This window comes from Macaca nemestrina, chromosome 13 (genome assembly GCF_043159975.1).
Source record: "Macaca nemestrina isolate mMacNem1 chromosome 13, mMacNem.hap1, whole genome shotgun sequence".
Taxonomy (NCBI): domain Eukaryota; kingdom Metazoa; phylum Chordata; class Mammalia; order Primates; family Cercopithecidae; genus Macaca; species Macaca nemestrina.
In genome coordinates, this window is record NC_092137.1 from 117,135,208 (window position 1) to 117,248,895 (window position 113,688).

The 113,688-nt window shown below is 43.6% G+C and overlaps 1 protein-coding gene, 1 long non-coding RNA gene and 1 pseudogene across 2 annotated transcripts; 2 read left to right on the plus strand and 1 right to left on the minus strand.

The window, feature by feature from the left end:
- Positions 1 to 4,909: 4,909 nt before the first annotated feature.
- LOC139357728 (uncharacterized) lies at positions 4,910 to 58,459 on the minus strand. The gene is made up of 4 exons (XR_011611337.1): positions 58,417 to 58,459; positions 56,961 to 57,025; positions 9,528 to 9,620; positions 4,910 to 7,454 (listed from the first exon to the last, which is right to left on the minus strand). It is a non-coding gene; the product is annotated as an uncharacterized lncRNA (long non-coding RNA).
- Positions 46,176 to 46,769, plus strand: LOC105490115 (large ribosomal subunit protein eL29-like). The gene has a single exon (XM_011755440.3). The coding sequence runs from the start codon at positions 46,258 to 46,260 to the stop codon at positions 46,726 to 46,728; it is 471 nt and encodes a 156-aa protein (XP_011753742.2). The 5' UTR covers positions 46,176 to 46,257; the 3' UTR covers positions 46,729 to 46,769.
- A 45,388-nt stretch (positions 58,460 to 103,847) lies between the features above and the next one.
- Positions 103,848 to 107,216, plus strand: LOC105490320 (lysosomal Pro-X carboxypeptidase pseudogene; annotated as a pseudogene).
- The last annotated feature ends 6,472 nt before the right edge of the window (positions 107,217 to 113,688 follow it).

Below are 113,688 nucleotides of genomic sequence, written 5' to 3' on the forward strand. Positions count from 1 at the left end.
CTCTCTGCTTGCACATTACCTCCAAGTAATATCACGAGAGGAAAGGCTGTCAAATCAGTCTTGCAGTTGACAATCACCATGATGAACACAGATCCAAAGATAGGGCCTGAAGCCTGGCCGAGCCTGCGAGGGACTCAGTCATCCTTCCTGGCCATTTTGCTTACCATTTGTTGCTGAGAATGATTGGGTGGAATAATCATTGTGGGACCCATTTGTTGATAAGATCAGTCAGCCTCACCAAAGGTCAAATTTCTATGGAGAATGCAGTTGCAAAATGGAGTTGCTTTGCTTTTTAAACTACAAAATCCACATTGATAATCACATCAATGAAAAGGCAAACATATTTCCTTCTAGATTCTCATCATGGGGCAAGAATATGTTTTCCAGACTGATCCTGTTTGCAGTGAACCCAACTGGGGAAAATACCGAATGTCCATCTGACCTTCAAATCAAGGAAAAACAGCAAAAGGGTAGCTCACTTAGTGTGACTGCATTCCTAGGAGTTTCTCAGAGCTTGGTGAGGTTTCACGTAAAGCGTCAATCCCAGTAGGAAAATAAAAATGCGACGTAATCAGATTGTTGAAGTGTTGTAAGGGGAATGGGTGGGGGAATTTATGCGGTTTTAAAAACAGGAAGTTCTACCCCAGAGTGCATCATTTCTGAAGTGAAGGAAGTTCCGATAGGCTATTAGAAGAGCCTGCACCATAGCAATTCGATGCTGTGTTTTCATCACATTTCTACTTCATGATAGTAAACACATGGCTTTTCACTAAACCCTACAGTTTGGATGTAAAGTCACTAAAATACACTCCAAGGTTGGCTGCTCTAAGATTTTGTTAAGCCAAAGAGACACTCTTTAGTTTTGTGAAAGACAAGATTGGTTGTATATCAGGATTTTTTTCCTTTAGAATGCAGGTTGCCAAATGTTTTAAACTCAGGGGAGGGGAATGGCAACACAGCAACATTGGTTATCAAACAGGAAAGTGGGCGTGGCTAGAATGATGCCAGGAAACAGCTTGTTAGGAAGAGAAACTCTCAAGGTCATAAAAAGCACCGAGGTGCTCTCTGGCTTCGGGTGTCTTCTTGCCCAGGTCATAGTGAAACAGGCTCAAATTAGCCTGAGTCAAGAAGCTCAGCTGATGTGTGGAGAGACGCCCTGCACAAATTGCTGCACTGCAGGCTGGTCACACGGCCGATCTCACCCGGAATGGCTCCGGCGTCCTCAGGCCCTAGGATCCTGCCGGGGAGTGGGAGAAGGCCTGAGTGACCCAGTATCCTTCACGCAGGGCGGATCCTCACCTCAGAAGCCGTAAAGAAGCCTCTCAGAGCTCAGAAACTCCCCTAGACCGTGATACAGCAATTCCTCAGGAAGATAAGGGGTGGGGATGGGGGGGGTCGGGGAAGCAGGGACGAATAAAGATTGCATCGTTATCTCAACGAAATGCTTAAGAAGAAGAGACTGGGTCATACCTGGTGTTTCCATTCAAAGCTAGCGTGCCGATGACTAAGTTTGGCAATTACACGTTGTCTGCTATCACATCAGCGCTATCAAAAGTGGAGCTTGCCAAAGGGTGGGGGGCAGTGATAAAGGCCACGGAGTCTGGAGCGGCACTGCCTGGTTTGAATCCTGATACCTCTCCTCACTGGTTGTTGAGCTGGGCAAGTCATTTCTCCTGTCTGTGCCTTGGTTTCCTCCTCTGAAGACGACGGGGAAGTCATGGAGAGGGTCCTTGTGAGTTATCACTTGTAAAGGCTGTGAAAGAGGCCATTTGGAGAGCCCAACACACATCCATCTGGCACTGGCTGGCAGGGTTGGCAGGACCCTCCCAAGGAGTCCAACTTGGGACCAGGCACGCACACCCACGCCTCTGGACATACTCTTCCATCTTCATTTAAAATTTAAAATGCAGGTTTTCAAACTTACGAACACTCACTTGATATTGACAGGGGAATGACAACATAGCCACACCGGTTATCACAGCACAGGAAAGCAGAAAAGGGTGGAATGATGCCGTCAGTCACTGGAGCCAGCTGTCTCCTGGCTTGCTTTCTCCACCCTGTGATTCTGTTTTGAGCTGCCCACATCCCTCTCCCTGCCCAGCTCTTCTCTTGAAGTGCTCCTCAGGAGCTACTCTGAGGCCCCCTCCTGTCTCTCTTTTCTACTCTCATTAAGCTACTTCATGCAACCCACGGGGCCCATAGTCAGCCACACCTGGGCTCACACATTACACCTGCAGCTCTGACTTTTGCTGAGCTCCAGGCCCCGGTGTCAACCCCACATGGCAAGGGTCCTCTAGGGTGCCTCAGAGGCACTGCAAACCCAGGGAGTGGAAAGCCCAGCTCATGCCTTTTGTACCCACACATGGCCCTCCTCTGAGGCACTCAGGGTCAAGGATCAGCACAACCATCCATGCAGACCTGGTGAGCGCCTACACTATCCTTTCCTTATTCAGTGCCTCCACAAACCCTGTCAGCTCCACCTCCAAAGTACCTTTCAAACAAACCTCTCAGCCAGGCGCCGTGGCTCCCGCCTGTAATTCCAGCACTTTGGGAGGCCAAGGCAGGAGGATCATCTGAGGTCAGAAGTTGGAGACCAGCCTGGCCAACATAGTGAAACCCCATCTCTACTAAAAATTCAAAAATTGGCCCGGCGTGGTGGTGCGTGCAAGTAAGCCCAGCTACTCAGGAGGCTGAGGCAGGATAATTGCTTAAACCTGGAAGGTGGAGGTTGCAGTGAGCCGAGATAGCACCACTGTACTCCAGCCTGGGTGACAGAGCAAGACTCCGTCTAAGAAAAACAAACCAAAAACCCAAATAAATCTCTCAAATATCTGCGTATTGCTCTCACCAGGGTGGCCCAGGCCCATTCTCTGGCTCAGCCATTGTCTCTGACTTTTCTGTCTGTATGTTCAACATAAAATATAGTTGAGGAAAGGGCTAACCAACACACTGATAAATAAGTCAGATCGTTTTAGATAATAAGTACCATGAAGAAAAAAAAACTGGGGTAATCGATTGGAGAGTGACTGAGAGGGCGGCTGGGGAGGGCTCTGTGTGGAGGTCATGCTGAGGATGGTGAGGATGGGGACTCCGGGTCTGCCTCAAATCCACAGGTCCTGAGATGGGAGCACAAGGTTCGGTGGTCGCATAATTACAGGCTGGAGATAACGGGGCGAGTGGTAGGGGAGGTGGAACTCACAAGGGCTGGCTCCTATGTGGTTTTGGAGTCCTTGAGGAGGACTTCAAGTTTTATTCCAAATGCAATGGAAAGCCACTGATGACTTTTTTTTTTTTTTTCGGGGTTGGGGGTATAGAGTTTTGCTCTTATTGCCCAGGCTGGGGTGCAATGGTGAGATCTTGACTCACTGCAACCTCCGCCTCCTGGGTTCAAGTGATTCTCCTGCCTCAGTCTCCCAAGAAGCTGGGATTACAGGCATGCACCACCACGCCTGGCTAATTTTGTATTTTTAGTAGAGATAGGGTTTCTCCATGTTGGTCAGGCTGGTCTCGAACTCCCGATCCCAGGTGTTCCACCGGCCTCAGCCTCCCAAAGTGCTGGGATTACAGGCGTGAGCCACCATGCCCGACCACGCCACCAATGACTTCTAAGCAGATAAGTGATATGGTTTGAGTATGTTTTTTTTTTTTTTTTTTTTTTGAGACGGAGTCTTGCTCTGTCACCCAGGCTGGAGTGCAGTGGCCGGATCTCAGCCCACTGCAAGCTCCTCCTCTTGGGTTCACGCCATTCTCCTGCCTCAGCCTCCCCAGTAGCTGGGACTACAGGCACCCGCCACTTCGCCCGGCTAGTTTTTTGTATTTTTTAGTAGAGACGGGGTTTCACCGTGTTAGCCAGGATGGTCTTGATCTCCTGACCTCATGATCCACCCGTCTCGGCCTCCCAAAGTGCTGGGATTACAGGCTTGAGCCACCGCGCCCGGCGGTTTGAGTATGTTTTTAAAGAAATTCTCTCTTCTGGCCAGGTGCAGTGGCTCACACCTGTGATCCCAACACTTTGTGAGGCCGAGGTGGGTGGATTGCTTGAGCTCAGAAGTTCAAGACCAGCCTGGGCAACCTGGTGAAACCCCGTCTCTACCAAAAATACAAAAAAAAAAAATTAGCCGGGTGTGGTGGTGTGCACCTATAGTCCTAGCTACTCGGGATTACAGTAGGTAGCTAGTCAGACATGAGCAGGGCAGGAGAGGGCTCCCCTGACCCCATCAGGAATGTTAGGCGACCATCAGGTGATGGTGAAGGTTGTGAACTGTCTCTCTAAAGTAATAATTGGTTGTAGCCAGCGCCAGGGAAAGGCAGTCTCCCACTAGATAGGAAACATCTGAAACTGGTGATTAGCTGCTTCCTGATAAGGTCTCAGGAGTTGATCGAGTGGGCTCAAGCATGCACATTAACTGGCATGTGAGTATCTAGGGACATTGGACCTGCATGGGAAGAATGCCTCAAGTGAGCATGTGCGCAACTCCAGTAAACACACTGTGCATGCGGCCCCTCCAAGTGCTGGCAGGCCACTACGCATGCGGACAGCCCACCCCAAAGGAAGAATCAGGGGAGAAGGAACGCAGGCCCCTGGGAGTATGCTAGCATATAAAACCCCAAGTCAAAGGTCAAATAGCACACTTGGTTTCTCAAGTCGCCCGCTTGGCCCTCCTCCAAATTTTACTTCCTTTCATTCCTGCTCGAAAGCTTGTTAATAAACTCTCACTCCTGCTCTGAAACTTGCCTCAGTCTTTCCTTCTGCTTTATGCCTCCTTGGTTGAATTCTTTCTTCGGAGGAGGAAAGAACTGAGGCTGCCACAGACCTGTTTGGACTCACTGCCGGTAACAGGGAGGCTGAGATGGGAGGACCGCTGGAGCCAGAGAAGTTGAGGCTGCAGTGAGCCATGATCGCACCGCTGCACTCCAGCCTGGGTGACAGAGCAAGAGCCTGCCCCCCACCCCCAACAACAAAAACAAACATCTCATCCTTTCTTCATTCAGAATGTGACTATACTGAGAACTCGCAAAGACAGCAGGTGGTGGGTGAATTGCTGGGGACACAAAGCCGAGTCAAACATAGACTAAACCCAGAGGAAGGATGCTTCCACCCCGCATGATTCTGCGTTCAATAGAGTGTTAGGCACAGATAGACACTCGATTAATGTTTGTTCACAAAATAAATGAATGACGACCCCTGAAATCCAGCCTCTATCAATAAGGCTGACCTCAAAGGCCAGCTGGCCAGTGATTGTGACTGTCCAACACAGACCCATAGGCAAGAAACCTAGGGATATCCTGACTTTCCTTTTCCCCAAGCGGCTTGTCACCAAATCCAGTGCACTCTATCACCTAAGCATCTCTCAAAGCTGTTCACCTGGTATTCTTAGGAGGTAACCAGCTGAGCCTCTCCACGCCGTGGCTGAGTGGCCACTATCCGTGACCCTTAAATCCAGGCTCTGTTGGTTTAAAACCTGAAGACCATCTACACCTGCCTATGTCAGGGGCTCAGGTCTGTCTTTCTGGAAGATGTGGTCTGGTGAACACGTCCAGGAGACTTGGACCTATGGCTTGTGGCTTTTCATACACCAGTCAGTTATATCATGTCTCTGGGTTTGCTTGAGCTTATTGGTAAAGCGGGTGTGATGGTAACCGCTGATCTCCTTCATGTTGGGATAAAGTGGGTTGCATCTCTTTGAGGGTCAGGAAACATCACGCACATGGGTAACCGTGAAGGATGATTGTGACTGGGGCTGGGAGTCCAAAAGGAAAAAGGAGCCTCAGTCGCGGTGGTGAAACCCGTGGAGCTGGAGTGATTTTTTTCTGCCTAACTGGAGAGCACTCACCCCTCCCCGTTTCCTGCAGCCCTGTTGGTGTGCCTGGTAAGAGTCTCCCGGCCCCGCGGAGACCCACAGCACAGCTGGAGTTCCAGCAGTGGACTTCAGGCACCGGGACTTCAAAGCTTATTGTGTTGCCTGCCTTTTATTCCCAGAGATACTATCTTTTGCCCTTAAATCCAAACTTGTCATCTCCACTCACAGGAGAGGTTAAGATCTGTCTTGGAGCCACTGACTCTGGGTTCATACAGAAGAGAAGTTCTGGGAAGAAGCATCCTGAAAGCACCCCAAATCCTGAGACCTCAGGCCCCACTTCGTTCACCCAACCAGGTGATTGAGTGTCTGGGCCAGTGAAAACTTGCCAAGATGCAGATCGCGCTAGAGCCTTTCTCTTAGTACCCAGAATCTGATACGTGTAGGGTGAAGCTGCATTCGAAGAAAAGGCCGTCAGCTTGGTGTGTGCAGCCCGTGCTGCCTTCCAGCCTGCCCCTGGCTGGCGTCTGTCCGCTCCAGAGCATGCTGTTCTTCTCCCCACTCACTCCCTGCCCTGCGCTGGCACCCATGCAGTTTTTTCACGTATTTTTCTTTTAGATTTTCAAAGGGCACAAGCTATGCATCTTCTGACCTTCCTCTGAGTCACCACATTCTAGCCCATTTGTGCACTTGAGCTCTCAGCTATGTATTGCATAGCTCTTGTCTGAACCACGGCACGTGGGGGCTGAGAGGGAATACAGCATTTGGTCAGCATCTACTCAGTGTTTTCTAGCACTTTCACCTTCCGTGTCTCCGACCCTCAGGCCCTGATCATAGTCCCCTCAGGCCCTGATCATAGTCCCCTCTTTTTATAGAAGCAAAACTTTACCACAGACAGCCTGGGAGACTTCCCCAGGACAGCCCTGGGCCGAGATGCAAACTCACTTTCTCAGGGAAAAGATAGGCAAGTTATTTTGTTCATGAAGATTTTTAGCTTTTTCTTTTTTTGTTCTTCTGGTAGAGACAAGGTCTCACTATGTTGTCCAGGCTGGTCTCCAACTCCTGGCCTCAAGTGATCCTTCCACCTCAGCCTCCCAAAGTCCTGGGATTATAGGCATGAGCCGAGCCACCACGCCCATCTTCTTGCCCTTATTTAAAACACACAAGCTATTGAGATAAGATGGTTCAGTTAAGTTTTCTTGGCAACATTTTACCTCTCAGCTTCTACTATTTTCTACTTCCCTGGGCATGCCCTATTCCTTGTTCAAGAATTGTTAGGCTATATCCTGCTTCAATAAGTTCCCTTGTTAGCTCTGATCCAGATTCTCTACGGCCAGCTGCTGCAATCTCTAAGATAATGCAAACAATACTTACTTCTGTTCTCAGTTGCTGATCTTTTTTACAAACTTTTTTCATGGAAACAAGAGTCGGTGTTCACAGGCGGGGAGCTGTGGCCTTTCTCGCCCGAGGCTTGCATCTGCCGGCAGAAGGGCAACAGACAATGTGGTGCAGCCAGCGCTGTTCCAAGCAGCTGCGTGAAGCATCCACACACCTTAGGAGCAGTCCTGGGCACCGGCACACTGTGACCCACGTGACACACTCCCACAGCTGGCTCGCTAGCAGCCCCATAGTGGAAGCTACTGAAATGTCCATCAGCTGTAGGATGGATAAATAAATGGTGGTATACTCACATAATGGAATACCAGCCAACAGAGAGAAGGAACAGTCTGTAACTGTAGACAGCAATACGGATGGATGGCACAGACGTAACGTGTGAAAGAAGCCAGACACAAAAGGGAACAGACTGCATGATTCCATCTCCACAAAGTATAAAACGAGGCAAAACTGATCTATGGTGTTAGAGTTAGAATATTGGTTACCTTGGGTGGTCAGCAGTGACTGAAAGGGAGAATGAGGGGGCTTCTAGGGTGCTGGCTGTGTTCTGGTTAAACAGATGTGTTTTGTTTGTGAAAATCCATTGAGCTGGCACCTATGATATATGCATTTTTCTGTATCTCTATTATTATTATTTTGAGACGGAGTCTCGCTCTGTCGCCCAGGCTGGAGTGCAATGGTGCGATCTTGGCTCACTGCAACCTCCACCTCCCAGGTTCAAGCGATTCTCCTACCTCAGCCTCTCGAGTAGCTGGGACTAAAGGCGCATGCCACCAAGCTCAGCTAATTTTTGTATTTTTAGTAGAAATGGGGTTTCACCACGTTGGCCAGGCTGGTCTCGAATGCCTGACCTCAGGCGATCCTCTGGCCTCAGCCTCCCAAAGTGCTGGGATTACAGGCGTGAGCCACTGCGCACCCAGCTATATGTCTATTATTTTCAATGAAAATTAAAAATGAAACAAAACTCATGAAGGCAGCTTTGTCCAGGAGCAGTCTGATGTCCCCAGTTCTTAGTGGTGGCCAACCTGGGACAATTCATAGGCATTTCTTCCAAGGCAAAGGGATCCCTAGGGAAATAACAGGTGGCCATCTATGACTTACTTTATCTTGCATAAAAAAAATCTTTGAAATATTAGACTCAGGAATCACACCTTATCCTGTGAATGTTCTATGACCTTTTTTTTTTTTTTTTTTTTTGAGACAGAGTCTCGCTCTGTCGCCCAGGTTGGAGTGCAGTGGCCGGATCTCAGCTCACCGCAAGCTCCGCCTCCCGGGTTTACGCCATTCTCCTGCCTCAGCCTCCTGAGTAGCTGGGACTACAGGCGCCCGCCACCTCGCCCGGCTAGTTTTTTGTATTTTTTAGTAGAGATGGGGTTTCACTGTGTTAGCCAGGATGGTCTTGATCTCCTGACCTCGTGATCCGCCCGCCTCGGCCTCCCAAAGTGCTGGGATTACAGGCTTGAGCCACCGCGCCCGGCCGACCGTTTTTATTTTAATTGAACTTAACTTAGGAAGGCAAAAGTGCATTTGATCCATGCCTGATTGCTGGCACAAGATCTTGCTTAAGCCCTTGTGACTAGATCTTGAATTACAGAAATACAATTTTCGCTGGAGAAAAAGAGATGGAGATCCTGTAGTACCGTTTCCTTCCAAAATTCATAATAATTCTTGATGAAGCATGTCATTTCTTTTAAAAACAGGAAAGGATCTTTCAGTGTCCTCTAGGAGTAGCTTATTGGCAGCAGCTTTGAGTGAAGAACAAATCAGAAGGGGTCGTTAAAACCCATACACTCTCCTAACACCCACTAACCATCTCATGTCAGGTCTCTGAAATGCAATTTCGTTGCTCTTGGATACTGTTGTAGTACTTTTCAGGTAACTGAATGAAAAATCAAAGCTTCCATTTTGCGGTTTTGAAATATACAGTGTTACTGAAATATAGCTGTAATTTCAAGACCTATAGGATGAGTCATTGCTATGGTTGTTTCCAGCAAGGAATTTGACTTTCACCTTGACTCTCATATTGATGTCATATTTAATTGATACATTCCAAGAATGTGCTTGCAAAATTTTCCCCACCACAACTGCGAGTCACAGCCATCTTCTGCAATTCTTTAAGACATTTTCTTTTTAGAGTCCACCTTCAAAGGCTGCTAGGACACAGCTCACGTTCACAGGAGGCTCTTGCAGGAGCCAAGCTCAGTTTGCCTTTTGTTGCATTCAAGTCTCCAAGCTCGTGATCCTGAGTTACAGCCTGCCTTTAAAGTAAACCATCTCTTTGGTGCTATGTTAACCTCTCAAAATATATTCCTGTCCAAGCCATCACATGCTTACCTTAAAAATCACACGTCCTCGGCCTCTGTCAAGCTCTCCTGTGAATTTCAGGTTGGTGTTTGAGAAGGTGGCTGTTCCGGTGTTCATCATTAACTGTACAGCGGAAGGAAGAAACAAAGACCACAAACTCAGATCGCCACATGCCTCAGTGAAACTTCTGAAGCCATGACCAACCTGGAAATCTGACGATTAGCATCGGGCACAGAGGGGAAGAGAAACAGGAAGCTTGGGGAAAACAAATAACTGGACCAGGTGAGAGGTGGCCCAGCTCTGTTTAATCCTTTGTAAGATACAACACACACATGGGTCCAGAGTCCAGGAGGCCTCCACGTTATCTATTTCTATTTATTTATTTATTTTAAGACAGGGTCTCGCTCTGCCGCTCAGGCTGGGAGTGCAGTGGTATGATCATAGCTCACTGCAGACTTGATCTCCCACCTCGCCCTGACTCAGCCTCCCGGATAGCTGGGGCTACAGGTGTGTGTCACCACATCCAGCTAATTTTAAAATTTTTTATTAGAGACAAGGTCTCACTGTTGTGTGCCCAGGCTGGTCTCTAACCCCTGAGCTCAAGCAATCCTCCCGCCTCAGCCTCCCAAAGTGCTAGGATTACAGGTGTGAGCTACTGCGCCTGGCCTATCGGTCTATTCATTTCAAGATTTACTTTCTCTAAAAAAGAGAAATACAAATTCCTAGGTGTGTGTCTCAGTGCCTGAGCAGGTGCTTTCCCTCATTTTGAGAGGAAACGGCAAGTTGCATCGGTGAAAGATGGGTCTGTCGGCAATGTTGTCCGTGTGGATGCTGGGGATGGTGGAGGCCGGGTCTGACTGACTGTGCATGTGGGGGCCTAGAGCAGGTAGCGCCCATGCCACACCTGGGGGCCTGAGGTCCTTCCAACCTAAGCAATTGGACGGATGGGAGTTGGAAAGGGTTCAGTGAGAGTGCTGACTTTGCTGCTGCTGCTGCTGTTTTTAATGCATGGCTACAGCATTTGCTCCTGACATCTCAAGTTGGGGGATGTGAATCTGGGATTCTCTCCCAGCCACTCTTGGCTCCCCATGGGGAATCCCTTCACATCTCATTAGACCTGCCTGCCGCCATCTGGAGCAAGTCGACCTTGATCCCAGTCGGGCCGGAGGGGGTAGGTGAGCAGAGGGAGGTGCGTGATGCTGCTCTTTGCGAAGAAGCAGGCCTGCCTGTGTCCCAAGAGCAAAGAGGCGAAGAACTGGGACTGAAAGTGCAGCTGGCCTGATTTCAAAGCCCAGCGCTGCTGTTTACTGCATCATTTTGGGCAAGCTACTCAACCTCTCTGCATCCAAGTTTCCTCGCTCATGAAGTGAAGTCGCCAAAACTTATTTCAAGAGTTGCTGTGAGGTTTAAATGGGGGAGAGAGATGCAAACACTTAGCCAGAACCTGGCACGTGGTCAAGCCTCAGGAAATGTTGGCTTAAAAAACTCCTTGAAGCTGCCCAAGGTGCTCCCCTCAGGTTTGCACCTTCTTTACTGCGTCAGTGTTTTCTTTTTCTTTTCTTTCTTTCTTTTGTTTTTTTTTGAGACAGAGTTTCACTCTGTCGCCCAGGCTGGAGTGCAGTGACAAGATCTTGATTCACTGCAACCTCTGCCTCCCAGATTCAAGAGATTCTTCTGCCACAGCCTCACGAGTAGCTGGGATTACAGGCCACCACCTGTTACCCACTACCACGCCTGGCTAACTTTTGTATTTTTATTAGAGATGAGGTCTCGCCATGTTGGCCGGACTGGTCTCGAACTCCTGGCCTCAAGTGATCCCTCCGCCTCAGCCTCCCAAAGTGCTGGGATTACAGGCGTGAGCCACCGCGCCTGGCCTGCTTCAGTGTTTCCCAATCACCAGATGTTGAGGTTGAAATGGGGTCTTGGCATCCATCTAGCCCACAACTCACCTGCTTTTGAATCTCCCTTTTCTGCATTGCTGGTGGGTGGCCGTTCATCCCTGCTAGGACTCAGCTAGGAAAGGGGACCACATCAATTCATGAAGCAACTCGTTTTTGTTGTTCCTGGGTTCTGGAAGCATTTTCCTTCCAGAAAAAAAAAGTGAAATCTGCCTCTCTTACAACTTCTACACATAATTTCGAGTTTCATCCTCTTTCCTTTCCTCTCTCTCTTCCACAAGACAGCCTTTCAAATTTTGGGAACAGCATTTTTCCCTTTGTTATCAAATTGTCACTTAAGCACTTTTTTTTTTTTTTTTTTTTGCCTCAGGTTAACTCTCCTGAAACTTAAGCACTTTTTATGCCAGTCATTGCTGAGCACTTTCTCTAAGCCTGCACCAACCTATAGATTCATGTTTCATGTGTTCACTTTCTTCCTTCCTGGCACCTCTTGGAGGAACCGACCCTCCTTACTCTCAGCGGCTTGGATGGGGCCAACCATCCTCACCCCACTTCCCGGTCCCGGAGGTAGATAGGTGTGTGGCCCAGATCCTCTACCATCCTGGCTGCGTTGATTATTTTAGAAATTGGTAGGTGACCCCGCCGGACCACTCAAGGTTCTCCCATGGAGGTTTGCTGTAATAAGAGACATGATTTTTTCTTTGGGATCAGTATTTCTTTTCTTTTCTTTTTTTTTTTTTTTGAGACGGAGTCTTGTTCAGTCACCCAGGCTGGTATGCAGTGGTGCAATCTTGGCTCACTGCAACCTTCGTGTCCTGGGTTCAATCGATTCTCCTGCCTCAGCCTTCCGAGTAGCTGGGATTACAGGCACGTGCCACCACACCCAGCTAATTTTTGTATTTTTAGTAGAGACGGGGTTTCACCATGTTGGCCAGGCTCTCAAACTCCCGACCTCATGATTCACTCTACTTGGCCTCCCAAAGTGCTGGGATTACAGGCGTGAGCCACCACACCTGGCCTGGGGTCAGTATCTCTATGGAAGACAAAGCTGTGGCCATCTTTACCAACATATCAGGGAAGCAGAGTATTCCGAACTCCGGATCCAACTATACTTGACTGAAACCACCAGGACTTGGACACCCTACTTACAGAGGCCTCTCTACACTCTCCTTTTTCATTGTTTTAAGCTAGTTTGAGTTGGTTTTCTGTCACTTGCAACCGAAGGAATTCTGGTTTATTCAGACTGAAGGTTCCCCCAATAGGACTCAAGGGACTAGATGTGTGTTCCCTCTTCACCCTGGAGTCTCTCTTGTGGATATCCAGTGCTGTGTCATTGTTGGCATAGAGAAGGGCTTTTCATTCTTAGCACCCCTTGAACCGCAGGGACAGGGGAAGAATCTGGATTTTTTTCTTCCTATCTACTTAAGTGGACTATTCTGGGTCAGGATGTATTTCAACCAAATGTGAAATACGAAACACAAGCAACAACCCACAAATTCTGTTTGCTGACCAGACCAGAGTGAGAAAAACGGAAGTGAAGAGACAGAGCTGTCATATGGGCAGAGAGAGACACCCATTAAAAGGTGCAGCAGAAGGCAGGAGTTCAGTCTCCTCTCACTGACTCTGGTCAATAGATTTCCTGCAGAACTGAAACCTGCAAGATTTTCTCAGGGGAGAAACCTGGTTTCCTTTTATATTATAAAAGGAAATTTATTTTAGAAGTGTAGAGTGAAATGTATAGCAAAATTTCTGTAAGAATCTAAGACACGTACACTCACTGTGTTAGTCTGCAAAAGCTGCCATGCAGACTAGGGGTTTAAACAACAGACACAGTCCTGGTAGAGGCTGGAAGTCCAAGATCAATGTGTGAGCAGGGTTGGTTTCTTCCGAGGCTTTTCTCCTTGGCTCGTAGATGGTCCCCTTCTCCTGTCTTCAGCTGGCCTTCCTGTGTGTGTATGTGGCCTAATCTCCTCTTCTTGTAAGGATGTCAGTCATTTTGATAGGGTCCTCTCTAATGGCCTCATTTAACCTTGATTACCTCCTCAAAGAACTACCTCCAATGCAGTCACATCTGAGGTACTGTGGGTTAGAGCTTCAACACACAAATTTTGGAGGGACCCAATTCAGCCCATAAAACTCACCAATAATAAACTTTTGGATGCTCCAGCCAACTATCAATTGTACAATGTTTAGGAAATTTAGAATGCTTGATAGTCTTCATTTCTCTTAGAAATTGGATCAACAGGCTCTTTCTATCAATCTTGGAGAACATCATTGCTTCATCAGAACAGATAAAAACAAAGGCAGGTAATGAACACCATGCCGCAGAAGCAGCCCCAGGCAAGTCGGTTAAGAGAAAGAAGAAAGCCAAATCCCCTAACAGACCGGGCTCACCCTGACGGAGAACTCAGTGGAATCCTAGACCTTGCCCTTTCCCAGACTGATTACCCTGCTCCTTGGGGCGGGGATTGGATAAGGGGCTTAGAGGTTCACCTGGGCCTCTCTTCCCTCATAAACGTTCTTCTCCGGGGAGGCTCAGTGAGTTAAGTTCTAGGCACATTTACATTTGAAAAACACTGGGGTGAAAGAGTGAGGAAAGAAAAGGCACAGATCCTGTCTTTGATCTTTTGAAACAACTTGAAGATTTGGCAAATTGCCCTGATAAAAAATAGATAATTAAATTATATACAACATCAACATACATTGCATAAACACAAGAGGTTATTTTTATTTGAAAAACTGCAATTGGAAATTGGAGTGAAGGACAACTGAAATATTTCAAACCTGCCAAAGGAGGAGCCCATTTAAAGTAATCTATATTGGATCTTTCTTTTTTAAGTCAATCTACTGCCACTATTTTGTTGTGAAAGACATTCGGATTTTCATGTTAAACAACACAGCCCGGAGGAGCAGTAGGAGAAGAAAGAACCAAACTGGGTTGGGGCTAAACTGACTCTTGCCTCATTCAACACCCAGCAGATCTTTGTTCTGTCCTTCCGACACCAGGAGCTCACTTTCCTACCTTGGGAACTTGACATTTGCCGTATCCTGTGCTTGAAACCTTTTTCCCTCGTAATTCCAGTGACTTACTCATTTTTGTCATTCACATCTCAACTCAAATGCCACACATGAGTAAGAGAGGCTTCCCCCATTCCCCATTCCAATCCACTCTGTTTTAGGGATTCTCCACGTGTGGTCCCCAGACCACCAGCAGCAACCTCACCTGGAAACCTGTTAGACATGCAAATTCAGGCCGGGCGCGGTGGCTCAGGCCTGTAATCCCAGCACTTTGGGAGGCCAGGGAGGGTGGATTGCTGGAGACCAGCCTAGGCAACATGGCGAAGAAAAAAATCAGCGCGGCATGGTGGCGCACGCCTGTAGTCCCAGCTACTCGGGAGGCCAAGGCGGGAGGATTGCTTGAGCCCAGGAAGTGGAGGTTGCAGCGAGCCGAGATTGTGCCATTGCACTTCAGCCTGTCTCAAAGAAAAAGAAAAGAAAGAAAGAAAGAAATGCAAATTCCCTGGCCCTACTCCAAACTTACTGGACCAGGAGCCCCGAGGGTGGGGCCCAGCTGATCTCGTGCACGCCCAAGTTTGAGGACCGCCATTTTGTCCCATTCCTTGAAATTTTTTTCTCCATAGCTCCTATCACTCTTAGAAATCATCTGATTTTGCAGGGCGCCATGGCTCACGCCTGCAATCCCAGCACTTTGGGAGGCCGAGGCGGGCGGAACATGAGGTCAGAAGATCGAGACCATCCTGGCTAACATGGTGAAACCCCCTCTCTACTAAAAATACAAAAACTAGCCGGGCGTAGTGGCGGGCGCCTGTAGTCCCAGCTACTCGGGAGGCTGAGGCAGGAGAATGGCGTGAACCCGGGAGGCGGAGCTTGCAGTGAGCCAGGATTGCGCCACCGCACTCCAGCCTGGGCGACAAAGTGAAACTCTGTCTCAAAAAAAAAAAAAAAAAAAAAAAGAAATTATCTGATTTAAAAAAAAAAATTGTCATCCAGGTGCGGTGGCTCATGCCTGTAATCCCAGCGCTTTGGGAGGCTGAGGCGGGTGGATCACCTGAGGTCAGGAGTTCGAAAACAGCCTGGCCAACGTGGTGAAACCCCATCTCTACCAAAAATACAAAAATTAGTTGGGCGTAGTGGCAGGCACCTGTAATCCCAGCTACTTGGGAGGCTGAGGTAGGACAATCGCTTGAACCTGGGAGGTGGAGGTTGTGGTGAGCCGAGATCCTGCCATTGCACTCCAGCCTGGGCAACAAGAGCAAAACTCTGTCTCAAAAAACCCCCAAAACTGTAACATTATATCAGTTGGGCATGGTCGTGGGCACCTATACTCACAGCTACTCAGGAGGCTAAAGCACCAGAATAGCTTGAACGTGATAGGTGGAGGTTGCAGTAAGCCAAGATTGCGCCACTGCATTCCAGCCTGGGTGACAGAGCGAGACTCCATCTCATTTAAAAAAAAAAAAAAATTGTCACATAATTGTACATGTTTACGGGATACAAGTTAATATTTCAGTACCCATACATGTTGTATAATGATCACCTCAGGGTAGTTAGCATATTCATCACTTCATGCATTTTTAATTTCTTTGTCATGAGAATATTCAAAAACTTCTCTTCTAGCTATAGGGTGATATACAATACCTTACAGTTAACCATAGTCACCCTTCCCAGCCTTTGATAACCACTGTTCTATACTCTGCTTCGATGAGATCAACTTTTTTTTTTTTTGTAATTCCACATATGAGTGAGATCTTGTGGTATTTGTCTTTCTGTATCTGGCTTATTTCACTTAACATGGTGTCCTCCAGGGTCAGCCATGTTGTCACAAATGACAGGATTTCATTCTTTTTTTATGACTGAATAGAATTTTGTCGTGCTTATATACCACATTTTCTTTACCATTCATCTATTGATGGACACTTAGGTTAATTCCGTATCTTGGCTATTAAAAATGGTACTGACATAAAGATGGGAGTGCAGATATCTCTTCAACATCCTGATTTCAGTCTTTTTTTTATTATTATTATTTTTGAGATAGAGTCTGGCTCTGTCGCCCAGGCTGGAGTGCAGTGGTATGATTTCAGCTCACTGCAACCTCTGCCACCCGGGTTCAAGCGATTCTCCTGCGTCAGCCTCCAGAGTAGCTGGGATTACAGGCGCCCACCACCACGCCCGGGTAATTTTTTTGCATTTTTAGTAGAGAGGGGGTTTCACCATGTTGGTCAGGCTGGTCTCGAACTCCTGACCTCAAGTGATCCACCCGCTTTGGCTTCCCAAAGTACTGGCATTACAGGCCTGAGTCACCGCCCCCAGCCCTGATTTCACTTCCTCTGGATATATATCCAGCAGTGAGAGTGTTGAATCATATTGTAATTCTATTTTTATTTTGGGGGGACCCCTATACTGATTTCCATAATTGCTCTACTAATTTACATTCTTATCAACAGTATGCAAGTGTCCCTTTTTCTCCACATCCTCACCAACACTTGTTTTCTGATAAGAGCCATTCTAATTGGAATGAGGTGATATCTCATTGTGGTTTTGATTTTCATTTCTCTGACATTTAGTGATATTGAGCGTTTTTTCACGTACCTGTTGTCCATTTGTATGTCTTCTTTTAAGAAATGTCTATTAAGGTTTTTTGCCCATTTTTTAATCTGGTTATTTGTTTTATTGCTGTTAAGTTCCTTACATATTTCTGGATAACCCCTTGTTAGATAGATAGTTTGCAAATATTTTCTTCCAAACCTATGAGTGTAGGCTTTCTCGTCACTTTGTTAATTGTTTCCTTTGTTATGCAAAAGATTTTTAATTTCATGTGGTCCCATTTGTCTGTTTTTGCTTTTGATACCTGTGCCTCTGACTTCTTATTTTTAAAAAACCCTGCCTAGCTTAGTGTTGTGAAGTGTTTCCCTTGTTTTCTTCTAGTAGTTTTATAGTTTCAGGTGTTACTTTTAAGTCTTCTATCCATTTTGAGTTGATTTTCATATACGGTGAGAGATAGGGGTCTAATTTTATTCTTCGCATGTGGATATTCAATTTATTTTATTTTATGTTATTTTTGAGACAGGGTCTCACTCTGTTGCCCAGGCTGCAGTGCAGTGGGCAATCTCAGCTCACTGCAAACTTCTCCTCCTGGGTTCAAGTTATTCTGCCTCAGCCTCCCTAGGATATTCAATTTATTAAAGGGACAATCTTTTCCCCAATGTGTGTTCTTGGTATCTTTGTCAAAAACAGGTGGCTGTAGGTGCCTGAATATATTTCTAGGCTCTCTATTCCATTGTTTTATGTGTCTCTTTTTATGCCAGTACCATGTTGTTCTGGTTACTACAGCTTTATAGTGTATTTTGAAATCAGGTAGTGTGATGCCTCCAACTTTGTTGATTTTGCTCTGAATTGCTTTGGCCTTTTGAGGTCTTTTATGGTTCCATATGAATTTTAGGATTTATTTTTTTCTATTTCTGTGAAGAATGTCTTTAGTATTTTGATAGGGAGTGCGTTAAATCTGTGGATATCTTTGGGTAGTATGGTCATTTTCACAATATTCAGTCTTCTAATCCATGAACATAACATATCTTTTCATTTATTTGTGTCTTTTAAAATTTTTTTCATCAATGCTTTATGGTTTTTATTGCAGAGATATTTCATCTTCTTGGTTAAGTTTATTCCTTGGTATCTCATTTTTTTGTAGCTATTGTAAATGGAATTGTTTTCTTGATTTCTGTTTTAGATAGTTCACTATTAGTATATACAAACACTGCCAATTTTTATATGTTGATTTTGTATTCTTCAGCTTTACTGAATTCATTTATTAGTTCTAAGAGGTTTTTTGTTTTGTTTTGTTTTGTTTGTTCTTTTTGTGGTGACTTCAGAGTTTTCCATATATAAGATTATATCATCTGCAAACAGAGAAATTATCTGACTTATTCGTTCATTCCTTGCCCACCTCTCCTTGCTAGAATTAGTCTCATAATGAGGGAGGAAACCCCTTTTGCCTTGATGCTATAACCCCTGAACACTGCCTGGCATGTAGTGAGGACTTAATAAATACTGGCTGAATAAATGAATGTATGATTCAATGGAAAGGCAAGATGAGGGGAGCCTCTGGGGTTGGACTGTCTGGGTTGAACTCTGACTCTGGCTCTTGCCAACTGGGCGACCAAGTTATCTGAGCTTCTTAAGACTGTTTCTTCCTTTGTAAAATAGAGTAAAGATATGACCTATCTTAAGGTTGCTGGGAGATAAAACGAGGTAATCCACACCAAGTGCTTCAGAGGTGCTTAATAAATGTCTATTATCATTATTAGCTAGTTTCCTCCTTCCTTAAGGTAAACAGAGCAAAGGGGGCTCCCTGAGGGATGAGGGATGAAAAGGAATTTGAATGGGCAGATGAAGCCAATTTTAGTTCATGGGAAGGGATAGTCAGAGGGTGAAACCCTGTTCACAGGAGCTCCAGGACCGATGGGTACAAAGAAGTAGAATATTTGGTAAAGGAAACCCGATGGACTTGGAGAAAGAACCAACTGTCAGAAACCTGGAGCTCTGAGGATCAGAAATGAGATCCTGAGGGTGAGAGGGAGGCCCTGGAGAGTTCCGAAGGGTGCACTACACCAGAACTGTCATCATCTCCCGTGTGCATTTCTCCCCTTCTGAACAGGCACAAGGTTCTGTTGTGTCCTCTTCGGATTATCTGCCATTTACAGCAGCAAAGACAGCGGCCGTCCCTCCGCTCTGAGTGCGCTTTCTCACTTAAAAGGAGAGGTTTCAGCTCAGAGCTGACTTCATTTAAAGATGCCTTTAAAACTGTTATTCTCCATGGCAACCAGAGGAATAGATGAGTGGAGAGCTTTGCCCAAATCCCCAGGTTTCTCCGTATCTTCAAATTTGTCTCAATTACTGAAGAAAAGTGGCATGACACGAACAACTCACTCTTCTTTCTGAATTCCAAGGCCCAATGCAGTACGCTGTAGCAAATACTGTGGTAATGTGTCCTATTCTTTTTTTCCAAGATGGAGTCTCTTTCTGTGGCCCAGGCTGGAGTGCAGTGGTGTGATCTCAGCTCACTGCAACCTCCGCCTCCTGGGTTCAAGTGATTCTCCTACCTCAGCCTCCTAAGTAGCTAGGATTACCAGCACGCACCACCACGCCCAGCTAATTTATGTATTTTTAGTAGAGATGGGGTTTCACCATGTTGGCCAGGCTGGTCTTGAACTCCTGACCTCATGATCCACCTGCCTCAGCCTCCAAAAGTGCTGGGATTACAGGCATGAGCCACTGCGCCCAGACAATGTGTCCTAATTTAATAACATTTTGCAGAACATAAAAACATGGACATCCAAAGAGAGAAGGTAAGCAGTGATAGATTACTAAAGATTTCTTTCTTTCTTTTTATCCAAAAGGATTTGAAGCTGTATGCCTTTAAGTAGTTAGGTTTCCCTGATCTGTGCATTTAAAATGCATTTTATTTTTTATTTTTATTTATTTTTTATTTTTTTGAGATGGAGTTTCACTCTTGTCACCCAGGCTGGAGTGCAGTGGCACAATCTCGGCTCACTGCAAGCTCCGCCTCCCAGGTTCATGCCATTCTCCCGCCTCAACCTCCTGAGTAGCTGGAACTACAGGCACCCACCACCACACTCGGCTAATTTTTTGTATTTTTAGTAGAAACGGGGTTTCACCGTGTTAGCCAGGGTGGTCTCGATTTCCTGACCTCGTGATCTGCCCGCCTGAGTCTCCCAAAGTGCTGGGATTACAGGCGTGAGTCACCACGCCCAGCCTAAAATGCATTTTATTAAAGCTCAACTTAGGCAGAATTACTGGGGAGATGTTGCATGTAGCCAATGTTGCATTTAGTGGGAGGTTCTACAGATACAGCCTTAACCCATTTATGCCAGAGGATGCAAAATTTTTTTGTGGGAAAAGTCAGACCTTGGTGATGACCTCGATCAGTAGGATATAAATAACTTCCACAAGCTTAGTGTTCCAATAATGGAACACTAGGAGTAAATGGGGTTTAAGCGAGGTTTGGTGGGAGGATTCTGAGTGTTCCCACGGCAACAGCAGGAGGGGCTTCCTTCTGCTCCCTGAGTTCCTCTCCAATCCCAGTTTTCTCTAGTGTTGGAGTTTTTGGTGATGAAGTCAGTCAGGATCAGCTTGTCTCTGGGTACAAACCCTAGCATCCCTGAATCCCAAATGCCAGCCTGTGAGGTTGGTATAAGAAAGAGGTTTACTGGGCCGCGTGCAGTGGCTAACGCCTGTCATCCCAGCACTTTGGGAGGCCAAGGTGGGTGCATCACCTGAGGTCAGGAGTTTGAGACCAGCCTGGGCAACATGGTGAAACGCTGTCTCTACTAAAAATACAAAAAATTAGCCAAGTGTGGTGGCACGTGCCTGTAGTCCCAGCTACTTGGGAGGCTGAGGCAGAAGAATTGCTTGAACCTGGGAGATGGAGGTTGCAGTAAGCTGAGATGGTGCCATTGCACCCTAGCCTGTTGACAGAGTGGGACTATATCTCAAAAAAACAAAAAACAGAGGCCGGGTGCGGTAGCTCACGGCTGTAATCCCAGCACTTTGGGAGGCCGAGGCGAGTGGATCACGAGGTCAGGAGATCGAGACCATCCTGGCTAACACGGTGAAACCCCGTCTCCACTAAAAATACAAAAAAAATTAGCCGGGCGTGGTGGCGGGTGCCTGTAGTCCCAGCTACTCAGGAGGCTGAGGCAGGAGAATGGCGTGAACCTGGGAGGCAGAGCTTGCAGTGAGCCGAGATCGCGCCACTGCACTCCAGCCTGGGCAACAGAGTGAGACTCCGTCTCAAAAAAAACAAAAACAAAAAACAGGAAAAAAAAAAAAACTGTATATAGTAAACTCTTCCTCTGGTCATCTGTGACATTTTCCTGGATGCTGGCTTAACAGTGTGGGTAATATCATGGTTTAGCATAAGGACCCACCCTGTTTCAGAATGCAGACAGCAAACTGTTCCAGAGAAGATCCACAAAGGTGAACCTAGCTGTCAGAAGGCCAGAGACTGACAGGATCTTGTTCTTTCTGCTCTGGCCAGTGGGGTCAGTGACAGCCACCTCTACCTGCCTGTTGTAATTCCAGCCTCGAAGCCATTGCTCACATCACAGCCCTGAGCTATGGTGGTGGCCCAGCCAGAGCAGGGCTGTTTCTGCCGCTATGTATTCTTGGCTCGGTACTTAGGGCTTGTGACCTTTCAAGGACCGAAGACAATATTTCGGACCAGGAAAAAATGTACTGGTTCCTAAACATGAAAATAAAACATTAAAATGGAAATAAATATTTAATTAAGTGTCTGTAAAAGGTAATGCGATGTCAATGAGTCAGCTGCCACTCAACTCAAGCCTTATATGGTTACATAAAAATATAATATGGTTTGAATCATGAGAAAAAAATGTATCTTATAACAAAACTCCAAATTGGAATTATAAAAATTATACAGCAAAAATGTATATGTTCTGTGGAATGTAAATATGTTGTAATGTGTTTGCTGTGAAGTGGGTTGGGGTCTGCGGCCTGCAATCGTCTTAAAATAACCAGGATGGAGTTGGGCACAGCAGTCCTAGACTTGGGCTTGACTCCACTACCTTGTAACGTTGCCATCTTAGGCAAATCAATAAAATTCACAGAACGGTGTCTTCTCATTTGCAAAATGAGTTTCAGTGAGGTCAAGGTCAGCAAGGTAATTTGTAGATGGAAGAGTGCCGGTGAGAGGTATTGTCCTTATTTGTGAAGAATCTAAGGCAAATAAGTAGCAGTAAAAAAAAATATTTTAAAAAAAAATTTTCTCATCTTCTGAAAACCATACTCGCTGTATTGCACTCTCTCTTCGTAATGGTTATGAGAGAGCAGAGGTGGGCAAGGGGTCTCTCTTATACACCCTGAGAAGTTATGACACGTCTGGGGGCTTCTGATGAAAAGTCGAGAGTTTTTCTCATTTAGACACCAGTTGAAAATAATATATATATATTTTTACTGGGCACAGTGGCTCACTTCTGTAATCCTAGCACTTTGGGAGGCCAAGGTGGGGGGATCACAAGGTCAGGAGTTTGAGACCAGCCTGGCCAACATAGTGAAACTCCGTCTCCACTAAAAATACGAAAATTAGCTGGGTGTGGTGGCGGGCGCCTATAGTCTCAGCTACTCAGGAGGCTGAGGCAGGAGAATCGCTTGAACCCGGGAGGCGGAGGTTGCAGTGAGCTGAGATCGTGCCACTGCACTCCAGCCTGGGTGACAGAGTGAGACTGTCTCAAAAGAAAAGAAAAGAAAAGAATATCTGTATTTTTATATACATATATTTTATATATATTACATGTATAAAATATACATTAAAAAAATATATATTTTTTTGAGATGAAGTCTTGCTCTCTTGCCCAGACTGGAGTGCAGTGGTGTGATCTCGGCTCACCACAACCTCTGCCTCCCAGGTTCAAGCAATTCTCCTGCCTCAGCCTCCCGAGTAGCTGGGACTACAGGCACGTGCTAATGTAGGTCTGGCTAATTTTTTGTAGTTTTAGTAGAGATGGGGTTTCACCGTGTTGGCCATGATGATCTCTAACTCCTGGCCTCGTGATCCACCCGCATCGGCCTTCCAAAGTGCTGGGATTACAAGCATGAGGCACGGTGCCTGGCCTAAATATGTGTGTGTGTGTGTGTGTGTGTGTGTGTGTGTGTGTGTGTGTGTGTGTGTATACACATATATATATGAAATTTTTTTTTTAGGTGGGGATTCACTCTTTTTTTTTTTTTTGAGACGGAGTCTCGCTCTGTTGCCCAGGCTGGAGTGCAGTGGCCGGATCTCGGCTCACTGCAAGCTCCGCCTCCCGGGTTCACGCCATTCTCCTGCCTCAGCCTCCCGAGTAGCTGGGACTACAGGCGCCCGCCACCTCGCCCGGCTAGTTTTTTGTATTTTTTAGTAGAGATGGTGTTTCACCGTGTTAGCCAGGATGGTCTCGATCTCCTGACCTCATGATCCACCCATCTCGGCCTCCCAAAGTGCTGGGATTACAGGCTTGAGCCACCACGCCCGGCCGGGGGATTCACTCTTGCAGCCCAGGCTGGAGTACAATGGTGCAATCTTGGCTCACTGCAACCTCTGCCTCCTGGGTTCAAGCGATTCTCCTACCTCAGCCTCCCCAGTAGCTGGGATTACAGGTGTGCACCACCATGCCCAGCTAATTTTTGTATTTTTAGTAGAGACAGGGTTTCTCCATGTTGGTCAGGCTGGTCTCGAACTCCTGACCTCAGGTGATCTGCCCCCCCTCGCCCTCCCAAAGTGTTGGGATCACAGGCACAAGCCACCACGACTGGCCGAAAATAATATTTATGTACAGGTTGAGCATCCTTAATCTAAAAATTTGAAATATGAAATGCCCAACTGATGCAGGTGGACCCTCGAGTTGGGGCTCAGGCTGGGAGGGTTCTTGGCTTTGCTGAGGAAAGAATTCAAGCGCAAGTCCGAGCTGACAGTGAAATAAAGCAAGTTTATTGGAGCAACTGTACAGCAAAACGGCTGCTCCATAGATGAGCCGAGCTACCCCACTTGTGGATTGCTGGCAAACTATGTTTATAACTACTCCTAATTATGTGCTAAATAAGGGGTATACTCAAGAACTTTCTGGAAAAGGGGCAGGGAGTGCCCAAAACCATATAGGGTAACTTCCAGGCACTGGCATGGTATTTGCTAACTGTCATGGCACTGGCGAGTGTCTTACAGCATGCAAATGCATTATAACTCCTAGTCCTAGCTGGTTTGGGCTCGTTTCTCTGCTACATCCTGTTTGATCAACACGGTCGTGAAAACAAGTCCTACTGATCTTCTATCTCAAAATGAGCATTTCCTTTGAGCAGCAAAATATTTCCGGTTTTGGAGCCTTTCAGATTTTTCAGATTCGGAATACTCAACTTGTATTCCCTATGTTCCCAAAATTCACCCAGAAAAAAGGTAATAATATAAACAAAGAGTAACCAGGACAAACCTTACAATCCAGATGTTGTAGGCTCAGCTCCCCTAATCCCTAATCCATTCAGTCTGTCTTGCTGAAACACTCCATCAGTAACCCAAAGCCAGTAGTAGATATTTTTCAGACCTCGCTCTCCACCAAAATGGACCGCACAGAAGTCCACCCCATGTTCATCTCAAAAAAATACCCCTTTAGCATGGCCAGTGCCCTCTTTCTTGGCTGGGTCCTGGACTGTTTGTGTCACTACTGAGAGAAGCTCGGGAAGGAGCTTGCTCTTGGCTTGGGTGGGTGTCTCATGGGCACCAGCTGAGATCTCCTGCTGGAATCTTCTGTTGGAACGTGATCTATGGCAATGATTCAGGCGGCCTGGTTGCAAAGAATATGCAGTAAAATCCCCCCACATCGATACTGATTTATTTAAAACAGGACCTGATTCAGGGCAGCTCTAACCTGCAGTTAATTATGTACCATATTATCCAATAAAAATTATTTTAAAAATCTAAATCTGGTTAAATCGGATTTTTTTTCCCCCAGGTTTCTTGTATTTAGCAGTATTCAGGTTTTCTGGATTTACTTAAGGAGCAGAACTTTTTGAGGGTTCTGGGCTGGGTCTGTACTGGGAGTTTGACGTTCTTTCCTCTTTCACATTGTTACTTTCCCTGCAGCTCTGCTTTGATGGGTTTGGTTTAATGACCGATTGCTAGAGATGTTCTGTGCATTGGAGTATCCAGGCCTGTGCACACCCTCTTGGTCATCTTCCGCTATGCACATTTTGCTCATCCCTTAAAGTCTAGCCAGGAGCTACCCCTTCTGGAAGCCTTCCCTGGGATACCTCAGATGATAGGTGCCTCTCTTTCTTCTACCTTTAATGACCCTTCATGTTGACACCACTTATTTTGGGATTTATATTCTTCTTTGGATCTAATTCAACACCGTCTGTGATCTCATATGTGATAGGTTCTGCAAAACATATAGAAAACTAAGTTCAAGTTCCTGCCCTCAAGGACATTCAGGAACATGTTAGAGGAGGCCTATGAAAGAGAGGGCATGGAAGAAGGAGGTACTGACCTCGAGGAGGTAGCACAGAAAGCTGCACAGAGAAGGCCGCACTCTTCAAGCTGGTTGTTGGAGAAGAAGCCTACAAACAGTAAATCCCAAGCCACGGAGAGACGAAAGGGCTTGAACTTGTCAGGGGTTGGAGCACAAATGGCTGTAGCCCAATTGGATAGTTAAGAGAACAGGTACTAGAGACAGACTCCCAGGGTTGCAATCTTGGCCACAGAACTGACAAGCTGTGTAAACTTGAACAAGTTGTTTAGCCTCTCTGGGCCTCAGTCACCTCACCTGGACAGTGGCGGTCGTAATACCAGTTCTGGAGGTGGTTGTAGGAATGAAGAGATATAAAGTGCAGAGAACTATGCCTCCGATATACAGGAGCAGTGAAAACGAAGAGCTCTGGGGAAGAGCAGAGACCCGTGGGGAGATGCCACCAACAAGAGGCCAAATTGGAGTGGAGTTTCTATATTAGGGGAGGAGATGAGTTTGGACTTTATCCCTTGGCTAATGGGAATCTTGAATTATTACTTAAACGTTCATGAAGGTATGTTTTATCGTAGTTAAAACTAAAGAGAAGAACTGTGTTTCATACCTTCTTGTCTTCTCTACTGCACCCGGAACAGTTTCTGATGCTCAAGAAGTGTTTGAATGAATAACTACCAGGCCAGAAGTTTCTTTCTTCTGTATACGTCGTATCAATACATTACATTTTATTCCATTGTTCATTGAAACTTCCCTATGTGTTTTTACTTTTTCCAGACTCTCACATCTATGAACTCACTCATCACCTTCACTGTGATCTTTGGTCTTTCAAGCTATCTTCTAATCACCTAGGGGATTTGACTCTGAGTTTGTGTTTGCCTAAATGTCTGCCTCACAGTCTGCAGTGTCAAATATGTGCTATCTCCAAGCCCAGCCTTTCAGTGAGCTCACAGACCATTCCACTCCTGGGCCACTGCCATAGCCTCCTTCTGTTCTCACACTCTCAAGCCCTTGCCCACTGCAAGGGAATTCATTACATTTCGTTGCCAGGATTTGCTGAAATTTAATACTGTCTACCTTCTACTGGGTGCTCAGTGCTGCCTGTCAATCATTTGTCTTTTAAGCCTTTAAGAAAATGAAATATTACAGACATCTACAAAAACTATATAGAGTTCAATTAACCATCGCAAGGTTAGCCTTCACGTGAACATTTCCTGGGTCAAAAACTAGAATGATATCAACCCCCCTGAAGTCCTTCTCATGCCCCTTCCTCATCACCATTACTTTGTCTTTTCTCTAAAGTAATCACTATCCTGAAGGTTTTCGTAAGAATTTCCTTACCTTTCTTCGTAATTTTGCCACTTAAACACGCACCAGTAAACCCTACAATTTAGTTTTTCCCATTCTCTGAACTTCATATAAATGGAATGAAACAGCACATATTGTGTGTTTATGTTTATCCGGCTTCTTCGACTTAATATTATGTTTGTGAAATTCACCCAGGTTGTTACACAAAGTTGTAGTTCATTTGTTCTCAATGTTGTTTATAAATAGACAAATATATATATATATACACACATGTTTTAAGACAAGGTCCCTCTCTGTTGCCCAGGCTGGAGTACAGTGTGACAATCAGGGCTCACTGCAGCCTTGTCTTTCTGTGGTTCAAGCGATCCTGCTGCTTCAGGACTGGGACTACAGGTGTGCACCACAATGCCCAGCTAATGTCTTTGAATTTTAGTAGAGATGAGGTCTCTCTATGTTGGCAAGGCTGGTCTTGAACTCCTGAGCTTGAGTGATCCTCCCATCTCGGCCTCCCAAAATCTTGGGATTACAGGCATGAGCCACAGTGCCTGGCCAATAGACCACAATTTATTGATTGCTTTTGCAATTGTCAGATACTTAGATTGCCTCCAGTTTGAGGTTACTTTGAATAACGCTGCTCTGGAAATTCCTTTGAATGTCGCCTGGTGCTCACGTGCATGTATTTTTGTGAGGGATTCCAACTAGAAGTAGAATTGCTGGGTCACAGAATATGGGGGAGAGGATCAACTAGTTTTCCAACTTTTATTTTATTTTATTTTATTTTATTTATTCTTTTGAGAGGGAGTCTCGCTCTTGTCACCCAGGCTGGAGTGCAGTGGCGCGATCTCAGCTTACTGCAGCCTCTGCCTCCCGGGTTCAAGTGATTCTCGTGCCTCAGCCTCCTGAGTAGCTGAGATTACAGGCGTGTGCCACCACACTGGGCTAGTTTTTGTATTTTTAGTATAGATGAGGTTTCACCATGTGGACCAAGCTGGTCTCAAACTCCCGACCTCAGGCAATCTGCCCACCTCAGCCTCCCAAAGTGCTATAATTTTATTATTGGAACTTATACTCCTTGCAGTAGTGTGTGAGGGTTCCAGTGCTCTAGTTGTTGGTGGAATGGTATTGCATTGTAGTTTTAAGTTGCATTTCTTTGATTACTAATGAGGTAGAGCCTCATCGCATATGTTTCTGGGCCACAGGCTATCCCCTTTTGTTAAGTGCTTGTCCTTGTCTTTTGAGTTGTCTATCTTTTGTTTTTGAATTTTTAGAAGTTCTTTCCAGCACAAGCCAGTGGTTATATGAGTTGCAAATATCATTGTCCATAACATGCATTGACTTTTCACTGTTTGATAGCATCTTTTGATAAACAGAAGTTCTTAGTCTTCACGCAATCCTGATCGTCAGACTTTTCAGACTTTTCCTTTGGTAAGTGCTTTTCATAACCTGGGGAAAAAGCGTTCTCTTACCCTAGCCTACTACATGAGGTCATAACAATATTTACCTACATTCCTTCTAGAAGCTTTATTATTATTATTACTGAATATTATTTTGTTTATTGTTTGCCTTTCACATTTAAATCCACAATTTATCTGAGTTGTTTTTTTTTTTTTTTTGAGATGGAGTCTTGCTCTATCGCACAGGCTAGAGTGTCGTGGCACAATCCTGGCTCACTGCAACCTCTGCCTCCCAGGTTCAAGCGATTCTTCTGCCTCAGCCTCCCAAGTAGCTGGGATTACAGGCACCTGCCACCACGCCTGGCTGATTTTTGTATTTTAGTAGAGACAGGGTTTCACCGTGTTGGCCAAGCTGGTCTCGATCTCTTGACCTCAAGTGATCCACCCGCCTTGGCCTCCTACAGGGCTGGGATTACAGGCATGAGCCACCACGCCCGGCCTGAGATTAGTTTTTATATGGAATGAGGTAGTGGCCAAGTTTCATTTTTTTCCACATGGGTATTCAATTTTTCCAGCATCATCTGTTTAAAATACTCTGGTTCACTTACGCTCTGCAGAGCCAATTTGTCATGTCCATCCATATATTCACAAGTCTGGTTTTACATTCTCTATTCTGTTCCATTCATCTCAATGCTTATGCTAATGCTACACTGTTTAAATTATTGCACCTTTATAAGGCAATGATTATTTGCATAATTATTTGCATTATATTTGCAAATAACTGGTAAAGCAAGTTTTTCTTACTTGGTTTTCCTCTTCAAAAGTGTCTTGACTCTTTAGTGACCTTTTCACATCCATAGTTAGGCACATCTTGTTTCACTGTACTTTGTTTTACCATGCTTCAAAGATGTTGCATTTTTTTACAAATGGAAGGCGTGTGGCAGCCCTGCATCAAGAAAGTCTGTTGGCTGGCTTTATTTCTCAAACAACATGTGCTCACTTCAGATCTGTGGCACATTTTGGTGATTCTCACCATAGTTTCAACTTTTTCATTATTATTATATCTATCGTGGTGATCTGTGATCATGGATCTTTGATGTTACTTTTGTAATTGGGGATGCCATGAACTGTCCATATAAAACAGCAGACTGACTACTCCCCAGCAAAGCCATTCCCTCATCTGTCTCTCTCTCCTCGGGCCTCCTTATTCCCTGAGAAGCAACAGTATTGACATTAGGCCAGTTAATAACCTTACTGTGGCCTTTAAGTGTTCAAGTGAAAAGAAGAATCGCACATTGCTTACTTTACATCAAAAGCGAGCTATGACGAAGCTTAGTCAGGAAGGTGTGCTGAAAGCTGAGACAGGCTGAAAGCCAGGCCTCTTGCACCAAACGGTCCAACTGTGAATGCAAAGGAAAAGTTCTTAAAGGAAATTAAAAATGCTTCTCCAGTACAGCCTTATTTCTGACATGGAGAAAGTTTTACTGGTCTGGATAGAAGATCAAACCAGCCACAACATTCCCTTAAGCCAAAGCCTGATCCAGAGCAAGGCCCTAACTCTCTTCAAGTCTATGAAGACTGAGAGAGGCGAGGAACCTGCAGAAGGAAAGGTAGAAGCCAACAGAGGTTGGTTCCCGAGGTTTAAGGAGAGAAGCCATCTCCATCACAAGAAACTGCGAGGTGAAGCAACAAGTGCTAAGGAAGAAGCTGCAGCAACTTACCCAGAAGAGCCAGCTAAGATCATTGATGAAGGTGGCCACACTCAACAACAGAGTTTTTTGGTTTTGTTTTGTTTTTTCTTTTTTTTGAGACAGAGTCTTGCTTTGTTGCCGAGGCTGGAGTGCAATGGCATGATTTCAGCTCATTGCAACCTCCATCTCCCAGGTTCAAGTGATTCTCCTGCCTCAGCCTCCCAAGTAGCTGGGATTACAGGTGCCCACCACCACACCTGGCTAATTTTTGTATTTTTAGTAGAGGCGGGGGTTTCACCATGTTGGTCAGGCTGGTCTCAAACTCCTGACCTCAAGTGATCCACCCATCTCAGCCTCCCAAAGTGCTGAGATTACAGGCATGAGCCACCATGCCTGGCCAAAACAAGAGGCTTTTAATGTAGAATGCAACAGCCTTCTATTGGAAGAAGATGCCATCTGGGCCTCTCATAGCTAGTGAGGAGAAGTCAATGCCTGGCTTCAAAGCTTCAAAGGACAGGCTGACTCTCTATCAGGAGCTAGTGCAGCTGGTGACTTTAAGTTGAAGCCAATGCTCATTTACCATTTTGAAAATTCCAGGGCCCTTAAGAATTAAGCTAAATGTACTCTGCCTGTACTCTATAAATGGAACAACAAATCCTGGATGACAGCACATCTGTTTATGGCATAATTTATGAAACATTTTAAGTCTACTCTTTATTCCTGAGACCTACTGCTTAGGAAAAATATTCCTTTCAAAATATTAGTGCAGGCCGGGCACAGTGGCTCACGCCTGTAATCTCAGGACTTTGGGAGGCTGAGGTGAGTGGATTGCCTGAGCTCAGGAGTTCGAGACCAGCCTGGGCAACGTGGTAAGACCCCGTCTCTACTAAAAATACAAAAAATTAGCGGGGTGTGGTGGCTTGCCCCTGTAGTCCCAGCTATTCGAGAGGCTGAGACATGAGAATCACTTGAATCTGCAAGGCAGAGGTTGCAACGAGCCAGGATTGTGCCCCTGCACTCCAGCCTGGGCGACAGAGTGAGACCTTGTCTCAAAAAGAAACAAACAAACCAAAGTATTATTGCTCAGCCTGATGTGGTGGCTCACACCTGGAATCCCAGCACTTTTAGGGGCTAAGGCAGGCAGATTGCTTGAACTCTGTTTAAGATCAGCCTGGGAAACATGGCAAAACCTCATCTCTGCCAAAAAAAAAAAAAAAAATTAACTGAGTGTGGTGGTGCACGCCTGGAGTTTCAGCCACTTGGGAGGCTGAGGTGGGAAGATCCCTTGAGCCCAGGAGGTTGAGGCTGCAGTAAGCCAAGATTGTGCCACTGCACTCCAGCCTGGGAGGCAGAGTGAGATCCTGTCTCCAAAACAAACAAACAGAAAAATTTTTTTAAAAAAACTACTGCTGATTAACAATGTACCTGGTCACCCAAGAGCTCTGATGGAGATGTGCGAAGAGATTAAGGTTGTTTTCACACCTGCTAACACATTTATTTTGTAGCCTATGAATCAAGGAGTAACTTCAACTTTTGGGTTTTCTTATTTAAGAAATACATTTTATAAGGCTATAGCTGCCACAGAGAATGATTCCTCCGATGGATATGGGCAAAGTAAATTCAGAACCTTCTAAAAAGAATTCACTTTCTTGATGCCGTTAAAAACATTCATGATTCATGGCAGGAGGTCAAAATATCAACGTTAACAAGACTTTGGAAGAAGTTGATTCCAACCTTTATGAATGATTTTGAGGAGTTGAAGACGTCAGTGGAGGAAGTCAGTGCAGATGTGATGGAAATAGAAGGAGCACTAGAATTAGAAGTGGAGCCTGAAGATGTGACTGAATTACGGCAATCTCACGAGAAAACTTGAACAGATGAGAAGTTGCGCTTCTTATAGATGAGCAAAGAAAGTGTTTTATTGAGATGGAATCTATTCCTGGTGAAGACACTGTGAATATTGTTGAAATGACAACAAATAATTTAGAGTATTACATAAACTTGATTGACAACGCAGTGTAAAGTTTGAGAGGATTGTCTCCAATTTTGAATGAAGTTCAACTGTGGGTGAAATCATATGCTACACAGAAATTCTTCATGAAAGAAAGAGTCATTGATGGGGCAAATTTCACTGTCTTATTTTTTGAAATTACCAAAGCCATCCCAATTTTTGGCAACCACCACTCTGATCAGTGAGTAGTCATCAACATAGAGGCAGGATGCTCCAACAGCCAACAGATTATAACTCACCAAAGGCACAGATGATCATTAGCATTTCTAAGCAATAAAGTAATTTTTTTTTTTTTGAGACAGATTCTCATTCTGTCCACCAGGCTAGAGTGCAGTGGCACAACCTTGGCTCACTGCAACCTCTGCCACCCGAGTTTAAGTGATTCTCCTGCCTCGGCCTCCTGAGTAGCTGGGATTACAGGCTCTTGCCACTGTGCCTGGCGAATTTTTGTATTTTTAGGAGAGACGAGGTTTCACCATCTTGGCCAGGCTGGTCTTGAACTCCTGACCTCGTGATCCACCTGTCTTGGCCTCCCAAAATTACATGCGTGAGCCACCACTTCCGGCCAATAAAGTATTTTTAATTAGGGTTTATACATTGTTTTTTAAACATAGTACTATTGCACACTTAATACACTACAGTAGAATGTAAACATAAATTTTATATGCACTGGGAAACCAAAAAGTTTGTGTGGCTCGCTTTATTGCCATTGTGGTGGTATGGAATGAAACTCACAATATCTCCAAGGTATGCCTATAAATGTTAAAAATAGGCTGGATGCAGTGGCTCAAGCCTGTAATCCCAGCACTTTGGGAGGCCGAGGCGGGTGGATCATTTGAGGTCAGGAGTTCGAGACCAGCCTGACCAACATGGTAAAACCCCGTCTCTACCAAAAATACAAAAATTAGTTGGACATGGTGGCGTATGCCTGTAGTCCCAGTTGCTTGGGAGACTGAGACAGGAGAATTGTTTGAACCCTGAGGCAGAGGTTGCAGTGAGCTGAGATAGTGCCATAACACTCCAACCGGGGTGACAGAGTGAGATTCCATCTCAAAAAAAAAAAAAAAGTTTGTCATTTTTTTATATAAACAAAAAATACCTGTAGAAATTTTAATTGTAATTGTTTTGCCTCTGGACACCAGTCTGGGAGGAGCATTGGCAACTTGACAATATTGAGTCTGTAATTGCATGAACGTGAATATCATTTCTTAGGACTCTTCAATTTTTCACAGTAATGTATCATGATTTTTCACACCTCTTTTGTTACATTTGCTGCCAAATAATATTTTTGATGTTTCGTAAGTGGTATTTTTTTAAAGTTTCTTTTTCTAACTATTCATGCTTGTATAAAGAAATATGATTGATTTTTGAATGTTATTTGTGTCCAGGAATCTTGCTAATTATATTTATTAATTATAATAATTGAATAAATTGCTTTGGATGTTTTAATGTACACTATCACTATAATCTGTGAATAAAAATTTCCTTTCATCTTTTCCAATCCATATGCATTTTATTAATTTTTCTTCTTGTCTTACTACAATGGGCAGGACTTTCAGTTAAACGTTGAATAGAAGTGGTAATAGTAGGCATTCTAATTTTTTTTTTTTTTCTGAGATGGAGTTTCACTCTTGTTGCCCAGGCTGGAGTGCAATGGCATGATCTTGGCTCACTGCAATCCCCACCTCCTGGATTCAAGTGGTTCTCCTGCCTCAGCCTCCCAGTTAAGTGGGATTACAGGTGCCTGCCACCATGCCTGGCTAATTTTTTGGTATTTTTTTAGTAGAGATGGGGTTTCACCATGTTGGCCAGGCTGGTCTCGGACTCTTGACCTCAGGTGATCCACCTGCCTTGGTCTCCCAAAGAGCTGGGACTACAGGCATGAGCCACAGCACCCAGCCCAACATTCTTGCCTTATTATTGATGTCAAAGGGAACACTTTCAACATTTAACCATTGAGTACAACATTTACTTTTGTAGATTCTTGTGTCAGTCTGGGTCCAATCAGACCCATCAGAAACAACATAGTAATTGAAACAGGAAAAGTTCAGTATAAAAAATTACTGAGCAAAGATAGGATGGTAACTACAAGGACGTAAAGAGAATGTTAAAAGATACCCTAGTACTGTGGAAGAGTACACAAGGAAGTACAAACTTGGAAGAGTGGCTGTCTTCCAAAGGCTGGGGTTCAGCTCTCATGTAGACAATGTGGTTGCAGCACTCTGGTTGGTGGAGAAATTTGCTGGATTGCACAGGCTAGAACTGGGCCATAGTCAATGGGCAAGCAGGAAACCACTCTTTAGGATCCAAAGCTGGTGGGTGAGTGGGTGGGTATATAGAAGATGTTAGGCTGCCACTAAGAATTGCTTGCCTGGAACATTTTAAGGGTCATGAGAAGTTAGTTACTGGGCCTAGGTTAATGCTGAAAGATGCTGTGGACTACATACTCTGGGCACATTGCTGGCGTACAGCATTATCAAATGTCCTAGCACACTTACACCTCTGATCATCTATGCAGCAGGAGGAAGAAAAAGCAAAAACACTTAAACAATAAGAAAGAAATTAAGAAGCAAAGGAAATACAAAACACTCAGAAAGCAATTAACAAAATGACAAGAGTAAGTTCTTATTATCAATAACAACCTTGAACATAAATGAATCAAATTCCCCACTTAAAAGATATATGCTGGCTGAATGGATAAAAATAATACAACCCATCTATATGCTGCTTACAAGAAACTCACTTCTTGTATAAATTCAAGCATAGAATGCAAGTGGAGGGATGGAAAGAGATATTCCACACAAATGGAAACCAAAAGCAAGCAGAAGTAGCTATACATATATCAGATAAAACAGACTTTAAATCACAAATTGTAAATAGAGATGAAGAAGGTTATTACATAATAATGAAGGGATCAATTCAGCAAGAAGATACAACAATTATAAATATATATGTGCCCAACATTGGAGCACCCGGATATATAAAGCAAATATTAGATCTAAAGGGAAAGACAAACTGCATTCCAATAATAGTTGTAAGGTAGGAGGCAAGACTAGACTCTGAAGGCAGGGGTTGGACACTAGACCAAATTGAGGACTTGCTAAAACAGATTGGAGTTGACCAGGTGCAGTGGTTCATGACTGTGATCCTAGCACTTTGGGAGACTGAGGCAGATGGATCACCTGAGGTAAGGAGTTCAAGACCAGCCTGGCCAACATGGTGAAACCCTGTCTCTACTAAAAAGACAAAAATTAGTCGGGTATGGTGGTGGATGCCTGTAATTCCAGTTACTCAGGAGGCTGAGGACAGAGAATCGCTTGAGCCCAGGACGTGGAGGTTGCAGTGAGCTGAGATTGCATCACTGTACTCCAGACTGGGCAACACAGAAAGACTCTATCTCAAAAAAATAAAAATAAAATAAAAAATAAAACAGGTTGGAGGTGGAAGCACCTCCCTGTAAGACACGCCCAATGGCCGGGCACAGTGGCTCACGCCTTTAATCCCAGAACTTTGGGAGGCTGAGGTGGGTGGATCACCTGAGGTCAGGAGTTTGAAACCAGCCTGGCCAACATGGTGAAACTTTGCCTCTACCAAAAATACAAAACTTAGCCAAGCATGGTGGCATGCACCTGTAGTCCAGCTACTCTGGAGGCTGAGGCAAAAGAATCTCTTGAACCCGGGAGGCAGAGGTTGCAGTGAGCTGAGATCATGCCACTGTACTCCAGCCTGGGTGACAGAGTGAGATTCCATCTCAAAAAAAAAGACAAGTCCACCAATGTGCATTGTCAACTTACCATTGCCATGGCAACACCTGGAAGTTACTGCCCCTTTCCATGGCAACAATCTGACAACCCAGAAGTTATCACCCTCATCCTAAAAACTTCTGCATAATCTGTCCCTTAATTTGCATATAATTAAAAGTGGGTATAAATATGAGTGCAGAACTGACTCTGAGCTGCTGCTCTGGGTACACTCCCTACGGGGTACCGCTGCTGCCACTGTACACTGCCACTGTCTAACACCACCAAATGCCCTTGAATTCTTTCATGGGTGAAGCCAAGAACTCTCTGGGACTAAGTCACAGTTTGGGGGCTTGCCTGTCCTGCATCAGTTGGAGACTTCAACACCCCACTCTCAGCATTAAATAGGTTATTTATACAGAAAATCAACAAAGAAACATTGGATTTCAACTGTACTTTCAACAAAATGGACCTAACAGACATTTACAGGACATTTTATCCAACAGCTGCAGGATACATATTCTTCTCATCAGCACATGGAACATTCTTCAGGGCAGACCACATGTTAGGCCACAAAACAAATCTCAACAAATTTAAAAGAATTGAGATCATATTAAATATCTTTTCTGACCACAATGGGAAAAAACTAGAAACCAATAACAAGAGGAACTTTCAAAACTGTACAGATACATGAAAATTAAACATCATGCCCCTGAATAACCAATGAGTCAATGAAGAAATTAAGAAGGAAGTAAAAAATGTCTTGAAACAAATGAAAATAGCAACAAAACATACCAAAACCTACAGGATAGAGCAAAAGCAGCATAAAGAGGGAATTTTATAGCAATAAACATCTACACCACAAAAGTAGGAAGATTTCAAATAAATAACCCAATGATGCATCTCAAGGAACTAGGAAAGAATAAACCACACACAAAATTAGTTGGAGGAAAGAAATGTTTACAAATCAGTGAAGAAATAAACAAATATATACATACATACATACATATATTTTTGAGATGGAGTCTCTCTTTGTCACCCAGTTTTGAGTGCAGTGGTGCGATCTCGGTTTACTGCAACCTCCACCTCCTGGGTTCAAGTGATTCTCATGCCTCAGTCTCCCGAGTAGCGGGGACTACCCCGCCACCATGCCCGGCTAATTTTTGTATTTTTAGTAGAGATGGAGTTTCACCATGTTGGTCAGGCTGGTCTCGAACTACTGACCTCAGGTGATCAGCCTGCCTCAGCCTCCTAAAGTGCTGGGATTACAGGCATGAGCCACCATGCCTGGTCAGAAATAAACAAAATAGAGATAAAAAAATACAAAAGATCAACAAAATGAAAAGTGTTTTTTTTGAAAAGATAAACAAAATAGACAAACTATTAGCTAGACTAAGAGAAAAGATCCGAATGAATAAAATCAGAAACAAAAAAGGAGACATTATAACGGATATCATAGAAATACAAAGGATCATTAGAGACCGTTATGAAGAACTATTCATCCACAGATTGGAAAGTCTAACAGAAATAGATAAGTTTCTGTACACATGCAACCGACCAAGACTGAACCAAGAAAAAACAGAAAACCGTAATAGACTAATTATGAGTAACAAGATCAAATCAGTAAATACAGAGCCTCCCATCAAATAAAAGTCAAGTACCTGATGGCTTCACTGTTGAATTCTACCAAACATTAAAAAACAAACAGCTAATACCAATTCTTCTCAAACTCTTCCAGAAAATTGAAGAGGAGGGAATTCTTCCAAACTCATTCTACAAAGCCAGCATTACCCTGATACCAGAACCAGACAAGGACACCATAGAAAAAGAAAACTACAGGCCAATATCACTGATGAACATAGATCATCAACAAAAAACTAGCAAGCCAAATCCAGTAGTACATTAAAAAGATCATTTACTATGATTAAGTGGGATTTAACTCAGGAATGTAAACATGGTTCAGTATATGCAAATCAATGAATATTTTACATTACATCAATAAAATGAAGGACAAAAACCATATGATCATCTCAAAAAATGCAGAATAAGCATTTGATAAAATCAACATTGCTTCATGATAAAAGTCCTCAACAAACTAGGTATATAAGGAGCTTACTTCAACCTAATAAAGGCCATGTATGACACACAGCTAACTTAATACTGAATGGAGAAAAGCTGAAACTTTCCCTCTAAAAAGTGGAACAATACAAGGCAGGCCACTGTCACCACTCCTGTTCAACAGAATGCTGGAAGTCTGAGCCAGAGAGATTAGGCAAAAGAAAGAAATAAAGGGCATCCAACTTAGAAAGGATGAAATTGTCCCTGTTTTTGGATAATATGATCTTATATATAGAAAACCCTAAAAGATCTACCAGAAAAAACTTTTAGAGGTGATTTTAAAATTTAGTAAAGTTGCAGGATACAAAATTAATATACAAAATTGGTAATGTTTCTATGTACCAACAACAAACCAGTGGAAAAAGACACCAATAAAATAATCCCATTTTAAATACCTACTTAAAAAAACATACCTAGGAATAAACTTAACCAAAGAGGTGAAAGATCCCTCCAAAAAAATAAAACCTATGAAATGCTGATAAAAAAGAAACTGAAGATATTACATCAAAATGGAAAGACATCTCATGTTCACAAATTGGAAGAATTAATATTGTGAAATGACATACTACCCAAAGCAATCTATAGATTCAATGCAATTCCTACCAAAATAACAATTATATTCTTCACAGAATTAGAAAACAAATCCTATAATTTCAGTGAAACCACAAAAGACCCCAAGTAGCCAAAGCAATCCTGAGCAAAAAGAACAAAGCTGGAGGCACCACATTACCTGACTACAATTTATACTACAAAGCTATAGTAACCAAAACAGTGTGGTACTGGCATAAACGCAGACACATAGACCAATGGAACAGAATGGAGAACCTAGAAATAAATCCACATAGTTATAGCCAACAACATTCAATCAGGAAAGGACAGTGTCTTCAATAAATAGTTTTGGGAAAACTGAATATCTATATTTAGAAAAATGGAATGAGACTACTATTTCTTATCATATACAAAAATCAACTCAAAATGGATGAAAAACTTAAGTGTAGGACCTGAAACTGAAACAACTGGAAGAAAACTTTGGGGAAATGCTTCAGGAGATTGACCTGGGCAAAGTTTCTTTTTGGGTAAAACCTTAGAAGCACAGGCAAAAAAAGGAAAAAATAGACAAATGGGATTATATCAAGTTAAAAAGTATGTGCACCGCAAAGGCAACAATCAACAAAGTTGGGCCGGGCGCGGTGGCTCAAGCCTGTAATCCCAGCACTTTGGGAGGCCGAGGCGGGTGGATCACGAGGTCAGGAGATCGAGACTATCCTGGCTAACACGGTGAAACCCCGTCTCTACTAAAAATACAAAAAACTAGCCGGGCGTGGTGGCGGGCGCCTGTAGTCTCAGCTACTTGGGAGGCTGAGGCGGGAGAATGGCGTGAACCCGGGAGGCGGAGCTTGCAGTGAGCCGAGATCACGCCACTGCACTCCAACCTGGGAGACACAGCGAGACTCCGTCTCAAAAAAAAAAAAAAACAAAAAAACAAAAAAAACAATCAACAAAGTAAAGAGAAAACTTACAGAATGGGAAAACAGTATTTGCAAACTATGTGTCTAATAAGGGATTAGTAACCAGCATATATAAGGGACACAAAGAGCTCAATAGCAAACAAACAAACAAACAAACAACAACAACAACAAAACCAAAAAAGGCCAATGATCTGAATAGACATTTATCAAAGGAAGACATACAAGTGGCCAACAGGCATATGAAAAAATGCTCAACATCAGTTATCATCAGGGAAATGCAAATGAAACCCACAACGAAATATCATCTCACCCCAGTTAAAATTGATATTATCAAAAAGACAAAACATAATAGATGCCGATGAGCTGTGGAGAATGGAGAATTCTAGTTCATTGCCTGTGGAAATGTAAATTAGTATAGCCACTATAGAAAAGAGTATGGAGTTTCCTCAAAAAACTAAAAATAGAATTAGCATATGGTCCAGCAATCCCACTGCTGGATATATTTCCAAGAGAAAGGAAATCATTATATCCAAGAGATATCTGCATGCTTACATTTATTGCAGCACTATTCATGATAGCCAAGAATCAACCTAAGTGTCCATCAATGAATGCACAGATAAAGAATACATGTATGTATACACCACAGACTATCAAGCAGACATAAAAAAGAATGAAATCCTGTCATTCGCAGCACCATGGATGGAACTTGAGGACATTATGTTAAGTAAAATGAGATAGGCTCAGAAAGACAAACACCGCATGTTCTTACTCATACATGGGAACTAAGAAAGTTGAGCTTATGGAGGTACAGAGTAGAATGATGGTTACCAGAGGCTAGGAAGGGTGATTGGAGAGGATGAAGAGAGACTGGTTGATGAGTACAAACATACAGTTAGAGAGAAGGAATAAGTTCTAGTATTTGATAGCATGATAGGGTGACTACAGTTAACAATAACTTATTGTATATTTCAAAATAGCTAGGAAAGAAGATTTGAAATTGTCCCAACACAAAGAAATGATAAATGTTTGATGTGATGGATATCCTAACTATCCTTATCTGATCATTACACATTGTATGCATGTATTAAAATATCACATGTATCCCGTATGTACAATTATTAAGTATCAATTTTTTAAAAAGACAAAGGGAAACAAAACAAAACGTTGCACATTGGAACCAGGAAGAGAAGCCACGTCTGTCTTACAAGGTCTCGCCAGCACCCTTTTGTGGCAAAGTTCCATGTACTCACTGTAAGGGGAAAACGCTTAAATGAATCTAGTTCATCACAGAGCAGGTAGTGAGGGGAGAATTTGGACCTGAGAGGCAGTGAACTGATAACTAGCACAATATTCTTTATCAGGTGAAAAAAGTTCTCCTCTGATTTTAGGTTTTGTTCGTTTGTTTGTTTTTATTTTTGAGACAGAGTCTTGCTTTTTCGTCCAGGTTGGAGTGCAGTGGCACAACCTCGGCCCACTGCAATTTCTGCCTCCCAGGTTCAAATGATTCTCCTGTCTCAGCCTCCTGAGTAGCTGGGATTACAGGCGCCCACCGCCACACCCAGATAATTTTTGTATTTTTAGTAGAGACGGAGTTTCACCATGTTGGCCAGGCTGGTCTTGAACTCCTGACCTAAAGTGATTCCCCCGCCTCGGCCTCCCAAAGTGCTGGGATGATAGGCATGAGCCACTGCCCCTGGCCTGTTTTTATGTTGTTAAAAGTATTTTTCATAAATGAATATTAAATTTTATCAAATGACTTTACTACCTCTATTGAGAAGACTGTATGGTTTTTTCTCTGTAGTTACATGATCAGATATGTTAATCCATTTCTTTTTATTGTGGTAAAATATATGTAACATAAAACTTACCAGGCTTTTTGTACATTTTGATAAGTTTTAAGTGTACAAATTCAATATCACTAATTATGTACATGCCATCATTATTGTCTAACTCCATAATGTTTTTATTACTCCAAACGAACACTTTCTACCCATGAAGTTATAACCCCAACCTTTTTACCTTCTTCCTGCACCTCAGAACCTCTAATCTGTTTTCTATCCATGAATTTGCCTATCCTAGATACTTCACGTGAGTAGAATTATACAATATTTGTCCTTTTTTATCTGGTTTATGTCACTTAGCATAATGTTTTCAAGGTTCATCTATGTCGTAGCATGATTCAGAACTTCATTTCTTCTTCTGAACAAAACATATCTATATGATGTTTCGTTTACCTGTTGTGATAGTTAATTTACACACACACTGAGAGCTCTGCTTTTCTGGAGAACATTGACAAATATACCCATTCCTTTGCTCACTTGGGTTGTTTTTATCTGGGCTAATAGGGATAATGCCGCTATGAACATCCATGAATAAGTATCTGTTTTCAATTCTTTGGGGTATATACCTAGGGGCAGAATTGCTAGGGCAGACGGTAATTCTATGTTTAGCTTTTTAGGAATAACCAAATTGTTTTCCAGAGCTGCTGCCCATTTTGCGTGCCCACCAGCGATGCAGGAGCTTCCGACACAAACAGGTTGAAAGCAGAAGGGTGGGAAAAGGCAGTCCACGCAAATAGTAAGCAAAAGATAGGGATGGTTCTACTACTATTAGAAAAATTAATTGGACTTTGTAAAAGTCAAAACCGTGTATTCTCCCAGCCCCATAAGGCTGTCAGAAGCACGGCCCAGATGCCTCCATAGGAACTGGCAGGCGCTCTCAAGGGGAAAGGACTCTGCAGGCCAGGCTCACCTCTCTGGGTGATACTCTTCCAAAGCCAGCTAGGGATTTCTCATGGCCTTTAATCATCATCAGGGAGCTGCTGCTTCTCTTTCATTTAGTTTTTGAGTTGTGCACATTGGGAGGGGTGGTCTAAGTTGTTGGAAAAGGAGGTCTGGTGTTTTTTCCCCCCATTCTTTCTGTTGCTGCCTCTTGAATTCCACACAGGAGCTGTGTGAGCATCGTTCACTGCGGTGTTCAAGCTCCTAAACTCAATTCTTCAGGCTCAACACCTGACTTGCCTTTTACATCACTGAGGAAGCCAATCTTCCCCAATACCCTCCTTTCTGCCTCAGTATTGTTGCAGTCTCTTGTTTGATTGTTTTTATATCTTTATATCTATTTGTGTACTTTCTTACTAAAATTTCACTGTTTAGGTGGGGGGGCACGGTGGCTCACGCCTGTAATCCCTGCACTTTGGGAGGCTGAGGTGGGCGGATCACCTGAGGTCAGGAGTTCAAGACCAGCCTGGTCCACATGGCGAAACCCCGTTATCTCCTAAAAATACAAAAATTAGGCAGGCGTGGTGGCGCGTACCTGTAATCCCAATTACTACAGAGGCTCAGGCAGGAGAATTGCTTGAACCCAGGAGGCGGAGATTGCGGTAAGCCAAGATTGTGCCACTGCACTCCAGCCTGGATGACAGAGTAAGACTCCATCTCGAAAAAGCATTAAAAATGAAAAATAAATAAAAATGCACTGTTTACAGGGCCTCAGCTTTCTATCTCCCACCTCCCCAGTTCCATGTCACACTGCTGTTTCATCAACTAGAGACAGGCTTCAATCCCTCCTTATCCCTAGATTTTCCATTCTGCTTACAAATATTCCCAGATATATCTCACCTCAGGAAACCTTACCCCACATCTCCTGCCATCTTGGTCTGTCATCTCATCTTTTTTTTTTTTTCTCATTATCTTCTCTTGAAAAGAAAACCTGTGGTTTCTGCTCCACTCCCACCCTCATTCTATTGAAACACTTTTGTAGATGGTCACCAACAACATCTAGGTTGGAAATTCAATTCTGGGGGGGGGCCACTCTTTTTTTTTTTTTTTTTGAGACGGAGTCTCGCTCTGTCGCCCAGGCTGGAGTGCAGTGGCCGGATCTCAGCTCACTGCAAGCTCCACCTCCCGGGTTTACGCCATTCTCCTTCCTCAGCCTCCTGAGTTGCTGGGACTACAGGCGCCCGCCACCTCGCCCGGCTAGTTTTTTGTATTTTTTAGTAGAGATGGGGTTTCACCGTGTTAGCCAGGATGGTCTCGATCTCCTGACCTCGTGATCCACCCGTCTCGGCCTCCCAAAGTGCTGGGATTACAGGCTTGAGCCACCGCGCCCGGCCTAGGGGGGCCACTCTTCTATGTTGATTTCATTGGAGCACATGCAACTGGCCTACTATTCCCTACATCTCTTCTTTCCCTTGGCCTAAATTGTAGTTCTATTTTCCTCATCTCTCTACCTTTCATTCCATATGTCTCTCCCACTCTAGTGGGCTTCTCTTCTCACATTCCTCATAAAACAAGTATAATTGCAGAATTGCTGCCGGGTCTTTGGGCGGATGGATGGTTCTGTTGTTGCAAAGCCAAGCATCTCACAGCTGGGTCCTAGGCACGTCCTAGAGCCGGGAATGAGGAACAAGAGAAACAGATGGTTCTGCCTAAAAATATAGAAAGCTGTTTCAGTGATGGGCTGGGAAATATTTTGCAGGTTGTATCACCGTTAGGAAAATGTTTCTCTTCCTTCAATGTGTATTTAGACTACACTGTTTCTGAGAATGACTGTCCTTGAAAGGAGTGTGTGAGGTTGTATTTTCATGTTATCTGCAGGACAATTTAGAAGGCTACCCTCACCTCCCACCATGGAGACACCTGGGCAGGGATGGAATCTGCATGGGAAAGGCCTCAGCACTGTCCTCCCGAAGCCACCTGCACTGGGGCTCTGGATGGATTAACTCACATGCTGGGAAATGTACTGGTAGTTCCTGTGTCTCCTGGAATCCATGCCTGTGTGGAGTGAGGACGTGGCTCCACGTGAGAAGACCCACTGGGTCCAGAAGAGAGATGTGGAGATTGGCACAGCAAAAATAAATAAACAATAAAATAATAATAATAAAAAGACAGGCTTTCTTAAGCAGGGGAAGAGAAGAATTGGCCTCAAGTCATGAAAGCAAGACTAGAAAGTCGAGTCTGCCTTGTGAAAGCGCTGGCATTTCTCCTCCTCTCCTGGACCCTAGGATAAAATATTTATATTTAGCATATGGACTTCAGTTTTCTTCTTTCCTACATTATAATTTCCTCCAGGTATCCCCAAAGCTTTAATAAAGATTTTGCCGTGCTCTAGAGCCTTGTGTGTGAGTGGTTGCATGGATAAATCAGGGGCAGCCCACAAAGAAGCCTAGTGCCATCTCTGCGTCACCCCCACCCCACCCAGGGGGATCCTGCTGAGGAAGGGCAGGAGACCCAGAGGTACAGATGCTGAGAGGGAGGATGGGACAGGGTGGGCACCCACTCTGCACTGCACCCCAAAGACATTACAGGAAGGTGTCTTACACGGAAGACAGAGTTCCCAAATTCTGGCTTGAACTCTGTTTTCTGCTCCCCTTTTGCTCCCTTGAACCCCCTCTCCTCTTGACCACGTTATCTGCTTGTCATGGGCTTATATGTACCCATGGAATCAATCTCTGCCTCCCTCCCAGATTTTAATCACAAGCCCATATTTTCTGTCCTGAATTCTCATCCCTATTCCCGCCAAGTGACTGCGTGGACGACTGTTCACACGGCCAACTCTTTACGAGTAAGGCGACACCTGGAATCTTTGTTTTTCTTTTACCGTCCTCCGTGCATGTCCATGCCGGAATCTCTCTCCTTCCTGTTGTTATTTTCACTGGTTGCACAGCCACTTTCCATCACCCAGGCTTGGAATGGGGTCTTCATCTCTCTTGCCTTCCTCATCATTCGAGGGGTCACATCCTGTCCAGCCTTCATTTTTAGTGGCTCTTCCTTTTGACCCCACGTTTCCATTCCCACTGCCACAACCCAACCTAACCCCCTCACTTCAGGCTCTGATTCTTCTGAGACCCTCCCGGTTTCTGGCCTCTTGTGTTGGCCTCTTCCAGGAATCCGCATGTCACTACCAGGCTCATATCTTCCAAAAATGTGTTTGTTCCTCCTCAGTTAGAAGCCTTTAGTGGTTTCCATTGCCCACCTAGCACAGCTGGATGCCCTCCCTGGTATTAAAAATGCTAGGCCCTCCTCCCTTTTCAGTTTGATATCTCACTGCTCCCCTAAATGAGCCTTGCCTTCAACAAAACAGAGCATGCTTGCTCTTTCTCTTCCTTCCTTCCTTCACCTTCCTTCCTTCCTTCCTTTCCCTTCCTTCCTTCCCTCCTTCTCCTTCCTTTCCTTCCTTCCTTCCCTCCCTCCCTCCCTCCTTTCTTTCTTTCTTTTTTTCTTTCTTTCCTTCTTTCCTTTCTTCCTTCCCTCCCTCCCTCCCTCCCTTCCTTCCTTCCTTCCTTCCTTCCTTCCTTCCTTCCTTCCTTCCTTCCTTCCTTCCTTCCTTCCTTCCTTCCCTCCCTCCCTCCCTCCCTCCCTCCCTCCCTTCCTTCCTTCTTTCTCTTTCTTTCTTTCTCTCTTTATTTTTCTTTCAACAGAATCTCACTCTATCACCCAGGCTGGAGTGGGTGCCGTGGCATGATCACAGCTCACTGTAGCCTTGACCTCCTGGACTCAGGTGATTCTCCCACCCCAGCCTCCTCTGTAGCTGGGACCACAGGGGTACACCACCACACCTGGCTAACATTTATATTTTTGGTAGAGATGGGGTTTCACCATGTTGCCCTGGCTGATCTCGAACTCCTGACCTCACGGGATCTGCCCACGTTGGTTTCCCAAAGTGCTGTGATTACAGGCATGAGACACGGTGCCCAGCCAAGAGCATGCTTTCTATTTTCTTTCCTCCCTGTCTCTCCTCACGGTTTTCTCATTTTCTGGTGATTCGTTGCCTTTTTTCAGCCGACACATCTTTCACAAGCTCTACTTCAAATGCCACCCCACAATCAAGACTGACATTCCTACCTCACAACCTTACTCTTACCTTCTACTGATTGTATATGGTTATGTGTTGTAGGTATATATGCAGATGTCTTATTTCTCCAACCAAAATAAAAGCCTTGTGAGAGTAACGATGCATTTCCTATTTTGTATATCCTCCACAGACCCTAACAGAATGATAGGCACGTATTATTCGGTGGATGTTAGAAGAAACAGAATAAAGAAATGTTCAAGAAGAAAGTGCTGGGGAGCCACGGCTAAAGGTGCAGACATGGCCAAGTCCAAGAACCACACCACACACAACCAGTCCCGAAAACGGCACAGAAATGGTATCAAGAAACCCCGATCACAAAGATACGAATCTCTTAAGGGGGTGGACCCCAAGTTCCTGAGGAACATGCGCTTTGCCAAGAAGCACAAGAAGGGCCTAAAGAAGATGCAGACCAACCATGCCAAGGCCATGAGTGCATGTGCCGAGGCTGTCAAGGCCCTCGTAAAGCCCAAGGAGGTTAAGCCCAAGATCCCAAAGGGTGTCAGCCGCAAGCTTGATCGACTTGCCTACATTGCCCACCCCAAGCTTGGGAAGAGTGCTCGTGCTCGCATTGCCAAGGGGCTCCGGCTGTGCCGGCCAAAGGCCAAGGCCAAGGCCAAGGATCAAACCAAGGCCCAGGCTGCAGCTCCAGCTTCAATTCCAGCTCAGGCTCCCAAAGGTGCCCAGGCCACTACAAAGGCTACAGAGTAGGTATCTCTCTCTGCCAACGTGAGGACAGAAGGACTGGTGCGACCCCCCACCCCCACCTCTGGGCTGGCATCTGCATGGGGCTGGGGTCCTCCTGTGCTATTTGTACAAATAAACCTGAGGCAGGGAAAAAAAAAAAAAAAAAGAAAGTTCTGATCGGAATCATAGAAATTGGGAAGAAGTTTTCCTTTATTTTTAGGGGTCTTCTGAAGAAAAGATCATTTTTAAAGTCAATCTAAGCAATACATCTAAATAATGGTTGGCTTCTTATGTCCTTTGTGTTTGACCAAATTTGATTAGAACACGCAAGTCCAAGGAAATTAGCCAAATGGCTCTTCCCTGAACAAAATCCATTTCTCTTACGATGGTTGTGTAGGAAGGTCAGATGTGAACACGAACTGAGTCTAGTTATTTCCAATCAAACATAGGTCTTTCACAAATAATATGGAACTTGTTATTTCTCAAGCCATTTGCAAGTCTGGTTTAATCTTCTAAGAACTACTAGAAAACGTGATTTTAATATGATTAGATTTCCTCTTCCAGAGTAATGTAAATAAGGTTTTCTAAAAACAAAAGTAGAAGAAAATGACATCACCCAAAGCCAGGGCAAGTTCCTAGCCTTTAATTGTACAGAATTGATATTACTATTCTGGTCTGCTCAAATATTGCTGCCGTGTGTACCCAGAGAGGAGGCACAAAATGGCATGTTTTATCTATTAAAATAATTAAGTTTTGTTTGCTTGGGTTGATAGAAAGTGTTTTTTTTTTTTTTTTTTAATTTCAGAAAGCAATGGTTTTTACTCAGCTCTAACCTTGAGGGTGTTTTGATGTCAGTGAGTGTTTGGCTAGTTGTATTCAGATTTAGCCAAATTGCTTGGAATCAGGAGAAAAAAATAAAACAGATTTTTTTTTTATTGATAACTTGATATTAAGTGGATTTGGCTGCATTATCTCTGCTTTTTCATTTTAATCAAAAGAGGGTAAGTACTGAAATATTTAGAATCAAAGCTCAGCTGGAGCAAATTCTGAATCAGCCAGATGTCTGTCTTTCTCTCTGATACACACACACACACACACACACACACACACACAGACACATGCACACACAACTTCTATTTTACCCTGTATTTTTTGGAGACTGAAAAAAATGTGGATCGTAGAAACCTCCTAATGGGCTGAAATTATGGAAATTTGCCAGACTATATAACTGAATGACTAGAGTCACTTAACCTCTTGGGATCTGTAGCCTATATGTGTGTCATGGTGAGAATGGACATGGTAAGAAAAGAGGAGGAGTGTGGGTTCTTTCAGGTAAGACTGACAATTTAATGAAGCAAATATTTGAACATCTGCGGTGGTCATGCCTTGCAGATCACCAGCTACAGGAAGTGTAATTGATCAAGGACCTCATCTGCTCCACTCTGAAATCCATCATTAGTTTGTGACAAGGCCATGCCTCCTATGGGCTGCTCAGTCAGTGCCTGAGCAGGGCAGGAGCACTAAGACAGGGCTGTTCTTAGAGCCCTGGGACTCCACTGGCTCCTTCCTTGTACCGTGTGGCAGCCCAGGAGAACTTCACCCAACCTTCCCTTCCTCTCCTTCACTCAGAGTCAGACTTGTATCATGATCCGATGACTGTCTCAGCCTTTTTTAGCTTCTCTCCCATTTTCTCTCACACAAGCATTTCCCCTAATAAAATTCTTGCACACTTAATCCCATATGCTTCTCCAATGACCTGGATTAACATAGTATCTAGTATGTACAAATTATTCTTCGGTGACACATTCAATAAGCAAACCTCTGTCAGTAGGAATGGGAGAACAGTTGACCTCCATGTCCTCCTTCCTCGCTCTTGGAGAGCTGAGCTTGTGTGCAAAAGAGAGGGGTAGGTGGGTGCACTCTGATGCTTAGCATGAACTCAATGAATATATTTTGGCATCATTCATTTATTCCATATTCAATTAATTATTCAATCAATTGTTCCTCTTAAGAATTTTTTTTTTTTTTTTTTTTTTTAAGACAGTGTCTGACTCAGTCACCCAGGCTGGAATGTAGTGGCGTGATCATGGCTCATTGCAACCTCTGCCTCCTGGGCTCAAGCCATCCTCCCACCTCTCAGCCTCCTAAATACCTGGGTCTACAGGTGCATGCCACCATGCCCGGCTAATTTTTGTATTTTTTTTGGTAGAGACAGGGTTTGCCATGTTGCCCAGGTTGGTCTTGAACTCCTGGGCTCAAGCAATCTACCCTTCTTGGCCTCCCAAACTGCTGGATTACAGGCATAAGCCACCGCATGTGTCCCCTTAAGAATCTTGACATCAGTAAGAGCACCTTTTTTATTTTTTTAATGTTTTTTTGAGACGGAGTCTTGCTCTGTCGCCCAGGCTGGAGTGCAGTGGTGCGATCTTGGCTCAATGCAAGCTCCGCCTCCCGGGTTCACGCCATTCTCCTGCCTCAGCCTCCCTAGTAGCTGGGACTACAGACTCCCGCCACCTCGCCCGGCTAATTTTTTTATATTTAGTAGAGACGGGGTTTCACCGTGTTAGCCAGGATGGTCTCGATCTCCTAACCTCATGACCCGCCCGCCTTGGCCTCCCAAAGTGCTGGGATTATGGGGGTGAGCCACCATGCCCAGCTGTAAGAGCATCTTTTTTTTTTTTTTTTTTTTTTGAGACGGAGTCTCGCTGTGTCTCCCAGGCTGGAGTGCAGTGGCTGATCTCGGCTCACTGCAAGCTCCGCCTCCCGGGTTCACGCCATTCTCCCGCCTCAGCCTCCCAAGTAGCTAAGACTACAGGCGCCTGCCACCACGCCCGGCTAGTTTTTTGTATTTTTAGTAGAGACGGGGTTTCACCATGTTAGCCAGGATAGTCTCGATCTCCTGACCTCGTGATCCACCCGCCTCGGCCTCCCAAAGTGCTGGGATTACAGGCTTGAGCCACCGCGCCCGGCCTTGTAAGAGCATCTTAAGGCAATTATTTATTTAAGTGGTGAATGAAACTAATTTTTCAAAAGTAACTACCAAATACCAAAAACAGGGTTGGATAAAATGGGGATTCAGAACAGTGTGTACACATCTTCACCCTTACTCTTGAGAAACATTTAATCTAATAAGGAAGACAAGATTTATGATCATAAAACCATACTTAATAATATAAGAAGTCTGTAATTCAGTGTGTAATATGGGACTGACTGAAAGTATAGAAAGGAGATAGCGACCAGAATGCTTCTGTGTTTATAGGGTCATGATGCAAATTGTCATCTAGAAAAATGTTCTATCCAGATTCTGTTTGCAAAGAGTCCTCCCACCAAAGACTTTCATTTCTCTTGGTGAACACAGCCCTTATCTGGTGTATCTAAAGATGAGGTCTCTGTAGCTGGCATGCTCTGGAGGCAGTGAGATTCTACCTCAACGTCAACTCCCAGAGAGCTGACTCACACAGAAAAAGGTTCCAGTAGTCTTTTCCCATCTCTCTGCTGCAGGTAAGCAAAACCCTAGCTTTGTTGGGGAGGCAGGCTCCAGGAAGGTGCCATTTAATATAAATTAGAGGTAGGAAGCTATCTGGCCAAAGTTCCTTATTTTGGAGGTGAAGAAATGGAAAGAAAATGAAGGTAAGTGATTTGTCCGAGGTGGCACAGTAAGGAATATTTTATTGGAAGCAGCAGCTGATCCCAGTTCTTTCAAGCAAACAAACAACTAGAATTTGTTATAAGGATTCAGAGGTATTCCATGAAGTCCAAAGGGAAAGCTAGAGTTCGGCTGGAAATAATGCTACAAAAAGCCATGGAGAACTCAGGGTATTCTCTCTTTACATTTTCACCTGACGTTTCTTGGTGTCTGCCTGGTGTTCTTGGCCCTGGCTCTCTGCTGCTTAGAGAGCACCCACAGGCACATTCCAATTCCAGTCATACAAAGAAACTCATTGGCTCTTTTTAGTCCCTAGTCCAAGTTTTGGGAGGAAGGAATCTGGTACAGTTTGGGACAATTGTCCAACTCAGTTGAATTAGCCATTGCCAAGAGCAGGGGACTCACAGAACGTAAACTTGGTGGCATGTGGGGATAGGGGATGAGAAGGAACAGCACACAGCAAAGGGCAGAACGGTTGGGAGCTGCGCTGGCACCCCAGAGACATCTGCTGTAACTACTGCACACAGTGGCCATGGCAGAGACAAGACAGGACTAAGTTTCCTCACTCCTGGTCTTTGATGACTTCACCAGCACCATGGGCCTAGGGCAGTGCAAAATATAAGATGCACGCATGCATACATACACTGCAAACACACACATGTGCACACATATATACACACATGCATGCATACATACACTGCAAACACACACATGTGCACACATATATACACACATGCATGCATACATACACTGCAAACACACACGTGCACACATATATACACACATGCATGCATACATACACTGCAAACACACACATGTGCACACATATATATACACATGCATGCATACATACACTGCAAACACACACACGTGCACACATACATACACACATGCATGCATACATACACTGCAAACACACACACGTGCACACATACATACACACATGCATGCATACATACACTGCAAACACACACACGTGCACACATACATACACACATGCATGCATACATACACTGCAAACACACACACGTGCACACATACATACACACATGCATGCATACATACACTGCAAACACACACACGTGCACACATACATACACACATGCATGCATACATACACTGCAAACACACACACGTGCACACATACATACACACATGCATGCATACATACACTGCAAACACACACACGTGCACACATACATACACACATGCATGCATACATACACTGCAAACACACACACGTGCACACATACATACACACATGCATGCATACATACACTGCAAACACACACACGTGCACACATACATACACACATGCATGCATACATACACTGCAAACACACACACGTGCACACATACATACACACATGCATGCATACATACACTGCAAACACACACACGTGCACACATACATACACACATGCATGCATACATACACTGCAAACACACACACGTGCACACATACATACACACATGCATGCATACATACACTGCAAACACACACATGTGCACACATACATACACACATGCATGCATACATACACTGCAAACACACACATGTGCACACATACATACACACATGCATGCATACATACACTGCAAACACACACATGTGCACACATACATACACACATGCATGCATACATACACTGCAAACACACACATGTGCACACATACATACACACATGCATGCATACATACACTGCAAACACACACATGTGCACACATATATACACACATGCATGCATACATACACTGCAAACACACACATGTGCACACATATATACACACATGCATGCATACATACACTGCAAACACACACATGTGCACACATATATACACACATGCATGCATACATACACTGCAAACACACACATGTGCACACATATATACACACATGCATGCATACATACACTGCAAACACACACATGTGCACACATATATACACACATGCATGCATACATACACTGCAAACACACACATGTGCACACATATATACACACATGCATGCATACATACACTGCAAACACATACATACACATGTGCATGCATGCACACACACACATATATGTGGACGCTCACATATAAGGGAACATCAAAAAGTTTGTGGGAAAATGGAATTAAAAGAAAAAGTAAAATGTATAAACAGTTATTTATTTATTTATTTATAGAGATGGCATCTCACTATGTTACCAGGCTTGTCTTGAACTCCTGGGCTCAAGTGATCCTCCCGCCTCAGTCTCCTGAGCAGCTGGGATTAAAGGCGCAAGCCACCCCGTCGGGTTTATTTTACAACATAGGCTCCATCAAGACCAAGACACTTTTGTAAGTGATGATACCAGCCATTTAGTCCATCCCTAAAGAAGTGAAGATCCTGGGAATTGAACTATGTCAACACAACCTTTTTTGCATTATTAACTGGAGAAAAATGAGTGCCCCTTAAGATTTTTTAAGATTAGGAAATAAATAGAAGTCAGAAGGGTCCAAATCAGGACCGTAGTGTGGATGCCTACTGATTTCCCATCAAAACTCTTGAAAGATTGTCCTCATTTGATGAGAAGAATGAGGAGCATTGTCGTGATGGAGAAGGGCTCTCAAAGGAAGCTTTCTCAGGTGTTTTTCTGCTAAGGCTCCAGCTAACTTTCTCAAAGTTCTCTCATAATAAGCAGATGTTATCATCCTTTGGCCCTCAAGAAAGCCACAAGTGGCTAGGCACGGTGGCTCACGCCTGTAAACCCAGCACTTCGGGAGGCCGAGGTGGGTGGATCACGAGGTCAGGAGTTCAAGAGCAGCCTGGCCACGATGGTGAAACCCCGTCTCTACTAAAAATACAAAAAATTTAGCCAGGCATGGTGGTGGGCACCTGTAATCCCAGCTACTCAGGAGGCTGAGGCAGAGAATTGCTTGAACTCGGGAGGCAGAGGTTGCAGTGAGCCAAGATTGTGCCACTGCACTCCAGCCTGGGTGACAGAGCGAGACTACATCTCAAAAAAATGAAAAAATAAAAAAATAAAACCACAAGCAAAATACCTTGAGTATCCCCCCAAACCATTGTCATGACTTTTGCTCCTGACTGGTCCACTGTTGCTTGGGCTGGACCACTTCCACCTCTTGGTAGCCATTGCTTTGACTGTGCTTTGTCTTCAGGATTGTGCTGGTAAAGCCATGTTCCATCTCCTGCTATAGTTCTTCAAAAGAAAGATGCTTCAGGATCTTGATCTCATTTGTTTACAATTTCCTTTGAAAGCTCTGCTCTTCGTCTGAGGCTTCTCTGGGCACAACAGTTTTGGCAGCTACCAAGTGGAAAGTTTGCTTGAGTTTAATTTTTCAGTCAGAATTGTGTAAGCTGAACCAATTGAGATGTCTATGGTGTTAGCTATTGTTCCTCACTCTTGGTCTTTGATGATGTTAATCATCGTTCCTCTTCAATTAAGGTGCAGACAAGATGAATTTTTCCCTTGCAAATAGAGTTATTCATTTGTAAACTGCTGATTTCTTCAGGACACTATCACCATAAGCTTTTCATAAAGCATCAGTTATTTTACCATTCTTCACCCAAACATCACCATAAATTTGATGTTCGTTCTTGCTTCAATATTGGCAGAAATCATATTGCTCTGATAGGAGATTTTTTCAAACTGATGTCTTGTCCTTCTTAGGGCTGCAAACTAGATCCTATTCAGACATGTTATTACAAGCTAGTAAATAAACTTGAGCTCATTTTGGTGCAAAAAACTTTTTGAAATCCATGCATAGTTCCTTCATAATACACATTTTCTATCAACTTTTTTTTTTTTTTTTTTTTTCAGATGGCATCTCACTTTGTCGCCAGGCTAGAGTGCAATGGTACGATCTTGGCTCACTACGGCCTCTACCTCCTGGGTTCAAGCAATCCTCCTACCTCAGCTCCCACTAGTAGCTGGGACTACAGGCATGCGCCACCATACTCAGCTAATTTTTTGTATTTTTTTGTAGAGACAGGGTTTTACCACGTTGCCCAGGCTAGACTCAAACTCCTGAGCTCAAACTACCCACCCACCTCAGCCTCCCAAAGTGCTGCGATTACAGGCATGAGCCACCGTGCCCAACCTTCTGTGAACTTTTTGAAGACCCTCATACACACATATATACATGCATAGGGTTCTGTTTGACAGGTGGTCATGAGGGCAGAAGGCCAAAGAACCTCCCTGAATGTCATAGTTTACAGACTTTTTTTCTTTGTTTTTTATCTTACAAAATAATTTCTAATTTTATCACTTTCGAGAAAAAACTAAAATCATAATTTATATTTCATGATTAATTTAGCTGATTATGTGACATATGTTTCCAAAAGTCTCAGGAAAGTTTTCTTTAGGGTATTGGAGTTCTTTGTACCTCCTTCAGTTTCTTAGTTTTAGGACTAGTAAATAAGAGGGCCGGGCGCGGTGGCTCAAGCCTGTAATCCCAGCACTTTGGGAGGCCGAGACGGGCGGATCACGAGGTCAGGAGATCGAGACCATCCTGGCTAACACAGTGAAACCCCGTCTCTACTAAAAATACAAAAACTTAGCCAGGCGAGGTGGCGGGCGCCTGTAGTCCCAGCTACTCGGGAGGCTGAGGCAGGAGAATGGCGTGAACCCGGGAGGCGGAGCTTGCAGTGAGCTGAGATCCGGCCACTGCACTCCAGCCTGGGTGACAGAGCGAGACTCCGTCTCAAAAAAAAAAAAAAAAAAAAAGATGAAAGGGTCTGAAGATTTAACAAACACATCTTTACCTTTTCTGTGGCAATTCTTTTATGTGGTAGGTGAGGTAAAGGAAGAAGTAGAGAAGCAGCAGCAGAGATCAGAACAGAGATAAATGAAATAAGACAGTAGAAAAACAATAGAATCAAACCAAAAGCAGGCTCGTTGAAAAGATCAACACAATTGACAAGCCTATAGCTAGACAGAGAAAAAAAGAGAAGATGCAAATAACTAAAATCAGAAATGAAAGCGAGGAAATTACAACTGACCTTATAGAAATTAAAAGAATTATAAGCAAGTACTATGAAGAGTGGTATGACAACAAATTAGATAATCTAGATGGAATGAACGAATACCTGGGAACACACAAATTACTGAAACTGACCCAAGAAGACATAGAAAAATCAACAAACCTGTTGCAAGTAGGGAGATTGAATCAGTAATCAGAAACCTCCCAGCAAAGAAAAGCCCAGGACCAGATGGCTTCACTGGTAAATTCTACCAAACATTTAAAAAAGAATTAACACTAATCCTTCTCAAACTCTTCCAAACAAATAGAAGAAGTGGGAACAGTTTCTAACACATTTTATGAGGCGAGAATTACCCTGATGTCAAAGCCAGGCAAAGATACGAGAAAACTACAGACAATATTTCTTATGAATATAGATACAAAAATCCTCAAAAAGATATCTAGAACAGGCAAATCCATACAGATAGAAAGCAGATTAGAAATTACCAGGCAATTGAGGATAAGGGAAAGAGGGGAATGATTGCTTAATCATAAAAGTATGGGATGCTTTTATGGGGTGATAAAAACATTTTGAGACTAGCTAGAGAGGGTGGTTGCACAACATTGTGAGTATACAAAATACCACTGAATTGTATACTTTAAAATAGTTAATTATATGTTCTGTGAATTTCACCTCAATAATAATAATAATAATAGAAAGAACATGTAGAACAGGAGATAATTCCTATTCCCATGTATATATGTGGATAATATAGATAATCTGCAATTAGATAAGTAAACTCTCAGATAATCAAGCATAGACTACTTCAGACTTTGTTATTTAAGGAATAACATCCTTATTTAGGAAGCTAGGCTGACAGTGCATTTTCTTGGAGTCAAGGTGATATTCTGAGCCTGTTCTCTTCCCTCCTGTCATGATGTAGTGGCTCACACCTTAATCCCAGCACTTTGGGAGGCTGAGGTAGATGGATCACTTGAGGCCAGGAGTTCAGGAACAGCCTGGGCAACATGGCAAAACCCTGTCTCTACCAAAAATACAAAAATTAGTTGGGCGTGGTGGTGGGTGCCTGTAATCCCAGCTACTCAGGAGGCTGAGGCACGAGAATCTCTTGAACCCAGGAGGCGGAGATTGCAAGGAGCCAAGATCATGCCACTGCACTCCAGCCTGGGCGACAGAGTCTCAAAAAAAAAAAAAAAAAAAAAAAAAGAAAGAAAGAGAATTCTTTTTGTGAGGCATTTTTAGGCATTTTTAACAGGACAAGCTTTGAAGACTAGCAGTTTACAAAGGTTTTTGTCACATACGTCCTAAAAGGATTTTGAAACTATTCACTTGTTGGATATTTTAAGTTCATATTTACAATTTTTACATAAGTTTAATAGATGCAAAAAAGTCTTAAACAGCAAAAATAGAACTGTTATGTCGCTCTTTAAGAAGTTTCCAATAGAATTCAAAACTATAATAATTCTAAACTCACCAACATTCATTTAAAAAATGAACTAAGGGTAGTGTTTTCTTCTTGAACTGGTATTTCCAACTCACTTTCTCCATAGCCTTTCTCTTCATACCATATTTCTGCATAGAAGTGTTTTATTGGTTATCCTACCACACAAAATCAATGCATGGAAAGTGGAATTTTACCATTTCAGTACAGGCGCCCTCTCTCCCTCCCTTCTTTTCTTTCGACTTGTCTTTATCTTCAGCAACTTTTCAAAAGAAAAGAACAGGAATGTTAAGCTACTTACATTGGTCCAGAAATTGGTTAACCAGTAAACAGTTTTGCATAGCTGTAACGTGTGTCAATATTATTTCATTCTTCTTTTCTCACTTAATATTTCATTCACAGTTTTTTGTCTAAGTATTCACTTTTCTTCCAGATTGAGTTTTCAATATAATTATTATTTTAGAACATGATTGATCACGACAACAGAAATATGTTATCAATATTAGTAGCTAATGAAACATAAAAGGCAGAATTTGGGGGGAATGAATCTCTAAATCAGAAACAGCATAACCGAATATTTACTATGCATGTAATGAAAGGTAGATAATGCCAAAAGCTTAATCATTGCTAGTATATTATTTATTTCTTGGTTTTAGGAGGTAAAAAAGGTTATCATCTTATAAAATAAAGCAAAGTTAAATATCTACCTATTTGAGTAAATACCTCATAATACTTGTACAAATAGTTTTTAACCACTACTTTGAAAACTATACACCAAATCTGAAAGAAGTTATGTAACAATTTCGTCAGTGGGTTTTACTCAATGAATCATGAAAACTTTGACAGTACCAGAAAACATTATGGTACCTTGAAAACAGCCAGTGACATTAACCTCTGTTTCTTGGGCTATTCGAAGCTATATTTCTTTCCAGATAATGTCACATCCCAGGGATGAGAAAAATCATTCTTTAGCAGTAGTAAGTGGGGTGGACTCTTTTCAATTCAGGACTCAGACGCACTTTCTAATAGAGGCAATTAGTATGTAAGGTGAAAACAATTTGCGATCGTAGAGTTAAAGTCTCCTGAGTGTCCTCATGTATAAAATAATGGTATAGGCCTCCATGCTTTTAGGTTAAGGTGCCATAGAGGAGTTGTGACAGTAGGTAGCTAGTCAGACATGAGCAGGGCAGGAGAGGGTCCCCCAACCCCCACCAGGAATGTCAGGCGACCATCAGGTGATGGTCGGGCGGTTGTGAACTGTCTCTCTAAAATAATAATTGGTTGCAGCCACCACCAGGGAAAGGCCGTCTCCCAATAAACAGAAACACCTGAAGCTGGTGATGAGCAGCTTCCCAGTAAGATCTCAGGAGCTGGGCGAGTGCGCTCAAGCATGTGCATTGAGAGGCAAAATGGTAGAGTTTACCTGGTATGCGACCTCCTAGGAACATTAGACTGGTAAGGGAAGAATGCCTCAAGTGGGCATGCCTACAACTCCAGTAAATACACTGCGCATGCTCCCTTCCCAAGTGCTGGTGTCCCGAGCTGCACGCCCCGGCCATAGCGAATAATAATTGAGGATTAAACGCCTGAGCTATATTCATTTCCACCCCACACCTTCTCCCTATCTTTGCCTTTTTTCCCCTGTACTAATACCTCATTAAAGATGGCGCTCTTCCTGCTTCTTCTTCACTCATTTTTCCCGCACCCGGAAAATTGTTACTTAATAGCGCAAGCGCAACATGACGTCTGACCGGAGAAACCGAAACTAACCTGGCCACGCCCTCGGCAATGAGATCATTTCTGCCTTAGCCCAACCCCTTCCCTTCCAAGTGTATATAAGGCAGTGCATTACCGCCATTAAACGAGACTTGATCAGAGCACTGTCTTGTCTCCATTTCTCGTGTCTTTTGTTCCCCAAATTCCCACCCCCTCCTCCAGGGCCTACACTGACTATCCCGCGGGCCGGGATATGCTGGCAGGCCACTGGCGTGCGGACAGCCCACCTAAGGGAAGAATCAGGGAAGAAGGAACGCAAGACGGTGGAAGCATGCCAACCTATAAAACCGCAAGTCAGAGATCAAACCGTGTACTTGAATCTCTCAAGTTGCTGGCTTAGCCCTCTTCCAAGTGTAATTTACTTCCTTTCATTTTGGCTTAAGCTTTTTTCCTTTTTTCTTTTTTTTTTTTTTTTTTTGACAGAGTCTCCCTCTGTCTCCCAGGCTGGAGTGAGTGGCACGATCTTGGCTCGTTGCAACCTCTGCCTCTCAGGTGCAAGCGAGTCTCCTGCCTCAGCCTCCCAAGTAGCTGGGGTTACAGGCGCCCACCACCACACCCAGCTAATTTTTTTGTATTTTTAATAGAGATGGGGTTTCACTATGTTGGCCAGGCTGATCTCGAACTCCGACCTCAGGTGATCCACCCGCCTCAGCCTCCCAAAGTGCTGGGATTACAGGCTTGAGCCACTGCGCCTGGGCTAAAGGTTTTTTAATAAACTTTCATTCCTGCTCTAAAACTTGCCTCAGTCTCTAACTCTGCCTTATGCCCCTCGGTTGGATTATCTCTTCTGAGGAGGCAAAAACTGAGGTTGCTGCAGACCCGAACGGAATTCTTGCTGGTAACAGTTTACAGGGGGCCTGTATTTATATAACCAATTCCCCATTCTTGAGCATCTGAAATAATCCCTGTCTTTTACAATTGTAAATACATAATTTTTTCCTGCAGTGTAAACAGGAGAAAATACCTACCCAAAGTAGGGTATTGGGCTAGAGGTCACAAATCACACTGACAGTTCTTTATTATGCATATTGCCACACTGTTGTCCAGAATGATCAAACCGACTTAGAATTTGACTAAGCTGGATATTTACATTCTTGTTTGCTAGCTTTATAGGTCCTTCAGGCTATCATGAAAATGTATATTTACATTTCTAAAATTGCCGCTATGCATTGATTCATTATATTTGCTTATGTGTAAACTGTCTGGCTGCTTTGATCCTGTATCAGATAGAACCTGGGTATTGATCTTTCATATTTGTCCTCAGTCTCTGTTGTCCGGAAGGCATTTTATCAGTGATATTTTCCCTTCCCTCTGCACACAGGTTGTTGGCTTGTCCTTGGTGCACTGGGGCGAGGGGTCTGGTTATCAAAGGAGATGCTGCCAGGGCACAGCTGCTCCGTCCTTGAGCCTCTTTGAAGTCTAAACAGAAAGCATTTCAGCACTTATTAGCACTAGGTTAGTGCTTTCAGTGCTGTCTCTAAGCATAGTTACCTCTATCCTTGGGGTTTTATCACACCTCCTTCCTGGGACCTACTAATGCAATGTTTCAAGATTGAGAGCTTCCTTTTTAACAAAAGAAGAGGAATCATACACATTCTCAGTGCCTGTGAATCCTAATCACTACTCATCTAAGATATTTTGGTTTTGTGATGTCTTTCTGTTCATCCAGCGCAGCACTGCTTGCCCACATTCAAAAGTGTGAATATGCACCTTCGGCAAATCCTCTAGGCCAGACCCTGCCATCATCCCATCAGCACTGGTACCCAAGCTTTGAGCTCAAATCTGGATATTCCAACCATTTCCTCTTAAACTCCATCCTGGGAAATAGCAACCGAAAAATTTGGAAAAGGAAGTTGTTTTTCAGTGCTGGGAAGTGGAGTTACCACTTATTTATGATCAACAGATAAAACTAAGCAGAGGCAACTCCCCAGGACAGGGCCTCACCAAAACGGGGAGTGACATCAAGAACCACAGCAGGGACACGTGTAATGGTGGGAGGAGACTGGTGGAGGTCAATCTATTCTGCCTTTTGGGCAGCTGCTGAGATAGCTCAAGGAAAGAGAACTTCTCCTTTACCTCTGCTAATGATTAGTCATCTGCTTTCCCCAGGACAAGCTTCCAACTCTAGGTTATTCAGGAGTTGTTCAAAGGGGAAAAAAATCCATTCCCATGAGGCAGGTGCATCAGACAGCATTGGCACTCAGTCTCCCCGCAGAGCATTTCGAAGCTGATCTCAGACTAACGCAGCCCATCGAAGAATGCTAAGTGCTCATGACTGGTTAAAACTCAAATAAAAAGCTGAAGTGGAGACGATATATACTTGTTCCAAAATAGAAGTAAAATAGAGGTATATGGGAGTGAAGGGGAATGAAATTGATTAAAAGTTTTCTTTTCTTTTCTTTTCTTTTTTTTTGTGTTGAGATGGAGTCTCGCTCAGTTACCCAGGCTGGAGTGCAGTGGTGTGTTCTTGGCTCACTGCAGCCTGCGCCTCCCAGGCTCAGACAATTCTCCTACCTCAGCCTCCCGAGTGGCTGGGATTACAGACATGTGCCACCATGCCCGGCTCATTTTTGTATTTTTAGTAGAGACAGAGTTTCACCATGTTGGCCAGGCTGGTCTCGAACTCCTGACCTCGTGATCCACCTACCCTGGCCTCCCAAAGTAATGGGATTACAGGTGTGAGCCACCGCGCCCGGCCAAAAGTTTTCTTAATTAGTCCAAATCAAGATGTTACAAATATGTGAGTGTGGTGTTTGATTTTCGCTTGGTGTCTGATAAATACGTTGATATAATTCTTTGCTTCAGATGTAGGGGAATTTTCACTTTTCCTTTTTTCTTTGCAGATCCTCATTTGAAAACGGAAAAAGAAAAGGAATGGAGGCATCATGTGATATTTGCCTAAATATCCCTAAAGAGATCCATTTATTTTTAGCGTTGAATTAAAAACCCTCAAAGGAAAAGAGAAATTTTGATCTCTGAGAAGAGCTGTTTCATCCCAGGGTGGGTCTTCTCTATTCTTCCTTGCCATTTAAGAGTTTAAAAAGTCTGGAAAGAGAGCTCTCCTTTTTCTGTTTTCCCACTCTCTAGGGTTCTTATGGGTTAACTCCTGCTCCTTCTTTTCAGATGCCACCAGGACCCATTTCCTAGTGGGTGGCAACAGGGAGCGTGAAATGATACCTCCAAGCATAAGATCCAGGCTTCTAGGCAGGAAGTGATGGAAGAGGGCTCTCCTATGAGGGAGGGTGCCGTGGGGTGAGGGGACACTCACAGTATGGCAAAGAAAGTATCACATGGAGGAACCAGTATCCCCTTCCAAACAGGAAATGACCATCCCTCCCCAGAGGAGTTTCCACACCCTCTCCCAGAAGAACATTTTGGGGAAGAATGTGGACATGGAATACTCAGTGACAGAACTCGAGCTACCCATGCTGCAGCCAGGAGCTGGCAGAGGACTTTAAAGGGCAGCAACATTTTGTGGAAATAAAGCAATAGGGACTCACTCCTTATGGACAGCACTGGTTGTGTGTAAGCCAGAGTCAAGGGTAAGGAGGGGCTAAAGCCAGGAGTGAATAGCCCAGGACCTCTAGACCGCAGGAGACAAGGGTGAGAGACAAGGTCAAAGGCACAGCTGAGGAGGGCTGGGGCTGGACCAGAGCTAGCCCAAGGTGACTGGAGGAACTCAAGGTTGAGAGCCACCTGAGGAGCCTGACAGTCTGTTTTAGGAACTTAAAATTTATGTGAAAAAGCAGGTCTCTAAGGGAGCAGCAGTTCGTGCCTGTAATCCCAGCCCTTTGGGAGGCTGAGGAGGGAGGATCAAAGGATTGTTTGAGGCTAGGAGTTCAAGACCATCCTGGGGGAACATAGTGAGATCCCCATCTCTACAAAAATAAAACTAAAAAAATTAGTTGGGCATGGTGGTGTGCACCCATAGTCCTAGCTATTCAGAAGGTTAAGGCAGGAGGATCACTTACGCCCGGAAGTTCAATGCTGCGGTGAGCTACGATCACGCCACTGCACTCCAGCATGGGCAACAGAGCAAGACACTGTCTCAAAAAAAAAAAAACAAAAACAGGTCTACATAGTAAGGGTCAGTCTTTAACTTCCTTAAGGTCTCACTTTAAAGAACCCTTACCAATCCTCCTCCTCCTCCTCCTTCTATTATCATTATTATTATTATTATTATTATTATTATTATTATTATTAAGAGATATCTGGGCTGAGTGGGCAGTCTACATTCTGCTGCCTAGAGACAATTTCTCTTTAAAGAATCCAATGTGTCAACAGGGTGCAGTGGCTCACGCCTGTAATCCCAGCAGTTTGGTCAGGCCAAGGCGGGTGGATCACCTGAGGTCAGGAGTTTGAGACCAGCCTGGTCAACATGTCCAAACCCCATCGCTACTAAAAATACAAAAATTAGCTGGGCATGGTGGCAGGCACCTGTAATCCCAGCTACTCAGGAGGCTGATGTGGGAGAATCACTTGAACCTGGGAGGCAGATGTTGCAGTGAGCCGAGATCGAGATCGCGCCACCGTTGCACTCCAGCCTGGGCAACAAGAGTGAAACTACGTTTCAAAAAAAAAAAAAAATCTGATTTGTCAAGGCTCATTTCTGCTAGAATGTTGCCGTGTTTCAAAGCTTCTGAGTGAATGATGGCTCTTACAGGGGTTATAGGCTCTCATTTTGCCCCCTGCTTTACTCATCTTTCCAGCCAGCCCTGGATCTCAGATGACAGCAAGTTCAACATTAGAGACAAAGGTCATTTTCAACTAAGCAACTCTTGCGGTTCCCTGTCAACCCCAGAAACTTCCAATCCATAAGAGCCACAAAATCCCCCTTTCCTAAAGTGAGTTCACGAAGGGAGACAGAGCTAGTGGACAGGGGTTGGCATGTTTATGTGACCTGTGGCAGCTCCCTTCCCCTGTGGCCTGAGGAGTGTCACCCCGGGGTCGCGGTCTTCCCCACGGAGCCTCTTCCCCGTGGAGCCTCGATGTGAACCTAGACTCTTCTGATCTCCTCAGCACTGCAGCACCTTTGTTAACCACCGGGGCTGGCATGCTGATAGAAAGTTATTCGCCATCCCAGTGATAGAATAACTGGTCCTGCTGTACTTTGGGTACATTGATCAATTTAGATTGTTCTCTACTAAGCACAAAGGACATGAAATAATTGAAAACAGAGTAAAAATATGTCTTCTTCTGAAGATGCAGATAATCCTAATGGGAAAATAGGGGCTGACCCTCTGGGTTCTGTATAAATAAATGCCTCTGAGTTCATAGCAAGCGGACTCCAGGCCGGGAGGAACGGAGGTGTGAACTGAAGTGGGAAGTGGAGAGGGTACGTTTTTCAGGTGTTTGAAATGACTGAAGAGCAAGACTGGGGGAGAGGAGGGATCATGCCAAGAAGACAGAACAGCCTGAGTGTCCCAGGGGCAACGAGGGCCCCAGGAATCATAGGCAGCTGGGTTGGGAGAGTCCGATTACAGGAGAAGAGAGCAGGGCTCTGGAACTACAGCATGGGGACACAGGTGGGAAATCTGCAGGTGCCATTAATACGCATGGGCTACAGGTGAGCCAGGATGGAGCCAACAGGCCTGGAAGTCTGAGCATGCAGGGATTTGGAATTATGAAGTTTAACTTAAGACATCATGGAGAGGAAAAGCCATCAAAGTGAATGTGATCTGAAGGGAGGGAGGGATTCTCCCGTTATTTTTGTGCCCCTTCCTGGTGTGGCAAGCACGGGGGATGTCAAGGGGTGCTGACTCCCAGAATTTACACTGAGAGAGCGAATGTGCAGACAGGCAGCATGGTGAATCCCCAGGTGAGCTGGCGTGAGGCCCATGAGAGCATGAGGGAGAGAGGGGAAAGCCAGCCAGAGTTCGAGGGCCTGCGAGTCAGCCTAGAAAGTTATGCTGAGCTGTTGAAATAGTCCATGTGGCAAGAGGCATAAGTTGGGTGGCGTTCCTCCCATGTTTACATGATTTCTCCTCATGTCACTGCTAAAACCTCTCGAATCTGAGTTGGAAGGTGGAGTAGCTACCATTTGAATTAGGGCAGTGGGGGCCAAGACAATCCTACTTTTTTTTTTTTTTTTTTTGAGATGGAGTCTCACTCTGTCGCCTAGGAGGCACGATCTCGGCTCACTGCAAGCTCCGCCTCCCGGGTTCAAGCAATTCTCTGCGTCAGTCTCCTGTGTAGCTGGGACTATGGTGTGCGCCTCCACGCCCGGCTAATTTTTTTGTATTTTTAGTAGAGACAGGGTTTCACCATCTTGGCCAAGCTGGTCTTGAACTCCTGACTTCGTGAATCCACCCGCCTCAGCCTCCCAAAGTGCTGGGATTACAGGTGTGAGCCACCATGCCTGGCCAAGACAATCCTACTTTTCATCAGGTTCCCGGGATCAGATATCTGAGTCCATGGAACCAAGAGATATGTTTATTCATGCATTTGTTCATTCACTCATTCACTTGTTCAACAAATATTATCATAAGCTTGGTCCTACCAATTGGGTGGTTTGATACAACTTATTTTGTCCATAAATAGGATGGCCATGAACTACAATACGCGTACATCCCTGTCCTCTTCAGCACAACAGCTAGCAGGAAAGGGGGATGAAGACAAGGCAGAGGCAGGCAAGGATGCAGACAAGCCAGGGACCCCTGAAGGCGTGCTGAGCTAGGAGGCTCCACCAGCATCCTCCTCAACTTTATCATCTGGATTCTTCTACTTTTCCAGCCCCCAACCCAGTCCCCTCCCCTGGTGCCTGGTGCTCCACCCAGCCCCGACCACGAACTGAGTACACCCACATCCATACGTGAGCTAAGACTAACAAAACCACCACCATTTACTGAGAACTTCCAACGTGCCCAGGCCTAGGCTAGATGCTTTATGGTCAAGGTCACATTTATGCTCACATCCACTCTATCAAGGAGGCTCTGTCTTCTCTTTTGTACAGATGAGGAAATTGGGGTTTAGAGCGATTAAACAGTTAGTCAGTGGTGGTGTCTCCTGCAGCATTGGAAGTTTCTTCTGTCTTCAGAAAAACATTGGCTTTCACAGGAAGTCAAGCAAAATGGGTTGGAGTTTGTATTTGTTCCTCAGGGCTGCTGTAACAAAGCACCACAAACTGGGTGGCTTAGAACCATGGGAACGAACAATGGGACTCATGGTTCTGGAGGCCAGAAGTTCAAGACGGAGGTGCCAGCTAAACCAGGCTCCCTCTGAAGGTGTGAGGGAAGGATGTGTTCCAGGAGTCTTCCCTCATTTCTGGTAGCTCCTTGGCTTGTGGCAGCAGAACACCAGTCTTTACACGATGTCCTCCGTGTGTGTGTGTGTGTGTGTGTGTGTGTGTGTGTACACACCCCCTTCCTATGAGGACTCCAGTCATATTGGAGTAGGGACTGACCAGGGACCATACTACTGCAGTATGATCTCATCTTCACTGATTGCATCTGCAATAACCCTATTTCCAAATAAGGCCACATTCTGAGATCCTGGGGGTTAGGACTTCAACACAGCAATTTTGGGGGACACAATTCAACTCAACTCAAGCCAGAGTTGTGGGGGCAGATGGATGAGTCCTAGTTGTTTTGTGGCCTATTTCTCTACTGTCCCAGCAGGACCACACAGTTTGCTGCTACCTGTGTAGCAGGTAGGGAGAAAGACTGGGAATGGAGGGAAGGGAGGTTCTAGCAACCCTTCTCTCCTACTCGTGGGCCTCACCCATGGTCAGGCGGTGTCCGCTTCTCCTGAAGGGAATACAGAGGCCCCCCCATCTTGTGAGGACTCATATGTCCTCTGTGCATAGAGATTGGCTTTTTTTTTTTTCTTTTTTGAGACAGAGTCTTGCTCTGTCGCCCAGGCTGGAGTGCAGCGGTGCAATATTGGCTCGTCGCAACCTCCACCTCCTGGGTTCAAGCAATTATCCTGCCTCAGCCTCCCAAGTAGCTGGGATCACAGGCTCACAGGCGTGTGCCACCACACCAGCTAATTTTTTTGTGTGTTTTTAGTAGAGACAGGGTTTCACCATGTTGGCCAGGCTGGTCTTGAACTCGCGACTTCAAGTGATCCACCTGCCTCCGCCTCCCAACGTGCTGGGATTACAGGCGTGAGCCACTGTGCCTGACCTCTCTGAGTATTTTCAATATGCAGTGGGTATAATCTGGGTTCGGAAGCTGTGGAGACAGATGGCCAACTGTACCTGGTTCAACCCGCTATTTTATGACAGAGGAAACCCAAGTCCAGCTCACACATCCGGTTCGTGGTCAAGGTGGTCAAGGAATGCAAGCTCCCAGCCCGGAGTTCCACTACCCTGCAATTCTTCTGTACACTCCACCCTCCAACTGTGGCTGGCAGGAGTAGTGTCGGCTGGAGGGCGTTTTCGTTTGCACCACACCTAATCTGGGACTGTTTTAAGCGGGAATCAGCAATCAAACAGCAGCGTCATCAGTTTCCAAACTTTCACGGTTATCAAGTTAAAATGGAGCCTTTTACTGCTTCTCCACGGAAGCCTCCTCTGTCTATTGCTTCCTGTATCCTAAAAATAAGACAATACTATAGTTTCTTTTTAAAGAAGAATGAAAAAAGAGAATGAGATAGAGCCCTCATACAGATTCTCATAAAAATCAAACAAAGAGACCCGGAGGGAGAGGCTGAGGGCATATTAAATTTCAGGCCTGCCTTCTGATATCCTTCAGATCAAGGCCCACGGGTCACTTTCTCTTCCTGGCTTCTATATATAGGCATGACAGTTAGACTGGCCTTTTCTCCAGAGGACAGCTCCACGCTGCTAGACGCGCACCCATGGGAATTTTGATAAGAAAGGGCTGCTCTAGTTTGCATTTTCTCTCTTCATACTTGGTGCTAGAACCAGTTCCAAAGTCAAGGAATTTTTTTTTTTCCAGATTGTTACTTGAAGTGTAGAATAAAAAAGGATTGCTTTCCCAGCCTTCATGGCTGCATAGTTCAGATAGGGAACGCGATTCTATTTAAAGAGATGATGTAAACTATGACCGCACATGTGTTTACAAACACATGTCATGTCTAAGTTTCCAACTCTTAACTAACAATAAGCTCATGAATAGCTGCTAGCTAAGCCGAGTATTTACTCATGGCCAACAGAGACAGAAATATCTTGTTTAGATGGCTGATGCTGACACTGGATGCCAGAAGTTTCTGACAAGAGTTTTTCTCTCACTCTTTCCTTGGCCAGTAGCCACACCTCCCTGTGGCTGCAGTTTTCTTTTCCTTTAACCAGTGGCTTCCAGTTTACTGCTCACACCAGCGTGTTGGACCTTTCCCAGGATCTTCTCATAAAGCCTTAGTGCTGAGTGCTGGAAGTTAGATCACATGCACACCAATTTCTCTTCCAAACTAAACTGATTTGGAAATTGATTGCTGTGGCATTTCAAAAATCATGTGTTTTCTTCACTCCCTATTTTAACATGGAAAAGCTAAAAATTATTCATTAATTGGGAGGAAAAGATTGTGAACATTTTATTTATTCAAGAAACCAGGCCAGGCACAATGACTCACACCTATCACCCCAGCACTTTGGGAGGCCAAGACAGATAGATCGCCTGAGGTCAGGCGTTCGAGATCAGCCTGGCCAATGTGGTGAAACCCTGTCTCTACCAAAAATATAAAAAATTGACTGAGTGTGATGGTGTGCACCTGTAATCCCAGCTACTCAGAAGGCTGAGGCAGGAGAATCACTTGACTCCAGGAGGCAGGGGTTGCAGTGAGCTGAGATGGAATCAATGCACTCCAGCCTGAGTGACAGAGCAAGACTCTGTCTAAAAAATGGTGGCTCACACCTGTAATCCCAGCACTTTGGGAGGCCAAGGCGGGAGGATCACGAGGTCAGGAGATTGAGACCATCCTGGCTAACACGGTGAAACCCCGTCTCTACTAAAAACACAAAAAATTAGCCAGGCATGGCGGCGGGCACCTGTAGTCCCAGCTACTAGGGAGACTGAGGTAGGAGAATCATTTGAACCTGGGAGACAGAGCTTGCAGTGAGCCGAGATGGCGCCACTGCACTCCAGCTCCAGCCTGGGTGACAGAGCAAGACTCCATCTCAAACAAACAAACAAACAAACAAAAAAAACCCCACCAATTAACAAATTTGAGGCACAGAATTTTTGAGGCACAGAATTTTAAAGCCATGAATCTGGGGGGAAAATCTTTCAAAATAAAAGGGGTAGCATTTATCAGCACCCCTTTATAGGGTAAGAATTTTGAAAATAAAATTGAAAAAAACAGGGTAGTCCTTAACATCACCTGTGAAATTGTCCTCTCAAAACAGATGAATGAAACCTCTGGATCCAATCACCCCTTGACAAGAAATCCGGGAGACAAATGAACATGTTAAATGGCTGCCAAAAATTGCCATTCACAATATCTAGACCACGGGAAACTCTGTAGGACAAATTACCTAGTTTCTTCAATAAGTATATCAGAAAGTACAGAAGTGGGGGCAGGAATATCAGAGGGTCATTCTATTAACGACTTCAAACAGCAATCACTTGCAATGTTCAGACCTTATTATGGAGACAATGGGAGGTTTGAACATTAACTGGATGTTTGATTATGTTAAGGTACCATTGTCAAATTTGAACGTTGTAATGACACTATTGTGTTTACACATTTAAAAAATACTTCCCTTTCTTTTAGAAGGATATATTGAAATGTTTACAGATGAGAGATCCTGGATTTGCCTCAAACAATGTGGTGGGCAGGAGAGAGATGAGAGCACAGATGAAACAAGAGAGCCTTGAATTGCTCGTGGGGGAACAGGGATTTGAGTGAGGATTTATGAGGTTCTGCCTACTTATGCATATGTTTGAGATTTTGCATGATAAGACAAAAAAGATAGCATTGCTTAAAGCAAAAATATAGAATCCAGAAATGTCCCCCAAAACTGGAACAAATCAGAGGCGGCACAGCAAGTGTAGGTTCTTGAACGTCCTCAAGTCCCCTCTGCCACCTTCTGTCACCTTGCCTGATGCCTTCTGTTTCACTTTTTTCTCCCAAGTGTCCCAGGCCTGGCTGTGTAGGGAGACTCTGGTCAAGATCCACTGGGAGGTACGCGAGTGTGTGAGGCGTGCACCAGCCCTCACGGAGGACCCGCTGGAGTTCTCAGTCCCCTTCTTGCTCCTCGGGGTCCTCCCACTTCCTGGCCGCCATCGATGGAAATTTTTTTTTGAGACAGAGTTTCGTTCTGTCGCCCAGGCTGGAGTGCAGTGGCACGATCTTGGCTCACTGCAGCCTCCGCCTCCTGGGTTCAAACGATTCTCCTGCCTCAGCCTCCTGAGTAGCTGGGATTACAGGCACCCACCACCATGCCCGGCTAATTTTTTGTATTTTTAGTAGAGACAGGGTTTCACCGTGTTGGCAGGGCTTGTCTCAAACTCCTGGCCTCAGGTGATCCACCCGCCTTGGCCTCCCAAAGTGCTGGGATTACAGGCGTGAGCCACCTTGCCCAGCCATCAATGGAAATAAAAAACAAATTTTTAAAAAGATTTGTATTCCAAGCAACTTACTTCTCTTTGCTCATCCCCAGCCTATCGTGACAGTTCCCTGAGGATTTTTTTTCCTTATTTTACAAAGCACAGCTCTTTCCCTGAGGAATACAGTCTCAGTTTTTAAATCAGGACTGTAGAGTGCAAAAGTGGCCACAGTATTTTGCAGCTTCTCCCATCAACAGGTGTAGTTCGTTTCCTGAGCCCTTTGATCTAGAATGACCTTGTGACCTGGAACCAGCAGACAGCCTGAGGGAGGCAGTGCACATTCTGAGCTAGGGCCCTTAGGAGGCGTGCAGCTGCCATTCTGCTTCTCCTGGAACAGGACCTCCTTGAGAACACTCCCAGGCCTGACTGCGGGGTGGGGGGACCACACAGAGCAGAGCTGAGCCACCGGGATGAGGCCCCTAGATCGCCCAGCTCCCAGCCGACCACAGATCATGGGTGATCCTGGCAACACCAATCAGGCCAGCACACAGCAGAACCAGCCAACCAGCCTAGACTTCTGAGCTCGGTAGACAGTTGTCGTTCTAAGGCATTCACTTGGGGATATTTTAAAATGCAGAAACAGCTAAGGGATACAACCTGCAATTATTAATACTTTCCTACTGCATGGCGCAGTTGGGTCGTTACTAAGGAGTAACAGGCACTTGACCAGCGTGGTGATAGGGGCATCAAGAAGAGTATTAATTAAGACTTAGAGGTCAGAGAGGTCTTCCCAGAGCAAGAGATGCCTAAATTGAGACCTGAACAGGAGTAGAAATTAGCTAAGTAAACAATGGGAAAACATTTCCAGGGAGACGGAACTGTTCTCAGAAGGCTGGAGGCACCAGAATGAATGAATGAATGAATGAATGAATGAATGAAGAGATAGATAAATGAATGGATGGATGAATGATGAATTATCAATGTGACTTTTTTTTTTTTTGAGACGGAGTCTCACTGTGTCGCCAAGCTGGGGTGCAGTGGCACGATCTCGGCTCACTGTGACTTCCAACTCTCTGGTTTAAGCGATTCTCCTGCCTTAGCCTCCCAAGTAGCTGGGATTACAGGCATGCACCACCATGCCCAGCTAATTTTTGTATTTTTAGTAGAGACAGGGTTTCACCATGTTGGCCAGGATGGTCTCGATCTCCCGACCTCGTGATCTACCCGCCTCAGCCTCCAAAAGTGCTGGAATTACAAGAGTGAGCCACTGCGCCCAGCCTCAATGTGACATCTTTGAATCAAAGACCCTTACAGCAAAGACAGATATGCTCAAGGTTGCAATAAAATGAAGCTTTTAGCTTCCATCTGAATTGTCTGGGTATTTTGTCTTTGAGATCTTGAAGTCTAACCTCTCAGGGAGGTAAACTGAGCGCGAAGTACAGTCTGCTTAGTTTTGTAGAGATTCAAGTACACATTTATCCACCGTGAGAAAATGAGTTCCTTACGGCCATGGATTGTGTATTTTAGTATTCCTAGACCTACCAGCTACCTGGCACCAAGTGTATGAGTAAATAAACAAGCCACTGTATTACTAACAAGACTTTAGAGTTCACCAGGGACATTTTCAGCATACTGTTTTTTATTTTTTTTGAGACAGAGTCTCACTGTGTCGCCTAGGCAGGAGTGCAATGGCGCGATCTTGGCTCACTGCAACCTTTACCTCCCTAGTTCAAGTGATTCTCCTGCCTTAACCTCTGGAGTAGCTGGGACTACAGGTGCAAACCACCACCCCCAGCTGATTTTTGTATTTTTAGTAGAGACGGGGTTTCACCATGTTGGCCAGGCTGGTCTCAAACTCCTAACCTTAGATGATTCACCTGCCTCAGCCTCCCAAAGTGCTGTGATTACAGGTGTGAACCACCGTGCCTGGCCTTCATCACTTTTTATTAGTACTGTAGGCCCAAATTTGCTCATGCCCTGTCACCAGTCTCTGCCTAGACCTTAGTATATATAAATATCACTTTATTCAAACAGGCTTGGCTTCAGTTTTGTCGGCCTTACATACTCTACTGCTGTGTTCATTTTGATCATCCCTTGAACGTTTTAAAATCAGCACCTCCTGAACTTCTCACTGGGAGGAGTCTGATCCTTCGTCTCTGTGCTTTCCTGTGTTGGAGAATGATTAGAGCCTCCAGGGTCGTGAACCCACGTTACATTCACTCTAGTTTCAAAAAGGGGCAATGCTTCGAAAAGGCTCAGGGTGGAAACCACGTGATGCTAGAACCGAAATAGAAATATGCTAGTTTTCAGCAATGAGTAACCAATTTATACATCTTTCTGGTATACCAGAGAGAAAGCAGCTAGAGAGCCTCCTATTTTCTTTGAATTAAGGACATATGAGATACAAAAATCTGAATTAACCTATAGGTTTCAGCTGTGGATTTTATTTACAGAGATAAAACTTGGGGCTCACATGTATCTGTTCCTAATATCTGATGGAGTGCTTAGCCAAGGAGGAAAGATTAATAGATATTTAGACAGGTAAGGGGCATTAAAGATCATCTGGTTACATATACTCGTCATTTATGCACTCATCTTACAGAAAAGAAACTGAGTCAGGGAGAAGCTAAGCGTGTGCCCAAACTCAGAGAGCTACATGTATTTGGGGGTGACATATGCATTCATTACTTTGACTGTTGCTGATGGTTTCTCAGTGCACATACATGTCAACACTTCAAATGATATACTTTGAATATGTGCAGTTATTGTATGTCAAGCGTGCCTCAATAAAGCTTTCTTTAATAAAAAAGAATAAAGGTAAGATAAGGGGGAAAAAAACCCAAACCACTATTGGACTATCATCTTTAAAAATCCAACTATGGACATGTTTTCCAACAAATTAATTATTTGATGGAATGAGAGGGAAGGAGAACTCACAAATCAAAAGCAATGTAAGGGACCTAGCTATCAAATGCAACGCGTACATTTATTTGAATCCAGATTCAAGCTGGGAGTGGTGGCTGACAGCTGTAATCCCAGCACTTTGGGAGGCTGAGGTGGGTGGATCCCTTGAGGTCAGTAGTTAGAGACCAGGCTGACCAACATGGTGAAACCCTGTCTCTACTAAAAATACAAAAATTAGATGGGTGTGGTCGTGGGCGCCTGTAATCCCAGCTACTCAGGAGGCTGAGGAAGGAGAATCACTTGAACTCGGGAGGCAGAGGTTGCAGGGAGCTGAGATTGCACCATTGCACTCCAGCCTGGGTGACAGAGCGAGACTCCGTCTCAAAAATAAATAAGTAAGCTGGGCGTGGTGGCTCACGCCTGTAATCCCAGCACTTTGGGAGGCCGAGGAGGGCAGATCACCTGAGGTCGGGAGTTTGAGACGGGAGTTGGTGAAACCCCGTCTCCACTAAAAATATGAAAAGTTAGCCGGCCTGGTGGCGGCGCCTGTAGTCCCAGCTACTCAGGAGGCTGAGGTGGGAGAATGGCGAGAACCCGGGAGGCGGAGCTTGCAGTGAGCCGAGATCACACCGCTGCACTCCAGCCTGGGCGACAGAGCAAGACTCCGTCTCAAAAAGAAGAAAAAAAAAACAAATCGAGAGGGAAAGACCAACATGGAGAAATCCCGTCCCTACTAAAAATACAAAATACACGTATGCAGCCAGGCATGGTGGTGCATACCTGTAATCCCAGCTTGAACCAAGGAGGCGGAGGTTGTGGTAAGCCGAGATCGTGCCATTGCCTGGGCAACAAGAGCAAAACTCCATCTCTAAATAAATAAATAAATAAATAAATAAATAAATAAATAAATGAATAAATAAATAAATTTGAATCCAGATTCAAACAACTCAACTTCAAAGTAACATTTATGAGAACATCAGAAAAATGTATACATTGACTGAATATTTGATTATTTTAGGGATTAATGGTTTTTTAAAGCATGATAATGTTATTGTGATTTTGCTTTAAAAAAAAAGGTAGGTTTTTTTTAGAGAGACACAGACTGAATTAATTATTGATGAAACGTTAGGATGCCTGTCATTTGCTTCAAAACAATCCGATGAAGACATTTGAAATGTTAGAAATTATCAAGATTTTTGGTGTGAACATGGTATTCTGGGTAGTTTTAAAGAGTCCTTGTATTTTTTGTTGGTTTGTTTGAGATGGAGTTTTGCTCTTGTTACCCAGGCTATAGTGCAATGGTGCGATCTTGGCTCACTGCAACCTCTGTCTCTAAGGTTCAAGCAATTCTCCTGCCTCAGCCTTCCAAGTAGCTGGGATTACAAGTGCCTGCCACCACGCCCGGCTAATTTTTTGCATTTTTAGTAGAGACAACGTTTCACCATGTTGGCCAGGCTGGTCTTGAACTGCTCACCTTAGGCAATCTGCCCACCTCAGCCTCCCAAAGTGCTGGGATTATAGGTGCGAGCTATCGCACCCGGCATGGAGTCCTTGTATTTTTAAGATGCATAATGACATCTTTACAGATGAAACGACGTCATATTTGGGGATTTGCTTCAAAATAAACTAGACAGCGGGGAGTTGGTGGGGATATAGACGGTCATTGTGGACGCTGCTTATGGATACGTGGCGGTTCAGTGAGAGATTCCTCTCTGGCTTGGTAATATATTTGATATTTTCCAAGGTATAAAGTTTAAAAACCAAGGCTATAAAGTTATTGATTTACATCTGGAGTATGAATTGGTGTTGGCTCATTGTGTGAAGGGCTAGTGAGGAACTGGGCACATGCACGGAACTAGGGAAATGGCACACAGATTCTAAATGGAAACAGGAGAACTGTGTTTCTAGGTCTCTGTGACACACGCTGTGCAGTGTGGACATACAGAAAGCAGGCAATAAGGCTATCAAAAAAAAGAAACCCATTGTCCTTCATGACACACGAAAGCCATTTAACCTCCATCGCCATCAGAAGCCTGCAAGTACTGGTGTTTGAAATAAAATGAATGTGCTGGTATTTAAAGATGAAAAAGCCATCCCCAGCATATGAAGCAAAAGTTGTAAGAAATTGTTAAATACTCTGTTTCTGCAGTTTCTCCCTAGGTCAACGGTGATGTTTTGCTCAGAGAAAACTGAAGTTTGAATTGTTCCAGTTCTGCATCATATCCTGTTTCAGGCTGCCCTAAAACAAAACCAGACACAACCACCACCACAAAATGCCTTGCCTTCAATAGTCTTCGCAGTGTTCAGAATAAAGGCTCTGGTTTTCCCTTGGGCTCGATTTTCATGATTGTGTCTCCTTCGTCAATGTGTTTTTCGTCTTCCTCACTTTCAAACTGCACTTCCTGTCCAGAAACACTAAACCAAAAGTTATATTTAACTTTTCACACCGAATCCCTCAAGTTGCATCCAGGAAGCCGAGCCTGTAAGTGCAGAGTGGGATCACAGGGTCAAGATGTTTCCTGGATAGCAGCTCCATCACTGCTCCGTCCAAACTCGCAATGTCCCCGCCATCCACACCCCTGTCCTCAACTCAGAGCATCTGTGAGGATGAGCAGCCACTAGCAAACAAGGGGCTCATTTTGTGTGTGTGTTGCTGCCTCTCCGTGCCAGGGGCACTGGATTTTGTTGACTCCCCCTCGTTCACTCATGCAGACCATGAGTGATTGTCACCTGTGTAAGCAATCTTTCCCTGTCCAGTTACTGTCACTTGTCACCCGTCCATTTGTAGGTAAGGCTCCAGGAGAAATGCTTCCTTCCCTTCTTGAGGATAGATTCAACTGCATGGTAGATGAAGGGATCAGCAGCTGGAGATCAACAGGGCAGATTTATTACTGATAAAAACTAGGATGGAGGATGTGGCATAGGTAGTCAATCCAAGCTGACTTCCTAACACACTCTCCATCACTCCTTCGCACGCATCCCTCCCCTACACCCAGCTCCACTGGAAAGTCCACTTAGGAAAAGCATGCATTTGCAAGCATACCCTCTAAGCCAAGATCTACTTCACACTGGCCTGGGGCAGACAGGAAAGAAGAGAGGTTGGTACTTCAGGGCTTAGAGCCTTTTAATACATTAGATCCTCCCAGTGGAGAACATGGACCAATTGCTGTCTCTCATGAATCATGTAGCCTGCAGAGGAGTGAGTAAGAGATAGTCACAGACCAGGAGTACTGCTCAAGAGGACATCAACTCACAGGTAATAGGGGGAGTGGGGTAGGAATGTTCCTTCCTAATAAGTGGGTGCATATTAGGGGGTGGGGCAGATGTGAGGTGGCTGTGAGTGTTCAGGACAAAGGAATGAAAAAAAGAAAATAAGGACTCAAACATTCCACCCTAGGAATCGCAAGCTCAGTGGAGGAACAAAGACAAGAAATGGCTGGTGTCAGCTGAGTTATTTACTGCTTCAAGTCAATGACTGAGTGATGGCCTTTCACGTTACAGCTTTTCTGAGTAGATGCCTAAGCAGATCCTGAGCAGTGAAGTTGAAGCTTAGTGGGGATTTTTCGAAACATGGGAACTAGACAAGGAAACCCAGTTTCTAGTTCAAGACCTATGAGCAAAATTGGATAACTGACCCCCTGATAACCTTTGCAGTAAATTGATACGCACAGGAAATGACATGGCTTGGAACAGCTTTTAAAGTTAACTTAAATGTTCAGGGTCTCACTCCAACTGAGGGTACTAAATAATGGAACAGAGAGTAAAGTGCTTATATATAGTAATCATTATGGTTATATTTAGAATCAGACAGGCCGAATGTGTAAAATTCAATGTTTATTGATTGTTGTGATGCGAAAATATCTAAAATAACTCCATGCAAGCAGGGATACATTTGCTTAAAAATTACATTCCTAATATTTAGCAGAATGCCTGGTCCACCACAGCCGCCCCATAAACACTTGTTGGATGAAAGAATGAATGTCAAGCTACTGGGTATCGATGGTGTATATATTGTTGCGGAGGACAGTAGAGATTGGTTTTAGTAAGAGATTTTCTGCTGTCTAGGAGGACAAGGAAAATGTTAAATAAATCTGGTTTACCAGAAGCTATAACAAGATATAGAATAAGAGCCAAGCAAGCTAGTCTGGGCTTGGAGAAGCAGTCAGATCGCTGAGATTAGAAATAGAACAGAGAATAGGTTTCCAGGCCTGTTCATGTAAGCACCTGTGTTCTCTGACGCTGCTTAGCAGTGGGTGATGAGGTTCTTTACCCATAGAGTCAAGAAACCTCATCTGTTTCTCACTCAAAACCAAGCAGAGTGAGCCTCATGGATGGAAAACATCCAGAAACACAGATGAACTTCTGCTGCTGGCCAAAATGTAGTAACAAGGACTGGACTTATTCTTCCACTTGAAAAGACTGAAACACTGAAGAAAACATATGTTTTCAAGACATTGGACATCAAGGAATGAAGGACAGGCGACACCGAGAGGGAAAAACAAACAAACGTGCCCCAATTTGCTGCCTTCAGAGAATGTCCAAGCTGTAGCACAGGGAGGAGAAGCCAGGTGGGGCCCCATAATCTCCTTGAGTTGAGTAGATGGAACTGGGAGTCCAGGGAGGCCAAGGTGACTGAGTTTTCAGGGAAGAGTACTGAAAACCAAAAAACTGCACATGAAGAAAACTCTTGAAATCAGCAGGAAGTTTCCCACAAGTCTTCAACTCAGTATTAATAAGCATGTGCATACAAGGAAACTACCAGAAGGCAGGTGGATATTACCCAAAAGCATTAGAGGAAACAATCTTCTAAGCTCACACAGGGCTAGGAAAGTTTCTGTTCCCACCAGCCAGTGTGAAAAACCTCCCAGTTCATGGAGTATCAGATAGAGAATTCAGAAGAGTTTTGCCTGGTACACCATATGCACTCCATAAACACTTGTTGGGTGAAAGAATGAATGTCAAGTTAGTGGGTGTGGGTGGAGTATATACTGTTGGGTAGGACAGTAGGGTAGTAGTGGGACAAAATTATCACTAGACTACCCAAAGCTCTAGTCCTACCTACCACATCTTAAAAGCAAAATCTGAAAGGGTAAAACTATTTCCAAGTAACTTAACTGCATGTCAAAACAAAGTTCGATAATATTTACAGGGATGTAAAAATATCCAGAACTCAAAAGGTAAAATTCATAGTCTGCCCTTCAGTCAAATATTACCAGGCATATTTTCTACTTCTTTATAGAAAGAAGTAGAAAAATATGAGGGGAGGGTAATTAATGGAAACCTACCCAAAAATGACACAAATGATAGAATTACTAGACAAAAACATTAAAACAGCTATTAAAACTATGTTTCATATGCTTGAGAACCTATAGGAAAGATTAAATATAAGCAGAGGCATGGAAGACATAAAAAAGACCCAAATAAAACTTTTAGAAATAAATTATTCAATGTTTGAGATAAAAAATACTCCAGATGGGGTTAACAGAAGATTAGGTACTACAGAAGAAAAGGTTAGTGAACTTGAAGACCTAGCAATACGATTTATCTGAAATGAAAACAGAAAGAAGAAAGACTGGGGAAAAAAAATTAACAGAACATCAGTGAATTGTGGGACAACTTAAAGAAACCCAATGTACATGCCATTACAGTCCCCTAAAGGCAGTAGGGGACAGAAAAAATATTTAAAAAAATAATGGCCAAAATTTTTCTAAATTTGATGAAAACTATAAACACACAGATTTAAGTCTCATGAACTCCAAACACAAGAAACATGAAGTAAACTACACCAAGCCATATCATAATAAAATTGCTTTAAATCATGGATAAATAAATAATATGAAAAGCCATCCAGAGGAAAAAGATATATTGTGTACAAAGGAACAAAAATAAGAATGACAGCTGTCTTGTTTGAAACAAGGGAATGTAGAAGACAGGGGAGCAAACACCTGAAAAAAATTGCCGTCTTAGAATTCTATATCCAAAAAACATATCATATAAAAACAAAGGCAAAATAAAGACTCTTTCAGACATACAAAAGCTGAAAAAATTCATCACCAGCAAAGCTGAACTACAAGAAGTGGTAAAGTACCTCATCTAGGCAGAAGAAAATGATACTAGATAGAAATCTGGATCCATGCAAAAGAAAGAAGAGCACTGGAAATGGTAACTATATACGTAAATTTAACATTTTTTTCTACGTATTTAATCTCTTTAAGAGATGATTGGAAGTTTTAAAAAATAATACTATAGGCCGGGTGCAGTGGCTCACGCCTGTAATCTAGCACTTTGGGAGGCCGAGGTGGGCAGATCACAAAGTCAGGAGATCGAGACCATCCTGGCTAACACGGTGAAACCCCGTCTCTACTAAAAATACAAAAAGTTAGCCGGCCTGGTGGCGGGTGCCTGTAGTCCCAGCTACTCGGAAGGCTGAGGCAGGAGAATGGCGAGAACCCGGGAGGCGGACCTTGCAGTGAGCCGAGATCGCACCACTGCACTCCAGCCTGGGCCACAGAGGGAGACTCCGTCTCAAAAAAAAAATAAATAAATAAATAAAATGTATGACATCAATAGCACAAACGCTGGGAGAGGAGAAATAGAAGTATACTGTTGCAAGTTTCTCATACTATTATTGAAGTGATATAGTATTACTCGAAGATAGACTGACAGGCTAATCATAAAGCAACCAGCATTAAAACACAATAGCTTTAACTAATAAACCAACAAAGGAGATAAAATGGAATTATTTAAAAATGCTCAACTAATCCAAAAGAAGACAGAAAATGAGAGAGAACAAATAACAGATAATATAAAATATGTAGCAAGATAATAGATTTAAATCCATCTATATCAATGATCACATTACATGTACCTGGTCTAAATAGGTCAATTAAAAGACAGATATTTCTGACTGGATAAAAAAATAAATAAGATCCAACTATATTATGCATTCCCACCACCCCAAAACCCAGATATTTTGTAATCCTTTAATCCACAATGTGCTGCTGGCACCTGTACAAGTGCACCCTTCTCTTGATATTTCATCCGGAACATTCTCCACCCAATGAACCTCTATTCCTGAAACATTTTATGCAACAATATTTGGCTTTAAGTTTCTCCTTCTGCAATGACTCCTTGCTACTGACCCATCCAACTCAGACTTCATTTTAAGTAACTGTATTTTTGCCCAATTTGTTTCTGTCTGAAGGTGTAAACCACCTTGGTTGATCTTCATACTTTGCAACACACATGGACAGAGTGTGGGTGCCTCTTCCACATCATGTACCATTTAGAAAGACATAAAAAGTTTGTGGATAAAACTATTTCTGCCTATTGTCTGCTTTTGCCCTCTCTCATTCCCTGGGCTTTTTCCATCCTGGATATGATGCCCATAATGGCCCATTCTCAATTCAAAAATAGAGTGAAGAGCCAGAAAGGGAAGGATTGGGAAGGGCTGACTTCTCTCATTCCAATGTCACAATAAGGTAAGGCTCAGTTTGGGGAAGCTTTTATTTTAACCCATAATCTGATTTGTCTCAATATTTCTATGAGGTGGAGAGAGAGCAAAAGGAAGAAAGAATTATATATGGCCATAAGTGGAAGAGTATGCCCATAATTCAAAGGCTCCATGTTTGAGATGTTTCTGCAGAAACAGAATGGGCTGCCACCCTGCCTTGCACTCGTGTGGTAAAGCAGTTGTTCTCTGGCCACAGGTAGCCACTCAATTATGGCTTCAATCTAACCTACCCCATGAGAATCAACCATTCAGCTGACCAGAGCAGGTTCTCTGCACTAAGCGTATGAATCACACTAGAGGAACTGAGAGACAGGGAAGGCTTCAGGGAAGAGGTGGTGTTTGAACTAGGCCTTCAGGGTCCTTAGGGAAGAATCATTTTATGTTTCTAGTCCTCAATTTTCTTGTCATTAAAATGAGGAAAGATTGCTTAACCCACCCACAGACAGGAGGTGCTGTCCCTGGAGGAGCTTCCCTTCCCAATCCCACCATCATATTCAGTGTGGACCACTTCAGGGGCTGAGCTTGCTTAAAGTCATCATCAACGACTCTAGTCAAGCACTTAGGGAAGAATCAGTTATACCAAGATGGTTATACTTTTAATGTCTGATCTGGGTATAAACACTTGGTATGACTCACCATCCTTCTTCTGATGAGCTGTGAAAGGTCACTTCCAGGCCACAACTCCATAGAGTATATTAATAAGGACTTCTGGCTTCAAAGACCAGTTATTAGATAGCAACTCCTAGTAGGTTACTTTCCCAACTATAAAATGTGGCTGATCATAATACCTAACTCAAAGTTAATGTAGGAGAAACAGTACAATGCCAAGGACCTAAGCATTTAACATGTGTTATTATTAGTCATCGTTTAAAGACACAGTTATGCCAATTTTAAGTGGTCATGGAAAATCTTACTTTCTATCTCTTACTTGGGGATATGGTAAAACTTCAAGTCATGAATGTTAAAACACAAAAATATATCTACTAATACATTGGAACACCACCTAAAAGTCTCCACTGAGGATTGCTGTGTTGAGGAAAATGCCCCTTGGTGAAGGTCTTTTACCATTTCATCAACTAAACTTCCTCAGAATGGCATCACGAACAAACCAGTGGTGTGCAACTCTGCTCTATAATAAGCGAGGTGAGAGCAGCCTTCCAGATCTAAAAGGCCTCATTCAATACTGAAACTTCCAATTGTCCTGAAGGAGATGGGTTTCAGTGTCCCCAGCCTTTGTTAGTGAGATTGCTGGCTACAGCCAAGTGAAGAGGTCAAAAAATCCTCTTCTCAAAAAGCAACTATAAAACTGAACAAAATTGGCAAGAAAAACAATTTCAGTACCCTGCAAATTGATCAAAGGAATCTAACAATCTAAGAAGCATTTGTGCACAAAAATCTACTAACAACAGTGGGAGTCTGTGGCATTCCTGCCTGGGGCTGCCTCCATTTCCCCTCCTTGGATAGATGAAGAGAATGTTCTGCCAGGGCAGGTGGGCCATGAGGTCCAGCAGCTTCACTGCCACCATGAAAGGGGCTTGCTTCATTTGGAGCAGAGGAGGACACCCACATCCAAGATGGTCCAGAAATGACCATCTTGGCAGTGGGCAAGGGGTGGCCTTAGTAGCCTGGGGTTGCCTTTCTGATTGGGGCAAGCATATTTCTGGTTACCTGCGTGTTAGTGCAGAAGAGACTGAAGACATCCCAAGGCAGCCACACACTCATGGTCAACCACGAGGCTATACACAAGACACAGAGGGAATGCAGGTGAAAAGTAGAAGCTTGAAAACGGCTTGAAAATGACCTGAATTGTTAATGTATCCCCTGCCCACTCGCAGATACACCAGCAGAAATTTTATCAATTTGAGGTTCTTGAGCAAAGCCTGTGTCAAGTCTAAACCCTGTAATCAAAAAGCAGACATTATCATATTGGAATGAAAACTGTAAATCAAAAAGTGTCTGAGACAGATCTTAATTGATTTAGAAGTCAACCTTGCCAAGGTTGAGGATGTGCCTGGGAAAAAGAAACACAAGTTATAGTAGGACCTATGGCCTGTGCTTCTTCCAAAGAGGGTTTTGAGGATTTCGACATTTAAAGGGGAAAGAGTGGGAAGGAGGGAAAGGAGGAAGGAAGAAAAAAAATAAAAAAACAAAGAAAGGGAGGTTCTTGTGAGGCTTTGATTAGCACTCACTGAATCCACATTTGACATGTGAAAAGAGAGGAGTGTGGGGAAAGTAGTTTATGCATTAATGTACATTTTACATAAGATAAAGCAAGCATGTGAAATTTCAGCTATCTGAAAACAAAAGGAAGGCAGTTTTTGTGTGACTCAGTTCCCAAGCTTAACTTTCCCTTTAGCATAATGACTTTGGGATCCCAAGATTTTATTTCCTTTTCACAAAACTAAGGTCCAGCCAGGTGTGGTGGTTCATACCTGTAATCCCAGGACTTTGGGAGGCTGAACCAGGAGGATCGCCTCTGTCCAGGATTTGAGATCAGCCTGGGCAACATGGCAAGACTTCATATCTACAAAAAAATTTTTTAAGGATTAGCTGGGCATGGTGGTGGGTGCCTATGGTACCAGCTGCTCAGGAGGCTGAGGCAGAAGGATCACTTGAGCGTGGGAGGGCAAGGCTGCAGTGAGCCATGTTCAGGCCACTGCACTCCAGCGTGGGTGATAGAGTGAGACTGTATCTCAAAAAAACAAACAACAACAACAACAACAACAAAACGACTGAGATCCAACTACATCTTGTCTACAAGAGATAGAAGACACAGACCTGAATATGCAAAGAGGCTAGAAGGAAAATAACGGAAAAGGACATATGAAACAGTATCTATAAGAGATCTCAAGTGGCTTTATTAACATCAGACAAAATAGACTTGACTACAAAACATATTACCAGAGATATATAAGAATATTTCCTAATAATAATACAGTCAATGCATCAGGAAGCATAACAATTTCGAATGTATACATACCTAAAAACAAAGCTTCAAAATATATAAAGTAAAAACTGACAGAATTGAAGTTAAACTAAATAAATCCATAAAATAGTTGAATATTTCATTACCACCTCTTAATAATTGATTAAAAAAACTAGATATACAATCAAAAAGGATATAGAAGAATTAAACAACACTGCTAACCAATTCAGTCTAACTGACATATACTCATCACTCTGACTACAGAATATACATTTTTTTTAAGAGTATATGAAACATTCTCTTAGACCATATGTTAGGCCACAAAACAAGTCTCAGTATATTTAAATAGATTAATTATATAAAGTAGGCTCTCTGGCTACTATGGAATTAATTTAGAAACCAGTGAAAGAAGTAAATCTGGGAAATCCCATGATACTTGAAAATTAAACAACATATTTTCATATAACTCATGGGTCAAAGAAGATATCACTAGGGAAATTAGAAAATACATTAAGCTAAATGTAAATGAAAACACAACATATAAAAATGTATAGGATTCAGCCAAAGGAGTGCTTAAATGCCTGTAACAGAAAAGACCTCAAATCAATAACCCAATATTATACATTAAGAAGATAGAAAAAGAAGATGAATCTAAGTCCAAAGCAAATAGAAGAAAGGAAGGAATAAAGATTACAAGAGAAATCAATGAAACAGAAAACAGAAAAACAAGAGAAAAATCAATGAAACCAAAATTAGTCTTTGAATAGAACAATGAAATTAAGAAATGCTTAACTAGACTGGTGAAGAAAAAAGAAAGAAGCCACAAATTTCCAAAATCAAGAATGAGAGAGAGGACATCATTATTGATCCTAAGAAATGAAAAACATTATAAGGGCTATTATGAACAACTTTATGCCAACTAAATAGACCAAAAAATGGACAAATATTTAGAAAGACAAAAAATATCAAAACTTACTCAAGAAGAAATAGAAAATCTCAATGGAGCTCTAAGAAGTAGAGAAGTTGAATTAGCTTACAACTTTCCACGAAGAAACTTAAGAACTTGATGGCTTCACTGGTGAATTCTACGTAATAATCAAAGAAGATGTAATATCAACCCTTCACAAACTCTTTCAAAAAATAGCTACACTTCCCAATTTATTTGAAGCCCATTGTTACCCTGATATCAAAGACAGACAAATGCATTTTAAGAAAAAGCTATAAACCAGTTTCTCTAATGTTCATAGATGCATTATTCTTTAATAAGATATTATAATAGCAAACTGAATCCAGTAATATAAAAAGGATGATATGCTATGACAAAGTGAGATTTATCCCAGGAATGCAAGGTAGGTTTAACATTTGAAAATCAATCATATGATATAGTATAATAGAATAAATAATAAAATTCACATGATTATCTCAATAAGTGCAGAAAAACACTTGACAAAAAAAACCTCACACCCTTTTATGATAAAAACTCTCAATAAATTAGAAACAGAAGGCAACTTCCACAACTGGATAGAGAGCATCTGTGAAAAACCCATAGCTAACATTATACTGACTAGTGGAAAAATTAATGCTTCCCCCCTAAAATCAAGAACAAGGTAGAAATGTCCATTCTTGTCACTTTTTTATTTTTTAATTAATTAATTAGTTAATATATATTTATTTTATTTTATTTTATTTTTGAGACGGAGTTTCACCCTTGTTGCCCAGACTGGAGTGCAATTGCGTGATCTCAGCTCACCACAACCTCCGCCTCCCAGGTTCAAGTGATTCTCCTGCCTCAGCCGCACGAGTAGCTGGGATTACAGGCCTGAGCTACCACACCCAGCTCTTGTCATTTTTTAAAACATTGTACTGGAGGTTTTAGCCAGGAAAATAGTCAAAAACAAAACCATAACAACAACAATAAAAACAAAATGATAATAACAAAGTCATTCAGATTAGAAAGGAATAAATAAAACTGGATTTATTTTCAGAAGAGATGATTTCTGAGAATCATGTATGTAGAAAATGCCAAAGAATCCTCCTAAAACTAATAAGAACGAATAAACGAGTTGAGTTAGCAGGGTTGTCTGACACTAGATCAGTATAAAAGAAATAAATTATAATTTTGTATGCTAGCAATGAAAAATCAAAAATAAAACGAAGAAAATAATTCTGTTCATAGTAGCCTCACAGAAAATAAAATAGGAACAAATTAGTAAAGAAAATACAAGACTTATACATGGAAAACTACAAAACATTCTTGAGAAAAATTAAAGACAAGCTAAAAAAATGGAAAGATACCCCAAGTGGACATGGATTTCAATATTATCATGATGACAATTCTCCCCCGGATTGATTTATTAATCTAACACAATCCCTATCAAACACCTAGGAAGCTTTTTTGGTGAGAATTGATAATCTAATTTAAAAACATCTGTAAAAAAAAAGCAAAGGACCTAGAGTAGCCAAAAAATTTTTTAAAAGAGAACAAATTAGGGACTGACATTACTCAATTTAAAACTTACTCTGAAACTACACCTTTTAAGACTATCTGATATTAGCACAAGGATAGGTATGTAGATTAATGGAGTGGAATTATGAGTCTAGAAACAAACCCTCACATTTACAACCAACTGATTTTCTAAAAAGGCTCTAGAAAACTCAATTCAATGATGAAAGGGTAATCTTTTCAACAAACATTGCTGGGACAATTGAATGTCCATATGCCAAAAAAAAAAAAAAGAGAGAGAGAAAGAACTTTGGCTCTCATTTCACAGCATAAACAGGAAAATTAATCCCCAATGGATCATAGACATAAATGTAAGGGATAAAATTATTCAACTTGTAGAAGAAAACATAGAAGACAATTTTTTCTGACCTTAGATTAGGCTATATATTTTTATGAGTGACACCGAAAGTAAGATCTATACAAGAAAAAAAATTGATAAATTGGACCCCATCAAAATTGAAAATATTCATGCTTTGAAAAATACCACTAAGAAAATAAAAAGATAAACCAAAGACTCAGAGAAAATGCTTGCAAATCTGATAAAGGACTTATATACAAATTATATAAAGAGTTCTCCAAACATATATTGATAAGAAAACAAATAACCAAATACAAAAATGGTCAAAAGAATTGAATAGACATTTCACCAAAAAATTACACAAATGGCTAAAAAGCTCTTGAAAAGATGTTCAACAACATTAGTTACTGGGGAAATGCAAATTAAAACAATAGTGAGATACAACTACACGCTCACTGGAATGGCTATTATCAAAAAAAAACAAAACAAAAAAACAGACAATATCAAGTGTGATGAGCATGTGGAGAAATCTTAACCATCACATGTTGCTGGTGAAGATTTAAAAGAGTGTAGCCACTGTAGCCAAGTCTGGCATTTTCTTAGAATGTTAAACTTAACCACTTGATTCAGCAATTCCACTCCTACTAGTCTACCTAAGATAAATGAAAGCACATGTCCACACATAGACATGTATGCAAAAACTCAGAGCAGTGTCATTCATAACAGCTCAAAACTAGAAACAATCCAAGTGTCTATTAATTGGAAAATGAATAAACAAAGTATGTCTTATGCAGACAATGAAACACTCTTGTGAAAGTCTTGTCATACTCAACTAAAACAGAGTTGAGAAGACAGGAGGGAAAAGCCCTGGGGACACATACCATCTCTCCAAAACTGTAATTCTCTGCAAGCCCAGTTGCTAAAACTGCCTGCTGTAAACCCTAAACCGGTTTTATCTACAGCTGCTGAAATAACTTGCTGCAATTCTAAGACTAGTTTTACCCACCACCATCACTTACCAGTCAGAGCTTGCCAGCTCCCTGAAACTTTAGTAGAGCCAATGAACTTTCTCAAAGAGCAACACGTAACATATCTCTTTTTAAAAAATACAACCTGTAAACTTCTCCTTGTTCTTTGGACACACCAAAGACGACCCAGGCTGTGCATATGTCCCAAATTGCAATTCTTTCTTCCCAAAGAAAATGCTACATTTAGAAATTCAAGGGCCAGGCGCGGTGGCTCACACCTGTAATCCCAGCACTTTGGGAGGCCGAGGCGGGTGGATCACGAGGTCAGGAGATCGAGACCATCCTGGCTAACACGGTGAAACCCCATCTCTACTAAAAATACAAAAAATGAGCCAGGCGAGGTGGCGGGGCCTGTAGTCCCAGCTACTTGGGAGGCTGAGGCAGGAGAATGGCGTGAACCTGGGAGGCAGAGCTTGCAGCGAGCCAAGATTGCGCCACTGTACTCCAGCCTGGGCGACAGAGTGAGACTCCGTCTCAAAAAAAAAAAAAAAAAAAGAAAACAAAAGAAATTCATCTCTATATATTTCATTTGACTTCAATACTTTTCAGCAACAAAAAGGTAAAAAAAATACTGATACATAGATGAACTTCAAAAGTAGTCTGCTAAAACAGCGTGAAGGAAGCCAGACACAAAGGCTACATATTGCATGATTCCATCTATATTAAATATCCAGAAAGGGTAAATGGACAGAGACAGAGAGCAGATTAGCATTTGCCAAGGGGTGGGGAGAAGTGACTACAAACCAGTCTGAGGGAACTTTTTGGGTTAATGGGAATGATCTAAAACTGGATCATGCTGGTAGCTAAACAACTTCGTAAATTTGTGAAAAATAATTGAATAACACTTACAATGAGTGAATTTAAAAGTCGGTAGATTATGCCTTAATAAAGCTGTTTAAGGAGTCTCCCTGAGCCTATTCTGGCTCGGGAGGCTGCCCAGTAAACAAACAAACAAATAAATGAATGTATTAATAAAGCCGTTTGAAAACTTGAAAACAGAAACTACAGAAACCTAAAAATCCAACTGCAGCCCGTTTGGTTCTGCTTTGCTATGAATCCTCTCTACTGCTGAAGTTAAGTTAGAATTTGGAATGATTCGGTGAGTTTAATGGATAGATCTCCAAGAAGCTTGATTTTATGTACCCAATGACATTTAAATAAATAAGCATTCAGTAAATATTGTTGTCTATTTACAGAAATGTACTGCTTTCTTTTTTTTTGAGACGGAGTCTTGCTCTGTTGCCAGGCTGGAGTGCAGTGGTGAGATCTCGGCTCACTGCAACCTCTGCCTCCCAGGTTCACGCCATTCTCCTGCCTCAGCCTCCCGAGTGGCTGGGACTACAGGCACCCGCCACCATGCCCAGCTCATTTTTTGTATTTTTAGTAGAGACAGGGTTTCACTGTGTTAGCCAGGGTGGCCTCAATCTCCTGACCTCGTGATCTGCCCGCCTCGGCCTCCCAAAGTGCTGGGATTACAGGCGTGAGTCACCGCACCTGGCCAGAAATGTACTGTTTTCTATGCTTTCTTTAGTGCAAGCTGCTTCGCTTTTCAGGGGGTATTACTACCCGATATAAACAATAATTAAGAGCTCAGCTGCTGCAGCAGAAGCCAGCAGAAGGGCAAAGAAAGTCAAACGGATGTCTTCAAAATGAGTTTGGTTTTTTGAGCAAGTCATCTAATTATCACTAATGCACACGTGTGCCATGGGTTGGGAAATACCCCCTATCAGGAATAGCAATAATAATAATCAGCTGGCGGGGGCAGGGGCAGAAACAACTGAATTTTATATACTGGCCGTTGAAAGGTGTAAATAGAAAGTCGATGCATGATTGAATCAACTTTGGTCATTGTGACCAAGTGGGGAGGTTGTCAGGTCAGAACTGTTTAAGGAAGAAAATGGGTTGGAGGGGGACAGATTTGCCCTACCAGATATCACACTTATTTTGGAACACCAGTAAATTTAAAAGTGGTATTGGCATTGTGATATATGAATAGACCAATGAAACCAGAGAGCCAGAAACAGAGTCATATAATATTCTGTAATGTTATAATCTTTAAAATGATACATTATACTACATTGAAATGAAACATTTCTATTCAATGACAACAAAAAAAGAAACTAAGTTAGAAAACAGTGATAGCCTGGTGGTGGGGGGGATGCGGATCAGCAATTTTCTGTGAATAGCCAGACGATAAATATTTTAGGCTTTGCAGGCCACATGCATCTCTGTTGCCACTGCTGCTGCTACTGCTTTCTTCTTCCTTTGCAATATTTAAAAATGTAAAAGCATTAGATTACATTAAAGTTAGTTTGGGGTGTACAAAAATAGGCCATCAGCAAGGACCATAGTTTGCTAACCCCTGATCCACGGTATTCGAGAAGACAATTTCAACTACCATAAACAACAAAAGTTTAGTAATTAGAATATAAAATGACTTATGAGCAAATCAGTAAGAATAGAGACAATCCAACAGGAAGATGAGCAAATGATATGAACAGGAAATTGAATAGCTAACAAACACATAGGAAAACAAACGCATATGGAAAGAGGAAAATATAAATTAAACATCAATGAGGTAACATTGCACATCCTTCCTTTTCTAAAAAAATATTTAAAGTATGAAGTGTTTCAGAGGAGGCAGATTAACTTCAATTCTTATACAGCTGGTGGGAGTGCAAATTGGTTTAAACACTTTGGAAAGCAATTTTGTGTTATATAGTAAATTTGAAGATACGCATACCCTGTAACCTAATTCCTCTAATAGGTGCTAAGGAAAAAATGGGAAACCACTTAATGTCCATTAGTGGGGCAATGGATGGTCAATTGTGGCATTTATAAATGGAATACATATATACAATGTAAATACAAATAAATGGCAGTTAAATGAATGATAAATAATATATACTTACATAGACAAATCCTATAAAAGTTTATTGCCTCAAAAATTATATTGTAAGTTAAAAACTGAGAATAGTTAAGATGCTGTGAAGAAGTTAGTGACTCTTGTTTCTCCAGACATCAAAACTTGTTATAAAGCTATGGTGATTAAGACAGTATGGAACTCTCAGGGATAGACAGACAAACTGATGGAACAAAAGGAACCTACAAATAAAGCCATGTATGTATGGAAAAGAATGGTACTATAGATCAATGAAAAAGATAGACTTCCCAATAAATGACACGGGAGTAATTGGCTATCCGTAAGGTGAAAGAACAGAACTGAATCATTGCCTTACTCCATATACAACCATCAATTTCAGGTAGATTAAATACTTAAATAACAAAGCTGACTTTTAGAACTCTAACAGAAAAATATAAGAGAATATATTTACAATGCCAGCATAAAGAAAGTTTTCTTGGCTGGGTACTGTGGCTCACTCCTGTAATCTCAACACTTTGGGAGGCCAAGCCAGGGAGATTGCTTAAGGCTAGGAGTTCAAGACAAGCCTGGGCTACATAGCAAAAAAAATTTATCTCTGCAAAAAAATTTAAAATTTGGTTGGGCATAGTGGTGCATGCCTGTAGTCCCAGCTGCTCAGGAGGCTGAGGCAGGAGGATCACATGAGCCCAGGAGTTGGAGCCTACAGTGAGCCGTGGTTGTGCCACTGGACTCCAACCTGGGTGACAGAGTAAGACAGACAGAAAGAAAGAAAGGGAGAGAGAAAGAAAGAAGGAAAGAAGGAAAGAAGGAAGGTAGGAAGGAAGGAAGGGAGGGAGGGAGGGAGTGAGGGATGAAGGAAATTTTCTTAACTCCCAAAGTGGTAACCAGAAAAGCAAATGACTGACAAATTTGACAACACTAAAATTAAGACTGTTTCTTCCTCAAAAGATATCATAAAAAATGAAAAGGCAAGCCACAAACTAAAAGTCAATATTTTCAACATACGTAACCAACCAAGGGTTAGTATCCAGAATATACAAAGAGTTCTTACAAATCAATAAGAAAAAAGACAAACCGAATAGAAAAATAAACAGATGACCAGAACAATCTCTTCACAGAAAGGGAGATGAAAGTGGCCAGTACTTATATGAAAAGATGATCAATATCATTAACAATCAGGGAAAGACAATTTAGACCATAGCAAGACATCATTTTGTCCCCAGGAGCTTGGCAGGTGTAGGAGGGACTGTGAAACACTTAGGATGCTTATACGCTTCTGGTAGAGGTAGAAACTGGTCAAGACTCTGGTGAGGGTAGAAACGTGTAGAACCACTTTGAGAAGTGATTGTAATAATGCAAGGACCCAGAGATCCCACTCAGGTATTTTTACCACAGACAAATTATTTCATTTATATATATGATATATATATATATACAAGAAAAAAGTATAATAATGTTCATAACAGCTATGTTTGTAGTCGCAAAAACTTGAAACAACTCAAATGTCCCATGGCAATACAAGATGCAGTGTGTTTATCCAATAGAATAGTAAACAGCAGTGAAAAAAAAAATGAACCATAGTTACACTCACTAACACGAAATGAACCTCTTAAATACATGAAGTCAAGAGTGCCTAGCTCCAGAAGAATACAAACAGCACAACGTTCTCTTCTGTTCACGGTTTAAACTCACTCAGAACTGAGCACTGTCATTCAGAATTACATATATTATTATAAACTACAAAGAAATATAAAGAATGGCCAGGCACGGTGGCTCACACCTGTAATCCCAGCACTCTGGGAGGCCGAGGCTGAGGCAGATGGATCCCTTGAGCCCAGGAATTCAAGACCAGCCTGGGAAACGTCGTGAAACCCTGTGTCTACAAAAAATACAAAAATTAGCCGGGTATTCTGGCACACTCCTGTAGTCCCAGCTGCTGGGGAGGCTGAGGTGGGAGGACCGCTTGAGCCAGGAAGGTTGAGGGTGCAGTAGGCAGAGCTTGTGCCACTGCACTCCAGCCTGGGCGACAGAGTGAGATCCTGTCTCAAAAATAAATAAATACAAAGAAATATAAAGAATAAGCACTCCACTCGGAGGCAGTTACCTTCTATGTGGGGTCCGGGGGATGCAATTCAGAAGGGGGCACAGAGACTTCAAAAGGGTTGGCGACGGTCTACTTCTGCTGGGTAATGGCCGGTATTTCTGCCGGGTAATGGCCGGTAATTCCGCCGGGTAATGGACGGTACTTCCGCCGGGTAATGGCCGGTACTTCCGCTGGGTAATGGCCGGTACTTCTGCTGGGTAATGGACGGTACTTCTGCCTATTGGATGCACAAGCATTGGCTGTATTACGGTGATGACAATGTGTACATCACATGTAGTATTTTTATCAAAAATTTCATGTTTAAAATAAAATTATATGGCAGAAAGAAAAATACAGTGAGATATCATTTAATGTAAATCTATAAAGCACAGAAAATAAGAGTGTATTTTGTTTCTGGACACATACACATATAGAAAAAGTAGAACAGCCACATAAGGATACACACGAATATAATCATTTCTGAGCATTTTTGGAGAAGAGTGCCATTGGTATGTGTGTGACAAGGAGATTCCAACTGTGGAATTTTAAAACATTAAAAAACTCAAGGTAAGATAGCAAAGTACTGATACTTCTTAACTCTTGAGTGTTGGGTACATAGGTGTTAGGAATCGGGTTTCCAGACTTAGGACGTGCGTGCATGCACACACACACACACAAGCACACACACACACATGCACATACACACACACACACTCTCTCTCTCTCTGTCTCTCGCTACAGGACACTCAGTTAAATTGAATTTCAGATAAAAAACCAACAACTTCTTAGTATAAATAATTTTTAATAAAAATGTGCCCCATTGGGACAGCCTGTGATTTATCTGACACCCCTATTTATATTGATCTCTACATCAGAAATGTAGGGAAAATATGTTTGTCCTGTTTATGTACATTATAAAAAAATTAACCAGCCATTATGTGTTTAGTGTGCACAAAATGAGGGGAGGGGACTACAGAGTGTCCTGCTCCTCTGCCATGGAATCAGTGCACCAGACTCATCCCACCAGCCGCCCAGACCTTCAAGGATTTCTGACCAGATCCGTTTGCTCAGATTATTTAACTCCAAAACCCAACATACCGATCATTTAAACACGGTAGTTACCATTTGCTATGTGCTGAACACTTGACATGCATTATCTCATTAAACAGTTCCACAGCAGCTCCGTCCTGATACTATTTTTCCTAGTTTTCTCATAACTGCTGGTACTTCCCCAAGGCCCAGAAATTTGCCTGTGTCACACAGTGAGTCAGGGGTTCCAAAGCCACTGTTCTTTCCACCTGCCCTCCTACCCCCCAACACATACACAGCAATCCTTCCCGATCCTTCATGGTCCCTCCCCCCCTGGGCTTCCCTATCCCTTTCACGTTTGGTTCCTATTGCAGCAAGAGGCGTTTATTAACCTTGTGCTTTTTTCTTTCTAGATACAGATGACCCTCCTACTTAGACTGCATACTTCTTTCCATATCACTGCCCAGCCCAGCTCCAAATTTCTGCCAAACTAGTGCCTCGTGGGGAGAAGGCACTCAGGACGTATTTGCCAGTTGGCGGGTCAGCATTTTCTCTAAGGGCATTATGGAAAGCAGCAGTGGACTTGGCCACTTCCAGCAGTTCTACTTTAAACACAAAGTTCCTTGGCTTCCAATTTCTACATTAAATTGCTCCAGTTCCTCTGGTCAGCAGAGAACATCCTTGGGGTCTCGCAGCCCCTACACAGACATCATCCGGGCAGCCCAGAGACAATGTTCTTGTGAGCTTCTGTGTATCAACAGCCAAGTCCATGCCTAGTGCTTCGTTTTAAAATGCCCCAAATACAAACCCCTTTTGTCATTTAGAAGAGCATGGAAAAGCCCCTTCTGCCCCATGGAATAACAAAGGACCAGTTGGCTTCCTTTCAAATATGCTAATTGCCCAGCTTCCAAGTTTCAGCTCAAGGCCCATTTTTATGCCTCACTTAAAAATAAAGCCCTGACAATATGGTCTTGAATGGAAATGCTGACCACACTAGCTGATGAGAACAAGCAGCTATTCCAGGAAACAAAACAATGGAGGCAGGCAGCGCGCGCAGATTCCGCCGGCCTATGTGGGACTGTTTGTTTCCAGGCCGCCGGCCGGCCCTACAGCTGGCTCCAGGCTCCAGAGCCCAGACCCAAGCCTGACTTCTTCACTAGAAGTTTGAGGAAATGTGATCCTATCTTTCGGTTCTCTCTGGATAAAAGTGGAACTAGCTTTGCTTTGTTTCTGTTTTTGTTTTTGTTTTTTTCCAGTTACGTCGTAGGGAAAGTTTGGACGCCCACACTTAGAAGGCAACTCCTTCTGAAACTCCAGATAATGGATGTGCACACACGGACTTGGGGACAGGTTGTGTGCAGCAATTTGGAGTGTAGGCAGCATTTAAAACTATAGCCACAGCCGGGTCAGTGGCTCACACCTGTAATCCTAGCACTTTGGGAGGATTGAGGCAGGCAGATCACCTGAGGTCAGGAGTTTGAAATCAGCCTGGCCAACACAGCGAAACCCCATCTCTACTAAAAACATAAAAATTAGCTGAGTGTGGTGGCGGGCACCTGTAATCCCAGCTACTCGGGAGGCTGAGGCATGAGAATCTTTTGAACCCAGGAGGTGGAGGTTGCAGTGAGCTGAGATTGCACCACTGCACCTCAGCACGGACAGAGTGGGACTCGTCTCCAAACAAACAAACAAAAAAACTATAGCCATAAATAAATAGGCTTTCCAGACTACCTGAAACAAGTCTCAACCAAAATGACTAGAAGGATCTTACTAAGATCACTTTTCTGGGGTGATGCAGAGAGCTGACATTATAACCCAAATGATTTGGAACCCAGCCCAAAGTTTAACAGCTCTGTCTGGATAACAGCCTCGTGTTTTATGTCAATGGAGGAATCACCTCCAATTCTAACCAAAACAAGTGAGAAGCTGATCTGTGTTATGTATCATCTCCTTTCATTTAAATTCCTCAGTGGGGCTGATATTATTGTTCCCATTTCACAGACGAGGATTCTGAGCCCCAGAGAAGTTACGTTAGTTAAATAAGTGACCCCAGATTGTGCTGAGATGAAATTCAAAACCAAGAGTGAGATGCCACACTGCCCCACCCTTGCTACTCAAAGAGTGGTCCGGGGACCGTAGCAGCTGCGGCATCACCTGGGCAATTGTAAGAAAGGCAGAGCCCCAGGCCCCACCCCAGACTCCTGAATCAGAATCTGCATTTTGACTTCAAACGCACATGAAGGTTTGTGAAGTGCTGGCCCACACCGCAGTCCTCCTCAGATGATCCTGCTGCCAAACCGACCCAGACCTAGAACCGCGAGGATCTTAGAAACTGGGCGTGACGTGAAGCCTGGCGTCTAAGGAGAGTGGGGTGCCAGGTGGAAGGAAATGCAGATTTCAAGCATAGCAGTTATGTATGTCTCAGAGAACTACCTTGGATGCCAGTGTAGAAAGGAACAAAGTCTCTGGATTTAGATATTTTATATTCAATCCTGGTTCTGCCATTTACAGGCTACAAAACCTTGGGAGAGTTGTTCAATTCTCTGACTCTCAGCTTGTTTCCAAATTAAGAATAATGCTACATCCAAGGTTGTTCTGATGTTGAGACAATATACACACAAACATACTCAGTAGGCCCTCTCTATTTTTTTTTTTTTTTTTTTTGAGATGGAGTCTCACTTTGTCACCCAGGCTGGAGTGCAGAGGCATGGTCTCGGCTCACTGCAACCTCTGCCTCCTGGGTTGAAGCTGTTCTCCCACCTCAGCCTCTGAGTAGCTGGGATTACAGGTGTGAGCCATCACGCCTGGTTAACTTTTTGTGTTTTTAGTAGAGATGGGGTTTCACCACGTTGGCCAGGCTGTTCTCGAACTCCTGACCTCAAGTGATCCGCCTCGGCCTCCCAAAGTGCTGGGGTTACAGGCGTGAGCCACCGTGCCTGGCCAGGCCCTATCTATGGGTTCCACGTGCCTGGATTCAACCAACCATGGAGCAAAAATGTTTGAAAAAAAAAGTCTGTACTGAACATATACAGATATTTTTCTTGTCTTTATTCCCTAAACAATAGAGTATAACAACTATTTACATTGTATGAGGTATCATAAATAATCTAGAGATGATTTAAAGTGTTTAAGGTATATGGGAGGACGTGCATTGCTTATATGGAAATGCTCTACCATTTTACATCAGGGACTTCATCTTGCAGGATCTAGGCATGGGGGGTGGCTTCTGGAACCAATCCCCCACGAGTCTAAGTGACGACTGTATATGCATATACACACACACGTATATGAACACACTGCCTGGATACATGTATATATTCATATACAGACACATATGTAATGTGGATATATGTGTATTATACATATGTGTACACATGTCTATTATACACATGCATGCATATGTGTATTTACACATGTATATGTGTATTTACAGGCATATACACACCTGTATATGCATGCATATATACACACATATATACCCATACATATATCCACATACATATATACATATACATATATACACTTATACATATATGTATATATACACATTTATACATATATACACATACATATATACCCATCTATAATCTGATTTAGGGGTCAGGGCCTGGTCTGGGGCAGGGACTGTGAGGTGGGGATGGGGTGGTGAGAAGCTTACTATATGTATGGGTATATATGTATGTGTATATATGTATGTATATATGTATGTATGTGTATATATGGGGATATATGTATGTGTATATATGTATACATATACACGTGTGTGTATATGCATGTATGTCATCCCTTGGAATCTGTGGGGGATTGGTTCCAGAAGCCCCCCACATGCCAAAATCCCACAAATGATGAAGTCCTTGATATAAAAATGGTATAGTATTTGCATATAACCTATGCACATCCTCCCATATACCTTAAATACTTAAATACTCCTGTATACCTTAAATACACACACGTGTGTATATGTGTATACTATATGTGTGTATATGTATATAAAAATATATCCACAGTGTGTATATAAACATATATGTACATAGTGTGTACATATACACACGCATAGATGTGTGAATGGAATGTCACAAGATATCAATACATGGATATTAACTATTAATATACGTATTAAATGTTATGTCAACCAGCATCTGAGGGCACATTAAAAAAGAGTTTTCTTGTAAACAACAGAAACCAGTCTGGCCAGTCCATGGGGTTCATTACTATTAGATGGTTTACAAAATCCCTTGAAGAGCTGGAGAAGCTGACTATAGGGAGGCAGTTCCAGGAACAATTCCCAGCCTCAGCAGCACGGTCCGAAGTGCAACCCTGCAGAAAGCCATCCAACAGTAAGGGGTCACCACCACACTCACACTGCCTCTTCGGCCCTCCAAGCAGGCTGAATGACTGACTGTCTTGCACTGTCCCCACCCCTCTTGGCTCAGGTGGTGGAAGAAACCTCACGCTTGCCTCTCTCATTGGTGGAATCTGAGACCATCAGAGCCCTGGTTGCAAGGAAACCTGGGAAATGGAGTTTTTAGCTTTTCATCAGCTATAAAACAAGGAGGCACTCCAGAAGGCACTGGAATGGGTGACAGGGGACAGTCTAGTAGCCACCACAGGGAGCTGCAGACTTTGCTATGCCCTAAATACAGCAATCTGATTTAGGGATCAGGGCCTGGTCTGGGGCAGGGACTGTGAGGTGGGGATGGAGTGGGGTGGGTGGTTGTGGATAAGGACAGATCAGCAGGTGTCAAGAACTAGAAAGCAGAATGTTGCTGGGAGCTGCAGGTAGTTAAGCGTGTTCGTGCCAGGGACCGTATCAGACTGACGCAGCTGGAATTCCGGGACCGCTGCTGGCCAGGCCTTCTGGGGTTACATTAACCTGGCTTTCTGTCCGTGCCCATGTCTGCTCACTTGGAACCCAAGCCGCATCTGGCTATCCCCAGGCCCCACTGCAGTGCCCAGTCTAGCCTGGCCTCTCTTGGCCATGCTCCCTGCTCAAAACTGTAAAAGGCTGGGGGTGGGAGGGGGACTAAGGGCTTAACAAATCACAGCTGACCCTTAACAAATCACAGCTGACCACAGGTTTGAACTACCCGGGTCTACTTATGCTCAGATTTTCTTCCACCTCTGCCACCCCTGAGAAAGCAAGACCAATCCCTCCTCCTCCTCAGCCAACTCAACATGAAGGAAATGAGGATGAAGACCTTTATGATGATCTGCTTCCACTTAATGGACAGTTAATATATTTTCTCTTCCTTAGGATTTTCTTAGTAACATTTTCTTTTCTCTAGCTGACTTTATTGTAAGAATACTGTGTGTGTGTGTGTCTCTGTGTGTGTGTGTACCATACAAAATATGTGCTAACCAATCAACTGTTTATGTTATCACTAAGGCTTCCAGTCAACAGTAGGCTATTAGTAGTTATGTTTTTGGAGAGCCAAAAGTTATACAGAGATTTCTGACTGTGCGAGGGGTAGGGGAGGTTCAGTGCCCCTAACCCCCATGGTGCTCAAGTGTCGACTGTAGTTAATCCCAGATATGTGTCTGAACGTCACTGGAGCCTTCCAGTAGTGAGTTTCCAAGCCATGGAAGTGTGCAGCAGAAGACAGACAGTCACTCATCAGGGGTGCTGGCCAGAGGGCCTCGAAGATTCTTCCTAACCCTCCGTGTCAGTACTGCTATGAGACACAATGTCTTAAACTTCCAAAAAGAGATTCTGCTCGGAGGGAAGCTAGACCCTGTGGCTGATTGAAAGGAAAAATCTAGAACCAGGTACTCTCCAACCTGCAAATCATCCCCAGAGTGGTTTTTGCCTCCCTCATGTGCTAAAGCAGCAGACCACGGGGTGCCTTAGAAGGAGGGGATAATACTCTTATCCCTGGTTTTAGACAATTAAAGCACTGTTCTGTGTGCTAGTGACCCAAAACAGTTAATGCCCTTCCCAAAGGGGCCCAGCTTAGGCACTGGAAGGATTTGGGGAAAAGCCCACTTTCACAAACTAATCAGAGTTGACATAGAAATAGATCCTTTTTGTCAAATTATGAATGTCTATGGACCACAACTGGTTGAGAACCTGGAAAAAAAAAACCAAATCGAACCAAACCACATGTTGAGCAGATAGGATTATGATAAGGTTCTTTTTGTCCTTTATTTAGATTTCTGTTAATATTTTTAATGACATTTCTTTGTAGGCTTCAAAAAAGAAGAAATCATTTCTCTGAACTTAAAGGACCTTTTTATTAATCGTTATTGTAGGGAGACGAACATGTTCCTAAATGTATCTCATTTTGTCTTTGGTGGCTAATGCAGTGGGCGGAAGGCTTTGGGTCCGTATATTAATAATTCCAAATACGAATTGCCGGAGCCTCGGGCCCTGCAGTTTGCCATCTATGTGTGCTCATTGTTTGGGTTGGTTTGGTTTGACACAGCTAGGTGTGTGGCATTGTTTGGGGTGTTGGTATCCACACAGCGTCAGAAGGGACAGGACACTGGGGCCTCTTCCTTTTTTATAAAAGCCAAAGTTTTCCTCCACAATCGACAGGCTTTGACACTGACTGCTGGATAAAGATGGCAGATTGAACACCTGTATCTAATTCTGACCTCTCCTGAAGCCCTACCAAACCACAGTAAAGAGAGAACAGGAGGGAACAGGAGAGAGAACAATGAGGTTCTGGAAGTTGGAAAACTGATGAAAGTCAAATCTGGCAGTGCAGAAAGCTGAGCTTAACGTGATTTCCATCACAGCACCCTCAAACAACTCAAGAAGGCACTTCTGGAAGTGAAGGTAAAGCAATTGGCTCTGCGGTTACCCCAAACCCACTCCACCACTGCCTCTCCCCAACCCCATCAGGAGACTGAAGATTCAGCGTGTGGAGAAAGCAGAGAGTCTCAGGACTGAGAACATTAGGTACAATGGAAGGTAAGGCTCCTAAAAGCATGAGAGAATGAAATGAGTTATGTCTGCTGGAAGCTGTGGTGGGCAGGCTTTTCTCTCACTCACCTCCCAGAATGCAGGCCAGCAGGTCTTCACCCTCTAGGCAAGATGCTGGAAGCTTCTCCTCAGGGGAATCAGATGACCGAGGAGGAGAGACCTGAAAGTACTGACTTCAGGGGTTCCCCAGCACACGGCCCAGCCAGATTACCCTACTGAGAAGTTAACAGTCAACAACTCCCACTCACCTCCCCACCACATTCCCCCAGTACAGAATGTCCAATCAGCCTTTCACTCCTGGGCTCTAAACCCAGGGAGATGGCGCCTTTAAGAGATGGCTCTAAATCCATCCCTTTTGACCTTCCCAGTGGAGCTATCTTGAATCTCCTCCTGTCAAATAATGGATCCTTCTAATCAGCAGTGGAAAACCAATCAAGTTGCTTCCATCTTTAGTATCCTTCCTTCAATGCCCCGTTGTCTCCAACTCCACACCACATCCCTTCTCCCCATTAAAGTCACATTTTCTCACCTTCCAGTTATATTTCAACCCACTGCATCCTATCTTCTATCTCACAACCCAGAAAATCTGCCTCGCCCAAGGAAGGGCATGGGAATTGCTAACAACAACAGAGACACCTTGGTCCTTCTCAACTTGGCAGCAACATTCAATAGTGTTGATCAACACCTTCCTAAAATATTCTCTTCCATCGGTTGCCATAAGCATCCTCTTCTCCTAGTTTCTCTCCTGTTTCAGTGACCACTTCTTAGCTTCCTTTGCTGCCTCATCCTTCCCTACGCAACCTATAAATCCTGGCATTCTTTGGGGTGCAGTCCTGGGCTTTCTATTTCTCTGTGTTCTCTCCTTAGTGGATCCTATTCATTTGATTCCCAAATGTGTACCTTCAACTCAGACCTCTCCTTTTTGTCCAAAGTCATCCTTGGAATTTAACTGGACTCACCATTTCCCCTCCAAATTCAGCCCTCCTCCAAAGCCCCTGTGGTAAATGGTCAATATCTGTAGGGTTGCTCAAGTTGAACACCACACTGAGAGTCACTTTGACACCTTCTTCATGTCCCATGTCCAAGTCTTTACTAAGTCCTGTTGATTATATATTCAAAATATACCATGAGTCCATCTCTTTCTGTCCATCTTCATGACCCCAATCCAGGCCCCTGTTGTCTCTTGCCTCCTGATGACTTTCCTCAGATTCATTCTCGCCCTTCAGTATGTGGGTTTCTCTTCAAATAAGCTGATCAATCTTTTATTCTTTAATTCATAGTACCCCCCCTTTTTTTCTCCTTTTTCTCCTTTATCCCTTTTGCCTTTGTTAAATGCCCATGCATGCCACAATACCAGGCGTTATCAATACCAGTTCGCATTCCTTCCCTTATTTAAAAAGAAGACTAACATTCTAGCTCATTACAGACACCCCTTCCCCTTCCTCTCCACTTTCTTTTACGTGCCCACCCTTTCTAAAAAAAAAAAAAAAAAAAAAAAAATTCAAATGGTTAGCCAACAGAGATTAGTTTAAATTATACGACCCGACCCCAGCCAATGGGGAAAGGATAAACGGGCAAGACTTGCATCAAAAATAAAGGCTCTCATGCACCTTTGTTCAAGTGTGTTCTCATGGCAACTGGCCAAAGAGGCACCCCTCTACGCAAAAGTAAAATTGCTTTGCTAAAAGTCCTTTGTTCGAGTGTTCAATTTCCTTAAGATTTTAAGCGTTATTCCTAACAAGTGTCACTCCCCCTGCTTGAAACACTCTAGTGGGTGCACTTTGTATTGCATCCAAGATGGGAACAAAATCTTTAACTTGGCCTCTAAGACCGGGGTAATCTAGTTCCTCCCCAGCTAGCTTTTGTTCCTGCCATTCTAGCCTCTTGGGCCTTCTTTCACTCCTTGCCCCTGGGCCTTTGCCCTTGTTGCTTCCTCTGCTCCCCAGTATCCTTCTTTATTCTCCTCTGTATTCAGACAACCCCTCTTTATCCTTCAAATCTCCATTAAATCACTTATTTAAAAAATTATCTCTGATTCCTCACTCCCACACCACATTCCCATTTAGACAGGACCCCATTATGTTTGCTATGGTTTGAGAACCCCCAGCAAAACTCATACTGAAATGTAATTGCCAATGTCATAATGTTGGGAGATGGTGCCTTTAAGAGGTGACTAAGTCATTAAGATGAATTGACGTCTTTCTCAAGAGACTAGGTGTGTTCTCTCAGGAATAGTAATCTATTAGTTCTTGCAAGAATAGGTTGTTACAAAGACAGGTTGCTTCTCTTGCTTTGTCTCTCTGCACATGCCTGCTTCCTCTCTGCTTCTTTGCCATGCTATGATACAACACAATCCTCACCAGAAGCCGAGCGGATGCCAGCGCCAAGCTCTTTGGCTTTCCAGCTACTGTAACTGTGAACCAAACCAATCTCTCTTCTTTATACATTACTCAGCCCCAGGGAGTCCGTTATAGCAATACTAAACAGACTTAAGACAATGTCCATATTCTATTATAGCAACACTAAACGAACGAAGACAATTTCAGTCTCATAGCAGTCACATTCTCCTTTGTAGCACTTGTATGACAGCATTAATTGTGCAAGTGTGGTGCCTTCTCCATTAGATTACGCATGTTGAAGGTAGAGATAATGTCTGTCTTGTTCAATGATGTAACCTCAGAAACTACCACGGGGTCCAGAACATAGTATGTGGTCAATAAATATTTTAAATATGTGATCATGAAAGCTATTCTTGAATTTGAGGACATCTTTTGGAGTACTTTTTAAAATTTTATTTTTGGGTGTCTGCAATCTTCTAGGAGAAAGGAAACAAATCTTATAGTCTATGTCACCCTTTTAAAATTGCAATGTCTGTCTATCCTCAAGTACACATTAGCATGTTGCAGTAATTAGCGCTGTCTTATATTTTGCTATTTTTATTACAATAAAGGAGATGCCAGGGAAATTCCCCTTGTGGGTCCTGAGTATCCAATCAAATGTTGCCTTATTTCATGACTTCTTCCTTTTGGTCTTCAGACTATCCCTTAAAGTGGCTCAACTTAACTGTAGGCCACAAGTTATATGAGGGGTCTTCAAAAAGTTCATGGAAAATGCATATAATGAAAGAACTAGGCTTTGGAAATGGAAATGGAAACTATGGTTTCCATTTTCTGCACCAAAATAAACTCGTACTAACTTGTTATAACATGTCTGAATGGGATCTAGTTTGAGGCACTAAAAATGGTTTAATCATTTTGAAAAAAGCCCCTATCAGAGCAACATGAATTCTGCTAAAACTGAAGCAAGAACAAACATCAAATTTATGGTGATTCTTGGGTAAGAAGAACGGTGAAATCATAGATGCTTTATGAAAACGTTATAGGAAGAATGCTCTGAAGAAGTCAGTAGTTTATGAACAGATAGCTCATTTTCAGAAGGAACAAGAAGATACGGAAGATGAAGCCCACAGCAGCAGACCATCCACATCAATTTTTGAGGAAAAAATTCATCTTATCCATGCCCTAATTGAAGAGGACCAATGATTAACAACAGAAAAAATATCCAACACCATACACATCTCAGTTGGTTCAGCTTACATAATTCTGACTGAAAAATTAAACTTGAGCAAACTTTCCACTTGATGGCTGCTGAAACTGTTGCACCCAAATCAGCTACAGACAAGAGCAGAGCTTTCAATGAAAACTTTAAACAAGTGAGATCAAGATCCTGAAGCATTTCTTTGAAGAACTGTAACAATTGTAACAGGAGATGGAATGTGGCTTTACCAGTATGATCCTGAAGACAAAGCACAATCTAAGCACTGGCTACCAAGAGGTGGAAGTGGTCCAGCCAAAGCAACAGTGGACTGGTCAGGAGACTGTCATGGCAACAGTCTTGTGGGATGCTCAAGGTATTTTGTCTGTTGACTTTCTGGAGGACCAAAGAACGATAGTATATGCTTATTTTGAATGTGTTTTGAGAAAGTTAGCTAAAGCTTTAGTAGAAAAATGCCCAGGAAAGCTTCACTAGAGAGTCCTTCTCCATTATAACAATGCTTCTGCTCATTCCTCTCATCAAACAAGGGTAATTTGGTGAGTGTTTCAGTGGGAAATCATTAAGCATCCACCTTACAGTCCTGATTTGGCCCCTTTTGACTTCTTTTTCATATCTTAATCTTAAAAAATTCTTAAAGGGCACTCATTTTTCTTCAGTTAATAAATGTGAAAATGACTGTATTTACATGGTTAAATTCCCAGGACCCTCAGTTCTCTGAGGGTTGACTAGATGGCTAGTATCACTTACAAAAGTGTCTTGAACTTGATGGAGTCTATATTGAGAAAGTTTATATTTTTTATTTTAAGCTGTTAATTGCAGTTTTCCATGAGCTTTTTGAAGTCTCCTTGTATACACGATGGTGCAACATGTAATAGTGCAGTAGTTTGATTTTAGTTTCAAATGCTAGGTCTGAATTAAAGGCATGTGAATGGCTGTTAGTGATGCAATCTGACTGTGGTTTATGTGTGCATGTGTGGGCCAGCCCTGAGTGCCCAGCCTCTCCCCATCACAGCTATGACTGCTCCCAGCTAAAGTCGCAGAGGAAGCAGATCTTGAGCCTCCCCAAACTGGACTACTTTTTTCGTTTGTTTGTTTGTTTCCTAGATGGAATTTTGCTCTTGTTGCCCAGGCTGGAGTGCAATGGCACAATCTCGGCTTACTGCAACCTCTGCCTCCTGGGTTCAAGTGATTCTCCTGCCTCAGCCTCCAGAATAGCTGGAATTATAGGTGCCTGCCACCACTCGCAGCTAATTTTTTTGTATTTTTAGTAGAGATGAGGTTTCACCATGTTGGCCAGGCTGGTCTCGAACTTCTGACCTCAGGTGATCCACCAGTCTTGGCCTCCCAAAGTGTTGGGATTACAGGCATGGGCCACCATGTCCAGTCTCGCCTGGACTATTTCTGTGCACTGCCCAAGATCTGCTGGTGGAATTCTCCCTTGCTATGGACTAAATGTTTGTATCTCCCTCAAATTTATATGTTGAAACCCTAACTCCCAATGGGATAGTATTAGGAGGTGGGGCCTTTGGGAGGTAATTAGGTTTAGATGAGGTCGTGAGGATGGAATTCATGTTCTTACAAGAAGAGAAGAGACACCAGATCCCCCGTCCTCTGCATGTAGGGACACAGCGAGATGGTGGCCATCTGCAAGCCAGGAAGCAGTCCCTCTCGAGGAACCACATCAGCCAGAACCTTGATCTTGGACTTCCGGCCACTAGAACTATGAGAAATAAATTTCCATTGTTAAAGCCATTCAGTCTATGGTATTTTGTTATAACAGCTCAAGCCATCGAAGACATTTCCCAGCTCCCTTTTCCATAAATCTGCCCTATATTCTCCCCAGTCTGGGGGCTGTCCACTCCCTCCCTGGCTCTAGGTGGAAGGCAGCTGTTGAGTTTACTTTTGTTTAACTCTTATCTGGTGATATTTTGTTGTCTAAGGGCTTACTCAGAGAAAAACAACCTGTTCTTAAACTCAGCCTCAAAACTAGAAAATTTCTTTTTAAATAGAGAAAACATTCACTTAATATGGCTTTAGCCATGCACGGCAGCCACTAGCCTAGCCGTGGGCCACCAAGCCCTCCTGCTCCTGCTCCTGGCTTTCCTGGTGCCCTGGACCACCACAGCCCTCCAGCTGGCCTTGCACTCACCAGCCTTAAGGGCTCTCGGCAGCCTGCACTCACCAGCCTTAAGGGCTCTTGGCAGCCTGCACTCACCAGCCAACCCCACATCCCACCTGGCTGTTGCCAAGAACGGCTTGGTTCTCCACTTCCCTCAGAAGGTTGACCATTTTGGATTTAATACTGTGAAAACTTTTTAACAGCAGTACCTAATAGCTGATAAATACTGGAAGAAAGATGATGGGGACATCATCTGGTTCTGCAATAATACGTGGTTCATGTGGGATGGGGCTGAGGAACTGAAAGCTATGTTGGTATATGCGGAACAGTGATACTGTGGAGAGTCCCTGCCCTGTGATGACCCGTTCCAGGATTCTGGACACTAGGATCTCCTGCCATCAGAAAAAGCTCTGGCTGATTTTGCAGAGCTAATCAAACACTTGAAAAGAACAATCCTAGGAGCTGAAAATCGCCCTGTCATGGCCCTCTAGGGCCCCTGTGGTGGCATGCTTGCAGCCTAGTTCAGCACGAAATACCCTAGTTGGAGCTCTTGCAATTTCTGCCCTTATCTGGCAGTTTAAGGATTTGATACCTTCTGGTGTATTTATGAAGATCGTAACTACAGATTTTAGGAAAGGTGTTCTATATTGTTCAGAGAACCTCCGCAGGTCCTGGGATGCCGTTAATCGACTCTCAAATATGGGCGGTAGTTTGCAATGGTTTCCTGACGCAAGACCTTTGAAAGACTGGATCTCTGAAACCTGGGTGACGTGCAGTGGTGAGCTATCCTCATGCACCTAACGATAGACCAGCATTTGCCTGCTTGGTCTATCGAGGTCATGTGCCACTATTTGAAAACACCCAATATATCGGATTCGTTGCTGCTGCAGAATATTTTCCCAGCTGTGAGTGCATATTACTTAGGTCAGGTGACATGCCTGAATAGTTTAGAGGCAAGAACTAGCAGTCTGGGATTCCTGGGTTGGAGTTAGGCCTGCACAGAAATAGTCATCCCTTTTTGTATCGATGACCTGTTTGAACTTCACTCGTGGAACTTGAAGGAGTTTTCTGATAACTGTTTTAAACAGTGGGGTGTGAGACCAAGGCCCTCCTGGATCACTACTGTGTATGGAGGCAAAAACATTAGTTCGCACATAGACATCGTTTCCAGCAATGGTAAACTAGATCCCCGGTCAGGAGGTGGAGTAACCAAGGACATCACAGACACCTTGGTTGCAGTCACTGACTCAGAGGGACCCACCGTTTAGATCTCTGAGCCAACTTCAGTTGAGCCAACTTCGGTGGTGAGATGGCTCACCACCATCTCAGAGGGGCCCGTTGAGATCTCTGAGCGAACGTGGGCCTTCGGTCCCATGTCTGTGCTGTTAGCCCCCTCTCTGGAAGTTAGACACATGAAGAGATGGATCAGAGAGTTCCACCACAGTGCGGGAAAGCAGTGCTGAGAAACTTTTGATGGTTTTTAGTTTCTTCTTTTATGTTCACACCACCCACATTCCTGTTCACTTCCGTTTTCTACATGTAGTTACTTTCCCTTGTTCCTCACTCAATCTGATGGCACGGAGGGGAGACAGAAGACAGGGTGATGGTGGTGACAGCAGCCATCCCAGGAGTGTGATTTCCTGGGCTCCTGCTGACTGTGTACCACCTCCAGGAAGATTCTCTTCCTGATCGCTCTCCCACACCATCAGTGGCCCTCATCACTGGAGCAGAGTTCCTGACTGCCTTTCACAGAGAGAGAGTCATTTCCTGTGTTTCTCTGCAAGCAGGGATTTCTCCTTGGTTTTGAGGTTGAAGTCTCTTTGACCCATTTATAAGTCCCCACCCTCCCCCGCCCCCTGAAAAGGAAAAGCAGACGATAGATAAAAATGATGTCATTGCAGCTGGTAGGATGTCTGATGCCAGTCCAGGAAATGGGAGCCATTTCTTTTGTACTGGATTTAATGATTTAATGACTTTGAACTGTGCTGTGAATTTTTTTCTTAGAGATGGGGGTTTCGCCATGTTGCCCAGGCTGGTCTCTCCAACTCCTGAGGCTCAAGTGATCTGGCCACCTCGGCCTCCCAAAGTGCTGGGATTACAGGCATGAGCCGCCATGCCAGGTCTGTGCTTTAAATAAAGAATAAGACTGGACCTTTAAAAACAAACAGGCCGGGCGCGGTGGCTCAAGCCTGTAATCCCAGCACTTTGGGAGGCCGAGACGGGCGGATCACGAGGTCAGGAGATCGAGACCATCCTGGCTAACACGGTGAAACCCCGTCTCTACTAAAAAATACAAAAAACTAGCCGGGCGAGGTGGCGGGCGCCTGTAGTCCCAGCTACTCGGGAGGCTGAGGCAGGAGAATGGCGTAAACCCGGGAGGCGGAGCTTGCAGTGAGCCGATATCGCGCCACTGCACTCCAGCCTGGGTGACAGAGCCAGACTCCGTCTCAAAAACAAACAAACAAACAAACAAACAAACAAACAAACAAACAAACATGGCTTTACATGCACAGGTACAGGCAGAGCTCACACTTACCACCCTTTTAAATTTCACCTATTATATTGATATACTGCAGTTGACTAAGTCATTCCCCTATTGTTGTTCTGCAAATTATTTCCAAGTTTTTGTTACTACAAATAGAATAGCAGCAACTTGGACATTTCAATACTGATTGTTTTTCTCTAACTTTTACATATTTCCTCAAAGCTTCCTGGTTAAAGAGTATGAGTTATCTCATGGCTTTTTCTTTCTTTTTTTTTTTTTTTTTTGAGACAGAGTCTGGCTCTGTTGCCCAGGCTGGAGTGCAGTGGTGTGATCTCAGCTTACTGCAACCTCCACCTCCCAGGCTCAAGCGATCCTCCCACCTCAGCCTCCTGACTACAGGTGCACACCACCACAGTTGGCTAATTCCTAAAATTTTTTGTAGAGATGGGGTTTTGCCATGTTGGCCAGGCTGGTCTCTAACTCCTGAGCTCAAGTGATCCACCTGCCTCAGCCTCCCAAAGTGTTGGGATTACAGGCGTGAGCCACCACGCCCAGTCATCTCACTGCTCCTACAGCAAAGGCCACATTGTTTGCAAAAACCACTAAGATGTGTAGGGCACCAGTGATGTGCAAATGAGCCTGCTCTATCTCACACTTACCAGTACTAGGTCTTGTCATTTCTCTTTATTTGAAGCAGTTTAAAAGATACTTATTAAGCCCTTAGAATTAATTATTCATTTCTTTCTATGCAGAGTTATGTTGTAATGAACAAAATGCTAACACTCAGAAATCAATTCGACAAAACAATTTCTGATTATTTTGCCAACAATCAGAAATCTCTGCCTGAAGACCCACAGATTCAACTCTGCCGTAGCCCTTTTCCTGCTCTTGAATGTGCAAGTTATTGGTTTTTAATATCAGTTTTACTTGAAAGGATTTATGAGGACAAATGGTGAGTGACAAAGCAAACAAACAAATAGATAAGCAAGGAAGTATTTCCTTTTCCAACACAGGCCTCCTCACAGTCACTGTGTTCATTGCAGGCCATCTAGTGGATCCACGTGGGAAAAATGCCCAGCGCCGAGGGAGGGGAGGGAGGGGAGGGAGGGGAGCCGCTTTCCCAGGTGAGCGCAGATGGGGCAGGCGCTGTAGACACAGGACGCTGACTTACGGTCCTGTTTCCTCACAGGAGGAAGAGTTGCAGGTTCCCCAGCTCCCAGCAGCTCCCCGTGTACTATCATTCCACGTTTCCTGGGGAGATGATCTGGCCAGGCTCTTCCTGGCTGGGGTGTGTGAGAACCAGCCGGGACTGGAACACAGTTGTTAACATCTACTTATGAAACTGCTTAAAGCTGGGGGCTCAGTGAAAGGCACGACTTTCTAGCACAGAAAACTCCCCACAACTTCCGTAAGCTGAGGGGCCAACGTTACAGGCTTTTATTCCTTCGCCAACCATTCATTTAGTGGCCTGTATACGAGCAATGCTGTGTGCATTCTGCAGGTGGTTCTAGCTGGGGCTGAGTCCAAAGTAGAGGAAAGGACTTAGTTGTGAAAAACCAGTAAATGGTAGACGGCAATGAGACGAGCATGGGGCCACTGTACGACAGAGAAGCAGAGAAGGGTCCGTGGAGGAAGTGGAATTTTGTTTTTCCTCATAAGCTTAATTTTGGCTTTATTTAAACAAAATGATACACACTTGTAAAAATTAATAAAACTAAAAAGTGAATAGTTCCCTCATTCCCCTACGCACTTCCATTCCTGACAGGTGACTACTGTTTAGAGTCGGCTTGGCATAATTAATTCCAGGAGGTGGTTTTTAAACTGAGTCTTAAAGGATGAGATTTGGTCAGTGGAGGGGGTGGGAGAAGAATGATGTGCTGGGACTCTGTGGAGTGGGAAGAGTTAACTATAGATGGGCACAGTCCCATTATCATTGTGAAATTCTAATTATCCTCAAATCCCTTGAGTTTCTGGCAGCCTTCATCATGTAATAAAAAAAAGAAGAAGAAAAGAAAAAAAAAAAAGGAGGAAAAAAAGAGTTAATTCATTCCAGACACCTGAGTTCCTTCAGTTTTTTTTTTTTTTTTTTTTTTTTTTTTGGTTTTCTTCTTTGGTTTGACACTGAGTGAACCCAAGACGATGAATCATAAGGCTTCACCTCATGAATGTTCTATTGCAAGACCTTTGACTTTCAGAACTTTTTCTATTGCACTCAGATCCTCAGGCAACTTGATATTTTCCTGCACTCCCTGGCCCTTGCTGGGAAGGGTGGCATTTATTTACCTGCAATTGTGGGGGGTTTTGCTACGCAGAAGCATGTACTTAACTTCCAATTCAGTTACTCACAGCCTCATTCTTTGTAGACCTCTGGACTAGTTTCTACGCTCTTCTCCCAGACAACCTATACTTACCTCTGTCAGAGTACTTAACAATCCATATTGAAAATTGCTATTAATTATTTGGCCATATGCAGACCATAAAGTCCATGAAACCTGTCTGCTCACTGTGGTAGGCTCAGTGCCTAGGAGCTCAAATATTTGCAGAATGAATGTATGAGTAACGAACAACCAACGTCCTAGAGGAGGTCTTCTATTGTAGGAGTGGCTACAGAGTATATTAGCCACCATGCACAAGGAATAAACGGATAACTCACTGCCAGCTCAGCACTGCTCCCCACACAGGAAGTCTGAGGTTGGCCTCCTTTGTTGATGCCCGACTCATTTATTCTTGAGGAGCATTAGAACGTTCTGGGATCACACTGCTCGGTGCATGACACACATTCTCTCCAACCCTTTTCCTCCACCTCTTCCCCAGTCAGTGGTGACCCACAGTCAGCACATGCTACAAAATCATCCTTCGCACATGGATGGCATCACTCCATGGCCTGTGCTTACCTCCCCCTCCTGGAGCCTCAGAGGAAGCCAGCCTGTTGCACAGAGTGTGGACAGCCCAGTCACAGGCAACTGCCCCAGCTCCAGGGTCCACACTGACCCCCTAATCCACATTTCCTGTTTCTCTTTTCCTTAACTCTTCAGTTTCTTGATGTCCTCCTCATGTCTGCCTCAGGTCCTCTGAGCTAGTCAGGACAGGCTAGGTGCTGCTGCAACAACAAGCATCCCCCAAATCTTAGTGACCCCATACAGTAAGTTTGTAACTGTCGTAGGTCCATTGCTTGATGTGTGCAGCAAGTTAATACGCCAAGACATTGGGTCACAGCAGAGAAAGAGGTTTAGTCATAGGGCTGATGAATGAGGAGATGGGAGAAACCCTCAAATCTGTGTCCCTGAGGAGTTAGTGTTTTTAAGGGTTTCAGAGTGGGCTGAAGTGTGGAGAGAGTTGATTGGTAGAAAAGTGCAAGGTGAAGTCATGGGACAGGGAGAGGCAGAAGCTGTATTCTCATGATGATTTTGCTTCTCTGTGGGGGTCTTCAAACTGGTTGTTGTCAGTTGTTCCACTGAAATTTGGGATCCGGAAAACATCTTCAGGAATTTTTAAACAAAAGCCTGTGAGTCTAACACCAGAGATCCTATCTATAGGAACAATGGGGATGCAAGAGTGGTCGCTATGCAGTGCTGCGTGACTTTCCCTTATAAGGAAGTGGGTCAAAGGGCAGCCTGACACTGGGTGCAGTGGCTCACGCCTGTAATCCCAGCATGTTGGGAGGCCGAGGAGGGTGGATCACTTTAGCCCAGGAGTTGGAGGCCAGCTTGGGCAACACAGTGAGACCCTGTCTCTACAAAAAATAATTTTAAAAACTAGCCAAGTGTGGTGGCATTTGCCTGTGGTCCTAGTTTCTTGGGAGGCTGAGGTGGCAGGATCACATGAACCCAGGAGGTTGAGGCTGCAATGAGTCATGATTATGCCACTGCACTCCAGGCTGGGCAATAGAGCAAGACCCTATCTCAGAAAAAAAAAAAAAAATAGTGCATCCTGATTAATGCTTAATTGTAACTATATTTCTATCCAGAATGCTTGTCAATCATGTGAGGATGGCTTCAAGCTTATTTCTTGCTGGTCCTACATGTCTAACATGGGTTGGCAGGGGATTTCTACAAACATTTAAGGACCCAGGTTGATGAAGATTTCTCCACACCCAAGTCCCTGATCTCTGTGGCATGAGAAGAAGGCAATGTGGCAAATTGCACACAAGCCCCCAGAGCTCACATTTCAGGGCCACAGCAAGTCATGTGGCCAGGGCTAATTTCAGTGGGTGCAGAGAATTAAAATTTTACCATGAACCAGAAGGAGAAAAGAACCGGAATAGTTGTGGATGGTTTTGTGACTGCAGCCTCTCCTCTAACTGACAGTGTGTGGGGATCCGTCAGCCCTGCTGACCTTGGCTGTCCTTCCTGGCTCAGCTTGGCTCGCTCCTTCCATTTTAATCCACCCACGGGTTACAGGGGGAAAAAATATTTCTCTGGCTGAGGAAACCAACCACTACTTCCTGCCAGAGGAAGGAATCGATCATCATTCATGGGAGATGAGAGTCATGTTATTAAGCAAAATTCCCACAGAATTCTCAAACACTCACTTAAGCCTGTAATTTTTACTCAGCCAGTCAGGTAAGTTCCACAAACATTTCTCAAGCCCGTATTATGTACCAAGGACCCTGGGACTTGCTGGGTTATACATTTTAACCCCACACAGTCCCGGCTCTGAAAGAACTCTGATACTAACATGCAGGCAGGCACATTCAAAAACCTCCCAAGCAAGTCTTGCCTTTGCAGGGGTACCGATGGGGCTGGAGGAAGACATCCAAGGGGAGCCCGTGGGGAGAGTCAGCGTGCGTCTCTCAGTCTGAGCTCAGGAGCCGATAATGTTCTCTTCAGCAGAGAAGTTGCATCCAGGAATCTTACCATTGCCCGCTCTGGGCAGGCAGGATCAAAACGCGTCACTTTCAACAAACCAAGGCCTTTCTGAGAGATGCCAGTGAGTGATGTGGTGAACGGTCTTAGCGTGGGTTCAAGTCTCAGCTTCTCCACTTGCAAGTGAATGGCTCTCTGGGCTGTTTTATCATCTCTAAAATGATGTTTTTGTGAGGATTAGATGAGACAATGTCTGCAAGGCACTCACCACAGTCCCCTGAAGACAGCGGCAGCCAGGCAGCATTTGCCTCTGCCGACATCCGTGAGGCATGTCTAAGCGTCTGCGGTGGGTGCCCAATGTACTGGACACTCAGAGAGGGTTCCTTTTTATCACACATGCCCCATTTACAACAAAACGTTTTTAGTAATAATCATTGTATTCATCCATTTTCACACTGCTGATAAAGACATACCTGAGACTAGGCAATTTACGAAAGAAAGATTTATTGGACTTACAGTTCCACGTGGCTGGGGAAGCCTCACAATCATGGCGGAAAATGAAAGGCACATCTCATATGGCAGTGGCAAGAGAGAGAATGAGAGCCAAGTGAAATGGGTTTCCCCTCATCAAACCACCAGATCTCG

What these genes read in the sequence shown, in the direction of transcription:
- LOC105490115 (XM_011755440.3), top strand. Translation starts at nt 46,258, where the DNA reads ATGGCCAAGTCCAAGAACCACACCACACACAACCAGTCCCGAAAACGG.